Raw genomic sequence first — 144,179 nt, 5'->3', positions numbered from 1 at the left:
TTTTGTGATTTGTGGGCATTTCAAATAACAAAACGTATCTAAGTGCATTTTACGTGAACTGTTCGAATTTGTACCATATTACGTTTGTCTAATGGTTCTTATGAGGCCGATAAATTCTACAAACGTTATTTTAAGTTCTACGCCGACTTTTTGCTAGCTTCAGCATGCCGATTCCAACACCAGCTCTTCACCGCAAGAAACAGGCGTATTTCTATACCAATCTAGCACACTAACAATGTGTGCTTCTAGACGCTTCAATTTCGGATCGGAGAGTTCTGCAAATTCAACTCGATTTTACGCAGGTTGCAGCAAAAGCAAACATCCAGAGGCGATGTCAGGTTTTGGAGTTCAGCACCCCTGCACTGTCAAGATTGAAACAGCTCGCCTGTGGTCAGGCAATGTTTGACAGCGAACACTTGATTGTGCCATTGTACGAGGATATTTTCTTTCTTTCTTTCATAAAGTACACGCGCTTTATAAAGCGGGCCACAATATATGTGCTCTACGCCCTGATTCCGCGGGCTCAATCAGTGTTTTTTTTCTCTTGACACAGGAGGTAATTGGCCATGTTTTCATGGCAAAATAAATAAATTAGCAGCATGACAAGTATAATAGACATAACTACGTGCATTGATGTAGAAATGTCTTTCTACTTTTATTCGCTAGAAGGCAATTGAATTGGAGCGGTCAAATTTTCTGTGGCACACAATTTTTTATTGCATAGACAGCCTTCTGTTCGTGACGCTACAAAAGGCAGTAGTGAGCGTTGGCGATTGCCTCCTTTACCGTGAGCTCGCTGCCAGCCTGCGAACAATGGCGACGCGAGTTTTCCGCATTGTTTGTCTGTATTTTGCAGTTTCTGTCCCCCTAGCTGGTGCTGCAGCAGGTCTTGATGCCTTTTGGGTAAGTCGATAAACGCTTTGTAAATTATTACAGGTTTACTCATTTTATTCAGCCTGAAGCAAGCAATTTAGGCTAAACAATACATCATGCCCCAATGTTTATAACCCGGTGTGGAAAACGACAGGAGCCAATAAAAATGCTGATACAAAGAAGCAATCTGAAAAAAAATCAGACCTCTTTGTAAGAAATAACTAAAGAAGTTTCCACAAAGGCCACTCAAAATTGCCACTGGCGTAATTGGAGCGAACATAAATAATTTTTTCGGGAAACCTCTTGAAAAGTAATTGCTCGGAGCCCTGGAAACTAGCAGGAAATATGGACTCTATTCATTGCTCTTGTTTGTTTGAGGGCGCAGAATGATGCAAGCTTGTTATCATATTATATGAAAGAAAAGCTGCCTCTGAGGAATTTTATTAGAAAAGGCGTATTACGCCTTATGGCATAGGAAGTCCGGCATCTGCGTTTTAGCTTATGACAGCCTCCTAAATGTTTTGCTCTGTTCTCTTTCTCTTCTGCTCTCCGGCATGATCCCGAAAAACGCGCCGTCTCTGTAGGAGTCCAAGGGTGTGGGTCGACGGGGCACGATATCCGCAGCCAGCATTCGAATGTTTCCAGTCGGATTAGTAGACGATCGTAACGCCGAATTCTCGCAGGCGCCAGCTCCACCGCCAGAGACGACTACGCGGTCCTTCAAATTAGCAATCCAACCCAGTGCATGGTGGTCTGCCACAACCTTGAACGGTGGGCCATACACGTATTGACGAAATTTTGTAATTGCCCATATAATAGCTAGGCACTCTTTCTGAGAGGCAGAGTAGTTTTTCCTTCTTATACAGACCACAGCTGCTACTTATGTGATTACATTCCCACAGCCACTTTGCTTTTGAACGAGGACGGACCGGACCACCAAACCTACATCACTGCCGTCTGTGCATTTCTGTTTCGCCGTTTTCGTGGAAATGAATGGGCATATGCAGGCAGGCCAACCGTTCGGTACAATATCTCGCCTCGTGTCTTCCACACCACCGTATTGACAGTCTCCAGAAACTCATGTTTGAACAGAGTCGAGGTCGTCAGGGAGCTCATGTTACTGTCGAACCAAATTCGAGCTACATCATATAAATAAAAAATATATATTTCGGTGCTATCTTCCTCATCCCACCTGGTGGAAATCCGGACGAGCTCCACTTTTTCCAACCCGTCTTCAGGGTCTTCACCGGGGCTGTCCGTGGAACTAAGGCCGCTGCCGGGGCTCTTTCGGGACAACGGCAGGAATGGCTTCTTGCCCCATGTTGTTGGTTGCGGCAGTGCTTCTCGGAGTTCTTTCTGACCGAAGACCAAACTCGGCCGGCAGACGTCGCAGTCTGCGGCTCGCACGAATTGGATTGGCTTGTCAGCTTCCAAAGGGCGTGGGGAGCATAAAGGGCGCTGCCCATGAGCTCCACCAGATGTCACGTAGCAAAGGAAGAGAAGAAGTTTCTTGCAGGGAACTTGTGCTCTGCTAAAAACTCAAAGATTACACAAGTGGCGAAGTCATCATCATCCTCATCACCAGCCTATCTACGCCCACTGCAGATCAAAGGCCTCTCCCATTATTCTCCAATTACCTCGGTCCTCTGCCAACTGTGACCAATTTATCCCCGCTAACTTCTTGATCTCATCTGCCCATCTAACTTTCTGCCGCCCCCTGCAGCGCTTGCCTTCTCTAGGGATCCACTCTGTTATCCTTAATGACCAGCGGTTATCTTGCCTTCGCATTACATGCCCTGCCCACGTCCATTTCTTCTTCTTAATTTCTACTAATATGTCTTTAACACCAGTTTGCTCCCTGACCCACTCCGCTCTCTTCTTGTCGCTTAATGTTACGCCTATCATTTTCCGCTCCATTGCCCGCTGAGTCGTTCTCAATTTAAGTTGAAGACTCTTAGTTACCCTCCAAGTTTCTGCCCCGTAGGTGAGTACCGGTAAGATGCAGCTGTCATACACTTTCTTCTTCAGCGACAATGGTAGGCTGCTATTCATTATCTGAGAATGCCTGCCATATGCACCCCACCCCATTCTGATCCTTCTAATTATCTCTGCCTCATGGTTGGGATCTGGGGTCACAGCTTGGCCTAAGTAGATATATTCGCTTACCACTTCCACTGCCTCGCCACCTATGTCATACCGCTGTGCTGTCCCGAGATTATTGATCATTACTTTAGTTCTCTGCATATTATTTTCAGGCCCACGGTCCTACTCTGTTCGCCCAGTGCGGAAAGCATGCTTTGCAATTTTGCAATTCGTCCCCCAAGTTGCTTAGCAAGGCGACGTCATCAGCAAATCTGAGGTTACTGAGGTATTCTCCATTAACCCTTACTCCCACCTGTTCCCAATCCAACGTTCTGAATACTTCTTGTAAGCATGCTGTGAATAACATTGGAGAGATTGTGTCTCCCTGTCTGACACCCTTCCTTATAGGTATTTTACTGCTCTCCCTATGGAGGGCGATGGTAGCTGTAGACCCATTGTAGATATCCTCTAGTATTCTTACATAATGCTCATCTACCTCCTGATTCCGTAATGCCTGAATGACTGCTAGGGTTTCGACCGAGTCAAATGCTTTCTCATAATCTATGAAGGCTATATATAGGGGTTCAGTATACTCAGCGCACTTCCCTATCACCTGATTCATCGTGTGAATAGGGTCCATTGTTGAATAACCTTTACGGAACCCTGCTTGTTCTTTAGGTTCACTGAAATATAAGGTTGCAGAGATTCGGTTAGCGATTACCTTGGTAAATACCTTGTAGACGACTGACAGTAAGCTGATCGGCCTGTAATTTTTCAAGTCCTTCATGTCGCCTTTCTTATTAATTAGGATGATGTTCGCGTTCTTCCAAGATTCCGGTACCATTGCATTGCGGTCATTAGGCATTGCGTATACAGGTTTGCCAGTTTTTCAAGTACAATTTCTCCGCCATCCTTCAAGAAGTCTGCTGTTATGCGATCCTCACCAGGTGCTTTGCCCCCTTTCATTTCTTTCAAAGCCTTCCTTACTTCTTCGGTCGTTACTGGTGGGATGTCTATCTCGTCTGAGCTACTGCCTCGTTCGGCATTATCCTGTATGTCCCGGCTGCTGTACAGATCCCTATAGAACTCCTCGGCCACTGTGACTATTTTATCCCTATTTGTAATGACATTGCCTTGCTTATCCTTAAGTGCATATATTTGTTTTTTCCCCACGCCAAGACGTCTCTTCACTGCTTTCAGGCTACCTCCGTTCTTTACAGCGTATTCAATCCTCTCCATATTATACTTCCGTATGTCAGCTGTCTTACGCGTATTGATTAACTTCGAGAGCTCGGCTAGTTTTATTCTGTCAGCTGCGGTGGACATTCTCATGGTTTGTCGTTTCCTGATTAGATCTTTCGTCTCCTGTGAAAGTTTACCAGTATCCTGTCTAGCTATAGTGCCCCCGACTTCTATTGCACACTTCGTCATAATGCGTGTAAGGTTGTCGCTGGCTTCCTGTGTCGTAGGCTGGGCTTCTTCGTTAAGGGCGGAATATCTGTTCTGCAGTGCTATCCTGAATTTTTCTACTTTACGTCTTACTGTTAGCTCATTTATCGGCTTCTTTCGTACTAGCTTGTTGCGGTCCCTCCTCAAATCTAGCCTAATTCGAGATCTTACCATACGGTGGTCACTACACCTTACCCTTCCGAGCACTTCCACATCCTGCACGACGCCAGGGTTATCATATAATATGAAGTCTATTTCATTTTTGTGCTCCCCATTCGGGCTCCTCCAGGTCCACTTCCGACTCTCCCGTTTACAGAAGAAGGTATTCATGATGCGTAGATTATTCCGTTCTGCAAACTCAACTAGTAGGTCCCCCCTGCTGTTTCTACAGCCCAGACCATAGTTCCCAACTGCCTTGTCTCCAGCCTGATGCTTGCCTACTTTAGCATTGAAGTCCCCCATAACTACGGTATACTGTGTTTTAACTTTAGCCATTGCCGATTCCACATCTTCATAGAAGCGTTCTACTACTTGGTCGTCGTCGCTGGATGTGGGCGCGTAGCCCTGCACCACCTTGAGCTTGTACCTCTTATTGAGCCTAATTACAACACCTGCTGCCCTTTCGTTAATGCTATAGTATTCATCTATGTTGCCAGATATGCTTTTATTGACTTGAAATCCCACTCCCAGTTCTCTTCTGTCCTCTAGACCACGGTAACATAGGACGTGTCGATTTTTCAGCACCGTAAGGGCTTCGCCTGCCCTCGTAATTTCGCTAAGCCCTATTACATCCCATTTAATGCCCTCTAATTCCTCGACCAACACCTCGAGACTTGCTTCGCTAGATAAGGTTCGCGCGTTAAACGTTGCCAAGTTCAGATTCCATTGGCGGCCTGTCCGGATCCAGGGATTCTTAGCACCCTCTGCTGTGTCACAGGTCTGACCGCCGCCGTGGTCAGTTGCTTCACAGCCGCTGGGGACTAAGGGCCGAGGGTTAATTGGCGTATTCATGGGAGGTTGTGGCCGTTACTACACCAGGGTGGCCAATCCTGCTCTGGTGAGGGAGCGCATTACCGGCAATGGTCGCAGGGGTCAGGCCGCACCCCCAGCCCCTTTGTGCAATTCCATCAATACGCGGATTTTTTTTTAATCCAGTGGGAATTGCCCGGCACCGGGATTCGAACCACGGTCCTTCAGCACGCGAGGCGGGTGTTCTACCTCTACGCAATCGCTGCATCTAAGTGGCGAAGTAGCAGTCACTAAAACGACGTGCACAGGAGAGTGTCGGCGAATCGAATGCCGCAGCTTCCACCGTGCGAGCATTTATTTATTTATTTATTTATTTATTTATTTATTTATTTATTTATTTATTTATTTATTTATTTTAAAATACTGCTAATTAGGCTAATCGGGAGCGGGTACAAAAGTTTCTAGAATACACAATACAATTAAAAAAAGAACAAGGTCACACAGTGATAAGAATTATTGAATGTATCTCTCCGAAATTTAGTGAGAGAAATGTTTATCTAATTCGGTAACAAAATCGGAGCAGAGAGAGATAATTGTCCACGAAGCTAATTCTAATCTAGAATTGTCGGAGGGAAGAAACTGTACTTATATCTATTCGTTTTTGTCAAGATTGAAGTTAATGAATATTGGCAGTTGTGACGAGTCCTCCTCGTCGCGAGGGGTTTTACATATTCGAGTAGCTTAAGTTTAATTTTTTCAGCCAGGCAGTTATGTAAGAATGCAATGGCACTAATTTTTCTACTAGTTCCTAAGCTCTGAATACTATTGCCATGCATTAACTGAGTGTTTCCTTTTGAATTTCCTAAAATATAAATCTCCCGGCTTTGCAGTTGACGCGATCTGGTTGCCTGCAATTGTTTTTCGTATATGGGTGCTATATTACTGCTGCATACTCTAATTTACTTTTAACAAATGTGTTCTAAGCTAAAATCTGAGTAATGGCTGGAGCGCTCCTGAGTTTTATTTTGAGGAAATGTAGCTTACGCATTGCACACGCACAGATTTTGGAGATATGTGGTGACCATTATAATCGTTTGTAAATGTGACTCCAAGGTATTTGTAACGTCTGACCTCAGAAAAAATACAATCCTGAATTTTATAAAATTGTGTGCTCGGTACCAAATTTTATTGCTATGCGCCAAAGTACTCTTTTTTTTCCTTGTTCAATTCCATACCCATCGGTCACACCACCCGTAAATGGCAGCAACAACACCTTGTGGTAAACAATTTTCATCTGGGATTAAAACCTGTTTTCTGGAGCAGTCGAAGTACACCGGGACCAAAGAAGAGCATTCTTGTCAAATTATGATGGGGCGTGACACACTCTCCCTGTGAAGTAATATATATATTGTACTGAATAAGAAAGAAAGGGAGGGAATTACGCGCTTCACGTGGAAAAGACAATCAGATGCCGTCAGGGGCAGTGTTCTGAAGGTTTTTTATTTTCGAGTCCGTTTCAAAAGTGTCGTTTTCAGCTAGCCCTGCTTGGCTAAAAGCGAACGCCCGGATGTGACGCAACGCATGCACGGCGGCGCTACTGCGTTGAGGCGCGGTTTTCGTTATATTAGTATGAAACTTATGGTTCTCGCAGCAGACTATCTGAAGCACACGATTTTTCATCGCCTTGTGGTTGGTTTGCAGGCGGAACAGGAGATCAATAAGTAATTATGATTCGTTCAAAATGCTTGAAAAAGCATCCCGCCTCTCAAAGAGGACTGTTCGGCGGCTGTGCGATGAGCTGCGGGACAAAATTGCTCGGGGCAACGTGGGTTAGGGACGAGGACGAAGTGATATGCGCCCTTCGTTTCTTCGCTACCGGTGGCTTTCAGTCAGCGCTCGGTAACGAAGAAACGATATCGCTGTCGCAGTCCTCTGTGGGCCGGTGCATCTACGCCATCGCCATCGCACACTGAAATAAACGATCGTCTGCGAGCTTGATAGCTGGCGAGCAGACGACCAAATTTCCCAAGCACTGGGCATGAAATTTATAAACTTTCACTGTTACTTTACGAATGCAAATACCAGCTTAACGTTCGTGGACATGCCGCGAAGCAGATACATTTAGTTAAGAAGCGAAAATCCCGATCACTCACACAATTGTTTGACTCAGAGAGTACCAAAGAAATGCCAACGCCGTAACGAACCATCCGAGGCTCTTGGAAAAGCTCGTGGTGTAAGCATACCGCAAGTGCGCCTATGCCGACATACGTGTTCGATAGACAGACATTGTCACCGACATTAAATTGATGGTCCAAGCACCCAAAATCTCAGCAGTCGTAGCGTTGTTTACGCTCTGCCGCCACAGAAAACAGCCGTCTGCAGCTACCATCTTTCCACATTCGTCGCATTGTGGTGAAAATTTGCAACTGCGTCATATAACAAATCTTATCATGTCTAGGTTATCAAAATACGTTCAAATAAACACATAATTTTTTTAAATAGGTTAGCTGTTTAAAATGTGTTTACAAAAACAGCCACACAAACGTCAACCCAACGGCCTCGTACAACCGGAAGTACGTCACGATGAAACGGACGCTTTTAAAATGAATGAATTCTAGAATACCGCCCCAGATGGTGGCAACCAGACACATCATTAAACAAAACACAATGCATGGTTTCCGGTAATATTGGATGTAGTGATAGAGAAGTACTGTTGGTCGCTGAGCGTTCCGTGGTTGACTGAGTGGCTCATACATATTCAACCAGTGGAACTATTGCTCCGTACTTCATACAACACCCCGCGTAATGTCCCACGTACAAGTACATAAATTCGAAGTGATTGCTGTGCTTACAAACCTGACTGTACGCAGAAAAGAAAAACACAAATATATTATGAGACCATGAAACCCAGACCTTACGGTGGATGGAAAACGAACTGCAGTAAATCTAACTTCCTCAGGGGATGGGTGTTTTTCCAACATACTTGAATGTAAATCAGAAGCCAGCAATATTTATTCCCAAATATTGTGTCCATTTAAAAAGCGGAAGATAGATGAAGGCTAATGGCGAGAAGGGAAAGAATTATGATAAAGTGGTTATCCTTCGCTGTAAAAAGGAATTATTTGAGAACCTAGGCTACTAGGTTACTATATAGACTTTCCTGCTCAGCATACTTGCAGTAGGAATTTTGAACTAATAATGCTGGTATACGCACGCGTCTTGTTCTTTGTAACACTATTTTGTGAAAATGTCTCGCATTCACGCGCTGCATCAAACTCTGTGATAGTAGTTTAGTGGTCGGCAACGAAGTTTTTTTAGATGCGACGCTGAGAGGAGCATCTCTTGCCGGCGGCCCTGTCCTGCGTCCGTCGTCGTCGGCGTCCGCACAGCTGCCATAGAGAAAGAAATACTGGTAAGAGTGGAAACTCCCATAGAGCCCGGCGGCCGAATGACTGCAGTGTAGGGTAGCGCGCCGAGCGGGTAGCCAAAATACTAACCATGCTTTCGTTCACTTTCGTACGTTCACTTTCGGTTTCGGTTTCGCGGACACCGATTTTGGCGGTGTCCGCGACTGGAAAGCGCTGATCACGGTGACGGGCATCAGTACGCTATTCGGACGCTTTCATGCATTAGTTAGTGTTTATTTGAATACATCATTCTCAGGCTTATTGCCCGCATGCTTTTACAAAAAAAAAACGTTTTTTTGCAAATGTGAAATTGCACTTTACAGCATCATTCACAGCTGGTTAACAATTATGCCGTGTGTTCACATCTTGCCAAGCCACATAAAAGAGACACATCATGAATGAAGAAATATTTATTGCACGGCACTAAACGTAACAAGAAGTTAAAATTGTCCTCATTCTTTGCAACACATATATAATAATAAACAGTGGGTAATACACAACCGAGACAATACACAGTAGTGAGGAAAATACGCGTCCAGGAATGAAAAAAACTTCACAAGTAAAGGTATAACAACCACACGAAGGATTTTTTCTCCACGGTAATTGAAAATGCAGAAAACCCAGAAGACTCCGCCATCCACAGGTTTACTTGCATCTACGACACCCTCAGACTCTGCGCGCTGTTGCAGTCATACAAAAACATCAACCATAACATAATCTAGACACTGGAATAATTGCAGCTGTTTACAACCACTATCTCCGCAGATAATTTTTTAGTCTGGCAATTTCTCCAGTTAGGATGTGAAAAAAAGGAAAAACTTGGGCTTTGATGGCCTCGATTATTTGATGAACTCTAATGAGGTGTATTGCCTCGGGGCAACTTCAAATAAGTAGCAGTAATTGAACAAAAATCACATTTGTGTGGATATGCACCCGCAAAAGGTTAAGAGGAAAAAATCAACTTCCTATTGGTTCCTTGGCAGGGTGCATTTTCCTAAGAAGCCGGGTTACCTTCCGGAAGCGTCGCCTTCCCAGTTAAGGCAAACGGCCAGGCGGGGATATTTTAGGTACGTGCACGTAGTCAACCGACAGGCTCTAGGATCGATTAAGGCACACAAATTTATGCCTTACGGTGTCAATAGTAATAGTCTAATATAAGAAACAGGGAAGCAGTATATGCTTCTCGTGTATGAGACAATGGTGGAACATTACAGAGTCCCATAAGCATTTGACAACGTAGGTCCCAACATGGTTCTCTTTATCTAGGCCATTCCGACAACACGCAGCACGTACGGTGACAAACGATATTTAGCAGGACCTCTTAGCCTGGCAGTCTTCATAATGTAAAAGGGTTTTTGTGGATGTACTGTTTTCGCAATATTACAACTACCAGCAACCATAACTTGCGAGTGGAGATTGGAGACTGTATACGCTTTTGTGAGTGGTTTTAATGAGATGAGGCATGTCAGGCATAAAAAACAGTTTGTTCCTTGAGTCAACGATAGGCTTTTCAGTTGTCACGCCTTATTGAGTGCCGAGACTTGCGTTAGATTTTCGGTGCTAATGACAAGGTTCAATGCATGGAATACAGTTGCAGTACCCAACAGAAGCGTCAATAAAGCAGCAAGAAGCATTGCAGGCGGTCAATAATACAACTGAATAACTCTGGGATAACAGTTGGCATGGCCACTTTTGTGAGTTGTGTGAGGGCAGGATCCATGAAGTGCTTACACAATGTTTGGTATGACGAATACAGCTGGCTGGTTGGCTCTGTCTTGAGAGCACCTGTAGACCTGCACATGTAGACCTGCAGAGAGCACCTGTATACCTGATATAGTACACAAACTTCTTGCAATGACAGATGACCTGCGAACAGTCTGTAATTTTCACTGCAACTACTACTCAAGTATTGCCTCCAGTGCATGCCACCTATTTAAAACACAAGTTCTCTTATTCTATTCAGCAATCATGCGGTGAAGCTATTAGCAACACTAAAAATATGGGTCTTTGTAATTGCGCAACACTGGTTACCCACATTCTTAATGCAATTCAGCTATTGTTTGGGTTAACAAAAATGATAACGCTGCTCACATAGCCTGAATGCCTTTGTCTTTTTCTTTTCTCAGGACGAAGAGCGAGAGCGAACTGAGCGTAATACAACGCTTAAACAAACCTGTTCCCCCACGGGCTAGCGAAATAAACGCATCGAGAACAGGCACCTGGCGAAAGCATATTTGGGCGCTGAGTGGGCACCATGGCAAGCAGCAGTGAGCGTCGTACTGACCGCCAGAGGCCATGCCCTGAAAAATATGACAAGAACACACACAGCTCCGACTGAATAGGTGCAATCTGCGCAATACGTGTTTTATGAAACTAGCCAAAATATGACTACAGAAAAACAGCAAACGCTTGAAAAAACGGCAAGTGGGGAACAGTTATACGATGTAGAACGAAGACTATACGATGTAGAACGAAGACTATGCAATGTAGAACGAAGACCAAATTTGAAGGTTTTAAGGCACTGCGCACTCACCCCGCCTCGAGCAAAGCTGTTATCTGCCGACGAAACACGCGTTTTAAATGCAGAGCATTTCTTAGCCTCGCCTCTTCCTGCGTCGGACGGCGTCAACAGCTCCGCGTCCGCAGCAGGTGCGCCTCTCCTTCCCTCCTCTCTCTCAACAGCAGCTGGCGCGTCGTAGTCAGCCCGTTCGCTCCGTCGCGGTCTCGGCGTAACAGGTGCGTGATAGCAGCGCGGTGGGTCGTGGAAGGGCGCGCGCTGCTTGCGCATGCGCGCTCTCTCCCCCCTCCCCCCCCCCCCCCGTACTGCTCTCCCTCTACTGCGCGCTGCAAATATAGCGGCTAGCGGTCGCTCGTGCTTCAGTCACTGCGTTGCTCCTTCCTTCCTTGGTTGACGCTCGTGCCCACGTTTACTCGTGTCTGCTACTCCAGCATCACGGAAGAAGCGATGGAAGCAACACTGCCTTCAATCAGTACTGAGGCCCCAATGCTCTGCATTTACTCGTGTTGCCCTCGCGGGAAGGCGCGGGAATTTTTTTACTGTACCTGACGCGGCAAAGCGAAGCGACGCGCGTACGTTATCGGCGTCGGCGAGTGGGCTCGCTTTGTACGCAGGCAGCTTGGTATGCACCCATGTGTAAAACTTACGATGAGTGTACGGCTGCTGGTTTAGCCCAGATAAGCCACATTAATGCAGCTACGGCTACTTCGTCGTGTACGTTAGCCCGGACGGCTTTGCAGTGCATAACGGCCATAATAAATAATAGCAGTAACAGTTGGCCAAGCTAGCAATGGCTAGCTAGTATAATACAACGTAGCCTGCGGCTCACGTAATTCAGTGCAGCGACAGCGCACAACGCCTGCTTCGCCTACGGACCGCCAGCCGGCCGGCCACTTCCGCATCTCACCGCCGTCGTTTGCGGCACGTAAACGCTACGTGCGGCGACGGGCGCATACCGCTGGCATCCCTCAGCGCTAGATAAAACGGCGCAACCAGCCTAAAATATTACGTACGGCTAAAAAAATGGTGTCTTACGCCTTTCCGGGGCGTTTCCAAAGCGCTTATCCTAAAGACGCAGCACTAGCTATGCCTGATTCCCTGAGGCTACGCAGTGCTCGCAGGGTTTGCAGTACAAGGAAACGTAAATACGATATGCCACACCACAACTTTAAAAATGAGTCTCACCTTTCGTTCAGTATGAAAAAGCGATGTCGCAAAGAGAGCACTAGGCGTTTCCTGCTCCACCACAGAGGATAGCTCGAGGCTGCAGAAACGCATGTGCAAACGCTGCCCAAACAGCCAAATAACGGCTTGAGCTTGCGGCTTGGCCAGGCTTGGCACAAAGAAGCCACAAAAATTTACATTCAGAGCCATTCAACCTATTGCACAAATAAAAGTGTGTAGTCTAATGTGTAAAAAAATTTAAAAGTATAATATTGTATGTTAAAAAACACGGTTAAAAACGGTGGAGTTTTTTACCACTTGCGCCCACTGCCGGATGGTGCAGGAGTCAGGCCACTCGGCCGCGGTAAGCCCATGTGTCCAGTCTTATCGTTTTTTATTTCGCTATGCAGCTGCGTCTCTCCTCCGCTCACCCCCTCTCCTCTCTCCGATAGCGAACACTCTCGCCCAACATCTGCGGGCGCGTGGCGCAGCGCACTCTCACTCCGCCGGTGGGCGGCGCTGCGCGCGGCGCAAGCGCGCTGTGCGCATGTGCAGCGCCCTATCTCTCCGGGGTCTCCTCTCCTTTAGGCGCGTGCCTCGCGCTCCGGCCGGTCTCTCAGTCGATGGTCGTCCGCGCTACCCTTGATCTCTCTCTCTCTCTCTCGCATTACCCGATGATTGCTCATGCAATTCGAGTAATCGACCCAACGGAAACGCACAATGGAACCCCCTTCAGCGTCGCATCACACCAGGGTTCCCGCGAGGGGAGGTGGGCGAAATTTGTGCAGCCTACTTGATACAAACGGGAATTGATTGCTAATGCGAAAAAAAAGGCAGAGGAGTTTTGACAAGTTGAAAATGTCTTTATGACAAAATACATAAAAATGCCTCCCCCGCTCCTTTCGTTCACTTTTCTTGTGAGAATTTTCCAAGTAAAAGTATGTTGTGTGTAACGGTAAACAGAAAAAAATGTATTGTATTCTTAATCTCCTTTATGGGTACCAAAGCGTTTTTCTTCCTGGAAAAGTTTAGCTTAGGATCACTCGACTCACTGCAAAAAACGATCCTAAAATTTGTAGAGTCGTTTATGTATGTGTGTACTATATCAGTATCGGTTATCGTCCAGAACTTATTGCTAATTTAAGAAAAACGTATATTTTATTCCTGTGCCTGATGCATCGCGAACAATTTTCTTTGCCCCGCAGCTCATTGCCATGTTCCCGGATTTGACAGTCATTTCGGATTCAAACAACGACGGCATCTTCGAATGTGCTAGGGCTATCCGCACGGATGTTAATTTTGGTGCTCGGACGGCAACATTCATACTCGATTTGAAGGATCAAGATGGACCAGAAAAGTAAGTACTGCTGTCAGCCGCTCAAGGCTAAATACTGTTGTGAAATTACAAAGCATTCATAAAAAATGCGATCTTTTAAAGCGAAGCTTCAGCCTCTCACTTATGTCGTCTGTAGTCCACCCAAATGCACTGCAGGAAACACAACATTCTCTGAGGATGATGATCATCGCGGGTGAAGAAGAGAACGCTTAACGGGCTTCCCCATGGTCGGCATCGCATCTGGGTGCCTCGCGTGAATAAGCCGACGTCTATCCGACTGCGCCACTGGTTTTCATAGGTGCGAAACCCCTTAGGGGATCGGGTTGTTGGCATCTGCCGTCATCGTCACCATCTCATGTACTCACGGTGCTAATAAAACGCCGGCACACTCGTTTCCCAACGCCCCGCATTACAACGTAACGCCTACTAAAAGAAAATTGTTTAATGGCTAAAACCCGTTCAAAATGAACATGATTGAAACATTTGTGAAACGCTCCCTGTTTGCTTCAGCAATCGCCAAGCACAAGCAGAAGCTATTTGTACACGGGCTATAATTTGTATACCCTCAAATACGCAGCGGCTCTTGATGCTAGGCCTGATCGGGTAGGGTGGTTGGTATAAGCAAGAAAAGGCATATTTGCTGGTTCCAGGGCCTCGTTGATGACCGAGGACGAGCCCCAGGGCGAGGCGCGGGCATTTCACTTTACTCGCGTTGACCTTTTCCACTACCCTAAACTGGGACGAATGGGGCATGCAAATTGCTTAAATCCGGATCAACGGATTGTTCAACGAATCCACCGCCTTAGCAAGCACGCGATTGCTCCTCTCACCTGCGCTTCTTCGGCGCCCAATCAGCGCGCGCCATGTGGCAAGAGAGATACTTACAATCTTCGAATACACTGGTACACTGCATGGTTAGCCCCTCTCCAGGTTTCACGTTAGTAAAGACCACCCGGGAAATTTAATGCATAATACGTTTAGCCAAATTCAGATATGACAAGTAACACAGTATAAAAACTTCCACACGGCAACGAAGGAGGACATCATTGTAACAAGAAAATGGCCGCGTATCTGTTCCTTTTGTTGCAAACGTCGACGAAAGACGACAGTCGACCGGCGCCACTGCCATGTAAACGCATCCCTTCTCTTTCCCGCTGACCTCTAATGCTGTTCCTTTCCAGTCTCGTTCGTACCGAGATAGCGCCTTGGAGGTTTGCTCAAGTCAATTTAAATTTACCGCGTTCCACTTCTCCAGGCCGGGTGCCTCGATGCTAGCGCTGCCGTACGGCAGAGACGCGCGTGATTCGAGGCACCCTATTACAGTGTTTATTGAACCAAGTTGTCCTGCTCCCGGTGCATTCCAAGCGGAAAGTTGAACCTATGTAGGGGAACCTGTCGTTACTGTTGCCGTTTGATTTCTTAAAATTCCTCCAGGTGCTATAGTGGCACGGGCAAGAGCAGGCGACGAGTTTCTGCAATTGAAGTAGTATTTCATTTGATATCGCAAAAACCAAGCATCCTCGAATTTATTATTTTTTTTAATGAGAAACTTTATTCATAAAAACACGAAGTATGTACAGACACTGTTTGTACCGATAGCTGCATAGGCTAGTGGCCGGTCCAATATAAAATTACAAGCAATTCACAAGCAATTCACAAGCACTTAAACGTCAGAGCATAGAGGGCTCAAGAAAAATTGAGATGTACACACGGCAACATGTCATACAACTGGAAAAGTACATATTCACAGACAGACACAACAAATACAACAGAAATATATTGTCACTAAAAAGATGATTCACCTAGCAAGAGTTTCAGATAAAATTTCACAAGACTTGTAATGCTGTTTAGCGGCCATCTTCAAATTTCTCGCTGTTTTCACCTCTATCGGAAGGTCGTTCCATATTTTGACTCCACTGAACTCGATCAGGCGTTCACCATATACATTGTTACATTTGGGAAGGTTGAAATTGAAATTCGAGGCTTGCCTTGTACTACGAGAGGGTAAGGTGAAAAGGCTTAATGGAAAGGGAGAATTGATGTTTATTATATTGTTGATCACGAGCGAAATTTTGTAGTTACGCAAGGACTAAAACGACAGTACGTGATTATCATGAAAAACGTTGTTTCTGAAAAGACCTGAATCAGTTATCAACGCAGTCAATGCTCGTTTTTGCATACGAAGTAAAGGCGACAGGTAGGTTTTATACGTTTGCCCCCAAGATTCACAACAATAACTGATATGTGAATGACAGAATGCATAGTAGAGGGAGCGTCGTACATCGTACGGAACGTAAAGAAACACTGCAAACATCGCTTATTTATTGATGTCCTGCCTCACAATTGCGCAATGTTTTGTTCTTGTTAAACAATGTTGACAAGTACCAAGATTACCACTGTACTTAGACGGTTAGATTTGTCTATGGGTACATAAAACTATTGCTCAGATTGAGTTTCACTTTGGGCGGGGGGCTGAATCGAGTCACTGCAAACAGCTGTAACTAGTTTTAGTATATTCTCTTTTCGACAGACAGACCAACAGACATACAGACAGACAAAACTTTCTGCGTTGAAGTAGCCCAAGAAACACTATCGTCTTTAAAATCGGCCCCGTTTCAAAACCCAGGCAAGCGAACGCACCCATCCAAAAGATGCAGCCACTTCGGTGGGTCACTCCGCGCCGCGTAAACCCCTCGCTCCAACGATGCCTATTCCCGAAAATGCCCTTAGTTGGACTAGGGTATTCCGCATTCCGATCACCTTCTACAGGCTAAACGATTCTAGCACAGCAAAAACGTCATAAGGCACCCGAGTAACATCGAAAAAGAATGGATGCCCTTTCACTCTGTGAAGAAGGATGATCTGCGAAGCTTGAAGCGTCCATAGAGTGCTCGAAGCGAAACACGTTTGTTTGTGATTTGCTATTGAGCATTCTAGCTCAATGTATCTTGGAAGGACTCGAACTTTATTCTAGCGGACACACATGGGGATGTGTGATTCCCTCCTGCGTCGTAGGAATCTTACTGTCTATGTAATACTCGAAACCGGTTCCCTTACTCCACCGGCACTGAGGACACCGGACAGGTTAACGTATCAGCGATACAGGGAGGTGGCGGACGAATATGCGATGGCCCGACGCGAGCAGGCCTGACGTTGTGCTTTGAAGTCAAACTTCGTTACAGTTACCGCCAGGTCAACGTACTATGGGCATTACGGTGCTTGGCACATCGCAAGGTTCAACTTAAAGTTTACGTAACCACAGGCGCCAAAATTGTGCATTCGGCCTACGTCACCTTTTCGGTGGCGAAGCACCTTATGGTCTCGGGCTGTCGGCTTCTGCTGTGGTCTCGTGTAGTCACACTACTAAAGCACCGGGACACTCGTTTTCCAACGCCTCGCGCTACTTCTTAGCGCACGTCTTAGCATGCTGCAGCGTGTGATACGAATACAACTTATGGCGCCACGCCTCAGCAAGCACGCGAATGCTCCTCCCACCGGCGCTTCTCCGGCGCCCAATCACCGCGCGCCATGTGGCAAGAGAGTCTTGCAATCTTTGAATACACTTTTACACTGCATGCATCACCCCTACCCAGGTTTCACGTTGGTAGAGACGGCCCGGGATTTTTTTTATGTTGAAGCACTTCCGCTTTGCTGCTACAGGCAGGAAGCGTAACAGTGGTTCAATAACACAGCGGTTCGTTCCCTGTTCACAACAATTGAGGCCTCAAAGTTCAGGACAATGCCACTGACGATCTTTGTAGATCTATTTGTCCTTCCGGGTACTAGAGGTGGTGCTGGCTGCCGTCAACTGCGATCGCCGATGCTATTGTCAGGAAGCATGCCTGAAGGCGGGTTCCGTTCCCAAAGTCTACCTGGCGCAGGCCATACGTGGCTGCAGGCCGGTGCCGCGGGCGACCTTCTAGAGCCGGGTCCCTTGCAGAAGGTCTAAGTGTGGCAGAGCCCTGTAGAAGCCGGTGCTCCGCTGAATTGGTGTCCAACGCAGACATCGGCGGCTTTCTCTGGGAAAAAGATCTTCCTGTGCGGCATATCTCGCATCATTGACGCCGTATAACGGTAGAGCAGTGCAGCAGACGATCTTCAAAGACGCTGAGGCCTTTGCAGAAAGGCTGTGTGTGGCTGAGCACGCCAGTGGGTCTTGCGCTGAAGCAAGCCGTGTTCGTCCGGCTCCCCAGCAGGTGGTGCCCCAAAAGCACAGCGAGAGCTGGCACCCAAGTCCCTTAATTCATTGGCGGGGACCAGTGCGCACCGCTCTAAGCAGTGCGAGATGATCGGCATCGCAGTAGCGGGTGAGATTAGCAGCTATACGCGGCGCGGTTGAGTTTGCAGAACTAGTTGAGTTTGCAGAACGGGATAACCTACGCATAATGAATACTTTCTTCTGTAAACGTGAGAGTCGAAAGTAGACCTGGAGGAGCCCAAATGGGAAGCATAAAAATGAAATAGACTTCATATTATGCGACAACCCTAGCGTCGTGCAGATGTGGAAGTGCTCGGAAGGGTAAGGTGTAGTGACCACCGTATGGTAAGATCTCGAATTAGGCTAGATTTGAGGAGGGACCGCAACAAGCTAGTACGAAAGAAGACGATAAATGTGCTAACAGTAAGACGTAAAGCAGAAGAACTCAGGATCGCGCTGCAGAACTGATATTGAGCTCTTAACGATGAAGCCGAGCTTACGACACAGGAATCCAGCGACAACTTCACACGCATTATCACGGAGTGTGCAGTACAAGTCGGGGGCACTATGGCTAGACAGGATACTGGTAAATTTTTACAGGAGACGAAATATGTAATTAGGAAACGTCAAACCATGACCATCTCTACGGCAGCTGACAGAATAGAACTAGCGGAGCTTTCGAAGTTAATCAATAAGCGTAAGACAGCTGACATACGGAAGTATAATATGGAGAGGATCGAATACGCTGTAAAGAATGGAGGCAGCCTGAAAGCAGTGAAGAGGCGTCTTGGCGCAGGGAAATATCAGATGTATGCACTTAAAGATAAGCAAGGCAATGTCATCACAAATAGGGATAAAATAGTCACAGTGGCCGAGGAGTTCTATAGGGACTTGTGCAGTAAGAGGGACATCCAGGATAATGCTGAACGAAACAATAGTTCAGAGGAGATAGAGATCCCACCAGTAACGACCGAAGAAGTAAGGAAGGCTTTGAAAGAAATGAAAGGGGGCAAAGCACCTGGTGAGGATCACATAACAGCAGACCTCTTGAAGGATGGCGGAGAAATTGTACTTGAAAAACTGGCAAACCTGTATATGTAATTCCTAATGACCGCAAGTGTACCGGAATCTTGGAAGAACGCGAACATCGTCCTAATCCATAAGAAAGGCGACATGAAGCACTTGAAAAATCACAGCCCAATCAGCTTACTGTCAGTCGTCTACAAGCTACTTACCAAGGTAATCACTAACAGAATTTCTGCAACCTTAGATTTCAGTCAATCTAAAGGACAAGCAGGGTTCCGTAAAGGTTATTCAACAATGGACCATATTCACACGATCCATTAGGTGATAGAAAAGTGCGCTGGGTATACTGAACCCCTATATATAGCCTTTATAGATTATCAGAAACCATTTGACTCGGTCGAAACCCTAGCAGTCATTCAGGCATTACAGAACCAGGGGTAGATGAGCATTGTGTAACAATACTAGAGTATATCTACAATGGGTCGACTGCTACCATCATCCTTCATAAGGAGAGCAGTAAAATACCTATATGGAAGGGTGTCAGACAAGGAGACACAATCTCTCCAATGTTATTCACAGCATGTTTACAAGGAGTATTCAGAACGTTGCATTGGAAACAGGTAGGAGTAAGGGTTAATGAAGAATACCTCAGTAATCTAAGATTTGCTGATGACGTCACCTTGCTAAGTAACTCGGGGGACGAATTTCAAAGCATGCTTTCCGCACGGACGAACAGATTACAACCGCGGGCCTGAAAATTAATATGCAGAAAACTAAAGTAATGATCAATAACCTCGGGACAGCAATGCAATTTCAGATAGGTGGCGAGGCAGTGGAAGCGGTAAGCGAATATATCTACTTAGGCCAAGTTGTGACCGCAGATCCCAACCATGAGGCAGAGATAATTAGAAGGATAAGAATGGGGTGGTGTGCATATGGCAGACATTCTCAGATAATGAATAGCAGCCTACCATTGTCCCTGAAGAAGAAAGTGTATGACAGCTGCAGCTTACCGGTACTCACCTACGGGGCAGAAACTTGGAGGCTCACTAAGAGCTTCAACTTAAATTGAGAACGACTCAGCGTGCAATGGAGCGGAAAATGATAGGTGTAACATTAAGGGACAAGAAGAGAGCGGAGTGGGTCAGGGAACAAACTCGTGTTAAAGACATATTAGTGGAGATTAAGAAAAAGAAATGGACGTGGGCAGGGCATGTAATGCGAAGGCAAGATAACCGCTGGTCATTAAGGGTAACAGAGTGGATCCCTAGAGAAGGCAAGAATTGCAGGGGGTGGCAGAAAGTGAGATGGGCAGATGAGGTCAAGAAGTTTGCGGGGATAAATTGGTCACAGTTGGCACAGGACCGAGGTAATTGGAGAATAAAGGAAGAGGCCTTTGCCCTGCAGTGGGCCTAGATAGGCTGATGATGATGATGATGATGATGATGATGATGCCACGGCGCGGAGAACGGGCGTTATGAGGACGACGGAAAGTTACACACGTTCCTACAATTGCGCCCCCCCGCTCATCTCCCCCTTAAAACGCGGCCGCAAACAAAAAAATCGCGATCTTCCACTAGTGGTGCAACGCTCGAGAAACTTCAGATCTGGCACCCTTCGTCGGAAACCCTGCTGTTGCGCCTCACATGAATTTACAACCTCCCCGCTGAAAATTCGCCATTACAGGCAGACCCGGGTCACGTCGTCCACTGGCTTTCACATCTCTCGCAAAGTGGACCACGTTAGAACGCGCTAGAACCCGCGGCAACTGCCTTCGCGAACTCGGCGTCTGTGCTCCCCATTTGAGGCGCAGATGCACGTGAACCGTTTTCTTTGTTTTTTGCGAACTCCTCACATCGGGAAAGCCCACAAATAAGAGTGGACGACGCCACGCCACTGGGCCAAGCTGAAGCTTAAACATGTCTGCTGTTAAGGGAGGCTCAGTGCGGCCAAGGTGCGGCAGTGGGTCCTATGCGACCGAGCGGGCGATCGAACGAGCGAATGAGCAAAGAAAGCTTACGTGAAGTCAAAAGCCAAAGCTACGAGTACTCAAAGGAAATAATGCTGTGCGCCCGGAATCTCGGCGGCGGCCGGAACTAAAGGTCTTGGCTGACGCTGATGATGCGTTTGTATACGCTCGTCGAAAGAGCAGGCGAGGGAGATCGTCGTGCTCGCGCTATCATTCTGCTGCTGTTCGCCTGCTCCGCTGAATTTTACCGAGTCAGAGGAAGCGTAGCAAGGCGAATGGCTCACCAAACCACAACAGCTCTACGGAGTTCGATGGAGGGAGGCCATCACCTGCTGCCTCGGAGTCAATCTAGACGGCTACACAGCCATTGCCCCCCTCTGCCCGCTGAAGCCGGCAGCCGCTGGTAGGAAGTCGGAGCCCTGGAGACTGCGACAGATCGACGTTTTCTTAAGAGTACATGTTTGCTATGCCGTGGTATACTCGGCCATCTCGTACACGGCCCGAGTATCAAGTCTCGACCATTACGACCATCAAGTCTCGACCATCCACTTACGAGCCTACGGCATACCCGAGGCGAGAGGACTACGAACCCTTCATGCGTGCGCTTAAGACTAGCAAAGTGTGACGCACGCGCAGATGAGCACATACTACCCATCAGTGAGTATTGAACCGCGCTTTATAAGCAGGAATGTACGCTGCCTTCCCCCGCTATGCCGTTTTTGTGCCGCGCAACCCTTTACTCAAAGCAGTCATAAAACATTTAAATCGCTAGCACGCGTGAAGCGCGTTTACAGCGGGAAACAGATGTACCATTTCGATTTTAAAAGCAGACGTGGGGATAGTGTGAAGTGTATTGGTTTATATCCTCGCGTCACTATTTTATGCATCATACTCCGTAAAAAAGATACTGTATTATCAATGGAAAGAAATATTTTCTTGTATGGACCAAACATTCCACCCATATAATGCTGTTTTACGATGCTCTGCGTTCACATAAAAAAAAGGCTGTACGGTCCGCTTACAATTCATATGGTCTCCCCCCAATATCAACTCTTCTTCAATAAGGTGGCTCGTTACCGGTCTTAGAAAGAACCCCGATTTGCCCCCTGAAGTTCTTCTTTCAATTTATTAGAGGACATTGCTTCATTGACATTCCCTGTATTTTAACAGATTCATCGGGTTATAACACAAGACGCCGTTACGCGTTTCTATAAACCCTATGAACCATCAAATGATTATTACAATTTTTTTCGTCGAAATATTGTTGAAGGAAACGATCTTACGAACGAAGCAGTTACGCAGCAGTCAGTACCTTTATTTGAAAAGCGATCGTAGTAAGATACGTTGTTTCATTTTTGCGGATTTTGTATGTTTTATTGTTTGTTTTTCTGGTTTTGTATGTGTGTGTATTTACTTACCTGTTCCCACCCCGCATTTTCAGGAAGAATACTACATTCTATTTGACAGGTGGCTCGACCCCAAATAGCTTTGTCTACACCACGGACGAAGGTTGGTATCCCATCTCCCGAATAGCAATTTAGCAATCTAGGAATTTAAAACAAACTATTAATCCCACCGCAGGAAAAGACATTTCGATCATTACCATATTAACCCTGTTGAAGCTTCTATTGTACACAAAATAAGCGTGACTGCGTATCTGTTTTTTTAATCGTTATTTTTCAACGCAGCACTAAATTAACTGTCTGCGCCTCAAACATGAACCCAGATACGTACACACAATGGTATCACTCCGGGTGAGCTTGAAGTACAATAATCTAAGAACGAATGTTCATAATTCCTGAGTAGAGAAAGAGTTGTAAGGTTTAAAGATCGAGCATAACAATTGTACCAGTACTGAAAACATGGACCACTCCTTTCTTCCGAAATGAATACTCAGAGAAAACTTACAGTATAAAAAGTATTGAAGACACATCGTTCGATCTTTCGGAATGCGTCAACACATCGTCGACCTGGTTCGCAAATTTAGCGCGCAAATCAGTAGGCACGCATTCCTCTGTTTTCAGGTGTCCACAACGCGGTGTTTTCCGCGCGTCCCGTTTGCACTGTGTCTTTCTTGCATTGTACAGTCGAACACGGATATATCGAACTCGAAGGGGATCGCGAATTAGTTCGATATATGAAAAATTCGATATAAAAAAATAAAGGCAACGAGACCTTACCTGTGGCGGACGATCACCTACAATCGGCGCATTCAACAATGACAACTAATTCCGCACAAACGATGCAACGGAATGTTTTATTTCCGTGAAAAAAAAATCGCTTATCTTGGTCTGCTTCTTCGTCTTCGAAATGAAGTTGAAGACGCTGGCCTCGATCTTATCGAGGCTTTCCAGGTGCGACAGCCCGGTTCCCTCTATGTCGCCACAACAACGGCGAATCAAGCCGCACGCTGCCGCTACTTCGGCGGCGGAGTACGCGCGTGTAGCCGCCCGTTCGGAGGATCTTCGTCGCCACTCGAGCTGTCCGCCTGGGCATCCTGGGTCCCTGCGACCGCAGCTACAATGTCCTCGTCAGCGAGGCTCGCAACAGCCTGAACATTGCAGTCCACTTCCACTAAATCGTCCGCAGACACTTCGGGTGGAACGGCAGCCGGGAAGAGTGTTGACAACTCGCGAAAGCGTCCTCTATGCGCTCTTCGTCGCCGTCTTCTCCGGTTTCCGCAAGTTCCGCCGTCGCGAAGCCTGCCTTCCGGAAGCAGTTGGCCACTGTGTCCGTCTTCATGTCTCGCCAGGCGCCCGTCAGCATTTGAATGGCATGAAGCAGGTCAACCTTCAGCTCGGTGCCCATGCGGACGTTGACCAGCAGCCTATCAAGGAGTCGCCTCCTGTAGCCCACCTTGAAAGACTTGATGATGTCCTGGTCGAGCGGTTGCAGCTTCCCTGTCGTGTTGGCCGGCAGAAACTTCAGTCCGATGTTTTTGAGCTCGCAAGTGGTGTGGTGGGCCGAGCAGTTGTCCACAAGAAGGCAAGCGCGACGCCCCGACTTGCCCAGCTCGACGTCCCACGCTGATCAAAACTCACAAAACATCAACAACAAAAAAGAAAGAAAAGGCGAAAGGAGGAGGCCGCCGGCGCCCAACAGCGCAGTCCGAGCCCCCGAGCCCTCACGTTTTTCAAGCGTTTCGGGTGTCGGCGGAGGCGCTGTGCCGCATAAGTGGCGAAGGTCGCGGGGCGCAGCGAGTGCCGAAGTGCACCTTCCAGCTCGCGCGGCGTTCGATATATCCGATGGCGGGTAAAAATACCGTTCGATATAAACGTGCGAATTTCTATACTTTTACAAAGGATTTTCAAGGGGATAATTTACGAGTTCGATATAGCCGAAAATTCGATATATCCGTGTTCGATATATCCGTGTTCGACTGTATACGCTTTCAGTGGTCATGTTCGCTAGCTTCAGTAGCGGCATCGGCTGCCCGTTTATTGCTGTTTCTCACACAAGTACGGGCGTTTTGTCTCAACCGCCCTTCGTATTTTTTTCTTCTTTGGAGACTGTACCGGCTGCAGACTCGATTGTGCAACGCGCACAAGCGGCAACGGGAGTCGCAAGACCAGTCGTGGGAGAGGCAGTCGGTGAGCCACAGCTCGGCTTATCGTACCGCTGGCAATAAGTCCGGCGTTGCGAAGGCATCCCTCTCCACTCTCGAAAGCTGCGTTCTGCACGCCCTGTTGCCACTATGTCGTTCTTTACTCCTCTATCGCTCACTATGTCGACGGAAGGGCACAAAAATGAACACACTTACACAAACTGTTTCCGACATATTCCACCGCAGATTCAATAGGTGCGCATGGCAATCGGCCCGTAAGCCTCCTACAAGGCACATCGGTGGCCCACACCTCTGAAAGTGCAGGCTTATAGAAATTTATCATTCTAAGGAATACCTATACCGATCCATCGATGTTTCACCCACAAAACGGTTTGCGTTGCCCTGGTAAAATGATTTCCAATCAACGTACTTGTGAAACCGACTTCTTAAACCCCCATTCTAAAGCAGATCGGCTGCAAAAATTCTCAACTGGCAGTACAAAGTTCTTAAATTTCTGCATTGTTTTTTTTTTAAATTGTCAGTGGTGCAAAGATGCAGGATGCATACCCCACTCCCGGGCGTGAAACGCAGCTCGACAATGAATACGGCAAGCTTTGTGGTCAGCCTTATTTATTAGGTGCGAAGCATCTCATGCTCGGGGCTATGTCCCTGCTTTCTCGTTGTCGTTGTTGTTGCGCCGTCCAAAACCCCACTGCGCATGCTCGGCTTGCTGAACGCCCGGTCCCTTCAATGGCTTCCGGAGCGACAGTGTTGCCGGTGTTTTCCTGGGCCGGCACGAGACGAGCACGCCACACGCGCCTTCGAGGTTTCATAGTCGTCGGCAGTGGCGTGCGTCGGCGAGTCTCGGCGGGCCGTAATTAGAAGCAGCCCACAACCATCCGGGGAACGTGCATCGACCTCATCTTCAGCAAATTTAGGGTTCATTCACTACAACAGCACTTGACTTTACATTTCACAGACCATAAGGCGGTCATAATCAAAGCGGAACGCCAACCACAGCTCGAAGTCACCTACGTTGAACATGATGATGATAATGCTTAAATAGAGACAAACTCATACCACGTACAACGTCTCTCTCTCTCTCCCTCTCTCTCTATCTTTCTTTAATGCCTCTCCCCTCTAACACCCCCCCCCTACAATAAAATTACACCATCTTCCCGTAGGGGAACACTGAGTAGTATGCGAAACAGCCATGGGGTCAAGGCAATTTCCCATTTCGTATTTCCGGTAAGTGAAAAGTGTGGTAGTTACCATGGAAACCAAACGGTAAATATAACGGTAGCTACGTACCTTACCCTCACGGGAACGACGAGCTGATAACTAATGGGCACTTGAATCGATCCCATGACAGCTTCGCATACTACTCAGGGTTCCCCTACGGGAAGTTGGTGTAATTTTTTTTATTTGCGTCACTTTACACACTCTGCTTGGAATGTCAAAGGAAACAGCTCCTACCATGTCAGCTGCGCCTGCAATTCCCCCTGAAAACGCATCAGGAAGGTTGAGTCACAAGCCACGGGTGCAGAATGAGACATTTATTTTTTTGTGTGAGATTTTCGCGTCGGTCTTTATCTAGATCGGAAACCAGCCCCGTGCGTTCAACAAAATTCCTGAGCAGCATCCTCCTGTAGCAACAGTTTCCAAAATTTTTCTAGCTCGGTCAATCAAAAGGTGGCTTTGTGCTCCGTGTAGTCAAAAAACAGTTGCAGATGGCAACGGTGGACGCCAAGGAAAGGCGCGCAATTGCAAAGAAATCCATTGCCATATTTGGGCGTTTTATTATAATGTCTTCTGAGCTCTAGACCACGATATATGCCCCCTTGTTTTTATTTCGATGCCAACACAGGCACATTTTCCGGTATAAGTGCCAAAATAGTTTTATCAATACATATCACAACATTTGTCTACTTCTCGCCGTTCTTATGGTTGTATAAGGTGCACGCAGCAAATCTGCGCACCTTTATTCAATCTTTTCGTCAGTTGTCTTGCTCGGTTCATGTTTTGTAAAGTTAACAGTCGGTCTGTAACTTTATTCTTCTCCACCTATTTTCCCCACCACTCTACTGTGGGCCGATAATTAACCGAGAACACACTTATTCTAAGTTTTTGCTCTAGAGATGAATCTCTGTTGCTCGCATGTGATTTTTTTTTTGCCTTATGAAAACTCGTGCTTGAGCCTGCATGTCCCAATATTGTAATCGTCGCCATTGATACTGCAAAGCATGTTCTATCTCGATTGTTTGCTACAAAATTGTGGTTTTCGTATGAGATTTCTTGCCAAGGGACGAACGTTTATTAGATCTGCTGTGATCATGCTCCGCCTCTGCATTTCTCAAGGCTAAATTTAGTGCGTTACCTTCAAGCTCTCAGTGATGCTCCTTTGTCGACTCCTTCATGTTTATGACCCAACGACAACTAAGCAAGCTAACCATTTATTGTACATTGAGTGTGTCGGTAAAAAAATATTTCGTTTTAATCTACCTTCACTTTGTCTCCATCTACCCAAACAACACGCAATGCTCATTTAAACCTCCAGAAATCGAGAATAGGGGGCTGGTTTGCAATGGGCTCTTTGCGGTGTGCTTTTTATCTTCAATAAAGAATAGAACAGGCCACACGCTCCGAGCGTTGACTTGCCCATGAGAATGGTATTGCCCTCCGCACCTGTACCATCTGTCACTACCCCGTATGCCACATGGCTAGCATCGGCGAACACGTGTATCACTGTTTTCTGCGAAGGTCCAGTTGTGGCAGCAAGGTACCCACGTTGCACACGCACTCTCTGCAGTTTGTTCAGTTCACAACACCACTGCCCACACTTAGTGTATAAGTACTGCGTTAGCATTTTGTCCCACTTCACGTTCCGTTGCTACAGTTTTTGAAATGGAGTTTCGGCTCTAAAGGTTTATGGTGCCGGTCATTCAAGGGGGTGACGCAGTCGAGCTGTAGTTTTCACCACTGCTCTTGTCGTGCTCGTTCCAAGATCGGGTGGTGCACTCGTCACTGGTGTGAATGTGAGCTCGTCGCTGGTAGGGTACCTTGATAGTCCGCGCACATTTGGAATACCCTACGGGTATCCTATATGCTTGGAATCGTCGCTGATCTGTTAACTCACTTTGCGGTTCGTTGCCAGTTTATGTTGTTTCAATGAGGCAGCAGTGAAGATGTAATCAGCTCCCGTGTAAATCTTGAAGGCTTCGTTCTCATTTTCTGCTCCAGTTAGGATGTCGTCCACGTGCAGGCAGTCCGCTAGAATTCCAGGAGTGACGAGATACTCGCAGGAAGTTACTCGCAGTCGTTAAGAACGGCCCCTTCATCATACGCGGCTTCAACCCAGTAGTTTCTGGCGCAGTCTCGCCCCGAAAGAATCTCAATTCGTCTCGGTCTTCTTCTCGTATTCCAATTTACGGAACTTCTTTTCAGATATCTGCAACAAACGCAATTTTGTGCGAACGAAAGTTAAAGGGGTCATTAATACAAGTTTGTTTTGTTAGAAAGATTTCGCGTTTTGTAGTGCCCCCAGCGCTTTTCCGGAAGCAAATGATGCCGCATTCACTCAGAAGTTAACCAATTTAGGTTAGAATTTTTATTCTCCCGCCAAATAGTGTGTTTTCGTAACCCCACGGATGAAGTCATCAGTCCGTGCATTCAAACGAACTTCCACTGCGTCATGCGGCTCTGCAGCCTTGCTTGCCGTCAGCCCTTCCAGATGGCGCTTGTCCACTGTTGCTTTGTTTTTAACGGCATTTGCACCAGGCTGGTTTTTTTACTGTAAAAGTAATCGTTTCATAAAACATGGGGTGTGCTCGACAAACAGGGTCATGTAGGACAACGTCGCTTGCGCCAATCGGCCAGTGTCGTGTAAGACAACTTCGAAGCGGGCGAGCTAAAACAAGCATAGTGCACCCAGAGCCAAAAGCAGTACGCATCGGTACCTGTATGCTTACGTGTATTTTCCTAACTTCCATTATTTACCGCACCTTTCTTACTGCTGTAAAATGAATAAGCATTACATTTGAAAGCTAATAGTTTGTTCAGAAAGATTATAGCCCGTGCCTCATTTGCCTTTGCTTTTACCGGCCTCAGCCAATCGCACAGCTAGGCTCATAGGTGACATCATAGGTTCTTTTCCGGGAAATGAGCTAGTGGGTAGCATAGCCATTTCCTTGTCTCCTAATTATGTAGCTTTTTGAGCGAAGTGTGGGTTAAAAGTGGTGTCAGTATGGTTTTAACCAGGCTTTCGAATGAACCAACTTGCGTTTTGTCCTCAAGGCCAGACCAACAAGGCCAGCTGTCAGGTTTGGTACACTTTCAATATTTTGGTTGAGCCACTTGGCGTTGTGTCCATGCGATGAAGCGTCGAATACCACTGCGATTAGCGTTGTGTCTCTTGCCTTCCATATCACCCCTTGGTGTGGCATGTAGTACAGTCGCCGACCGTTTTTCCCTACGCCGAAACTTCGAACACGCTTGTTTATTCAAACACCTTTTGCGGCACGGCAAGTTGTCCCATTCAAGTACATGTATATTCAAAACGGATAGTTCGGACACCGCACAGCCCACCGTTTGATTTTTCGGACTCCAGCTTCGGTGCTCTTTGAATTTTTGCCGCTGATTACCATCTGCGTGTTGCAGCCCATGGACCAAGTTGTCATCAAGAACTTTAAGCTGCACTACCGATCGAGCCTTCTGAATCGTGTGCTCTTGGGTGTAGACAGTGACAAAAGCTACGGTGGGGATATGTTGTCGGCTATCAGCAGCCTGTCTGATGCTTGGAGGGCAGTGACGCAGGACACGATACGCAACTGCTTTCGGAAGGCAGGATTTGTGGTTGACGGTGAGGACGAGGATAGCGACCTTGCCCAGAAACCAACTGCTGAAATCCCGTTTACCGCAGCATCTGAAATTTTCGATGACTGCCGTGTTAGCGGTGTCGTTGTTGGAGCGGCTACGTTTGAAGATTTCACCAACATCGATAGTGCCGTTCTGCCGTGTGCCGAGTTGGATGATGACGAAATCGTACGCCAGGCCCTCGAACTGGCGCAGGTGGACAGCGACTCGGATGATGTCGTCCCACAACGCCACAGGCACCGATTGTTAATCTAGCGCGGGTGCTTACAATACTGTCTGCCTACAGTGACTAAAAAACGTTGGCAGAAATACAGGCGCGATGGCCTGCCTGTGTAGAGAAGCGCATACGTATGTTATTCCAGCTATTGGGTCAATGGAGTTTTTTTTCAGTGAATCCTTTTTTTTCAAATTCCCGATTATTCGCAATTATCGGTAGTACCCGTTGACTCCGAAAAACGGTTGGCGACTGTACATCGGTCCGTTGGTCACATCCTCTGCAAACACAACCTCTGCAATGCCCTCTGTGCAGTAGTCTCAGATATGACAGCATCGCAGGTTTGCAGCAGGTGTGGGTCTTTCTTGAGACGGTTCGTTAGCTGCACCAAGCGTCCTGAACGACTTCCTTCTTGTCCTTGAGTTCGGTGTCTTCCTTCAAGGCATATCTGGAACGAACTCGTTTAATGTTAACGTCACACCAATCAAGTAGTTCTTGTTCTGGACAACCGGCCTCATCATCCGTTACTCCCACTCCAACGTCCACAAGCGTTCACAATAGTTCGCGGCATTGGAGTGGTCCAGCGATACCTTCAGTGCAATTGTTTGCATAAACTGTGCTTCGTTAACTCGCGTTCCAACTGGGCCTTGTATAGACCATCCGAAAGCTCTTTCAACCGCTCTGAGGTTTCCGCCCAAGGGTCACAACATCCCAGTAAAGGTCTTCTGGTCACAACATCCCAGTAATGTTCAGAGCCATAAGGAGGTCAATATCCCCTCGTTCTAGGTTATTTGTACGGTCATCGCCGGTAATCGAATCCATGAGATATCGCAGGTTCTGAACTTGGAACCTCCTGGTCAAAGATCCCTCGGTTTTCAAAACTTCAATGTGGTGAACTTTCTTGTTCTGTACCGTGACGGAAACCAAAACTATATTATAAAGTCTCTTTCAGACTAACTTACACCGAATACTCTGTCTTCTAGCGCTTCGTATTGGGACTTTGCACCAGAGATTTTTGGATGCCCCCTTTTTAATGAACGAGCGTTGGCTTCCACCATCGAAGAGAGCTTGAACTGAGGTGGCATTGGCCGCTCCTCCAACATATATGGTTAGAGTCTGTAAGAAGACGACGGGTCGGGAGGCTTCGTTAGCTGTGGACACCAAACTCACTGGAGCGGTAGACACGCACGCTGCTGATGCTTAATGGTGCCTTTGGTGCGGTGAATCCTGGATCCCGCATCGTTGTGGCACGTCATTTCGAGCACTTTACATATTTTATGATGCTGCTGCGCACATTTCAGTGGTGATTAGGTCTTGTGCAGCGGAAGCGTTGCCTTCCTGCCATTTGCCTTTTGTTTCCTTCCAACGTATTTTCAGCGCAACAAGCTCCAGTCTTGTGGCTATTTTCTGTGCAGAAAAAACACGCATCAGTCTACAGGTATGCCGCAGTGTCACTACCGATGACTTCGGATTGCCTCCTTTGTGTATTTTGTGACCACTCTAGGGGTCTTCTTTAGGACCGGGATGGTGAGGTGCTACATCCACGTTTGGCTGCACTTCTAAAACATCCACGGTTTTTCCTTGGACGTCCAGAGAGGCAATCAGTCATGTGAAAGGGTCGACGCCGTCGCTGTTCCCACTGGACTTTCCTGTGATGATTTTCATTGCTTTTCTTCTGTAACCAGAGTAGCTTTCTCCAGTACAGCCCGATGCACCGAACTTTCTGTTGCCTGCTCTTTTGCGGTTGTTCTGGTGAAGTCGAGCAGTATTTATTTCGGCAGTGAAGGCTGGACCATGGGGAAGAGCGACGCCTCGAATGTGTTTTACTTTCGGCCAAGCCCTTCAAAGCCTGGGATGTGAGACAGGAGGGTATCTTATAGACGACGGAGGCCCATAACGGTTGGATGTCTAAGGGCTTCCACATGTGCAGTTGCAGGTATATGCGCCCGCATGTGCACCTTTAAAGCTATTCAATGGTCATGAGGACGAGCTGTGCGGCTGCGTTGTTCAAGATAAAGTGGTTTTAATATTTTTTTTCTTATGTTTTCAGAACCGAACATTCATGAAAACGTCCTGGTCGAATACAGCAACCTGAAAGACTGCGCGATCCTGACTGGAGTCTATCACGAACCACGTAAGAGACCTACTTAGACATTAGGAGATTGCTTTATTCGAGACGCTTAAAACGAGGACCGCCTGATGAAACGCCCGTATCTGTTAGATCATCTGAGTCCAGCTGTTTTTTCAACAACGAAAGGGACAGTAAAAACCGGTATATATGTCGTACCGTGTTTGTCGTATGCTACAATTTTACGTAGGGCTTATTTTGATTGCATTTTTCAAACGTGTACGGGGTCACGGCGCTGAATTAGTAGATGAGGCATCAATTTAAGGGAGAATTTAGTTAAGACAGAAACAAAGTTCGCCCATGGTCGCCTTATGTAATATTAGTTTTGTTTAATTACTTCCAAAAACCCGCGGAAAGGGGCAATTACAGCGGTAGCAAAAACATGGGCACATGTACAACTATTATAATAATCTTAATTCGGCACCTCTACTTTTTAAGCAGAATTAAAAAAAAGATGAAATACGGAATTGTAGAATTGCTGCCTACAAATTTGATCACATTAGATATGGTGTTTTAAGATTTAATGATAAAAAAGGTGATGTTTTAAAGATAAAAAACATATTATGTAAAGTGCTAGAGGGCAAAAACGTGCAATAAATCAACGTGAATACTAGGAAAACGCTTGAAACTCTTAGCGTGCTGGTGGATTATTATAACTGGTAATCCAACTTACGTGATAGAGCATTTAACAAGCGCAATTTGCAACCTTGCCTCAACCAAAAATAATAATTCAGTGAAGCCATCGACGTCACAAATTTAACGAAGTTGGCGAGAGGAGTCGGGCCGTGAATCACAGCAGTGTTTTTCTTTCATGGTTCACAGTTTTATAAAGAGTGTTAGGTGCTGAAGTCTGCCCTGAAGACCACACAAAGCTACTGGCCAAACAAAGGAAAGAGCTCCGTTGCTGCCGCCCTGAGATCGTCGACGCTAAAGCGAAGTGAACTTCAATGTTTACACTGCGACTAAAGGCTTATTGAAACTTGTATTAGACTGATAACTTTGGAACAATTTCAGAGATAACATGTTTAAATAACTTGTAGTTATTACTGTTCACTCTTCCATGTGCAGCACTACAACCAATAGCTCAATACCACAGAGTATTTTAGAGAATTTAAAGCTGCAGCTGTGGATGATTCAATCATTCATATTACTTGAAACAGCGCGAAACGACGTTGTACAGCACCGTGGCCTGTGCCTCCTTTGTACTACGTCGTTTTCCACTGTTTCTAGTAGGATTAATCCTTGCCAAGCTGCCAATTTTTCTCTTCTTCTCAATCCATAAGGAAGAGTGAGATAGTTAAAAAAATATTTGAAAGTGTGATCTTGTGTGCAAAAACGTATAACTGAACAACGATTGTGGCCACTGGTGCACAAGCTCGAGGGTGTATTTACGTGGCTGTCGCGATTGCTTAGAGTTCAGAAATAGCATGCATTGGGGCATTTTGCCCAGAATAACATACCATTAGAGTATAATTGGTTTAACAGCTTTGTGTTAAGTTCAACTTCTACATTGCGATGGCTGCCTGACTCAAACCGAAAATTCCCATTAGGCGACTCAGAACACAAAGCAATTTACAAGTTTTGATAGGATCAAATGTATCGCAACTACAAACATTCAGTGTACATTCAATATTGCGAACATATCCGTAGTGGCGTATGTGCATCGACATGATGAGTTTGTTCATGTCGGTCTATCGATAGATAGGGACAAATCCTAAAATTACATGCAGATCTGCATGCACTTTTGGGATTTTAGAAGTTGGCTACCGCAGTATTTCATAAAGATATAGTAAAATGTCGGTCCCGATCATAAAATATCACATAGTTAATTCGATGCCGCGATCCCATGGCCTTGTTTTCGTTTTTTTGCAAGGGATTGGGGGTTGAGTATTTGCTTAATTTCCGCTGAACTACGCTGTGTTTATGGGATCCTCTTCGGTAGAATATATATATAAAAATACAAAAAAAATCCTGTTATTGCGAGAAGGTCAACTGAATACTGGCGCATAGCGCAATGCTCACCCACATCTTGCAACGATGAATTTGGGCGAGAATATGGAGGAGGGGGCGCAGCTCTTCTCGTGCTGTCCTTCCGAATCACCTGAAAAAATGGTGCCTCACCCTCCAGTGGTTGGGCGCGTATAGGCGTTTCCTAGTCAGTACAGCGAAGCGACGCATGGCGCCATCTAGGGGCATGTTTGAAGCTGTGTCTAGGTGCATGTGGCCCTCAGTTTAACCGCTCAGAACCACCTGGTCTCGTACTGGACTAGCACCACTCCTGCGACGCGCTCATAATAACCGGGGTCGAAATCCCGTTACCATTTTATTTCTTTTTCAAGGGTTTGTCATATTTGAGTATTCATATTTGTTATCAGGCATATAATCTAGTTATGACATCTTTGTGCAATTTAAATGGGATTTCCGGTATTTTCGGTGCATTTTGGTCAGTTTGACATACTTCTTGTACGTTTTTGAGGGTTTTCCTGGTATTTAAAATAGTCACGATTTTAGGTTACGACGAAAGACGAATGCCATGTGACCATTTTGAGACAGGTGGGAAGGAAACGAGGAAACATTCTACGCTATTTTTATTCGCCATTCGCAAAAGTAAAACAATCGTGCTTAAACTATTATTTCTTCAATGGGCACAGATACAAAGCCAGTGGTATTCCTGAGCACGAATTCTCATAAACAGTGCACTCCGTGGCGAGGCATTACCAGCTCAAAGCGCCTTTTTCAGTGCGGGCTTAGTGAATAATTGTTAACCTTCGTGACCGTATATTGGTATATTTCTTTTCAGGCTGTCTTCTGTTTGTTCCAACTGAAGCGGCGAACGAGCTGCCTTCGGAATGCTTCGAAAATTTTGAAGACCTATGCGGCCCCGCTGCTCCTTCGGACCGCAGCAAGGTGTGCTAAGATGAGTAATTTCTGGAAAACAGAAACTGTGGGCTTACCAAGTCTTTAAATCTATATTGAATAACACGCGCATGTTTATTCTTTTTTGAAAAAAATAAAAGAACACTGCTTTAATCTTCCTTTTACTGTAATCACATCACAGTAAATACCAAACTTCCGGCATCCAAAAGAAGTGCCCGCCCCACCCTCGGGCACTTTTATCCCCATGATTTGAAGTGCTCCCACAGCCCCCCTTGCCTTTCAACTTTCCGCCCATTAACAGTGGACGGCTTCGTTGCAATCGCGGACATTAACGACAAGCTCTATTTATTCACGGCTCCACCCGGCCGGAAAAGCACGATGACTTCTCGAATGAGGAGACCTCCCTCAGCTGTGTGGCATATTATCATCACTTTTGTTCCCAGTAAGCAGTTAGCATTCTCCATACTCTCTCCTTATATTTGGGGCAGTTTTGTAAAAAACATCTAGATTAATCAAAATTGCGCAGCAATGCTCTTAGTAGCTCGCTAGTCAGAAATATTGATGTCATTGTCTGTCAGCGACCAAGACATAAAAACTTATGGGCGCCGGGCTTCACCTTCTATTAAGATTGGAACACAGAGTGTCCTTTCTCAATGTTCACTTCTCTATCAAATGACATATCTCTCCTCAGATACAGTCTAAATGGAATCCTCAACGATGTGACGAGTGCGGTTGGTGTACGTGTTATGCAACGATGATGCGACGATTGAGCCCGCGTTTATGACAGTAAAACCTATGACCCACAGCACTCTATACAACTTACCCGGAAGCCAGTACGGTAGATAAGAGAGGACCAGTCTGTCAAATACCTTCATTGCTGTTTAAACGTGGATATGGCAGGCCACGGAAATTTCGTGCTTATTAGGATCACCAGGAATTTCCACAAGGGCGTTCGTTCCAAGCCACAGAGTGCAAGCGTGGGGCAAGGCAGGACAAATTATTTCCTGCACAAAAGAGGGCTGGATTAGATTGTGTGGGACTGGAAATTGTTTTACCAGCAGAAAGCATGATCATCAACTAATTTTAGACCACCACCAAACCTAAGAATAACCAGCTGAACCGTAGCTCACGCGACGTATATTCTGGCATAGGCGAGCTAAGCCACTGCTATTTTTTTCTCTTCTTTGGGCAATTGTAATGATTGTGCCTTTGTGATCACTCAGATGGACACTGAAATGATTTGTAAACATTAGGGGATTACTAGGGCAAATTGTAGTCAGGATTTCATAGGCCTTCTTTCGGCCACTCTGAGTGCGGTTACGCGAATATACTTAGTAGAAAAATCAACTCGAAAACGCTGTCGCCCTCTCCCCATCCTTGCCCATTTTCTGCCGCATTTTCTGGTGATGTTAGGCTTGACTGGGCTACTGCACGGCTCGGCGACTGTAGGGCAGAATCAGTCGGCCCAGCGTTTAGTCCGCCGGTCGCCGATGGGTCGTGGCAATTCGTTCGCTCAGTTGGAACTAAGCCACGACAGGTTTGTGAATGGAAGAATGTGTTTTTCTTTGCTTTGTTAGTTTGTACATTGTGTGAAGCTCCACGTCCAGGTCACTGTACACAAGCACTGCACAAGTGCACGTGCGACGCTTCTCTGACTGGTATGCTAGTAGTAAAATTTAGCTAAGGCCACTTGAAAGCCATAGAAGAGTTTGCGAAGTCCATATAGGTACTAAGGCAATAAAATCAACTGAAACTTTTACCGAACAGCGTGAACCTAGGAAGCAGGAAGCACTTTTGGCGCGGGGTGAACAAGCACAGCGGTCAGAAGCCCGACCACACATCTACGAACGCTTTTCCGTCGAAGAAATGCGCAATTTCTAGTCGTGAGATATTGTGGAAATTTGGGGAACGCTTACTGCACGAGCGCTACGCAACAAATAGTCACCTAAGCTGCCTTAAATGATAAAACTAAACAAAAGTGTGAATTATTTATACATTGTAAACCTTATATTTCCACCACCAGCAGCAGTGGCTTGTAGCCGCGCGATTTACTATTCATTTTCCAAAGACTCCAATTAAAGGTACTTACTCTGACTTGCGCCCACTAAGGGTACAAGAAACCCGGTAGTGTTTGCTAAACGACACGGGTGTCCCGCAAAAATTATTGCAGGCGGTATAATTTGCGACTGACATGAATGAAAAAATACGGCGTTTACAAGATAAAAAAAACTAGCTGGTTGTAAAGTTAAGAAATTTTCAGACAAGAAGTAAAGTTGAGTGCGATAGAAAAATCAAGCTCTCGGATGTATCGTGAGAGACAAAGAGAACAACTTCTACGTAAAACCCTCGCGTCGCTTATTAAAGAAGAATGCCACTGACCAGGGTCGAATAAGGAAGAGATTAAAGGGTTATGTCTTAGCTTGAAGTTATAGACCGGTATAAATACCATAGTGCCCTGGTGAGAGCAAGGCCGGCAAGGTTGCTATTGGGTGAAGCACCCACCAAGAGAACACCTGCATCAGAAAAGCGCTACGCTTGTAGAAATGGGATATTCAAAATCGAAAATCGCGGTGTGCTGACGAGTGACCAGGCGATGATTGAGGGTGCTTAAATGATTTCTATGAAGCCCTTTTCTCTGTTTATAACGTCGACGCCGATAAGTTCAGAGAGGAATTCTTGAACCTATTGCCTGGAATAGAACACGACATGAAAGCTGTCCTTGAGATGCCAATTACTGTTAATGAAATTTTGAGGTCCAATGATGATTTATCCCCCGGTAAAACGACAGGCCCTGATGACCCGGGCGCGTGTTTCGAGAATGCCTGCGCTTCGTTATGTGAAATTTATGCCGAAACCTGCGATATCAACCACTGCCACCATCTTTCACTCTATCTCACACAGTTCTCATCCCAATGACTGAATATGCCATTAAACTTCGGAATGTAAAAGAGTACCGTCCAATCAGTCTCTAAAATGTTGACTATAATGAATGTCTTAGCTGCTCGGTTGCAATTGGTAGTGAAAGAAATAGCCGAACCACACCAAACATGTGGCATTAAGAGTCGTTCCATTACGACCAATACCCACGTAGCACATAGCATCCTCGAATGCTCTGACAGCCTTGAACAAGCAGTAGCAATGCAGCAAATAGGCTGAGAAAAAGCGTTCAACAAGGTCGCCCACGAACTGCTATTGATGATTCTTGAGCACACAAATATAGGAAAATTGATTACGGATGGTGTACGCATGACGTACAGTGACTGTAGTACAAGTTTGGTGGTCAACAAGTCTGTAGGCGCTCCAGTTCAGGTCAGCCGTTTTTTACGCCAGGGGTGCCCACTGTCCTCGCTGCTGTTCTGTATGTTTATTGAGACGTTTTGTGTAAACATCCTCAAAAATAGGAAAATCAGTGGGTTTTCATTACAGTCCTGCGACGTTCGTGTGCTCGCTTATGCAGACCACATTGCTTTGTTTCTCAAGACACGAGTAGCATCCACGAAAGTATAAGTGTTCTCAAAAGTTCTGCCTCAACACTGGTAGTGCCGTAAATTTGGATACCTGAATTGATTTCTGGCACGGCAGCTGGTTGTGGAAGCCGCGACGATTCAGAAGTATCAGCTGGGTAGATACGCCAGCGAAGTACTTAGGCGTCCCCCTCAAAAACTATCGTGACAGTGACCCGTTCTGGCACAGGCAAGCCACCAAAATCCGTGATTAAGTAGATAAGTGGGGAGGTAAGCAGTCGTCCATGTTCGCGTGAGAGACTGTTTAATATATTCTTTGTGTCAAAACCTTGGTGCGCGATGCAGGCCCTGCATTGCTCTTGTGCAAACGTGCAAGGATTGCACAGAGTGTTTGCTGTTTTTATTTGGTGTTCCACTTGGGAGCGCACAAGTCGAACCAACTTGTTTAGACGAGTGTGTTTCGGGGGCCTTTCACTGGCGCACCTTCTTCCACGCCAATTAGTGAACCGCTTTGTTTTTCTGCGTGATGTGCAATACCCTTTTCCGCGCACCGTGTGTCAAGTGTGCCTAGGTAGAGTTTTGCCCGAATTTTTTGTTACATCTTGTGTTCGTGGCGGTGGAATTCTTAGGTTATGTATGTGAGGTGGTTCTTGCGTCAAGATTTTTATTCTCACGGTTTTTTTTCGCGTATTTGTCTGGCGTGCACAGAAAAAATCTCTGTATACACCTTCTTGGCAAGACTTTGCCGACTTCTTTGTACAGATCCCCATACAGTGCAGGGCCAACTGAAGATGTATTTTAGCGTGTGAAAAATATCACTGTTCCGCCTTACGCTAAGTCTTTCTTTGAATTACACGCGAGAGTATTACCCGTTAAATCTTGGATGATTCAAAAAGGTTTGTTTGTTCCCTGGGGCGCTGACTGCTTCTTTTGTAAAAAGCCAGAAACAGTACAGCACACCTTCACAGACTGTTGGAACGGGGTGTTCCTGTGGGACGTTCTTCAGAGAACACAAAAATGTATTTCCCGTTGGATAGCCATGGAATCAAGTTCTTGGCCGTTGAAGACTACGGCGGCGTCCCGTATGATCTTTTGATGTTGGTCACCCTGCATAGTATATAGAAATTTTGAATGGCAGTTCGACATAATGATGTTGATGTGAGTCCAGGCAGAGAGTTGTTCTGCCAGAGTGTACGGGACATGATAGAAATGTTTAAAGCCCAACCTTCTCCAGCTGACTGGTTAAATGTGTTGGAAAGTGTGGCATGGCTTCGGCCTTTTTAACAATCGCACACTAGCAAGTGACGTGCAGGTGTATTTTCACACTTTGTAATCCTTTTTTGTTCGTATTGTGTATACCCAAGAGAGGCTATAAAAAAAACGCTTGTAGCCGCGTGGCCTGGAGCACTAGGTATGGTGTTTTGAAAGTATAAAGTTCGAATCTATGAGGGTACATTTTTTTGTAAATTATTTTCTTCGTTTTCAGCCGATGTTTTCTATACTGAGTTCACCATTTTTTGGTAGGAACGTTCACTCCTTCAAGAGCCAGTTCACAGAACACGTGCAAACTAACACTCACGCGCTAGCAAGTTCTCGTTGGCGTGCTGTTCCCATAAGCACGGGCTTCATGTGGGCAGTGGGTACAGGCCCAAATCAGCCGACCCTTTGCCTGGTGCGAACAAACTTTTTACGATACAGGCATGAATGAAGCAAGCTCCAAATATGGGGGAATAGCGCATGAAATTTGAGCGTCTGCGGTGACGCGGAGGACGTTCATCCACTGCGTAAGCCTCGGCTAGCGATTTCTACGATTCCAAGCCGTCCTGAGAGGCTTATCTAAGGCATTTTACTATTTTCAAGATCGCAGCAGGGCGGTATGGCGATTATTAAGATATTGAGAATGCCCATCCAACGATAACGTCAGACGTCGAGTATGTCGTTTTACAGAACCGAAACCGAAACTTCCTTGAATGCTGATCTTGGACATCGTCCAATCACGGCGCACCTCCTACCGACGTCACAGCCTTTTGTTGGTGCGTCCGCCACAGACCGCGCATGGTAGTTTTTCTTCTCCCACGCTTTGTAAAAAAATTACCGACTTATCACCGGGATAAGCAATGAAAAGTGTGTTAATTTGAGCCAGTCTACGCAGTGCAAGCAAAAACGGGCGCTTGACAAATTCCCTACAGTGTCCCTTTCATTTCATCCGTACTTGTCGTCTGGGCGGGCAGTTGCACTGAGTTTCATCCTCACCCTCTCAGTAGTCATTCGGAGCGACAGGATCGGCGCTTCGGACCTGTTTTTTGGTACCCTTATCTGCCAGCGCAACATACACACCACAATGCACTCCTGCTTCTTGCCCCAGTTCATAAAGAATGGGTCTTACAAAGCGCCCGCTACACACGATTTAGGTTTGTTGGACCTGATTTTTCTTCTTCGTTTAACGAAGCTTCGTGTGCAAGCACAGAGAGAGTTTATTAAAACATTTGTCAGCTGCTAAGGTGCCAGCGTATTGGACCGCATATTGAATGAACCGTAGTGGAATCTACTCACGTTCTAATTAACGGGTTTGTCTATGCATCCATTTCTATATAGACTTTGCCGGAACAACTTTGGACGTCTAATTATCAATAAATGTGAATTTTTAATGTTTGAATTAAAGAACTTTCACGGAATCGGCCTATGTGATTATCTTGCTGGGCCAAGATGTCCTTCATATACGAGGAAAGCCCTTCTAGTTTATTCTCGATTTTGACAAATGCTTTCGTGTAGTCATGAATCCTCTGCCCGAATGTATTTAGAACTTAAGCGTGGTCCTGATATCCTTTGCATTTTTATTGCACATATAACTACGGTGGCTTAGTTGAACAAAGGGCGAGGCGGCCAGGCGTGTTAAATCGCCAGCAGCGTTACCGTTGACCGTGTAATAGGACCGTGGCGTTTGCGTTTACAGCTGAAAACGGGACGCGTTTTAGTACCCCGTTCAAGATTTGCCTATTCCGGCCGACGTTGTGCAGGTAGCGACATCTGATCAATTAGTCTGAAAGCAGACCCCGCATAATTTTGTTGCTAAAATCTATTTTTTTTTCTTTAAAATAGCTTGGTTATTGCACAAATGTATGGATGAAGCATTCACAATAACATTAGTTGTTTGGAGAATACTGTAGCCATCACCTGTGCAGCTTTAAAAAAGAAAATATGTTGGTGGATCCACCTACGGAGTAGAACTGAAAATAAGGTGACCTAGAATTTACTCCGGGGCTACATATTTTGGTATGATGTGCGAAAAATGTGTTGTTTTAATTACTCGGTAACTTAGCCAACCTTGCCCAGCGCAATACTGAAGACCTAAAAGCACTTTCCGAGCTCAGGAGCCTAATTGAACTACTTAATGTACGCGGGGCTTAGCCCACGTAGGAGCGGCTAATTTGCTCGCCCACCCGAGAAAATTGTCGTTTGTCGTGCTCGTGAGCAAAATTTAAAAAAAACTTAATAAACAACATCACCTAAGGAAACGTTTATCACCTGTACCCAGCACCCAGCGCCAAGCGCACTGCATTTGCTGTAATCAATACACGAAGAAACACTTCTCGGCTCTGGAAGCTCGCTGGCTATGGTAAAACCTGCGTCTTACTGTTCGTCGCAACTCTCGTGAATGCGCAGACTATTGCAGCAGACACGGTAGATCGTGACGCAAACACGGTATCGCTGTTCTAAAACTGCCTACTAACCTTTCAACAGAATAAGCAGCGTGTCATTGTAGACAGTTTCACCTCGCCTACAGCCAGTCTTGTGCGAAACATAACTGGGGTGATCCACATTATTTAATGGTGAACCAAGTGTTGAGCAAGGCCATGCCACAGCAAGAAAGGGCATGGTGCACTTAGTGCATATGCATCAAAACGAGCACAGGAAAAAATTGACACGATTTGTTTCATATTTTCGGGGATCTATATTATTTAACACCGTTTTAAACCGGCTGCTTTTTTCTCTTCTTCAGGCTTCCCGTCGTTGCATTCCCTCCCTTGTTATGTGGGTATACCACTTAAGTCTATCCTTCTTTCCACCACTGCCAGAAGGGGGACCTGTTGTCCTACCAGGCACGTATACAAATTCGTAGAAAAGCTGCAGCGAGGTTAAGGAGCTTAGCCTAAAACTTCTTAGCTTTCTGTCTTTAATATTAGTCTGAAGTAAAAGTGATTCAAACATCGCAGCGCTTTGCCCTCCCTATAGTCACCACGCGTTGCAACAGCACCTTTATACTTGCGTGGGATAATTTCTGCTGTTCTTTTTATTCACGCGACCGCAGTCTGGCCACTTGTTAAGCAAGGCACGTACCCATTTTCTCGAAAGAGGCGCAGCGGAAAAGAAGTTTACTTGAAAGAAATTTCGCTGCTGCCTCGATCGCCAGTCTGTGCTAGTATAGGATTCAACCATCGCTGGGCTTCCTTCTTCCTCCGACCGGCTCGACGTCGCGTTTACGCCGTTCTTCACAGGTAATATCATTTACTCTATTAAGTTATTATAAGAAACAGCGATCCGATGACCTATAGAGCTACCACATAATGAAACTACACCGTCTTTTGGCAGAGTTTCTCTCTAGGCTGATTCAATCTACCCTCATTGCGGATCGCGTCGGTTTGTTAGCAACAGAAACAATAATACCGATGGTTCACCAGAAGGGCGCCGAATAAAGAAGATATTTTAAGGCAGATCTTACGCCGTTTTTGTTCTTCCCTATTAAATACACCGCGGTTTTAAATGACACCTCGTCAGGTCGAAAATATCATTGGGGATACCTCAGCGGTCACAGAGATAGGGGCAACCATAGTAGGAAGAGACCCTGTGGGCCAAACCGAACTTAAGTTTTTCTTTTCTAATAACAACACCAGAGGAGATAATACTGCTACTACTTTGTGCTACTATTCCATCAGTTGCAATGACAGATAAACCTATCTTAACGCGCTTCCATCGAAGCCCATTGCTATTTCGTCGATCATGAACAACCTATCGGCCCGTATTGCCAGAGCCTAAAGAGCATCTGACCACGCCTTGATTCCGGCCAAGAATACAGCGGAAGGTAATAACAATTTTTGAAGTCAAAGGATACAACTTGAATTGGACCTACCAACTTTGGAACTATCAAGATTCACTTCGTTGGGCTAGTAGAGGAGCTCGCGGGCATTACCTAGGATGTCAAAGGAATAAGCGATGTCACAACTTGTCTTCACGGAGTCGGTAACGGGTACGTTCTGCACTACTGAGGACCTAAACAAGACAGAGAGCACAGCGCTGGGTTTATATTTCACTAAGTCATGTATACCTGCTTCCTTCAATGAAGATTGGTTTCCTTCTACCTTGCTACTTTTGGGAGGTATGGCTTAGTCAAGCTCCATGTGCGGGGAATTTTCCCCTTTTTCCACCCCACATTGCGTTGCTGGTGTTATGTTTCTAACTGCTTTGTTTGCGCGGGTTATCAGATTGTAAACGAATTATCAGATTGTAAAACTGTGCGTCATAAAAATTTGCGAACATAACAAGTGACACATAAATAGGCCGCCAAGTGCCATCTGTATACTCGCGGCATACATTCAGTAGGCAAAGCACACACATACTTTTACAAGCATTCGCATTCGTAGCTTGGAATGACTGCGTGCCGATAAAAAATAGGATAAACCGCAGGGAAATCGCAACCTTTAATTGGAACGACTTTGAACTTCCCCGTCTGGTAAAGAAGAAACCTTGCTCTCACCTGCACTCAAGGATTGAGAAAAGAAGACTGATTCGCATTCCTAGCAGAGTAGCCTTCGTAAATAGCCGAGGGTCATTGCACCCTGGTACGGCCGCTTCTACGAAACCCGCTCTGAAGGAAGGAATTTGTGCCTCTCTCAGTGCTCGTGTCATGATCTCTCGCCTGCTCTTCTCCTCACCCATTCACGTGCATTTGGTGCTCCAATGGGAAGCGCAGATGTAGAGAAAACATTATTCTAAAATGCAGTTGAGACGGCGGGGTGACCTCCGGCATAGGCCTTAAAGCTACAGCGGTAGTTCGCTGGATCAAGTAGATTTGCGTCCCTTAAACTGAGCTGCCCAGTGCCCCCTCGCCCAGCTATTCACACCCTATTGACGGAAAGGATCGTTTAGAGACCCCCACATGGAGTGCGAAACGGTGGCCAGAGCAACGCAAGAAGGGTAGCTGCTGGAGGGAAGCACCCGCCGCGGTGGCTCAGTGGCTAAGGCGTTGCGCTGCTGAGCACGAGGTCACAGGTTCGATTCCCGGCCGCGGCGGCCGCTTTTCTGATGGAGGCGAAAAGCAAAAACGCCCGTGTGTACGAGATTTCGGCGCACGATAAAGATCCCCAGGTGGTAAAAATTAATCCGGAGCCCTCCACTACGGCGCGCCTCATCGCCTGCGTTGCGTCGGCGCGTTAAACGCTACAATCAATCAATCAATCAATCAATCAATCCGGAGGGAAGCACTGTGAAATGGGTATGATGTAGTATTGCACGACACGAAAGGAAAGGGCGTCCAGCAGTGCCTTCACATTATTATAGACCCCACATACTTATTAGGCAGTGGATGAGTGAATGGGCACTTGTAGAGCAGCGTTTTAAATTTTAAAATTTAGAAATCAATTTTATTGAGCTCGGTTTCATAGCATGAAGGTAAGAGTGGAAGTAGCTGAAGGGGCTTATAACGAAAGTCTGTAGCAGCTGCAATCTCTCCTTCTCTTTGAGTCTGTTGTGCTGGGGAGGTTTTCGTCAGATTAGTCCAATAGTTTGCTTTTCATGCAAATTAATTTGCGACACAAACTGAGCGTTTGTTCTCTTGTGCTTTATTAGGACACCGATATATTTGATGCTTTCTACCGTTTGGATAGTGTTGGCCCGGATCTAAAGATATATGTCTCAAGGGCTTGATATACACCCTTAGCGTGTAGAAGAAGGCACTAAAACTTTTCAGGTGAATGGTTGAGGTCTGCCGCACGAACCTCTTCGAAAGCCACCTGTGCAATCCTTGTGGGGTTTCTTCTATACGGGCATCGCTACCCCTTGGTACCCAGAGTGAAATATCGGCCGCGTAAATGATATTGCGAAAGTGAAGAATCCTTTCCAGCCTCTTGGGAATGCTGAGAAGGCAAAAAAGAAGCTCGCGCTACAGAGTCGAGTTCGCGAAGCCGGCTTTCGCTGGTTGATGGTCGGGGTAAAGAGGTTCACTTTGGGAGAGCTTTGAAAGCCTGCCGACAAAATGATTTGGGCCTGCCATTCATGAAGATCTTTCATAGGCAGGTTGGTGAGTCCATGTGAAGTGCAACAGTCTGGCCTCCGACAAAGAAAGGGATGCGTTGATTGAAGCAGAGGGTCACTCCCGCAGAGGAGGAAGCAAGGCGCGAGAGCCGCCACGCCGCAATTCAAAAACAAATGCGAAGACCTCGGTCCAATCAAGAATATCGCGCCAAAAACCGTCAGCGAGCTCCAGAAGTTCCAGAGTTACGAGATCGGGTACAGTAGCGGTCACTGCTAGAGGGAACACAGAGCGCATGGCCGCGCTCCGACGAGCGGCACTTCGGGCTCATCGGTATTCTTGCGACAAATGCGCGAGCAGTTCCGGAGGCGAAGAAATCTGCGCTTCGTATGATATGGTTCCGCCCACCTTCAACAGAGCATCATGGCTGCACTGTTTTCATACAAGAGCACACACGGCGAAGTGGAGATAGCCGTAGCCGCCGATGCGCAGCTATCCTCGCCTCTGGCACGGATTGGGCATGTGCCGCAAGAATTTTACGGTGGCCAACGCAGCGCTCCGCGGTGCGCTGTACGCCCTCCGTGTTACATGTAACAGTGACTGCGTCTGTACATTGTACAGGCGGAGAACTAGTATACCGGAGAACCCGAGCGCATTGCAAAAGCCACCGATGCGCACTCTGGAGACCTGGCGCCTTTTATCGAGACGGGCACTGAGCGCGTGGGCGTCCTTTTTTACTCTCAGGGACACAGATTTGGTGGTTTCTGCAGCGGTGCTGCAATGGTCACTGAAGCACAGCAGAGCGACGCCTTTGTAGCTTTCCTTCGTCCAGAGAGCCCATCTTGAGCCTAATGTGACGACTGCGCCGGATTTGGCGCAAGTGATCCTCGTGTCCTGATAAATACTTGCGCGGAATGTTTTGTTTGGTATTTTGATGTGTCATGGTTTATCGTTTTAACACGATGAGACATAGCGGCTTGCGAACGGCATCGCCGTATGAAGCGTGTAGGAAGTACAACTATACAGCCCGGCGCTATCGACAAAAAAACTCCACCGAGATTAATTGCGAACCTTTATTGTTTATTTTTTATGCTACTTGACTACAGAACTGATCTGATCTGATCTGATTGTGGGGTTTAACGCACCGACGCAACGCAGGCGATGAGGCGCGCCGTAGTGGAGGGCTCCGGATTAATTTTGACCACCAGGGGATCTTTAACGTGCGCCGAAATCTCGTACACACGGGCGTTTTTGCTTTTCGCCTCCATCAGAAAAGCGGCTGCCGCGGCCGGGAATCGAACCCGCGACTTTTGACTACAGAACTTATACTTCACCTCGCTTTGTGCTAAAGACAAAGTAGGCGGATTTTACCGTTTTTTTTGTTGTCTACTTTTTTGTTGTTGTCTACAGTGTTTTTTTTTTGTTGTCTACTTGCTTACTTAAAAATGATCCAAAGACATTCTCATCAATTGCCTGTTCACTCGGTACGTCGCCATTCGTCGAAATGGCACCTCGGGTTTCATCGAACGCCGTATGATTATTCACTAGTTTTGAAGGCATTACTCAAAAAGAAATTTGCCGGCTTGCCAACAGGTCCAGGGACACTGTTAGCCGAGTAATTTATGCCTACAGGGACGAAGAAGGCTGGCGTATAGATGCTCAGTGCAGCGGAAGGCCAATGTCCACAAGAGAAGAGGAGAACAAGCTTGTTGTCGCTGCAGTGGTTGAAGACCTGTTCCTTAGAGCCAAAAAATTGGAGAGGCCGTAAATAGTGAATAATCTTACGGCGTTCTTTGATGGGAACCCGAGGTACCTTTTTTACGAATGCCGACGTTCAGAGTGAAGAAACAATTTATATGAGTATGTCATTCGATCATTTTTAATTATGAAAATAGACAAACATATCCGAGATAATTTCTTGTATAAAACTTGCAGTTCGTCTACTTTATTGGCCGCAGAAAGCAAGCTGAACAATAAGTTCAGTGCTCAAGAAATATACAAAATAAATAAGATGAATAAAGGTTCGCGATTCATCTCGGTGGCGCTTTGTTGTCTATAGTGCAGCACCCTGTGATTGTGCTTCATTTACGCTTCATTTAGCGATGCCGTTCACATGCCGCTATGTGTCATCGTATATAAACTATAAACGTGCACGAAACGAAAAAAAGACTACTAAATAGAATATTGCGTCAAAGTATTTGTCAGGGGCGCTTGGGGCGCGAGGAGCACTTGCTACACGAATACGCGAGGATTACTTGCACTGAAGCCGGTCAATCGTCACATTCGGCCGCCAAGGTACCATTGGGATGACGAAAACGCTACAAATACGTCGCTCTGTGGTGCTTCAGTGACCATCGCAGTACCACTGCAGAAGCGTGGAAATCTGGGTGCCTGCGAGTAAAAAACGACGCTCATATGCGCCACGCCGGACTCACGAACCGACGCCAGGCCTCCAGAGTGCGCATTCGGGCTTTTGTAGCGTAAACTACACTGGCCGAGTTTGACCAGGTTCGCGTTGTTCCCAAACCCGTGTTGCGCATGCGCGAAGAGCAGTGACGTCTCACGCCGCACAGCTGGCTGGGCAGAGCTGCTGCCGCCGTGACTGGATTGAACTGGATTGGACTGGACTGGATTGGATTCGATTTGATTGGATTACAAATGATTTCATCAGCAGTAATCGTGATAACCAGCTAATCCTAGACAACCAGGAAACCTAAGAATAATGAGCTGAACCTTAGCTCATGCTACGTATATCCTGGCATAGCCGAGCTAAGCCACTGCTAATTTTTCCTCCGCTCGCATAGTCCGGAATACTTATTCTCAACCTGTGCCTGCTTTATTTACTGAGTGTTCATTGTTCTTTGGCGAGCTAACGACGCTGCACTTAGCCCGCTGAACTTAGCTCATATAGAAAGGACTAGGCAATGGAAAAATTTTACACGATTAGTTTCAGATAGTTTCGGGTCAGGATGTTTTAAGACCGGTTTCAGACATCGCTGCACTTCCCTCTTCCTCCGGTCGCCGGAGGTTTCATTTACGCCCTTCTTGCGGGGTGGATTAGTTGAATCGATTTTTTCACGCGTTCCGAGAAGTGCGGCCCCTTGTCCTGCAAGGCACGTATTCGTATTCGCAGAATATCCGCTACCGAGATTAGGAATTCAGCTAAAAATTATTACTTCTCTGGTTCCACAGTTATTATGTAGTAAGATTGATTGAGACAACGCGGCGCTTTGCTCTCCGTGCAGGCGCCAGGCGTCGCAACCAAGCCATTTCCCTTAGGTATGGTAATATTGCGTATTCTTTGCTTCCACACAGCCGCAGTCTTGCCTCTTGTTACGCGAGGCACGTATCTATGTTCGGAGAAGTACAGCAGCACAGTAAAATGTAGTTGAAAACAATGTCGCCGCTGTCTCAATCGTCATTCTCTCAGAGTATTGTATTGGAATAGTGCTGCCCTTTATTTTCCTTCCTCATGGCTCAACGTTGCGTTTACACCATTCTTTGTAGGTTTACAAGAAACAGCAGCGAGTTGACTTAAAGACATATCACTTCAAAGAAGCATGGCCCTTGCAGGTAGTATTCCTCCAAAGACTGCCTCAATCTGTGCTCATCGCGGAACTCCCATTTTTTCGCAACAAAAAAACAGGTTTTTTTTAGAAGCGCGCCTATCAGGAAGGGCTTTGAAGACAGATGATGCACTTTCTTTGCTCGTCCCTTTTGAGTATGACCAGGTTTTGGACCCACCTGGTCAAGGAGGAGCTATCATTTCAGATACCTGAGCGGCCACATCGACAGGTGCGATCGTAGTAAGAAGGGTTGTTGACATACCAACTGGACTAATTCCAAAACATTATACATTTACTTCACCACTGAAGAGTACTGCTGCCATGATGTACTACAGGGACATACCCTCTTACGACAGAACAACTTCTCTTAATACCTATATGTCTAAGTATTCGGTTTTTGGCTGGCCGGGAACAACCTACCTACCGGTCCGCAGTCCCCAGCCGCTGAAGAGCACCTTGGGCAGGGTGCAGTTCAAGCCAGCAATAAAGCGGAGGGTGCTAAGAATTTCTGAATTGAAGGAGTACATCTGGTATTTTCACCTGTCCACATTGCAACTACCGCGATGCACTTAGCTGCGCTAATGGAGGAGCTCTCGGCCAATAACCATGATATGAGTGGATTAAGCGATGTCAGAAGTTGCCTCCAGGTAGTTCGTCCCAAACGGGTTATGTGCTATAATGAATGAGAACAAAACAAGGAAACGAAATGGGTCCTCGACTCACAAAGCCCCGTATTGTATTCTGCCGTAAATGTTTAATAAGACTATGTTCGGCCTCTCCTCCTCTCTGCCTACCTCACATATTCTTCCCTTCCTGTCTCTCTCATCATATGAAAAAGCAACAAAGTTTTCCTGAATTCAATTCGGATTTCCCGCGTTCGCACCGCTGGGGCGTCATCTGTTTTCACCGTTTGTCCGTCTTGTGCTTGGGCTGCCACCGCATCGAGCTCCAAGTTCATGTTCTATATCTTTTTGCACTTTTCGTTAATCTGATTTGAAGACTTGTTTCACGTGACCATCGCAAAAATTAGGCCCTCAATTATTTTGAATTTGAAAACACTGCTGACATCATTTGCGTATTCTTCCCTTTCCTGAAATACGCATAATAGTTTTTTGAGGCAGAATAATGTTGACAAGTGAAGTCTGGCTGCAAGATTTTGTAGTTTGGAAATAATTCGCCCATATGCCTTCATATTTTAGCTAGCTCGCCGAATCCAGCTCCTGACAGAAAGATGTACAAGACAGACGAGCTAGCGGGCTAATAGACGGAACGTCTTGATGGTAGCGCACTGCCACACTTTTCGTCTCTTTTCTTGGTGTCCGTGTGTAAGTGCGCTACCATCGAGATGTGCCAAAGGCAATACCAACTCACTCAGTGGTCACTTCTTCTTAACTATACGAAACAAATAATTTCTGTCTTTTCGTTTAGGCAGCATAAGAAAGACTATTGTCGTCACGTTATCTGCGTGTACCCATATCTTCATGGCCAATAGAAACAATCAAGTTAGAAATATTTTGAATATAGATGGAACATTGTAATAAAGTAACCTTACGCACTCCACATAAACAGTAATCATACAAAGCGAATCAATTCAGTTTATCCAATACGATTTGTCTTCATCGTAAAAAATCAAGCGCAACGTCTTTTAAAAGTTTTTATCACTTTTTAGGTCAAAGACTTATTGGTTGGAAGAGTCATGAATGAAAAGTCAGTACAGAGAAGAGCCCCAATGTAGCTCATTCGGTGTACTTTACTATCCTATCTTTCACGAGAGATAATCGAAGAAAGACTGGGTCACATTATGTCTAATCAAAGAGCCGAATATGCGCTCACAGAGGTGTTTGTTGTGGACTGGTAGTACCTACGAATAAAAGCAAAAGTCTTAGAGTAACATTATCAGAGTACGAAACTGTGCATCACTAAATTTTACTGATATAACAAAGCTTGCATGTATACGGCGCAAATTCTAATCGGTGAGCACGCGGTAAAATTGAAGAGGCAGATCAAAAACCGTTTTTAGGCATTGCTGTTGATTTTTCGTAATGACTTTCTTTTCATGATAAAGAGAATGAACCGGGGGAAATAGCAACCTTTTATTGGAACACCTGTGACCTTCACCGCCTCGTGAAGCATCAAACCTTGATTTCACTCGCACTCAAGGCTTGCGAAAAGAAGGCTAAGGACTCGTATTCCCAGCAGGGCAGCCTTCGTAAATAGCCGAGGGTCTCCGCTCTCCGCTTCGGCCGCTTATACTGAAACAGGTTTTGAATGAGGGTAAGTTGTGCCTGTTTGCATTGCCAGTGAAAGGGTTGTACGTTTCGCGGCATTGTTTATGTTTTGCGATGAGGTACTGGTGACCCTGAAGAGAGCCTTCTTTCTATATTATTCAGACACAAGTTTATCGCTCCTTGTTATTTGCGGCCTGTTTGGTAAAGCTGCCTTCTCTTCTGCAGGCTCCATTACGAGCAGGTGGTTTGTTTGAAGTAGGCTGGACTCCTTTCCCTTGCCGTCCGTGTCAGTGAGATTTTGTTGGGCATATTCCGGCTCATGAACTGACTTTACGCTCAAATTGACCTGTTTTAGATTTCGTGACTGCCGAGACCAAAAACGCGCGGCAGACAGTGCTTGTTTGCTTGAAGCAATGGCTTCGGCCGCCGGATTTGGGGATGCTGTTCATGTGGCCAGCGACGGCGTTGGTTGCTACTTCAACCCGGCGCCGCACCTACCAGAGCTTGAAAAAGACAATAAGTGTAAGTACTTAAAAATGTTTGAACTTTACTGTTTCTTACTAGTATACACATAGTTTTCTTAAATAGGCCTACTATTTTGGAGAGTATGGGGCAGCCAAATGAGCGGGACCAAGTGCAGACGAGGCGAACACAAGCGAAAACGAGACAAACACAAGTCCAGTATTAATTGTTTGCTTGCCAAGAACGAATGGTTTCGTGTTGGCAATTTTTCGATACGTAAATAATAAATCTCTACTGAAATTATGTTTGCTCACCTCTTTACCAATATTTTTTTTGTGATTCGTCGTTTTTTCCAAGAGGGAAGAGGCGCAGGGTTTCTTAGTCAAGGAGGTCACGATTCGGAGAATATTGTTCTGGTTAAGTGAAAAAAGCGTGGTTAGTATGGCGATTCTTTCTGCAGAGCAGAAACGCCAACACCTTTCCTTTTCAAATAAGTAAATCTGAAATGAAAACAAAACGCTAAATTTTCTAATCAACGTGGCATAAACTTAAGTTAAATGTCGGTAATGGAAGTCGTTAACGCAATAACGTTTCTCCTAGGGTACGGAAAGGAAGGTTCTGGCAGAAACATTTCTACAGAAATTCGCGAACAAAATAACACTGTCCGAAAGGTGCTTGTCGGCGGGACGGTGCCACGAAAAAGCGCAGGGAAGAGCTCCCATCCATGTTTCCCATTTACGCCACCTTTTTCTGGTCGAGGTGAAAAATGAATGTGTCAGAATATTGTTTCAGTGCAAAGGAAGGAGGACCAAAGAGGCACCGATTCTTGGTTTAAGAAGAAATATTTTACAGTTATGAATGACAGCTTCGAAGTGCTATTTTTTAATTTAAGAACCTAAAAATGCGCATTTAGTCACAAATGAAAGAAGAAAGCCTCACATTCAGGACACCCTGTTGTCTAGCTCTAAGGAAGGCGTCTTTGCCGGTGACTTGGCTCAATTACGGGCTCTAAGCGCGATTCCCAACACCGTTTCTATGGAAAGATTACCACTTGTCAAGACGTCGCTTCTGACATCTCGTGAAGGCAAATTACTTTGAGGTGTTTCAGCCTTTAAAGATGAACTACGGTTCATCTTACATAAGTCGGGAGGGCTATTTGAGATTGAACCGGACGGAATAGGTACAACCGGGGCTAGAGAAGTGTAAATTGTAGTATTTGCCTGCAATTGTAGGGTTTACGGGCAGTCCTATACGTGAGCGCTCGGAAGACGTCTACGTTTCCATTGCGAGTTTTACTTGTTTTACACAACGTATTCATCGACGTACGCAGCTTGAGCAATCCGCACATGATTGGCTGCGAAGAGTTTCTGTTTTCAAATTTCAGCCGATCAAGCTATGCGCTGGGGAAGTTTATGTATAGGTTCCACGAAGGCATTTGCTGCTTTACGCTGTCAACGGAGCCTCAAGGGTCTTCAGTTAGACACATTGGAACACACAACGTAACTGCGAAATATAGACCAATTGCTTATTCCGGGCGTACATGAATCATTGGGGCCATAGAGAGTAGGGCATAATTTAGACTACTTCACACACGCTGGTGCCTTCTGACAGCTGTCATGGTCTAAGTTTGGGCTTGATGGCAGTGCGTCAGCTATTTGGAACATTTTTTTCTCGCACGCCCGTAGTACATGTGCCCCTTTAGTGCAGTTAAAAGTAATGAATGCGATTTACTGCCTATTCTGGCCAATGGTTTTTTGCTGTTTTTGATACATAACGTACCTCGTCCACCAATTTGTTTTCGCTATCATTCTCTTTCTCATCTTCTAGCTAACAAAAATAGGCGATGGCCGAAATGGCCAACCGCAGATTATCGTGCGAAAGCGACATGTACACCTCCTTTTCAGCGCCATATTTTGGGTACGCACTGCGTTGTTTGTATCCCTCTCGCAGCGTGCAGAGTGCGCATACAGCACTAAGAGCGGTGAATAACATTTCTTGGGGTTGTCCCCCTAGTACGTGAGATGTAATTGATATATTGCTTTATTGATAGAGCGATTCACGTCTCAGCAGCGCTTATAGCAAAACGTGCTGGTGCAGGGTCCACTGGTGGTTACGCATCGTTTTCTGAAATTGTTCTTGAGATAGAATTCTACGACTTTACTATTACGCAGGACGGTCGGGTGGGTACGTGCCGGATAACAGGAAAGCCTGACCAAAGTTTTGCATTTTAAAACCACGTGGTCAATCTGTATTCGCTGCCTCAAAATAAATTGTGCAGTGAGCATTGTTGCAATAGGTACTGGTTTAGGACGCTAAACTTGTTTACGACGCTAAACCACGTAGTTTTGCACATATACTAGAAAGTAAACTAGTTCCAGTGTCAGTGAAAATCACCGGTGGCCGTCTGTGTCACCGTGGGAATTTAGGGCAGAATGTTGTTTTCTGCTTTGCTTTATAATTTCCTTGGCTTGTAGCGTTCCAGCCATTGAGAAAATGCTTGATGGCAGAAAAATTCAGTATAGAATGTTTATTTACATGTATAACAAAACTACGTGAAAAACGAGGGGCTGTTTCATCCGTTTTCTGTTTCTGTTATACCAGACCGTTTAGGGATCATTGTCTTCTGCAAGTCTGGCTGGCCAAGCCAGCTGCATAAAAATCCCTTGAAACTTCACGCCACGCTACGAAAGCACATTTTATTTGTCTAATTATTGTTTTATCGGAATTACCAAATAACACAAACAAAACGTTTGCTCGGTGGTGAACCACAACGAAGCAGTTCCCATGGGAGCGCGGCGCAAATTTTCTTCTTGTATGTAGGCAATGTTCACGAGCTATTATGAAATTTTATTTTAAAAACTAATGAAACAATAAGAATGCGCCTTCATAAGGTATGCAAAACGCTCCAGGTATTTCATAACGGCTCGCTTACTCGGTTCAAATCTCTACTGATAATGTTCGCTTAAACCTACTCTAAAAAACCCAGCAGAAAACGGATGACAATGCCAGTTGTTCTACTTTTATGTCGTACTTTGAGTAACAGCGAAGTTGTTATTACTGGCTGTAAGTTCGACGTTGCAGAACAAAATACCAAGAAAATGCCTAGCGCTCGTGAGCGCGTGCCTCGTGGCGACCGTCGACGATCCCTTCCGCTGCAAATGTCAAAAAAAGACGATAGTCTTTTGGCACACCTGCAAATTAGTTAACCTTCTTCTGTTCCCGCTCACCTCCCGTGCTGTTCTTTTCTCGTGTCGCTCCTCCCAAGATAAGCACGCTAGAGGTCTGCTCCAGTCAATTTGAATTTACAGCGTTCCACTGCTCTACGTTGGTTGCTTCGATGCCAGCGCTGCCGTACGGTGAAGAGGCGCGTGAATACAAACACCGTAATACAACGTTTAGACAACCACGTTTGAATACTCCACGTGCGTTCCAAGCGGAACATGGAACTTATCTAGCGGAACCTTTCGTTACTGTTGCCATTTGATTTCTCAAGATTCCGCCACAAGATATAGTGGTGCGGGCAACGTGAAGCGAAGGAGTAATTTTATGTGCAGATGACTTTATGGGATCACCTTGTCGGCTTAGCTCGCTAAATGTCGTTGCGCTGTCGGAATCAGGCGCCGCAGCGAGATGACGGATCCAAGTAGAGTTTTCTGTGCCGGCGTAATCGAGTCACGCGGAAGCTTGGAAAACCACGTGCTTTAAATAGTCATAGCCGTCCATAGGAGTAGAACCGTGGGCCTGAAAATTAATATGCAGAAAACTAAAGTAATGATCAATACCTTGGGACAGTAATGCGGTTTGAGATAGGTGGTGAAGCCGTGGAAGTAGTAAGCGAATATATCTGCTTAGGAAAAGTTTTAACCCCGGTTCCCAACCATGAGGCAGAGCTAATTCGAAAGATAAGAATGGGGTGGAGTGCATTCAGCAGGCATTCTCAGATATTGAATGTCTGCCTACCATTGTCCCTTAAGAAGAAAGTGTACGAAAGCTGCATCTTACCGGTACTCACCTACGAGGCATAAACTTGCAGGCTCACTAAAAGGGTTCAACTTAAATTGAGGACCACTGAGCGCGCAATGTAGCGGAAGATGATATGTGTAACATTAAGGGACAAGAAAAGAGGGGAGTGGGTCAGGGAACAAACGCGTGTTAAGGACATAGTAGAAATTAAGAAGAAGAAATGGACGTGGGCAGGGCATGTTGTGCAAAGGCAAGATAACCGTTGGTCATTGAGGCTAACAGAGTGGATCCCTAGAGAGAGAGAAAACTTTATTTTTGTCTATTATCGCAGTGGTTGGGGTGGCATCCGTCAGCCGCCTCCGTCCAGGCAGCTGGTGGTAGCACTTCCGATGAAGGCCACCAGGTCCCGTTGATCTTGGTGATTGCAGGCGGTAGCCAGCCACTCCTTAGTGTGATGTGTTCTGAGTGCTGAGGTGTTAGTGCATTACCACAATATATGTTCTTGGTTAAGTGTGGCGTAGAAGTGGCTGCACTGGGCGGGTGGACTGGTGGTGCCATGCCTTAGGCGGTGTAACCACGCCGGAGTTTGTAGTGTGTTTGTTTGTGCTTGTATGAGTAGTGTTTGTTCTCTGTCCAACAATGGATGGGGGGGGGATGGATACTGCATCCTCTCGTGGAGGTACTGTCTCATTTTGATACGATGTTGGGGGTGAGATTTCAGGGTACATACATGGTCAGCGGGAGCCTGGATGAGTGCTTTACGGGCGAGTTGATTGACTCGTTCGTTCCCAGCTAATCCCATGTGCCCAGGTACCCAGTGAATTATGGCCTGTCCTCTTCCTGTGGCTAAACGTTGCAGTGCAGATGGAAAGGTGATTCCGCTTGTAAGTAGGTGACATGCCATCTTGGAGTCCGTGTAAATATTTGTAAGTGTGGTGGGGGTCATCGTTTGGCCAATTGCGAGTGCTAAGGCTAGCATTTCAGCTTCTTCCGGAGTGGTACAGCTTGTGTATTGAGCATTCGTCTTTTGTGAGGTTCGTATAGGCTATTCCACACATAGGTCCTCTCTTGGCTGCATCCGTGAATATGTGTTTTTGGTGGGGATCTCTGACAACCTTCTTTGAACAAAATGCCGCTCTGATTTGTCGTCGAGATGGATTCCTTTCTTTGTCCATGTGCCGTGGGATGGGTGCCACCTGTATGTGCTTGAGGATGTCTTGCTCGATGGGGGTTGTAGCGACCTGGGTGGGGCTTGGTTGGTATCCGAGGTCTGTGAGCATAGCTCGTCCCGAGTGAGTGCTGTTTAGCCGTATTAGTTGGTTGTGACGCTATGTGGTTATAATTTCTTCGGTGGTATGGAGAGTCCCTGTGCTGAGAAGCTTCGTTGTGCTGACGCTGAAGGGAATTCGTAGGGAAAGTTTTGTTGCTTTCCTGATTAGTGTATCCAGCCGATTTTCTAATGTTTTGGTGAGGTTTATGTAAGGGGCTTGATATCTGATGCGGGTGGTAAAGAGGGCGTCCCTGAGGCGGATTAAGTCTGCTTCCTTGAGCCCTTTATTTCTGTTTGACACTCTTCTCATCATGTGTAAGGTCTGCTCACACTGCTGTATGATTTGGCTCACCGCTTTGTGTCCTACGCCGTCACTTTGTATGTGGAGGCCCAGAATTTTTATGGAGGGCTTGGGGTATATGTCGTGGTTTTCGTGGCTTAGGTGTATGGTGGGGGGCTTCCATCGAGGATTGTGCTCTAGTAAGAGTTCCGTTTTTTTTGCAGAGCATTCAAGTCCTATGATGTGGGCTGCTCTTCCTACTGCATTCAGGGCCAATTGCAGGGTGTCTTGGATGTGACCTGGACTTCCCTTATTGATCCAAAGTGTGATATCATCTGCGTAAAGGGAGAATTTTATGTCCGGAATCTTCCATAATTGTCTGTGGACCTTCAGCATGGCAAGATTAAATGGTGTTAGGGAAAGGGCAGACGCTTGGGGTATGCCTTTTTGTGGGTGAGAGGAGGGAGCAGTGAGATGGTCGCCAATGCCGATCAGTGTTGCGGAATGGGCGTTCGTCCCCATTCCATTCCAATTCCATTCCGGGGAATTACGAGTTGCCTAAATTCCATTCCTTTCAATTCCTCGGAATGCCGGAACATCGCCCATTCCCACTGCGGGAATTGCCGGGTAGTTCAATTCCATTCCTCTAATTCCTCAACGTTTTATCGGGTGATTATCAAGTTACCAACGAACCGACCATTAAGCTGATGTTATTACACGCATTAAGAACTGCTAAAATACGCAAAACACGTAACCAAGGTCGAGGGATAGTGGCTTTGTGGCATATCTCGTTCAGTGCAATCACCGTACTAATTCCCACAGGGGCAGTTTTCGAGGTAGTTATTATAGTATTTGCATGGTCAGCAGGTTTTTACGAGTTTTGATGCTTTATATTGTTTTAGTGTGAATTTGTTAATGCTAACGGGACAACATGTTCTATTTTTGTGCTGACAAAATTGAGGAATACATTATATTCTTTAAGCAGTTAACACGCGTATGGAGCGGTCATGAGCATGGTTATAACTATAATTTTGTTAACGAGGAACAGAACCTCCAGATCTGGAGGTATCAGTTGGAAGAACTATTGCTCGAGCACCTTGTCCTGCCTTTGCACCAAATACGGATCACGGGCCGCACAGGTCGTCAGCACTCACGCATGTCAAGCACGCCTTGAAAGCACGGATAGGTTCATAACTTCCTATGTTTTCGTGTGCGCAGGTATGCAATGTCGCCCTTGCCGAAAAGCTTAGTTACGTGCGTCAGGTATCATCCACTGCGCACGAGCGAAAGTTCAGGCTGTGCTTAGAGTATGCGCGACCTTTGTATGGGTGTCTCGATGAGAACCATTGCCCTGAGAGAATTCTTTTTTCTCCCGTTAGTGTATACTCTGATACTACATTGTTTCGTATACTAACTGCGTCTTGTTTTGTTTTTTTAGAAATTGTGAGATTGTTCACACTTTAGCACCACGCAACCTTTCGCTCTAGCTAACTGAAGAAGGACTTAGAGAATGCGTTGCGGCCTTGGACTCAGCAAAACTGTGTCCAAGGCCTGCGTAACTAATTGTATAACTGAGGCCTGTAAAACTTATTTGAGGAGTTGCATGCAGTGTAGTAGCAATGAAGGTTCCCCCAAGTGTCCTCTGGTCTGGGCGATCGACCGAAAGAAAATATTTAAAGAAAAATGACAACAATAATAATAGAAGGACACGTTTGGCAGCCGGTCCGTCTAGTGTTGTGGAAATCCCTACGTCAGAAAAAACTTCGTTGGTGTCCTCGTTGATATATTGTGGGGTTTAACACTCCGACGAAACGCAGGCAATGAGGCGCGCCGTAGTGGAGGGCTCCGGATTAGTTTTGACCACCTTAGGCCGAAACGTCGTACACACGGGTGTTTTTGCTTTTCGCCTCCACCAGGAAAGCGGCCGCCGCGGCCGGGAATCGAACCGCGACCTCGTGCTCAGCAGCGCAATTAGGTCTCCTCGTGAATTTTATATGCTGCAATAAAGGTCCCAAGCTGCCGTGAAAGGTCCAAAAAAGTTTATTTTGGTTTCATTCTTCAAAATTACGTAACAAAATGGTGTGAGCCAAATGGGCGCTTCGCCGTTCAGTTGTGAAAACACGAAGTGTAAATTTCGGCTGCTTCAACGACCAGTTATAAAAACCAAAAAAAGTAAACTAATACAGTTGCCTCCTGCCCGTGTGTTGCGCTTGACAAACTAGCTGCTTAAAAGAGGTGTTTAAGAGCTGGTTTCGCTTCATTGTCGGTCACTAAAAGACATGCCGTGGTCCCGCCGCGGTGCCTCAGTGGCTAAGGCGTGGCGCTGCTGGGCACTAGGCCGCGGGTTCGATTCCCGGCCGCGGCGGTCACTTTTCTGATGGAGGCGAAAAGCAAAAATGCCCGTGTGTAGGAGATTTCGGCGCACGTGCAAGATCCCCAGGTGGTCAAAATTAATCCCGAGACATCCACTACTGCGCGCCTCATCGCCTGCGTTGCGTCGGCGCGTTAAACCCTACAATCAATCAATTAAGAGATGCCGTTGAAAACACGCGTTCCACGTCAGCTGACGTCACATTTACAACGGAAACTGCCCTTGTGAGTCGGGAACGCAAGTGAAAATGGCTAGCGTTCGCTTTCTGTTAGGTCGGAACAGTTTAGGAACAAAGCTTGCAGCGTGCAGCTTGCAGGCGCAGGCATGACCGCAGTTCCTATCACATGGGCTCTCCTGTTTCGGGTGGATTCTCGAACCAATATTTTCGGCCTTCGTAGACGCTGCTTCGGGAAAAGGCGTCCGAGTGTCTAGACAGGAGGGCCAGTATTGCCAAACGTTGGGGGAGGAGGGGGGAGCGCGAACGGAGATGGGACGTAAGCTGATATGCGAAATTTCGCAGTGAACACAAGCACCGCGCCAGCGTCCCGATGACGGCGAGGTGGGATGCGATCACCGACGGTTCCGAACGCAGAAAACAAAGGTGAAGCGTGGGGAGACAACTAGCAGCCAGGGCGAAAGCGCCGCCAAGGTAAAAAATCACAAGGAGAAGTTGGTGGGAGAGATAGGGGGGGATGCCATTGTGGTAGTTCCCCACGACGGATACCAACGGCTTAGAGCCGCGTTTATTAGGCGGAGAATCGCGACGAACTTCGTAGCAGCGCTGTATTTAATTGTAGTAGAATCGCTACTTATCAGTATACCGTGCTTGTAATCAGCCAATCGATTTTAACAGTACTGAGTTATTGTTAAATTCAAGGCTCCGGCTTACTAATGTTTGAACTTGGCCTTGTAGGATTTTTTGCGAATTTTCGCATATTTTGACAAAAAACAGCGCGTAGAAGGAAAACGGCGCTTTATTTTGGGAAAATACATGTAATTCCATTCCCATTCCATTCCGGGAAAAAGGCGCTTAATTCCATTCTCATTCCATTCCTTCAAGTATTGTCGCCATTCCATTCTTATTCCATTCCGGAATCGCGAAAATGTGGAATGATTCCGGATTCATTCCGATTCCGGACTGGTAACTCCGCAACACTGATGGCGATGGTGAGTTGCCTGTCCTGTAGGAAGTTTCTTACATAGTTGTACATTCTGCTTCCACAATTAGTGTTTCCCAGTGCTTTGAGCATAGCGTCGTGGTCAATGTGGTGAAACGCCTTCTTCAGGTCAATGGCTAAGATTGCTTTTAGTTGTGCTAGACTCGGTTCTTTGTGTATATCTTCGTAGATGCGAAGTAAAGCATCTTGGGTGGAGAGGTTGCTCCTGAAGCCGAGCATGTTAGGAGGTAGCATCTCTTGATCTTCAAGATACTGTTGGAGTCTTTTTAATGCCATCCTTTCCATTACGTTCCCCACATTGGACGTCAGGGTAATTGGTCTTAGGTTGTTGAGTTTAAGGGGTTTGCCTGGTTTGGGGATGAATATCATGTGCCCCAACTTCCATTTTGTGTAAAGTGGGCTTCCACTCCATATGTAGTTGATTTCTGTGAGCAGGAATTCCATATCACTTTCCGCCAGGTTTCTTAGGTGGGCTGTAGCTATCTGGTCAGGGCCTGGCGCTTTGTGTCCTGTGCACTTCTTGATTGCTATTTTAAGTTCGTCCATGGTGAAGTCCTTGTCAAGATCTTCGTTGTTGGCTCCCGAGTAGTTCCGGTAGTCAGGTTGGGTCGCGGAGGGGATATACAGGTTTTGTAAGTCTTTCAGCATTTTTTGCAGATTTTCGTGCTCATCAATTAGCGTTTGCATTTCGTTCTTAGTCATGGTCTTGGTGGCTTCTGGATCGATGAGGGATTTCAAGATACGCCATGTCTTACTTGGGCTTAGGGTTCCCTGAAGTTGTTCGCACGCCATCTGCCATTGTTCTCTTCTGAGTTTATCTGAGTACGTCTGGATATGTTGGTTTAGCTTGGCTATCCTTTCTCTGAGCTTGCCATTTGTTTTGCATTTTTTCCAGCGCTTGATAAGCGCGTTTCTTGCCTCCCAGCAATGGGCTAGCTGCTTGTCCACGCAAGGTCCTCCTTCTTGGTTTGTGTAGGTCTTGGTATGCTTCATTTTTGTGTTGATAATAACATTTGTCCAAGCGTCAAGATCAGGAGGGCTTTGCACTTCTCTTTCTTTTCTATACATGTCCCATTCAGTTATTTGTTGTTTTTTCCATTTCAATTTTCTTGGTTTGGTGTGGATAGAAAGAGCGATAATTGCGTGATCGCTTCCCATGTATTCTTGGGTATGCGTCCAACTGATGTTTGTCCTTGATGTGGCCATAGTAAGGTCTGGGTTCGTGTGCCGTTCTACAGAGTTTCCCAATCTAGTAAATTCCAGTGTGTCATTGTGGATTGTGTATCCTGCCTCCTGTAGTGCATATAGCAGTTTGCGTCCCTTCTTGCTGTCTTTGCTGTACCCCCAGGCTCGGTGAGGGGCGTTGAAGTCCCCAGCTTAGAAGGTGTTCGTATGCACTTCGCGTGGTCTTGGGTCTTAATATTTCTTTAAGTTCCGGTAGGTTGTCTTTCTTCGGGCTGTACACATTTGTGATGTGCAGCGGTCCTTCGGTCGTTTGAATTGATATAGTGATGCTGTTATCTGTGTCATGTTCCAGGTTGGCGGGCAGTTCCTTGAGAATGAGGAGTGCAAATTGGTCTCTGGTTTGGAAAGTAGAGTAACCAGGTAGGGTTGGATGCTTTCCAGTTTCCTGTAGAAGAAGTATGTCTGGTTTCCTAGGTAAGTTTTGGATCCACTGATGCAGGGCGTTTCTTTTGTTTTTGCAACCCCTGCAGTTCCACTGGATGAGACTTAGCTTTCTAACCATGTTGTGGTTGATCTGCGAGGGTCGTTAGGTGGCCTGCTGTTTTGAGTAGGTGGTCGAAGCGCTGCTCGAAACGGTGGAGTAGTATGTCGGTGAGGTGTGCCAGCCTTCTCTCAAGGAGGGCATGGAACACTTTGTCCATCATAGCTGCTATTCCTTCTTTCAGTTTTGTGTGGAGGGTGTCCACCTTTGCCTCTACTTCTTGGAGCCTTTGAGAGTGTATCTGAAGGTCAAAGTCGCTGTGAGCCGACGGTGGCATTCCTCCACCATCAGGGGTTCCTTCATCATCTATTCTGCTGCGTTCCGGGCCCGGTGTAGAGCGATTTATTGCGACGTTAGATTCTGTGTCCATGTCGCTTTTGATGTCTGGTGTAGTGACCGTAACTGGTGGTGAGTGGTTTGGAGGAAGGCAGTTTTGTTGTGCGTGTGTTTGTGGCCGGGGTAGCATCTGTTCTCGTCGGGCATGTGTTTGTGTCCTAACTGCACCTCTGTAGGACTTATTAGCTTGTTTGGCTGTGCGTATGTGTGTTGATTAAAAGGGAAACTGAAGTGAATTTGTCAAGCTCCCGTTTTTGCTTGCACTGTGTAGACTGGCTCAAATTAACACACTATTCATCGTTTATCCGGTTGACAAATCGGTAATTATTTTACGAATTGCGAAAGAAGAAAAACTACTATGCGCGGTTTGCGGCGGCCGCACCAACTAAAGGCGCTGACGTCAGGAGGGGGGGGGGGCACAGTGATTGGACGATGTCCAAGGTTAGCAATCAAAAGTTTCGGTGTCGGTTTCGGTTCTGTAAAACATGCTTGACATCTGATGGCGTTGTTGGATGGGCATTCTCGATTTCTCAATTATCGCCGTACCGCGCTTCTGCCATGTTGTCGGCTGTCAAATGTCTAAGATAAACCTCCCAGGGCGGCTTGGAATCGTAGAAATCACTAGACGAGGCCTACGCAGTGGATGAACGCCCTCCGCGTCACCGCAGACTATCAAATGCCATGCGCTTTTCCCGCATATTCGGAGCTTGCCTCACTCATGTCTGTTCGTAAAAAGCTAGTTCGCACCAGGCCAAGGGTGTGCTGATTCAGGCCTGGGCCCACTGCCCGCAAGCAGTCGGTGCTTGTGGCAACAGCACGCCAACGAGAACTCGCTAGCGCGTCATTGTCAGTATGCGCGCGTTCTGTGATCTCGCTCGTGGAGCAGTGAACGTTACGGCCCAAAAATGGTGAACTCAGCTCAGAAAACATCGGCCGCATACGAAAAAATCAAATCACAAAAAAAATACATGTACCCTCTGGGATTCGAACTTGCGACTTTCAAAACAAATCCCAGCGCCTCAGACCGCTAGGCCACGAGCCGGCGCTGGCCGGTTTGGATATATAAGGTTTATAATGTATGACCAGTTTACACTTTTATTTATTTTAAGCATTTTAAGTATTTTATGTGACTATTTCTTGTATATCACTCCTGCAGTAAGTGTCCCCCATACTTCCACAATATCTCACGTCTAGCAATTGCATTTCTTTGACGGAAAAGCGTTCGCACATGTGCGGTCGTGCTGCTGACCGCTGTGCTTGTTTACCCAGCGCAAAAAGTGCTTCCTGCTCCCTAGTTTTGCGCTGTACGGTAAAAGTTTCAGGTGATTTTATTTTCTTAGTACCTATATTGACTTCGCTGACTCTTCTCCCGACTTCAATTGGCCTTAGATTTTCCTACTAGCGTAAAGTCAGCGAAGCGTCGCATGTGCACTTGTGCAGCGCTTGTGTGGAGCGACCCGGACTCTGATTTTGACACAGTGTACAAACTAACAAAGTAAGGAAAGGCACATTCTTTCATTCACAAAGGTGTTGTGGCTTAGTTTCAATTGAGCGAACGAATAGCGACGACCCGTCGGTGGCCGGCGGACGAAACGCTGGGCCAACTGACTCGATCGGTAGGTCGGCTGGTCGGCGAACCGTGCAGTAGCGCAGCCATTTTCCAGCTCATCTTCTGCTGACGTCACACAAAAACGCCACAGAAAATGGGCGAGCGTAAAGAGAGGAGGACAGCATTTTCGAATTGATTTTTCTACTAAATAAATTCGCGTAAACGGGGCCAGAGTGGTCGAAACAATGCCTACGGACTCCGAACTACAATTTGCGCTAGTAATCCCGCAATGTTTACATATCACTTCAGTGTCCCTTTAAGGAGTGGCTGGCTCACCTGTGGGTGACCGGCCTTTTCTGGCGATTGTTGCTTGATCCGGTCCTGGGATCGGGATGGTGCTCCAGGCCTCGATGAGCTTCGTTGCCGTGAGGAGCTCTTCTATCGCGATCGGATGCCGTTGTGGGTCTCGTGTTCGGCGAAGCGTGTGTGGCTTCTTCCACGTTGTTGGGCTTCTTCTTGCTTGGGTTGCTGTGAGTTTTGCTCGGTGTTGAGGTTCCTACGGCGGATTATTCGTTTGTGGTAGGCTTGGTACCGTACTGCGCTGTCCGCAGCTTTTCTCTTCTCGCAGGTTTTGGATCTCTAGAGAAAATAATCGTTGCAGGGGGTGGCAGAAAGTTAGATGGGCAGAGAAGATCAAGAAGTTTGCGGGGATAAATTGGTCTCAGCACAGAACCGGGGTAACTGGAGAATAATGGGAGAGGCCTTTTCCCTACAGTGGGCGCAGATAGGCTGGTGATGATGATGATGGTGATGAAACGGTCATACTTTGTGAACCACTGGCGCTTGTCATACATCTCCCCGTTATGTAGCGTAAACAAACCTGCAGGTACATTTCAGGTAAAATATGCGTATATAATAGGCAGCCCCCGCGTTCATTCAGTTAGGAACGGTCGTGGGGTTGGTTTTTACGATAGTAAGCGAAAAACGCGGTCCAGCAAGAAAGAAATGGCATGTTCTAAGTGTCGCAGAAATGCTCCAGCCGCGCAACAAAAAAATACACATACAAAATTAACGCAAGTGCAAAAAGAACAGAACTCCTGCTGGCGCAGTTTTATGCAGAGGACGTGCGATTACTGCGAAGGCGGGGAATTTGAAATGCATAGGGTGGCAGCGGTCAGCGGCTATCCGCTCTGCAGCCCTTACACCGAATCACTGCTCTACACTTCCGACAGCTTTCACATTGAGTGGAAAGGCTTTGATTGTTTTCTGCAGTCGATGTTGTATTGCATTTGCTATCAGAAAAATCAAGCATCGGGGATTTGTTTATAAAGGAACACTGCAATTATCACTTACTTTTTGATTTTGTGACATATTTGCGTTATGTTTTGTTCTCCTTCATCTATGCTAACAATTATGAACATTGGCACCGGGCATAGACGTTTAGATGTGGCGGTGGGTATGCAAACCTGTTGGGCAGATTCTTTTTCACTTTGGCTGGGTGGCTGAATAGTGTGACTGGAGCGGGGTCTAGCTGTAACATGGTTTAATAAATTATCTTTTCCATAGACGGACCGAGACACATACAGACAGACCAAAATTCTCACGTTCACTTAGCCAAAAAACGACTATCGTTTTAAAAAATTGCAAAAAAAAAACTCGACGAGTGAGCAAATGCCGAGCGCTTGTGAACACAGACCTCCGGCGACATCCGGGTCACAATCTCGCGAAGTGGCTGTAGCAAAAACAAAGAACTCCATCCACGCGGCCAGCGGCACCGCGCATGTAAAAACGAAACGTTCAGCGCTAATGCTAAAAATAAAGACACCCTCATTGAGAGGTGTCACAGCGGCCGCCGCATTCTCTAGTAGCCATTCTGTATAATAGGAGACATGGCTACGAGTGTGCCATTGTTTCCCGAGACGACTGGCATATCCCAGCACCGCTGCCTCTAGTCGATGGCATAGAGCTGCTGGACGTCTTCAATGGTGAGCATGAATTTGCTTCCAACACTCGCCGCGAAAAAGCGACGACCTTTTCGATGCATATTTTGACGATTACTAGTTCTGCCACTGTGTAAATATACAATGATACGGAAAGTGAACTATCTTTCCGGCAAGGCTTTCCTCCAACAGCTTCGCAATTCAAGTCTTGCCTGTGAGTGCAAGATTCCCTGACTTTTTGTCCTATGTTAATGAACTCTTTCACTTACATATTTTTTTATTTTCCGCACATTCACATTCGATAAGACACTACAACGGATGCCACAACGATGCAAACAATGAAATTAAACTCTGCCGAGCATTCTTATGGAGACGTGCAGAGTCTTTCAATATGAATTGTAATTCAGTATTTAGGGTATAAAACGTGATTGGTCCAACGTCTGATGTTTAGACTTAAAGCTAATGTGTAAGATGAGTTTGACAACAAATAAAGCAACGCCATGCTCATTGGGCTTTGCGGTGAAAGTAGCGTTTATGAGGGTGTACCTCAAAGCTCAGTCGTGTGTGTAGAGTCGTACCGTCACATGCCCATTCGCCCCGTCATACACGGCGGAACACACTTTGGTCAGCGAGTCATTAGCCCAGTATACGACTACTTATACAAGTGAACAGTTTTACACAGCCATAAACTTGGACAGAGTAGGCTAGCAGTGCTTGAGAAAAGCAAAAGCACGCCTGATCCTATCAATATTGCCCACATACGAGACTAGTCCGTGCAGACAATTTCCTTTGGAATCTTACTAAAGACGATGTTTCTTCAGCTGTTCAGTGGGACAAAAACTAACCTTGTCTGCGGAAGCTCTCAGTTCTGCAGGCGCGATGCTTATATTAGGTCTTGCTTCAGCCAGTTTATTTTTGTCACTTTGCTCCAGATTCTTTTGTACTTGTTTTGACAAGGTAAGAGGCTCAAAGGCGCGATATTGTGACCGCACACATTATTGTACGGGCTGCAATAACAAAGGCACCTCCCCGTTTCCTGCTAGTGCACTTTGCCTTCGCATTCTCCGCAGCCCCTTTGTTAACAGAAGAGCAGTTTAGGCCTACATAAATCCGTCCGGTGGAGACAGAAGTCCCCGAGCGCAAAGGATGGCGTGCCTCAGGCGTGGTCCAGGCTTGCGCATGGGTATACTCCACATGAGGAGCTCCCAGCTCCATCGTCCTTGTCGTCGTGTAGTGTTGGCGCGCAACTGCTTCGCCATGCCGAAGACGATGACGAAAAATCTCTCAAGCCATCATTTTACAATCCCCTGGAACCACCACCACCACCACATGGAGACGGCAACCTGGAAGTCTGATGAATACGTGGAGGTCTTCCGAGGAGAGCATGCGCTGCAAGAGGATTTTCACCACGCAGCTGGGACGTCGGGAGACGACATCTAAAGAGAGATGACGATTGCTATTGAATAAAACATTGTACACACTTTAATAGTCTTTGCTTTACCGTGCCTTCCAAACCGGGTTTCCACTGCTGGGGTCCGGTTGCTCCCTTTGTCATTATATCGGCTGTAAGAGTGGGATGAAGCTAGGTTAACTCCCCAGCTCTGCTGTTGCTCGAGCCTTGCACCACTACTGTAAGCCGCGCCAATTTTTTGTTGTTTCTTGTTGAAGATTTATAGAATTCCCTATTCTAAAAAGAGGACATCGCCTCGCCCATGGGCAAAGGTCACCGAATATTGAGCCATCTGCCGACGGGACATCCCATGCAACGTTTCGCAGGTAGAAAAAGATATAGAAGGTTGCGGTGCCTCAGTGCGTTATTGCCTTGGGGGCATAGGTAAAGCAATGAATATAGGTTTTACCTTCTATACTTGAGGAATCTGCATTCACGTGTGTTTAAAGTTTGTGTCGGTTTGATTCTAATCCACCTATTTTGAAACTAGTCTTCTAAAAAGCATTCGCAGCATACCAGAAAATTTCGACATCCGTTTCATAAACTTCATTTTGAATAAAGAAATCTGTGGTCTCTCTCTCTCTCTCTCTCTCTCTCTCTCTCTCTCTCTCTCTCTCTCTCTCTCTCTCTCTCTCTCTCTCGCACTATGCACAACCCTAGCATTGCACAAGGCATGCACTCATGCACTCTGCGAGGAACCACCGTGGGTTCGAGCTAACTGAGCAGGCTAACGATACTGAAACGCCGTCGCGCCATCTCAACACCGCCTCTTTTAGGCAGGAGGAGTACGGGCGACAAAGGAATATGCCCAGAGTACGGAGGGAAGACGTTTATTTTACACCAACGTCCCAGTTACATAATTTAAAGTACAGCCCTACTGAAACGTTCCGTATATACGCAAGTATGAGAATACGGCGTTCATACAGACTATGCCGCCCCCAAGCACACGAAAAGTAGATGTTAGTTTAAAACACAGGGAATCACATTTGTGTGCGCAAGGAAAACGTTTGGCGCAGGTTTAGTGTTTTTATATTCAATAATAAGCAAAATGACACTCCGTATGTTTTCCGTATAATCCGTATATACGGAATTCATACGGACGGTGATTTGGCGGTTCTGGTAAACTTACAGACATCAAATTGGGGCCAAATTCTTGGATAATATTGCACTATTTCCTTCACATGTGTTTCTCAAAAATATTCCTTGTTTTGTTGCGGCTTTGTGTCATTCTAGGAAAGTACTCCGTATTCCCATATTTCCGTATATACGCAACTTTTCAGGAGGGAAGTACGCACTTCCCTTTAGGTAAAAGGGGCGATGGGGCGCCATGTGCAAGTGTGCGCGTCGTCGTCGGAGAGCCAGTGGGCTCTTCGGTCAGGGAAAAATCCGGGGCCCAGCGCAACAGTTGTGCTTGCGCATTGCCGGGCTGGCCAGATCGGCTCGCAGCAGCGAGGGAAACGTGGCCCGTTCACTCACAGGCGCGTACCGCACGGCGTGATCGTCAAGTGTTAGGTACTGCCTTACTATATGTCAGCGTAGGGAAAACACACGGGCCGCAGTCGGAAGGGCTGGCAGGCTTTCGCCGGCGCAACAGAGTTGCAGCCGGATGGCAAAGACAGCGTCATATACCTTTGGCCAACGCCTTCGGCGTCATCGAAGCGTCTCCCCGAGCATACCCCCACGCAGGGCACACGTTCGCGTCCCAGCGATAAGGGGAGTTCCGGCATCGTTCAAGCAGGTCAATGAGGTGAGGTTAGCTCCACTACCAGGGCGGCGCACCTGCTGCGCGACAGTGTTCTATAGCTACCACCGGCGATGCAGCCTTCACCTCAGGCAGGAGTTAGAGAAGACGGCTCGGCTCTACACAGTGGCGCCGACACGAGCCGGCATTGCGGGAAAGAGGGGAAAAGCGCCGCGCAACGGCACAAACCTAGCGATGGCGCAATGCCTCGGGCGCCAGGATCCCCACAAGTTCCGCACGGCCACCTTGAGTAATTTTGGCGACGGTGTTGGTGACGCCGCGGGCACCGATCTCCCATACTTATGTTGTAACCTACCGCGGCGATGTGTTTAATGGTGGAGGGTTAGAAATCACAAACGGTGGCCATTGGATCCCAGGGCAAGCTGCGGCGGATGGAATCCGTCTCTGGTTACCAGGCAGAGAGCTCCGGTACCTCTCTCGGTATAAGGGGAACCCGAGCAAAAAATGTACCTCCGTTCCCTGCTTTTGCCTATGCCGTATAGATAAATCAAACCCCCCTCAAAACGTACTCGGTCCGTGAAAAGAGGCCGCACCGAAGTTTCCATCCCATCCCTTCCAACCATAAACATTCCAAAATCTGACAACTATCCCCGTTTTTTGGTCCTTCAATCAGCTGATAAATCGAAACCATTCTCCTCCCAGTCTGTATTCCTCGTCTCCAAGTTTCTTGAAGGAATCATTGGCAAATCTTTTGTAGCAAAAAACTACTAACAGGGGAAGCCTTGGTTAAAGTCGAGACGCAGCAGCAAGCCACAAATCTCATGACCGAAACCCGCATGGCAGATCTGGACATCAGTGTCAAACCCCACCGCATCCTCAACAGCTCGCAGGGTGTGATATCTGAGCCTGACCTGCTAAGTGAAACAGAGGCAGACCTTCTGGAAGGCGTGAAGGATAAGGTCGTTACAGCTGTCAGAAGAATCACCATCCGTCGTGACAATGTAGAAATGCCACCAAAACACATAATCTTGACATTCAACAGATCAAAACTTCCTAAGCACATCAATACTGCTTTCGTTAGGTGTAGTGCACATCCGTACATACCTAACCCGCGCCGCTGCTTCAAGTGCCAGCGGTTGGGGCACGGTACAACTTCTTGCCGTGGCAAAACGACCTGCGCGAAATGCGCCGCACATGACCACCCCACCGAAATTTGTGACTCCACCACCTTCACCTGTGCAAACTGTCAGGGGCCGACGCGGCATGGTCCCGCAGCTGTGAAACGTTCCAACTGGAAATGAGGATAGTGAATGTGAGTCACCAAGAACATCTTTCCAGAAGCGCGGAAAAGGTTCGCCTCTTTCCCTCTGGGGAGGTACACCGACGCAGCTCACCGGGGGGGGGGGGGGGGCGGAGCGGCATCTGGTTTCGGCGGGGATCCAGTACCGCGAGTCGCAATTGGTCCCTCCCCGCCCCCCATCAGTCCGCATCAGGCAGGCCAACCCGCCTCCACACCGCTCGCTGAGCCAGCAGCGGGTGAAGTGGCAACCACGTCAGTTGGGGTGCCACTGCATCGACGGTTTCCTCTCCATCGGCACAAAGCATACGTGAGGCTCGGGAGGAGGTGGAGATGGAGGAAGCCGCAGCAACCCTCTCTTCCACCTCGCTGGGTGCGCCATCTGTGGTGCCACCCCACACCCTCGGCACTGGCAGCGCAGGTAAAGAACATCCGAAAGGGTAGCAAGTCTAGGGGTCCCACTCCGCTGGGTACTCCCTTGCCTTTAGATGACGACATGGACGTCAAGCCGTTCCGGCGTGGACCACAGTGAAAGGAACGGGCTGCGGCATCCAGGTCAGTAGGGAAGGTGAAAAAAAAACCCTTCCAAGCGTGCAAACCCCCAAAAGTTGACATATAAACACGCACATATTCCAATCGCTCTAAACCTAAATAATGGGAAGACAAAATATTGTGTAATAGAACTGCGAAGGCCTTCTAAAAAATCTTGATGATGTCTATGAGTTATTGCATTTTAATCAGCCAAGTGTGATGATGTGCCTCCAAGAAAGAAATTTAAACTCCAGGCGCACAAATTTTTTGAATAGTTACAGGGTATTTAGGAAGGACAGAGATGTTGGTGGCACATCCTCAGGTGGTGTGGCCATTATTGCCCGAACATCCTTGGCGTGCCACATTGTCCAACTACAGACCACCCTAGAGGCTGTGGCTCTTCGAACCCTAATCTTTAATAGGCTTATGACGCCATGCTCTCGTTACATCCCTCCTGACTTCCGGCTCTTGAGCTCAGATGTCAAGGGTTTTGTACATCACTTACCGGAACCTTTCATTCCCATAGGCGACCTTAATGCGCCCAATTATCTTTGGGGCTCTTATCGCAAGGATGCCCAAAGTCGCCTGACAGAGAAATTGTTGAAATCTTTACGAGCATGCCTCTTAAACAAAAATAAGCCCACAAACGTTAATATAGGAAACAACTCACACTCATATTTTGACTTGGCTATTGGCTCCACAGTTCTCTTCCCTCTTCTCGAGTCGGGTGTGGGCACTGACTTATATGACAGTTACCACTTCCCCGCCTCGCTTACATATATAGGTAAAGGCCCTCGCACTCCATCTTCCCAGAACAGGTTCTATAAAGCAAAAGCTTACTGGAATACATTTACAGACACATCCAAACTACACAACACATCCATAGCACGCCTACACGTAGATGAAGCCGCTTAACTCCTCACGGTGCACATCCTCGACGCCACCAAAAAGACCATTTCCCACGCCCCTGGTTCCTTATGCAACCAGAGGAGGCCGTGATAGAATGAAGAGTGTAGGCGGGCGTGAGAGGCCCAGATCAAGGCGTGCGGTATCCTTCGACGGTACCGCACGTCAGATAATCTCCTGTTGTTCAAGCGGGCAACGGCGTTTGGAAAACATGTGCGACATGGGGCAAAAGGAGAGAGTTGGCGCACCTTCTTGACAACCTTTAACTCATACACGGACACACACACACGGTCTGGACACGTATACGGAAGTTCAAAGAACATCAGACATGCAGTCAGCCCCTGGTTACTACAACAGGGGACGCACTAGAAGATCAGGCTAACACACTCGCACAACACTTCTAACACGTGTCCAGTTCAGCATACTACACGAACCCTTTCCTGAAGTATAAAGACTCTAATGAAACGAAGTTCCTACACGACAACAACAAATCACAGACTTCTTAAAACTCCCTGTTTTCAATTCCTGAGCTGAGGGCTGATCTGAGAACGCGCAAACCCTCAGCTCCAGGCCTAGACAACATTACATACACAATGCTACAACACCGACATGCAGACACACTTAAAACACTTGTACACCTCTACAATAAAATATGGTTTCGGGGCACATTCCTAACTCTTGGAGGGAGGCCATAGTAGTGGCTTTCCTGAAGGAGGGCAGGGACCCAAGCTCTCCTGCCAGTTATGGGCCCATCGCCCTTACAAGCTACCTATGCAAGCTCGTCGAGAAGATGATAAACAGGAGACTTGTGTACTTTCTTGAGTACAACGTTCTTCTCGAGTGCTACCAGGCGAGCTTCATGGCGGGGCGATCTACAAATGACCCACTAGTAGCGCTAGAATCCTACATTAAAGATGCCTACCTACATAAGAAATGTTGCATGACGATGTTCTTTGATATAGAAAAGGCATATGATACTGCATGGTGCTATGGCACCCTTGGAGGCCTCAAATCCTTTGGTATGTCTTGTAACATGCTGAACACTCTGTCGAGTTACCTATCTTTGCGAACATTCCGTTTCAGAGTTGGTTCGGCACTTTCAATCGTTCACGTGCAGGAGAATGGCGTGCCTCAATGTGGCGTTTTCAGCTGCACCTTGTTTATATTCAAAACGAATTCGGTTCGGAAGACATTGCCGCCAACAATCTCTTGTTCGATGTATGTGGACGACGTACAAATATCATTTAAATTGTGTAATAAGTCCATATGTGAACGACAGGTCCCGCTTGGGGTACACTAGCATGCTCGCTGTGCAGATCAAAACTGTTTTAGGCTTAATCCTGAAAATAGTACATGCATCGTGTTCTCAAAGAGGCGCGGTATCCAGCCCCACCCAGAAATAAATTGATTGGTGGCTTGATTCCTGTAAGAAAGGAATAAAAATTTTTAGGCGTCGTATTAGACGAGAAACTCACATTCATCCCTCACATCAAACTAAAACATTAGCGCCTCAGAGCATTAAACATTGTTAAGGTCATTTCACACCACTCCTATGGTGCGGACAAGCAACTCGTCTTACGTGTCTTCACAAGCTTGGTTTGGTCCCTCTTGGACTATCGGAGCGTGGTTTATGGGTCGGCATAAAAAAAGCGCTCAAAATGGCAGACCCAGTGCTTCACTTGGGGCTTCGCCTCAGGTCGGGCGCTTTCCGTACTAGGCCCGCACGAAGCCTATAGGTCGAGTGCGATAAATGGTGCCTAGGTCACCAGCGAACATACATGGATCTTCTTTACGCTTTTAAACTTTCTTTAATGACCCATAATCTTTTCAAACCTTTTATTGGTGATACACCCATGTCCCAACTTCTTCTAAATCATCCATCTATCTCTGCTCCGTTCTCACATAGAGTGAGACAGGAAGCGTCCGAATTATCTGTCACCTTTTCAGACACCTACAAATCAACCCTTTCCGACTTTTTACCACCATGACAGCGTCTCCCCGCGTCGTACGACTTGTCTTTTGTAGCGGTTGATAAAAAACGAGTACCCACAACTGCAATTCTTCAGCACTTCTTGTTCCTTCAAGAGAAATACAAGTGTGCAGAATTTTTCAGCGACGCGTCAAAAACAGCCCTTCCCGTGTCATGTGCTGCGCACGTACCTGATTTTGGGGTATCACACACCCTAAACTCGAAAAGCAGCATTTTCACGACTGAAGCCTATGCAATTTTTGTGGCTTGAAAGCACATAGTTCGTCATAAAATTCCCAAGCCACTCATCTTCACAGATTCCTTGGGCGTAGTACGTGAATTGGTATCTAAGCAGTTTTTTAAAAATCATGTTATCTATTTAGTTCACAAAATCATTAGGTCAGCAGATGCATTAGGTCTTTGAGTGACCGTATGCTGGGTTTCAGGTCACTCGGGGATCGCCGGAAACGAGACGGCAGAATAAATAGCCGCTGCTGCTGCACTTACACTAGAGTTGACATAACAACAATACCATACACTGACATTAAGTCACACATCAGACAACACCTTCGCAATGCATGGCAAGCACACTGGAATGAACAGACAGACAACAAACCACAGTTTATAAAGCCACTTTTGGGAGAATACACCACGGACACACAACAGACACAATGAAGTTACCCTGGCGGGATTACGGATAGGCCACGCGCATGCAACACACTCCTACCTGCTCACGAGATCTCCAAGACCCCAGCGTAGCAGGTGCGGAGGCGGCCTATCCGTGATCCATGTGCTACTTCAATGCAAAGCACTCCAAACAACACGACACAAATACTTCGCTGAAAATTACAGAAAACGCATTCCACTTCACCCAGCATTGTTTCTAGCGGATGATCCTATGATTTCTCTACAACGCGCCTGTAAGTTTCTTAGTGATGTCAAGTTTTTACACCCCATTTCCTATCACACGTAGTTTTTTTAAACCCGATTTCTCGCTCCGCACCATCACAACCTGGCCTTTTGCACGAGCTATTCTCATTGCCTTTTCTGATTTTACTTTTGTTTTTGTTGAACGAGTTTAAAGTTTACATTCACATCCTTCATACCTAACCACTGTTTTGGCGCTCTTTGCCATCGTTGGCCTTGCGCCATTAAACACCAACCATCATCATCATCATCATTCATTGAAGAAGATGTTATACAATTCTTGTCTTTCCTGTGCTACCTATGATTTATCTTAAGCAGAAGCAAGAAATTTTCCTTCGAAAAACTCCCTGCTATCGCAGCGGTCGTATTGAATCGCAGGCAGAGCATTTCTGAAAACCCATGCGACTGAGAAGTCTGCCCCTTATCTAGTCATTTTCATAGAATGGGGGAAAACACGTCTAAGATAGTCGCTATAACTACATATACAACTGTTGAAAGAAAAATCAGGGAGTGGTGGTTGTGCTAAGTAATGTGAATGCTCGTTTTCGGGTATTCGCGGCCTGCATACAATAAATTTCCTTCCGAACGCAAGGCTCTATCCCCTCACCTAATGTATGTTTTAAAATGTAGTTGCCACAGCTTTGTGTATGCGAAGAATCGATTTCCAAAATCCGTACTCTTTAATGTTCATGTCCCACTTGTGACCGCATAATACTTGGACACAAAAGCGATAATAAACCTGTAACAGATGTGCACGCCATTGTTATTGTAATAAGCATATGAGGGTAGAACTACCTTTAGGCTTCACAGACTACTTTTGAACTGAGCGGTCACAAAACAGTTATTTCTAACCGTAGGCAATAATAGGGTAGTGATTATTGTGACGACGCAGTTGTCTTCAAAGAAAACGAGTTTATTGGAGCGAACTTGGGCTCCCCTAAAAGGGACGTGCGTTGGCGAGCGTCGGATAGTGGAATGGAATGCCGCGGCGTCTGCTCTGCAGTCTTTTTACGTTGAGGCGCGACTGTTTCTGGAACCGTCGATTTACATCCAGAACAAAGAAGATTATTCTAGGCTGTTCACGTTAGTTCAGAACGCTCTCCCTATCGGAAGAGATAACACCTGCAGCATAGAAATAAAGAATGAAACACGCGCTTCCCTTGGCACACAGATACCACATACCGGCGCAGCCGGGCGGTAAAAGCAAAACATAAATAAAGAAGCCCAAAACATGGTTCGCGGCAATATTATTGCAACACACTATGCAAACCGAAGGTAAAAACGAGCACGGGATCTAAACCAGCGCTACTAAGAACTTGATGGTACTGTATAAATGGACGCTGTAGATAACTGCAGCCAAAAATCTCGTGCCGTCTCCACTAATATGAATCCTTGTAAGGAAACTGTAACGTGAAACATCGGGAGGGGTGATGCATGCAGTGTGTTCGTGGCTCCTTGGCGTTTTCCTATGGAGATGATATCGTTGGTGGCAGACGTATGCAGCTTTGCTATACGTTTTGTGCCTGAAGCACGAGGAGTGTAAGCGCGAGGCGTTAGAAAACCAGTGTGCCCGCGTGTTCTCTTAGTACGCGTTACGTTCTAGAGCAAGGCGTTTAAAAACGAGCGCTCTGGTGGTTAAGTACCGTTACTACATGCAGTTGTGGAGAAATTCTAGAAAGTATACCTACAGTATCTCTCGGCGGTTATATTAATCCGTCACCCAGTCTAGCTTTACCACAATGCGGCCAATTTCGCCTTCGATTTGGCTATGCCTTGTTCTAGTTTCTATAAAGAGCTGTAAAGGTGGAACCAGAATTGATTGTTTATTCAGTAACCGGCTTCGCTTGCTTTATTCGCATCGGATGATTCAGACAGCCTGGTTCTTACAAGAGGTGTTTGAGATAACTAGCTCCCCTCGACGACGTGATCGCTGTAGCCCCATGCACCCCGCCAATGAGGATCCAGCGGAGTTGCTAACGAATAACACAAAGTCTCTGTGGACACAACTGGTCCTCCTCACACACTTCGCATCATTCCCTGCTTTGAGAGCTTCACGAAATCTTGAATAATGCGCAGGGGTCAGCGGTTATTTTTGGATGCGTATTCAGGTTAGATGTCTGCAGAAAATATACGGCGTGATGCACCTTACTGTCCCCAACGGCCTTGAAAACTGTAAATGGCAGCTTCTAACCTAGTAAGCTTACGCTGAGTTGGTAGCATCTGTCGCACGTCTTACGAGTCCTGTTATTGATCATGTACGCATGAAGGCCTGTAGTTACGTCAGAAAGTCTCGACTCTCAGCACCCATACCAGATATGAAACAATAATACTGATAGTTAATGGGCAAAGGCATTGGTAGATGTTACTTTATACTCGTATTTTTTTGTTCTAGCTGACATGAAAAACGGCCACTGTGAGATTGAAGATACCCAAAGCGACTACAGGACTGACATCGGTGTCCGCAATTTCGAGAGTGTGAACCTGAAATGGAAAAACCTCACCTACAGCGTCAAGGAAGGGAAGCGTAAGTTAACTAACCCTGATTATGTTTTTCGTGTATTATCATGATGCTGATACCTCTGTATTCACATTTTGAGCCGTGTGTATTTTAGAGCTTACTGATATTTTCACTATTCTCGAAAGACTACAGCGTATGACACTGGTGCCAGAAACAATTGCGAATCATCAACCCAAACTTTAGTACTTCAAATAGAGAATGTACATAAAGGGCCAGTTCACAAACTTTTGTGAGCAATATTTTTTTACAAAGACGGCGCACAGTTGAATATGAGTACAAGAAAATAATGATTAATAATAAGTGCTATATTACCCCAGTAATAACATTCAAGCACCTTTTCTTGCACTTGAAGTACTAGATTGGCGATACAATGTGGATATTTTGAATTTTTAGTCTCCACTTTTTCTTCTTGATAAGCTACGTATCAGTAATTTGCGAATTGTAGCACTAAAAACTTCATCGTGGTTATTTCCCTTGTGCATAGATTTTAATAAAAGTGTGTGCGTTAGTAAGGTGCGGCAGGGCGACGGCGTCGATATCGTACGTAAATAATACTACAGAGAAAAGTGAACCCGGCTCTTTTGTAAGTTCCGCAAGGAACTATGGGTTAAATTTATTTCAGCGCGTCATTGTGATGATTGACTACAATAAATTCACTAGTTTGCGCGTCTCGTTGCTTTTCTGTCTTGAGACAAACAATGAGAACAAAAGTTTACTAAACATTTTTTTGTCTTTTTGGCCGAGCAGATGTAGTATAAAACAGGGCCACAGCCGAGCGGGATCAATATACTGATAGGTAGAAGTCGATTCAAGCTCTACGTGTGTTCCTTGGTATGATAGCACGTGAGAAAAAAACACATCGTATTATTTTTTCTGCTTCAGTGAGCGCAACATCTGCTCTGCAAAGAGGAATATAGTACAAGTGAACAGTTGCCGCCGTGGCTCAGGGTCCCAGGGGTTTGTGCTGCTGAGTTCATGAATGCAGTTCAAATGTCAACAAAGCAGACCGAATGCGTGAGGCAGCGGGGCAAGCTCAATCGTGCTGACCTCGCCTGAAACACAATTCGTAAAGAGCAGTTCATAGGAGTAAGGCTTGATAAACAACAGCGCCAAGCGCAGATCACGCTGTCGATCAGTCATGTAAACAAAGATAAAGAGCCATTGAACAGATAATGATATTTAGCTTCCGTTTTTATATAAAAAAAAATCACGCTATCTCCACGCCGTGAGCGATGGCGGGTGCGCGAAGCATTGGGACGAAGTTGTGTGTTTTGTGTGGATAAGTGTTATTGTCCATGCACAATGATGCACTCAAAGTTTATTAAATGATTTGGGGCGCTGTAACGCACTGGAAATGACGACCACCACACGCAAAATTAGCGTTGAACTGCCTGAGCCAGTTGTTATCCAAGTCGATGTTCCGAATGTTAATGTTGAAGCATCCGACAAGTATAAACGGGCCGCTGGTCCACGCCCCATTCGAACAGCGCGCCAAAACTGCCCTTTGAACTCGTTTTTGCGCGTAGCTCCCTCTCACGTAGCTCACTGTAGTCACAGCGCACGGACCACGGGGAACTTGGGGAGACACATTCGGACGGTGGACGGACATTACGAGTGTGATGCAGGTTGTTTTTCTGGATGAGGAGGATAAAGTTTCACTGGCGAAGAAGCGAGGCCGTTGGCTGCGGACAAGGACAACGTGTATTTACGGGACAAATAACTGACAAAATAGATAAATCAACATTAACCTAATCAAGACAAGACAGTGAATGTCCTACGCAACAAAGTTCGCGCCCCAAAATAGTTCGCGCTCACGTGTTGGTCTCTGTCGGTGAGCTGTCCCGGTGCGCAGGGCTCGGTGCGCTGCTACGGTGTTCCTTTGAGGTCGGTGCTCCGGCCGATAGAAGACACGTCGGCTTCGGTTGAAAGTTTCTGGTAGTCAACGGGGAAGGTGCGGCTCGAAGCGGAGTTCCCCCGAACGTTAGCGCCCGGCAGGTCGCTCCCCGAACCTCGTTCTTCCTGCTCGTTCGTGCCACCACCGTCTTCTTCTTCACTCTCAAATGATGACACGGCGCTGTTGCCCGTGCGCTGCCAGACCACAAGGCCAGGAGGGAAATGTGGCTCGGCTCTGAGTCCCCTGGGCGTTCGCGTCCAGCAGAGAACTCGTCGAGAGCCGCGTTCCTCCTGCCTTCAACTTGCTACCTCCGTTCCACCTCCTGTTCCTCTTCTTTCTCCTCCTTTCCGGCGTGCTCTTTTTCCTTTCCGCCCCCAGCACGAGCGCTTCGGTGTCTTCACTTCTTACTCCGGCCCTTGGCTCTTAAACACGCCTCCTCACAACGAGGTATTAAGGTGCTTCGCACCTACAAATGTGCTTTGATTTCCTCCTCACCACCTTTTAAGTTGTACTTTGTAACTCTTTTTAAATGTTTCAATGTCAAAGCAAATTAAACATTCCCTTCTAATTAATCAGTTTTAGTTTGTGCTCGTTCCGTCCACGTAGTTCGTTTGTTTTCCTTGAAACCTTGTGTCCTTAGCAACCTCAAACGCAGTTTATGAACTTGAAAAAACAACTAGCCCAGTTCCTTACCTAACGGCCATGAATGCGTGCTCGGTCCCTGGGGTTTCTTTTCTGGTGGATGCAAAAAGCGGACACTTCAGTGTGTTGACATTTCGGTGCACGTAAAAAGCCCTGTGAGGCTGAAGTTATTCTGCAGCCCTCCACAACGGTGCGCGTCATAGATCAGGCGTAGGTTCGGTGGGTGGAACGCCCCAACCTATCAATCATCCATATGACGCAGTGAACCAACAAACCATGAGACGTTGCAGACTGGCCGTTTCTGGATTAAACCGCACCTGGCGTAGAAGCTGCTGCTGCGCATAACAAGCCCTGCAGACAGCGGAGGAAGCTCTTGCCCCAACCCCTCTTGCTCTCTCTGGAGCACAACATTGGAAGCGACAACTAGAAGGGCCTACATTTGAATCACAAATAGCAACTACGTAGCCGTGGTACCATGATTACACTCACACTCGGTGCCACAGTGACCTATTTACTGATCCACCACCAGGAGTCAAAGAAAATCTTTCCAATCCATTTCTAAAGAAAGTTGAGGAAAGCGCGAAACCTTTCTGAGACCAAACTCCGTCGAAAGTGTTCTCCAAACTTTCGCTAATGGTGCGTCCAGCCTTCGTAGAAAGTGCGTCCAAAAGTATCTAGGTCCTCTAAAATCCCAAATCGCAAACGAACCACCATCTCACGCGACGAATTTTCGCGCACTAAGTAAACGCATTTGCGAATGGTCTACATCAATACTGATACGTGGTTTATCAGATGAAGGAATAATGTTGTGCTCCTTCATGATTTATGCTTGCATCGTCCTGTCTAGAACCATTCCGGTGTCACGGAATTTTGTGTAATCGTTTTGACGCATTAGAAGCCCAGTTTCATGCACGTGTCGTGTGCCCAGAGATCTTAGCAGAGTTTTTTGGCCCACCAGCGTTGTATGGGAAAATGCATCCATTTTTTTTACAGAACGCAATCGCTACCCCTAGGAAAGCTTCATTGATTTGTTTGTTTATATTGTTTAACGCGCCAACACTGCAGAAGCGAGAGGCGCACCGTAGTCGAGGGATACTGATTAAGTTTGACAACATGGGAATATTTAACGTGCGCCGAATCTCGAACACACGGGCGTTTTCGCTTTTCGCCCCCATCGGAAAAGCGGCCGCCATGGCGGGGTATCGAACCCACGTTCCTGGACTCAGCAGCGCAACGCCTTAGCCACCGAACCACCGCGGCGAGTAATAATTGATTGATTGTGGGGTTTAACGCGCCGACGCAACGCAGGCGATGAGGCGCTCCGTAGTGGAGGGCTCCGGATTAATTTTGACCACCTGGGGACCTTTATCGTGCGCCTAAATCTCGTACACACGGGCGTTTTTGCTTTTCGCCTCCATCAGAAAAGCGGCCGCCGCGGCCGGGAATTGAACCCGCGACCTCGTGCTCAGCAGCGCAACGCCTTAGCCACTGAGCCACCGCGGCGGGTGCGGCGAGTAATAAGAAAGCTTTCGCTATAAATTGCAAGCGCTGGTGCCGGTACGACCACCGGCTAGCTATGTGGTCGAATGCACTCCGGTAGGACCGCAGGGTGTTCGAAGAAATCATTGTTAAGTAGTCCGGGGTACTTTGAGGGAAACCCCCGCCGCGGTGGCTCAGTGGCTAAGGCGTTGCGCTGCTGAGCACGAGGTAGCGGGTTCGATTCCCGGCCGCGGGGGCCGCTTTTTTGATGGAGGCGAAAAGCAAAAACGCCCGTGTGTACGAGATTTCGGCGCACGTTAAAGATCCCCAGGTGGTCAAAATTAATCCGGAGCCCTCCACTACGGCGCGCCTCATCGCCTGCGTTGCGTCAGCGCGTTAAACCCTACAACCAATCAATCAACTTTGACGAAAACGTCACTAGCGAAGCGTGCAAATTTACACTTACTTTTCAGACGCTTTTCACTTTACACTTACTTCTGACTTACTTTTGAGATACCTTTTGCTTACTTTAAATTTACGCTTACCTTTCCCGTCTTGTTTCCATTAGTGGTGTGAAACCTGCACTACGTGCCACGATAGACGTTGCAGATAGTGGCGCACCTTTACGTTTCGCAAACGCGGAAGCACGAGTGAGGCCGGGAGGCAGTGCAGACGCGACATGGGATCCGAACCGAATTTCTGTAGGCACATTCAGCATACGAAATAGGCACACAGAAATTTCATGACCAGTGGATTATAAGCAATCGCAGTGCCCTGTTCGTTTGATCCTTATTCAAAAACTACCGACCAGGCGTAACAGCCTAGCTAGTGAGTCACACTTTCAGCGTAATGGGTTAAATACATGCCGGGTAATTGCGTCGCGCAGTACTCGCAGCTAGTCATTAGCTAGTTTGGAACAGTTACACTGAAGAGATGTAGTGCATACTATAAACCTGCGTTTGCCGAAAGCGAGGAAAAGTAAAAATATTTCCTTCTGATGCGTTATGCTTGATTCAGTTTATGTGGTTCCAGGCCGTAAGATGCTTGTTGAAAACCTCAGCGGTGAAGCTCAGTCTGGAACCCTCACGGCAATCATGGGTCCATCAGGTGCTGGAAAAACGACTCTCCTTAACCTGTTAACGGGATTCTAGTAAGTATTCGATTGTCCGTAGGTATCGATTTCTCTTGCGCATTTTGTATTTTGATAGGTTCCGGCGGTTCTTGCCGTAGGAAACGCGAGGAAATTTTTTTTTTGTTGAGATATCACAATTTCTAAACACAATTGTGCTATGGTATTAAGGGTCGGCTACCTTCCTATTAAAACTGAGTATACGTCCTCACTATTAGCGGTGATATGTTTGAGTGCCGCCCCCTGGCTCTGATGTCAGCTTAGGGACTCGCGCTATTGTCATCTGCTACACTGCCGCCGCTGCCAAACTCGCGCCTGTGTCGTCCACTAGTGAAAAGCAGCAGTGCCGGTACTAGAAATCTCCCGCTTCGATACTTTGGTGCATTAAAAAGCGTATTTCAGGTAATTCAATTATTTTGCAAGCTTCTGAGACATCTCAATAATTACAGGCTCTGTCCTTCACAAGTTTGCAACACACAAGGAGAGAGAGAATTACTTTCTTACGAGCATCCCTCAGAAGATCGCATGTCACTCTTTCTTTCTTGCTTATTTGCGAGGTTCAATTCTCTTAGAGCTCCTCAAGAAGTATTCAAAATGCTTAATATATCGTTAAAGGTCGACTTCTTCCAAAACTTTCGTGTCACTTTAATGAAGGGATGACAAAGCCAAGAACGCATTTCTTCATTTTTTTACGTGCCATCTTTTGTATGCTGTGGAATCTTTTTTACATTTTTTTTTCGGCTACTCTTTTCCCCGAAACCTCCACCGCGGTGTGACAGGTCGGCCCCCAAAGACAAAATCCTTTGGACATCAATGCAGCAGCCCGTTTCATCTTGGGAAGACAACGTTATCTCGTTCCGTAAATCTGAATATTTTTACAAATACCGCCAATGCCTCATACATTTCAAACCAAGAAAGATAATTATCACCATCTTAATCATCACCACATTAAAAAAATCTCGTCATCAATATTCTTTTGGTGCTCACTACAAGCCCACGCGTTTCTCTCAAATATTTTCTGTTGGCAATATTGCGAGGTGGGGAGTTGGTTCTTCCCAACAATTTATTTTTTCTTTCAACTATCAATCGAAAGTTGCTTTTTATTCTTGTTTTTGCTACCATCCTTATGTAACCATTCGGTTAAAAAGATGGTCACCTCTAGTTTCTCATAGGAATTTTATGACGTTATAAGATTCGTTTTCTGCTTATTTACGCTCGAATATTTTTCACTGGACTATGTTCCCTAACTCAGGCTGGGGTCTTTTTCTCATGTCAGCATTGCATTTAGACGAAAAACGTCTTAGAGGGCTGGTTGAGGCGGTTTAGGTTTTACTTGAAGGCGCTTACTGAGATGGAATTCATCCGCCCATATATCATCATTGGAAGTTCGCAGGGGTGGCATATCAGTCGATTCAGTCAGAAAGGCCGATTTTTGCAGGTAATTTTGCAACACTTGCGGAATGCAGCGCTGCTAATATTGTTTCTGCGCTAATTTCATTAGCACCATTCGGATCACCACCCGCAATTTTCTTAAAAGATCATCAATTTTTTGTTCTAGAATTTACTTAAATGCCTAGAAAGGGAGCCCAGCTGCAAGTGTGTCGAACATTATCTTCGATCTTTGAGGTTTTTTTGGGCCTACTGCTAACCTCAAGGAACACCTTTCTCGAACCTAAAGACGCACATTCCTGTGGGACCAACAGCTTAGAAACAGCGTCAAGCTCACGTCTCAAACGACTTAGGTATTCCGCATCTATGTGGCAACCATTCATTCCAACTTTCTTTTTGCAAAAAGATGGCTTTCATAAAAATATCAAATTATTACTTGTTTCGTTGGTATCAACGTTAGTTTCATATTTTCCTTGTGATTTCAGCGACAAAGACTACGACGGCGAGGTTCAGATGAACGGCTTCGTTCGCGACCAGGCTCTGTTCAACAAGCAGAGCTGCTACGTCATGCAAGAGGACCGACTACTGCCAGCCCTGACAGTTCACGAGGCCATCGCTATGAGCGTAGAGCTGCGAATGCCTTACGTGAATGCAACGGAAAAGGCCCACAAGGTTAGAACAAACACTTGGCTGTGGTTTAACTCAGTTTTGCCTGGGTGTACGCAGCGAGAAGTATTGTTAATGGTAATGTTTAGCTTGGTTCTCGGTATGGTTACGACGCTTCTCGAGGCATGCGGCTCGTTCTTCCCCCGTCTCCTTGGCTCGCTGCCTCCTCTTCATTTCGCTCCGACGACGAAGCCTGGTTTCTTTCAATCTCTCCGACTCATTTTTCATATCTGAGGACGAATCCCATCGATCCACCCATTCTTTATTGGCGGTGAGCACGACCACGGGCGGCGCTGCGAAGCGCGCCTCAGTGACGTCAGACTAGAGATTCTCGCATTTGTCGTCTGCTTCACTCAGGCTCCCTCTCCCTGCTGTTTCTTTGCTCTCGGTTGACGTCTAATAATTTTCCGCACCAGATTTTGCGTGTTCGTAAGTTTTTATGAAAGTTTACAATTAAAACTGCATCCACTAGATCAAGACGTGAGTTAAAGTATAGTTTAGGATACCAGTACGAAAGACACATTGCCGGCGTTGTATTATTCCTTGAAAAACCGGTCCTCTGCGGAGCGTGAAGAGTCGGAGCTAGGCGTCAGCTTCTGTAGTGAGCAGTCTTTCGAACAAAGGGAACAGCCAGCTGCTAGTAACCGACACAGCGAAAATGCAAGATGAAAACATAATCCAGACCTTGAGGGTGGTCGGCTTTCGCAGAAGGCATTACGATTTCCGGTAATCATAGGTCAGCAGATGGTAAAACAGTTTTTGTAACCTTGCTGAACGCTCAAAAGTATTTATCAAATCACTTTACGTTGTCATTACATCATAGTATGCAGATATGCATTATGGGCTGCAGAAACAATAAGTTGAGTTCCATATAATCCACTGTGTGTATAAACGCGGGCTGGTTTGATATCAAGCTTCTAACCAGTGGGTAGGTTTGTTGAGCAAAACGAGTCACGTCTATATACGGTAACGCTAACGGCACGGCATCGTGGTCTGGGGCGTGATCGCGGTGGAGTAGCCCAAACCTTCTCATTGGATTTGCATGCGAATAAACAACGCACGCTGCGGATATGCACCTTCTTGCACGCAGCCATGACGAAAGCTGATTTTTTAAGCAGGGAATTTTTGCCACACAGCCTGAAGAAATTGTCCGCACAAAATTTGTGAGCCTCCCAAGCATTTTCAAGTCTCCTAATTACACGTTCGTGACGTTGAATAAAAATAAATCGTTGTGCACACAAAAAAAACATTCGTCTGATGCGAGTCAACTACAACGAAACAAATAGAGGACAGCCGCTTTATTTCCTCCTGTACGATGCGCGTGTAGGGGCCCGCTGCTTGGCACATAGCTTTAGACTGTTCGCTCTTCATAAGAGCATCTCTAAAATACTGTAGGGAAGCCTACGCATTTTGAATACTTATGGAGGAGCTCTGAGCGCTGAACCTCGTCGCTAATAATCTAGAAACGACGAGTTACACATGATCCTCTGACCGATGCTCCGAAGAATTTTGTTCTCTCTCTCCTCGTGGCAGCAAACTTGTAGGGAATACAACTTCATATATTGTTCATGTGTCATAAGCTGGAGAAAATAACTGAATTGCCAGAAATACGCTTTTTTGTGCACCAAAGCATCAAAGCGGCGATTTCTAGCGCACGCACTGCTGGCCCTCACAAGCGAAGTGTAGCAGACGACAGCGGCGCGAGTCCCCAAGCCGACGTCAGAGCCAGGGGGCGCCACTCAAACATCTCGCCGCCAATATACGATGCAACGCCGGCTCCTCCTCTACTTCGACGCGGTTTCACCGGCTCCTCCACAAACGTCATGCCAGATTGCGCGGCGAGTAGCGCTGCTAGCTGCGGTAGTTGCTAGGCAACCGTTTAGCTCGTGGTGCAGCCACCAGCCGCAGCAAAACGGCGCGATTACGGCCATTGTAGCTGTCGCTACAAGAACTTTTAAACTTTTGCCATCCCTACCTGCAGAAGAGCTGGAGCCTGAGTTTGTAGGGCGTCACTTAGCAAAGTAACTAAGATTTATACATACGGTCTTTGTTGTGGTCTTTAATAAAACCTTTATATTTTAAAATAACATAGATGCCTGACTTAAATAAGCCATTTCACACCGTGCTGATAAGCAGTATCTTTCCGGGCAATCCAGGCCACAGTTATGCAGCCCCTGGTGTTGCGGCAGTCGTACCTTGGCACATGTTGCCATGACATTTTATTTCAGGCGATTTCAAAACTGAATCCAGGTTGCAGCTAAAACAAACTGCGGTATGCTTCTGTGCAGAGCTGCGAGGGCCCGCAGAACGAAATTGAAATCAACATGACAAACTTCGCCGCCTTCGCCCATAAAGCCAAAGCCATGACACTAAGGTTTACCCGAGTTTTGCCCGCAGAGCTCTATGCGTTCTTTATGTCTTTCTGGGTGGAGGCGTACGCCGTTATGGTCTAATGGTCTGTTGGTCTCAAGTCGATACGAGTGGAGAGGGAAAAGGGGGACAGAGGAGTGGCGTGTGCCATTGGAGGAGGAGTAAAAATAACTTTATGTTATTAGTTGGGATTGCGGTCAAATGATGCAAAGGGGCGCTCGCTGCATCCAACTATATTTGCTCGTAAAGCACGACAGCATCTTCAGCGTGGGTGCTTTCTCGTGCAGAGCACAAGAATTCGCCTTTACTGCGTCCTCTCGTGGCGTAAACAGACTTATCCGTGAACACAGTGCTAAGGCAGTGGACCTGGAAAGACGGAGGAAGAGGACAAGGCGCGTGCTAACCGTGTTCAACCACGTACATTCATGCTTCACTCTTGCGAGCTGGAATAGTTGTGCTAGAATACTTGGCTGGTCGTCCACCTTCGCATAACAACACGTCTCTGTATGTTTTTATATCCTCTTTTGTTTCTTCAAGGTGGTGCAGTCTATCGAAGAATGGGGACTTCAAGGCTGTCGCAATACCCGAGCAGAGCGTCTGTCTGGAGGTGAACGCAAGCGGCTCGCTATTGCGCAAGAACTAGTTAACAACCCTCCAGTGGTTTTTCTCGATGAGCCAACAAGGTAAGAGGTGCTGCCTCTCCTTTTATCACTTGAATTGCCTGACAATGTCGCAGTTGACATAGAACAGAAACACCGTTGATATTTTGTTTTATAATGAAGTCATTGACGTTTCATATTCAAATGACAAAGTGAAAGGGGAAGCTAAATCAGAAAAGAAACTCCTTTGCGACCCGAGCTTTTCCATTCGAACGGTCATAAGAAAGTCGTCAAAACAATCGTCTACAACTATTATGGCAATTTGAACAACTTAGAGAATGCGTTATTACTTGGTTTGTATTGGTGCTGAGAGGGGCCAAACTGGCTAAAATAAATACTAATTTAACGGCAATATCTGCCGCCTTTTTGTGGGCACAAATCAGAAGTTTTAAAGATAAATCACACCTTTGTATAACTGGACAGAAAATGCGCCTTTTGTACCTCGTCGGGCTCCATTTGAGGCACTAAAGGGGTTTTAACAATAAAGAACGGTATATTGAAAAAAATTGAAATTTTGAGCTACAGTGACGTAATATAGGCAGCATTGAGGAAATATGAGCCAGGCGTACAACACAGTTAGGTGCGTATTCACTACACGTTAGCATTTTGGTTATACTATGAAACGTAACTAGAGGCCTGACTACCGCTGCCAGTCATTTGTCTTGGGGGTGACTTAAACCAGCGACAAGCAGTCGCAGAATAAAAATTCAGATATCTCACAGAGATATTGCGGAAACTTTGGTGGTTTATTAGCAATTCCTTCATTAGTTTTTATTACCTGTGCAATGTTTTAGTTTTTGCTGCGATTGGTGTCATTGTTATCAGTATATATCACCTTCTTAATATTTAATGTACCAATGTCACATTTTACCGTGGTACCCACCTTAAAGTAATAAAAGCTAGTTAGACAAATATTTTTTCCAGACTTCCTAAAAACGCGTTTTGTAAGTGCAACAGAACCCATATGTAACACACTGAGGCTAGCGGAAGTGAATACGCTACACCAATGTCAGTTACGAGTGCCTGCTTCATAGACTTGTAGACGCAGCGTCAAAGGTAGCATTGCGCAGTCACTAACGGATAGTGAAAAGAAAGGACAATAGTTGTCAAGTGAACGCTTTGTGACCTTTAGTGATCAAACTGCTAACAATATAGTTTCAAACATAAGAACATGTTCGCCTGAAGAAGACCCAATAGCACTCGTTTCATACTTAATTTTGGGACTCTACCTTTTCCATTTCAACGGTGGTGAAAAAGGCATGAAGCAATAGATTAGGACTATTGTTGGGAGCGAAACATCTGAGTGAATGTGTTGAAACTTGTGATTTGAATAGGTGCTAATAGCGCCCAAGCCGGCTACAAAAGCATTTAATGGCAATAACGGCTGTCTTTTTGTAGGCGCATATTTTACGCACAGAAGCGCAATTGATCTAAATATTGAACGTTACAGATTATTATCAATCATTTTTTAACACAGACATCAAAGTCACTTTTCCTTAAGTATGAGCATTTGCATCCGGCCAGTTGGGCCAAAGATGCTTGAAAAATTCGGAATGAATTATTGAAGCCTTTTTTATTAAACCGCACATTCCTTAACCAAATCAATGCAGGCAGTTTTCAATATCAACCTCGTTTCACAACCTGTACCATACTTCAACGCCATTCGCTCGCAAAAAAATCCTCCCGGCTCCCTATGTGTTCACATGCACGGGCCACGCTCACAATATTGTCCCAAATTTTGCCTGAACAAAGAATTACCAGAACTCACCACTTGTACTGGCATACAATTAATTGAATTCTTTACCTATTGGCCTAGTGGATCCAAGAGACGTGTCTTCTTCTCAAACCATGCTCGTCGCCATTTTAGTGATGCAAAATACTCTAACTTGTCCTTATCGTGGTTCTCTTTAGTATGCTTTAAATCTGTGTTCCTGCATTTCAAATACCACACTTTCTGTCGCTTTTACAAGTTTATATTTTGCATACAATGCTTACCACTGTATTTTGTAATGGTCTTGCACACTTCCCGTGCTTTTATTGTATTACAATGTCACTTTTGTTATGCTCATTCTTTTCTTTTTGCAGTATTGTATGTTTCGTCGGCATCCATGTCATGCTCCCCAATGTAATGCCTTCTTGGGTCCTTATGTTACCTAAATAAATCAATAAATAAAAATACATAAATTTAGCACCCGGAATAAAAAAACCAACCGTCTTAATGCGGATTTCTTACCGCGAGGTTCTTCATGGCCAGGATCAAGAAGATTGTCCCAGGCGACAGCCTAAGCAAGCACTTACCACTTTTAACCACGGAAAAACATTTCCTAAAAATAAAAAGGGTCTTTCCAGCAATGCATCTGTTTTAAAACCTGAAGCAGACTTCAGGGAATCGGTGTAGGTTTGACTTCGTAAATTCGTTTTTCAATGTACTATGTCTCAGAATGACGCCTGGCTTTCTACGAAACGACTATGGTTACAACCACAAATTAAACATCTCACTTCACCTAGGTCTCCTTCCCCAGTCGCGTATAGTTATCCGCAGGCTCAGCGACTCTCTCCACCCGTAACACCGTGGTATCCCGCGCTGTCTTCGGCAGCCCCTTGTGCGGCGCACTCCGATGTGCACTGTAACTTATGTAGCCTCGCTATCTTTGTCTACCTGCCAATTATGTGCGTCCATTGTCACTCAGGCAGAGATTGCTCCAATGTCCATTAAATTCAAGATTGCCTAACCCTACTATAGTTAAACACATAGGAAATCCCAACCCACCGCCTGCTTTTCTGTACGTCCCGCTTGATATCATATACGGGCTCCGATATTGAAATGCTGATTAAACCGACTTACGTGTTCCTAGGCTGGCTACATTCAATGGCGCATAGCGGAGAAAGATATCTTAATTATACTAAAGTGGAACTGTCCGAAAAATAACTTCACAATAATTCTGCATGTAAGACAACCATGTATCGCTATGGTCTACGCCGTGAGAAGAGGTTGACGTCCCAAGATTCAGAGCGAGAACTCCAGTGACGCCGCTCGATGTTGCTCTTTTACTGATACTACCATTACAGTGGCTTAGACACCTGCACCAGCCGAATGTGCGTGGACATCCTCAAGAAGCTTGCGTCCAGAGGACACACCGTCATATGCTCCGTTCATGTTCCTAGTGCCACGATTTTTTACTTCTTTGATGCGGTATGTATGAAAACGGATCTTTAAACTGCATTTTAGAAGGATCACAGTGCTCACTGGTAGTGTGCTTCAGTTAATGCACATGAATCAGTTAGTGATTATCGTCCATTCACCAAAGCAACAGTGCTATTTTAAAACAAATGAACGTAAAAAAGGCGCCAAATTGTTCAAAGAAAACATATTTACTTTACAAAAAGCAGCTAAACCGTTTTACAAGGGCCCTTTCAAAAAGTAGCTAAGTCTTCATAAATGAGCGTCTTTTCTTGATTGAATTATTAACAAAAATTTGTTTCGTTGCACAACGCGCGAGAAATAAATAAACGAGCACGCATTGTCGTTCTGCGTGATTCAAAGCTTTTACATTTCTCCAGATTGGTGTGACCTGGATGGTAAGACGAGCCAAGAATAATTTTTTGCTGTTGTGAATTTTGAGGGTTCATTTTGGCATACGCGTTTAAAAAGATTTTAAACGATGATATAAATATAAGTGCACGTTGCAGTTGTATTGCAGTTGCAGTTGATGATGATGGTTGGATGTTTATGGCGCAAGGCCAACTAGGGCAAAGAGCGCCAAAACAATAGTCATATGAGGGTGAGACCTTAACCACTATGTAAAGTCAGTAAAAACAAAAGTAAAATCCGATAACGGCAATGGGCATGGCTGGTGTATAGGGCCAGATTTCATTATGCATGATAGGAAATGAGGTTTAAAAACTTGACTTCTGACAAATACTCAAGCACACGTTTCACTGAAACAATGGCATCGTCACCTAGAAAAAACAATGGATGTAGGGGAATATGTTGTCTGTAGAGTTCTCTGAAGTGTTTGTGTCGTGTTGTGTGAAGTGCCTTGCATGTTATTAGTATGTGCACTACGGATAGGGCCTCTCCGCACCTGCTGCACTGGGGTCTAGGAGATCCCGTCAGCAGATACGAGTGAGTTGCATGCGTGTGCCCTATCCGTAGCCTACCCAAGGCGACTTCCGAGTGTCTGTTGTGTGAGTCAGATATGTACCGTCCCAAGTGTGGCTTTATTACATGTAGTTTGTTGTCTGTCTGTTCGTCCCAGTGTGTTTGCCATGTTCTTCGCAGGTGTTGTCTTATGTGTGGCTTGAGGTCTGTGTAGGGTACTGTTGCTATGTCCGGTGTATTTGTATGTGCAGCAGCAGCGGCCATCTGATCAGCGGTCTCATTTCCCGCAATCCCAGAGTGGCCTGGAACCCAACACATGATCACCTCGAGATTTAATGCATACGCGGACATAATGGTTTTATACACTACATTAAGAACATGGTTTTTAGAAGACTTGTTGGATGACAATGCATGTACAACACTCAGTGAATCTGTGAAAATGATAGACTTGGGTATTTCATGTTGCACTATGTGATTTAAAACAAGCAAAACGCCATGGGCTTCTGCCGTAAAAATGCTGGTCTTCGAGTTCAAGGTCTTAGAGACTCTAAAATCGGGTCCGTGCGCCGCACAGGACACAGTAAGGGCAGTTTTTGATGCGTCACTGTAAAACTCTGCACATTCATACTTGAACTGCAGGGACAAGAAGTGCTGCAAAATAGCAGTTTGTGGTACCCTGGTTTTATCAATTTTCACGAAGGACAAGTCACAACACACAGGTTGAAGCTCCCAGGGTGGTAAGACGTCAGTAAAAGAAGATGTGTGAATGTCTAAAAAGGAGATGTCGAAATTTGAAGCTTCCTGTCTCACTCTAAGTGAGAACGGCAAAGGAACAGACGGGCGATTTACAAACAGTGGCGATGTGGATGTATCATTAAAAACACGTTTAAAAGGATGGTCCTTCAAAGATGAAATTTTAAAAGCGTAGAGAAAGTCCACATACGTTCGTTGGTACTCAAGGCACCACTTATGACATTCAACATATAGACTCTGGGCCGGGCTAGTGCGGAACGCACCCGACGCAAGGCGCAGACCCAAGTGGAGTACTGGGTCAAGCATTTTTAGTGCGGTTTTTGATGCCGACCCATACACGACGCTGCCGTAGTCTAACCGGGACCCGACTAAGGCGGTAAAGACCCGGAGAAGTAGCTCCTTGTCTGCACCATAGGATTGGTGGGAGAGCACCTTGAGAATGTTTAGTGTTTTTAGGCATTTATGTTTAAGTGCTTTGACGTGAGGTATGAACGTGAGCTTGTTATCAAATATGACACCTAAAAACTTGTGCTCCCTTTTAACAGGAATAGACGCACGGCCAAGAGCAATCTCAGGGTCCGCACTAAGCCCGCGCTTGCGGGAGAACAGAACACAAGTACTTTTGCCCGGGTTCAGTTTAAAACCGTTAAGGTCCGCCCATCCAGCAAGCTTCTTAACACCGAGCTGTACTTGGCGTTCGCAAATGGACAGGTTACAGGATTTAAAAGATATTTGAACATCGTCTACATAAATGGAACAGGAAATGGTTGGTGGCAATGCCTTTCGGAGGGAGTTCATCTTAACGATAAACAATGTGCAGCTTAAAACTCCACCTTGCGGCACACCATTTTCCTGCACATGTATCCCGGACAGGGATGACCCAACCTTAACACGAAATGTCCTCGTGGACATGTAGCTAGAAATGGTATTTAACATGTTACCTGACACACCAAAGGACTTCAGGTCGCTAAGGATGCCGTATCGCCAGGCTGTGTCGTAAGCCTTTTCAAGATCAAAGAATACCGTAAGGCAGAACTGCTTATGAGCAAATGCATCTTTTATGAAGGATTCCAACGCAACAAGATGATCGTTGGTGGATCGCCCCACCCTAAAGCCTGCCTGGCAGCTCTCGAGAAGACCGTTGTACTCAAGGAAGTACACGAGCCTGCGATTTATCATCTTCTCGAGCAGCTTGCACAGGCAGCTTGTCAGGGCGATGGGACGATAACTGGCGGGAAAGGAAGGGTCCTTCCCTTCCTTCAGGAACGCCACTACTATGGCCTCCCTCCAAGAGTGTGGAATCTGCCCCGAAAGCCATATTTTATTGTATAGGTGTAGGAGTGTTTCAAGAGTGTCTGGGTGTAGGTGTTGTATCATGGTGTATGTAATCTTATCTGCCCCTGGAGCTGAAGGTTTACATGTGCTCAGGGCAACCCTCAACTCATAGAGTGTAAATTCAGAATTGTAACCAGATTTTGACCTGTTAGTGTCATGTAGGGACTTCTTTTCACAAGTATTTTTATGTTTTAGGAAAGTGTTTGTGTAGTGTGCAGAGCTGGAAACATGTTGGAAGTGTTGTGCAAGTGTGTTAGCCTGGTCTTCTAGTGTGTCCCCTGTTGTACTGACCAGGGGCAGGCTGTGTGTCTGTCCTCCTTTAAGGTTACGTATTCGTGTCCAGACTTTGTGAGTGTCGGTGTATGAGTTGATGGAAGTGAGGAAGGTGCGCCAACTCTCCCTTTTCGCCTCACGACGCACACGCTTCCCAAGAGCCTTTGCCCGTTTAAAGGAAATGAGATTATCTGGCGTGGGGTACCGGCGAAGGACACCCCACGCCTTGTTCTGGGCCTCTCGCGCCCGCCTGCAGTCCTCGTTCCACCAGGGCCTCCTTGGGTTGCGGGACGCACTGGAGGCCTGGGGCATGGACTTTTCGGCGGCGTCGACTATGTGCGCCGTGACGAGTTGGGCTGCTTCCTCAACGTGTAGGTGTTTTATGGTTGTGTGGTGTAGTTTAGATGTTTCTGTGAATGTACTCCAGTTTGCTTTTGATTCATTAAACCTGTTATGGGAAGATGGACTGCATGGGCCTTTACCTATGTATGTTAGGGATGTGGGGAAGTGGTCACTACCATATGGGTCCGTGCCCACGCCCCACTCAAGACATGGAAAGAGAATTGCAGAACCAATAGCCAAGTCAAGATGTGAGTATGTATTGTGTCCTAAGTTATGGTATGTAGGCTGTTTTTTGTTGAAAAGGCATGCTCCTGAAGATGTAAGGAATTTCTCTATCAGGCGACCTCGGGCATCCGTTCTAGAGGAGCCCCAAAGAGAGTTGTGCGCATTAAGGTCGCCTGTTAGGATGTATGGTTCGGGCAGCTGGTCGACCAGCGCCTCGAAATCAGAGCTCGAAAGTGCATGATCAGGAGGAATGTAAATGGAGCACACCGTTACCAACCTATTAAATATTATTGTTCGAATTGCTACAGCCTCGAGGACAGTGTTCAGAGTGACAGGGTGGCAGGCTAAGGATTTCCGGGCGACAATTGCCACCCCTCCTGAAGAGTGTGTGCAGCCAACCCTGTCCTTTCTGAATACCATGTACCTATTTAAGAAATTTGTCTGTTTGGAATTGAGGTGAGTCTCTTGGAGACACATGAGACTTGGCTGATTGGCATGCAGGATATCATACACATCATCAAGATTTTTAAGGAGGCCTCTGCAGTTCCATTGAATGATGTTTTCTGTTCCCATTATTTAGGTTTAAGAATGAATGGAGTGTGTGTACGTGTTCATGTGTCGTCTTTCGGGGCTGTTACTCTGGGGTTAGGCTTTTTAGGCCTGTCTGTAGGCTTGGAAGTCGGTGGCCGCTCCTTGCGCTGCGTTGCAGGCAGGAACGGCCCGACATCCATATCGTCGTCGGATGTCCGAGGGGTGCCCGACGGACCGGGCCCCCCGGACTTGGCCCCCCCTCGGGAGCCCTTCGTTTGAGCCGCCACCGCCGAGGGCGTCCGGGGCACCAGAGGTGGCACCGGCGGTGCGGTGGCGGTGGGAACCGGTGCGGGGCCCGTGGTGTCCATCACCTCTGTACCCTCCAACGCACTGGAGGGCGGGGAGGCAGAGGCGGGAGCGGCACCGGTCCCTACAGAAGAGGTTGTCACCACAACCGCTGCTGCCTCAGCAAGCGGCGTGGGAACGGATTGGGCTGCCAGAGGCAACCCAGGGGGGGGCGGAGGAGGGACCAGGTCAGACTCGCTGAACTGGGTCCCTGTGGACACCAGACGCCGCTCCGCCCCCCGGCGAGCCGCGTCGGCGTACCTCCCCAGGGGGAAAGAGGCGAACCTCTTTCGCGCCTCTGGGAAGGTGATGTTCTCAGTTACCTTCACATTAATAATCGCCTTCTCCTGCTTAAACTTCTCGCACGTTCGAGAGTAGGCGGCATGGGGTCCCTGGCAGTTGGCGCAGGTGAGGGTTGATGATGGACAATTATCAGATGGATGATCATGCTGAGCGCACTTTGCGCAGGTCAGACGACCACGGCAGGAGTTGGTTCCGTGCCCGAACCGCTGGCACTTAAAGCAGCGGCGCGGGTTTGGAATGTAAGGACGAATGGAGCATCGGATGAACCCTGCGTTGATATGGTCAGGAAGTGAGGAGCAGTTGAAGGTCAAGATGATATGTTTCGTGGGGATTACCTTATCATCTCTACGCATCGTGATGCGGCGCACGGCTGTGACACCCTGATCCTTTAGACCTTCAAGAATATCGGCATCTGTCTCGTTAAGAAGATCTGCCTCAGAGATCACACCCTGCGAGCTATTCAGGCTGCGGTGGGGTGTGACCCTGATGTCCAGATCGACCATTTTCGTCTGACCAAGAAGTGTGGTTGCCTGCTGTTGGTTTTTTACTTCAACAAGGACTTCACCTGTGCGTTGTTTTTTGGCGTTATAGGTTTTCCCAATGATTCCATCAAGGTATTTTGTAATAAAAAATACTGATTGTGAAGCAAGAGGGCGGGCTGTGTCAAGGGATTCGATAACAAGGAAACGAGAGTATTTGTCTGGCTTTGGGAAGCTCATGCTTGGAAGTTGAGGGAAAGATACTTCGGTGCGGCCCCTTTTCAGGGACCGATCACGTTTGGGGGGGGGGGGTTTGAATTTTCCATACAGCATAGAAAAAAGCAGGGGACGGGGGTACTTTCTTCTCAAACCTTACCCTGATAGCCTGAGAGGTCCCGGAGCTCCCTGCCTGGTAAACAGACAGGGAGCCCATCCGCCGGAGCTTGACCTGGGCTCCGACGGCCACCGTTTGAGGCTTCTACCCTTCACCTTTAAACACATCACCACGGTAGGTTACAGTTTATGTTGGGGGCTCGGGGTCCGCGGTATCGCCAGTACCGTCACCAAGATTACTCAAGGTGCCCCGTGCGGGGTATTCTGGGGTGTTGGCTGCTCAATTTCGATAATTAGGCAGATACGGTCAACGTCTTTTAGAACTATATGAAGAGGTTGAGGTTCCCTGGGGAACATATTAGGAAGCCATGTTTTCTTCAGAAGCGTGTTAAACTTCAAAACAGGTTGTTTTTAGGGAGGTATTCTGCTACGTTTTCGCATGCTCCGTTGAACCATTTCAACTTCTGCTGTCCTGCAATGCTTTCATACCGAAAAGAAAAGGCGCTGTGTTTTTGCATTTTTCCCGATTCTGTTTAGTATATTTAGAGGTTTGTCCAAGTGCGCTGACGGACTCTAAAAGGCTGTCATGTGCAATTTGTAAACACCGAATTCAAGTTCGCTACATGTTTATGTCAGTCATTTAGTTTGAATAGTCAAAAAATAGCTCGGCAAGGTCCCAAGTCTTGCACAACAACGGCAACACATTGTCGATTTTCTTTACTCTAACGTCAATAAAAAAGGGCTAGCTCTGCAGAAAATTTGCTTTTCTTCGCACATTATTTGGGGTATAAAGATGCACCTAGATGATGTACTTATAAATCTGCAAATGCACTGGGAGTTCTTCGTCGTGCCCCTTTTGTGTGCCCTTATTTTTTCTCACAGGAGTGATGCTGAAGCGTACGCGCAATACGCCTCCCACAAAAAATTGCAGTGCCATTTTTTTGCAGGCTAAATACTATCCGCTAAAAATATAACATTAGGATTTGTAAACAGGTGTTCTCAAATCTCCGATATTAAGGACCCTAAATAAACATTCCAGAGCTTCAGGAGCGCATATGGTGAACTATAAAATCCACTTTTACTTTCTACTCCCTAACGTTTCGTAGTGATGTGAATCTGTACAAAACCATTGCGCGCGATGATTGTCATGTGTTCAGCTATACGAATTACTGTTCAAGTCAATCTTGAATGCAGGAGTGTGATTGCAGTAGGGAAATTGCCCCATGCAGCCGTAAACACCCCGTCGCGCATTATGAGTGGCCTGTAGATGGTGTTCATTTGGGCTGCGAATGAAACCACGTGCTCTGGTGAAGCTTCAGGTACCTTATAGCAACGGCTTAAATAGCTGCAGCATACTTTGCCGAGTTTGCGCTTGGCCTTCATCTAGGACAATAGTCGGGGAGCAAATACACCTCCGTAGATGGCGCATTCATGTTATAAGCCGGGAAAATTGAATTTTTCTTTGTCACCACAGTGATGTTACATATTTTCGGAAATACATTACCTATGTTCTAACAACTGGCACTACTGATTAATTTTGCTAGGTATCATCAGATAACGTAGTATCTCACTAATTGAAAAAGGTAGACATATATACAAGTTTTTATTGGGAACGCGAGGAAGTATATATCTTCTGTGACACGCTGCAGAATAGTAGTCAGATGATTCACAAGAAAACGTTTGCCGCAGGTGCGACGAATCTATACAAGACATCGTTATAACGCATGCCCACTATCCACACTTTGGGATGTGGGATATTCTAACACGTGACTTGAACATTATTATTACAATATTCAACATCTTGCTGAAGAATGGCAGATGGCGGACTATGCTGCACACTGATGTGCTTCTTCGACCCAAATAGGAAGCAGAGGTCCCCCACTCAGTTGTGCGATTAAGTTAATGTTGCACGTTTCTTAACGATAACCATAGTGTTTTCGCCATCTTAAACAACATCTTTTCCTGTAACAGCTCATAGGTGAACCAAAAATTATGATCCAGCAATTAAAGGTGTAGCAACTGTCTGAGTTGCATTTTTAGGTAAAGTACCGCATTGAACAAACAGCGTATTAGCAAGTCATTCAGTGTTTTTAAGAGCACCGCCAATTGTATTTTGGGGTCTTATTCAACAGATACTGTGTTTTCAAACACATTTAGTCATGCTCCAGATAACATTATATGAAATCATCGGGACGCCGTGTCGATGTAAGTCGTCGTAAGCACCATATACTAGGGTTCAAGCATTCACAAATCCACAACAGAAAGGTAGAGGGAAGCTGTTACGCGGCCGTTTTCCGCGTGATTAGTAAACAGTCGGCCAATCACCTGTGTAGGAGTATTCTTCCTGTATATATTTTTTCTTCCGATAACACACAGATGACAGTGACATCACGACAGCAGAGACGCACAGTTTCGTTCCTTTGCTAACTCCTACCTGCGTAGTTCTGTGTTGGAGGCTGGATAGAGCCAAATGTACTAAAAATATTTTTTAAACAACCTTGATGGTATACTTTACATGAAAAGTTGCACCCTCACTGTGTAGTAAACATTTCAAACACTTCTGAGCGCACCTCCCGTAGAACCCTCCGGCTGACCACACCTTTTTTACTCTGTTCACTTTTTCCAAATATATCTAGAGAGCTTTCGTTACTCATAAAGGTAGACTAAGCAAATGCGCTCACCCAGCCAACCCCGCATTTTATTCACGAATTTACCATGATGTGCTTTATTCCCTTAATAACACCGAGGAAGGTGGAGAAATGCGATCATTTGTTTAGTAAATCATTGTACATATTTCTTTTAATAACATTATTTCACCAAGGCGTGACTTTTCCAACCACCACAAGGAATACAAAAGTTTTACAACCACTGACGTTTCTAGGCATTTCGGGAATAAAACAGCTTACATTTTTCTTTTTAGCAGTCGACACTAGCGCATCCGCAATCGTATAAAATGTGCATACTTTTTAACATTTCTTCCTATTGTTCCCCGGCTTTTTTTAGCTCTACATGATGTCCAACGGCCGCTGTATATACAACGGGCGAGTAGATGGACTCCTGGGATTTCTATCAAATCATGGGCTGCACTGTCCCAAGTTCCACAACCCTGCCGATTATAGTAAGTTGCACCTTTGTGTATAGCGACTACTACATTTTATAGAGAATTGTAAAAAAAGGTTTGTTGAAGTTCTCTTTGGCAGAGAGTGCGACAAACAATATATTGGGTGGTTGGCTACAGCGTGGCATGATTTCAAAGTGGAGAATTGCAGAATCTACCCACTTTATGTCGGAATGAATTTCAAAACAATAGGACAATAAAGTTTGTGCAACAACACCGTGTAACCTCGCGGATATCTCGCCACCGCCCATTCATTTTGCTTCGCCATTCTTTTTATGTGTATAAACACGCCCGGTGCGTGATTCGAAGTATTCAACACTAAATCAAGGTGGTGACGTACGTGTGCCGTAAAATGAAGTAACGGAACACAATCAATTCTGAACGAGGCAGTTTCCTCACTTTTCGTAGTCACCGGCTTAGACGGTGACTCAATCGAAAGAGCGGAAATTGAACAATGATTATACAGGCAATTTGGTTGTATGAAATTTAAAGTTTTTAAATGCAAATAACTGTTTGCTGATCAACCGTGGTATGTCATCGGGGGTGTTTTGCTACTCTGTTGTTATGTAACAATTGTTCGCGTTAGCATTCGCAAGCACGGGCTAGCAGTTTTGGTAACCCTTTATATTGCTTGCCCTCTGCACAAGTGCTCAATAATTTATTCATGGGTAGTTTAGTGCACAGGCGGACCTTAAAAGTGAGTGGAAGCGTCTCTAGCACGGTTTCCTGAAGTAGCGTATAATTTCCTAACCTGCCGAGGGCTGCTCCATACACCAGTAGGGGTATGTGCACGTATGCATTAGTGCCTGGATATCCAAAGTATCTAAGCATTATGCACTAGAGTTCAGTCATGAAGATCGATAATTCTTTTTGCTTTTATATCGATGTGTGCGACAAAAAGAACAAACATAAAACCAGGAAATTACATGAAAGAAAATGTTATAAATTGTAGAGCTGTGTTATCTCCCGCCGCCTGAGCCAGGCGTCAGACGTAGCAACTCAGCGTCATGTGTATTTCCCTGCCCTTTGCTTCTTCCAAACACGTTTCCCTTGACTATGTTTAAATACTCTGTTCTCAGACAAATAAACGCTTCAGTCCCCAGCGCCAGTCTCGTCTGTCATCCACCCACCGTGTGTGCTGCAACTGTGAACCACAAAACCGTTCCTTTAAGTTCTCCACCGGAACTCACAGGTTCTACTACAGAAGTACAATGACTCCTGTTTACCAATTGTGACCTGTTGTACATGTTGTACGTCAAAGCATAATACAGGCTGCTCTGTTTAGGGCTAACGTTAAGTAACCTGTGGGGTAGGACGTGCGCGTGGGTTGTGCATGTGTGCGCAATCTAACGACCGGAGCAGATATGCAAACTCAGTGTGTAGGGCATGTTTTACCCTACACTCTGAAACACCCGGAAAGTAGCAGCGGCTTTCCTATTCACAGTATCAGAAGTTGCGGCTGGTGACCATGGAAATCGCTGCAGTGAGTTGGCAGCAGAGTTTTCGACCCCGATTCCAGAGAAGGCTACACAACCAAAAGAATCAAAGACGACCATTTACGGGGGCAGAACTATGGCTAACCAGGTGAGCCATCTTCAGCAGTATTTTTGTCTCATTCCGGGAAATCTGCATTCCTACCGCAATCGTACCCAATCTCTTGAACAGCTGGTATGAACGTGAAGCGTTTGCAACTAATCTACTTGGGCGCAACCGAAGACTTTCTGGGATACCTTGATATTTTTAATGACACCGTAGAGATGCGATTATGAATCCTTTCACGATTTTGGCTGCAATTGAAACTTTTCTAAATGTATAGTTCAGACAGCAGTAGGCGCCCGTGGGTAAATAGCCGGTCAGTGGAGATAGCTGACATTATTTCCTTACTTGTTTGATAGTAAAAAAAACGCGAGTGTACACGTTTTAATCGCTTGTATCTCTTTTGTACCGATGGCTTCGCCAATTCATTCATTCAAGCCATGAACACCGCCATATACAGTAACATCCGATTATAACGAACCTGTATAGAGGGAATTAGGCTATATATGGAACACAGAAAGATCAGTTACGAAAATACACGTGAAACGTATTCTTTATAAAGAAGTTCACATCTGATGTATAGAATTCGGCGTGCCTAGAATTGCCGCCAAAATGCACGGTCTCTGAGCGGTTATCGAGATGTTGATTCGTTGCGATGGAGATGTTGAGCCTCCCATGGAGCGAAGTTACTCCCGGCACTTTCCATAACTGTTAACGACGCGACTGACTCACGATTAAACCCTCCCAGTCAGCGAGTCCGGACCAAGATAGAAGCATCGGCGAACTGTGGGAAGCACCCGCCAACGTTCCCGATGTTGTGCTGAAAGGAGTGCCCTTCGTGGAATGCCTGAGTGTCGATGATATGATGACGTTGCCCTCACTGTGAACCCCTCGGATGCCGACACCGACGCCGATGTCATGGCTGCTGGCGCTGCTGGAAGCACCGAAGAGGCGGAGAATGTCACCAGCGGAAGCCGTCCAATGCTTAATGAAGTTCTTTTGGCAGTTAATGTGCTCCACCAGTATTGCTTCGTAATTGAAGGACACGGAGTGCAACTCATGCAAATGATGTCGCATGTAGAGAATGTAGTTGACGCCGCCAAAACGAAAGTTAGAACAAAAATCACCCCTTCTTGGGAAAGTAGGTAGTTACAGAGGAAAGTAGCTTTATTGCTTGCAATAGATATACTTTTCTGTCTGGTAATGCCATAATTTTTATGTTCGTTTCAGCATGCGGGGATGGCAGGAGGAGGGGACGTGGTAGTAGGGGGGGCCCACGTACTGCGAACTCGTAAAATATCTTGTTATGGGCGTGTTTGGCTATTTCGAACTATTGGATACATCGAAGTAATTCTGGCGGATATTGCAGTTCGCTATAACCGGGTTTGACTATGTTCCGTGAAACGTCCCACTGTTTCTGTGAGTTTGCGCGCAGCGTCACCTTTACGTGTTTTAGATATGTTGTCAGGGATTGTGCTCGCTTAGTGTAATGTACTAAAGTAGATAAAAAAAATTCCCGCGCCTTCCCGCGAGGGGAACACGAGTAAATGCAGAGCATTGGGGCCTCAGTACTGATTGAAGGCAGTGTTGCTTCCATCGCTTCTTCCGTGATGCTGGAGTAGCAGACACGAGTAAACGTGGGCACGAGCGTCAACCAAGGAAGGAAGGAGCAACGCAGTGACTGAAACACGAGGACCGCTAGCCGCTATATTTGCAGCGCGCGCAGTAGAGGGAGAGCAGTACGGGGGGGAGAGCGCGCATGCGCAAGCAGCGCGCGCCCTTCTACGCCCCACCGCGCTGCTATCACGCACTTGTTACGCCGAGACCACGACGGAGCGAACGGGCTGACTACGACGCATGCGCGCGCCAGCTACTGGTTGAGAGAGAGGAGCGAAGGAGAGGCGCACCTGCTGCGGACGCGGAGCTGTTGACACCGTCCGACGCAGGAATAGGCAAGGCTAAGAAATGCTCTGCATTTAAAACGGCATTGTAGTTCTCACTAAAGAAAATGACAACGGACAAAAACGCTTCTGCCGCATTCCCAAAAAGAATGAATTGTGTACATCATTTCGGGACCCAGAACTACTAAAAACTGCAGGGGATGCTTAGAACATTCGAAAAACGCCAAGGCGGAAGCCTGTTTGCACCTTCTGTCTATATGCTGCTTAACTATTTGTTGATATTTTACGTTACGCTCGTCGGGTTTGTTCTGCGGATTCCTCAATTGCTGCTGTCTACCAATGGCGGTTGCGAAGAGTGGAATGTCGAGCTGGTAAATTTTCTTCCACCTGGTCGTAATTTCTGGTCTTGTTCTGCTAAAAAAATGATTATGTTCGTAATCGCCAACGCAGCTAAGGTTTATTGTTCCGCAGAGGAAAACATTCGGAACAACGCTGACAACAAACCAAACAAAAAAAGAAACACAGCCTTTTTTTCCTTGTCCAGAACTTTAGCAGTGAATTTGAACTCTGCTTTTCTGGTCTTGTTGCTAGAAATCGGGCACCATGCCGTTTTTTATTAATATAGCGTCAAAAAAGCCCCTACAGTAACAACTTTTCAGATGTTCACATCGTTAGCCTTGTTGGCGTCCTTTTCCTGTTTCGTCGTATGTGCTTTCCGTAAAGTGCTTTGAAAAGATGTTACTAGTTACTTTTGGTTCCAACGCGCGAGGTGACGTAGGGCATGTAGATTCAGAATGAACGGATAGCGTTAGTCTTTAATCAATTAAGGACGCCTATAAGATCTGTTGTAAACGTTGGGAAGCGCCTCACCAAGAAATACATATAAATGCAAGCGCCTATATCGGCCAAAGATCTGTTTTTTTTTCTAGAAGACCTCCCTTTCAAAATACTGCTTTCTTTACAATGCCTGTTTTGAATGCGCTCGAATTGCAGCTACGAGTGGAATCTGATCTCACGTAGAAAAAACTAGGCTTTACCTGGTTGCCTGAACTCTAAATAACCGCATAGCTTACATGAAAACTGAGCACAGTCGAATAGCGTGAGGCTGTCTGCAACCAATGGTTACGCCCTCAATTTTGTGTTATAACTGTATTAAGCATTTGATTTTTGTTGCTCGTTACGGCTTTTCTTAACATATTCGTAGCATTCCCACTTTGGAATTACCTGCCTGGTGATTATTCTTAAAGTGTAAAGTACTACCGAATCCTTCAAGGCTTTTACGAAAAGAATCCGCTGGCTTTGGAATTTTAATTTCCGAAATGGTAATGCGAATACCACCAAGTTTTTACTAAGAACTGCTCTGAATGCCTGCTTCTGGCAAACATGCGCCCTTGTATTCGTATGTACTTCTGTTCCAAAGTCTCTTCCTTACCATTTCGCGCTGCTCGGCAAACCTGCGGCTAACGCGCCTTGGAGGCCAATCGCGAACTGGTTTGAAGAGTATTGAAAAAGCTACATAGACATACATAGACCACTCCGTCCCGAAGTTCCCCAGCTCCTGTTAACCCCTGCCTGGATTGCGCTGCTAACACATCGCAGAGCCCCAAAAAGCATTTAAATATATTGAATGTCTCCGAAGGTTCACAAGCGTATCACCAGATTTACAAACGATGTATTACCTACATCGTTTCAAATGCTTTGCCTTGAATGAAATGAACTTTGTCCTTGTCCAACTGCTTGGTCTACGGACTGCAGTATCCAGTAAATAAAATAAATGCTGCTCACGTCAAAAACAGGTTTCAGTAATTACGTGTGCGTGTCTATAAAAAGTAGTTATCTGGGGCAGCCTTCGCTGTGCATCTTCTGATTTCTTGATTTCGTGATGTGAGTGTGGTTTAAATGAAATGTCTAAGCGCACAGCACACATGCAATAACTGTCGTAATCATGGACAGACACCTGTAAAACAATATTCATTGTGATTCTAGGGTCCTTCCTGTTTGTCACATAAAGAAGGTAATATATTTTGTAGAATATTCCATATTTATCGCTGACAGCTTAAAAAACAGGGGTACTTGCCAAAGGTAGTTTTCCTTCTGGTCAAAAGTCTGCCCCATGGTTTGTGTTGGGGAGGTCATCGACAGGACATCATATTTTCCTTTTTTTTGCCTTAACAAACAAAAACCACCACGAACTATCGATACGAACCCCTTGCAAAATGCGTTTCTCAGGCGCATGATATTTTGAGGTTGTTGCGTAAGATATAGGAGACTACTATATATATATTTATTCAATTGCGTATCACTTTTTTGAGGAGGAAATTTACAGCATCTGAGGGTTTCATAGAAATTCTGCACCGGCAAAATTGCCAAATTGTTGTACTTCCGACGTGATATTTTAAAATGTGGTTTGTGGCTCACATTGCAATCACCTGATTTTATTACAATTACGTATTTTTTTGTTTCTTGCCAGGAAAGAGAGAATGCGACAAAGAAGTATGAGTTCCACGTCAACCAGTGGCACCAATTTCGAGTTTTGTTGAAGAGGTGCTGGCTCTCTGCCATCCGAAACAAGGTAGAAAAACTCGGTGTGCATTTTTTATTTTGTTTTTTTATAATCGCCCTCTACAAGAAGCGCTTCAAATAACGCTTCAAATATGTTTCAATTTGGTGACTTCCCTTTCTGCTTTTGGACGTGCGCTCGGCCGAGGCTGCTCATGAGGGCAGCGAAAACTCCAACGATATGAAATACTTTTTTCGAAGTTGCTACAGTGGTCTTTAGAATATTAGTTACAAATAACCACAATTATTTCATGCGAAGCTGTGATTAGCTGCAAGTATGAAAAGCTGGCATTTTTTTCACAATTCAGCGCTGTTGTGTCATTACTTGCCTTTTTATTATGAATGTTGTATTTTTTCCAAAGGGTCTTCAAGCGCTCTTCTACGACAAAATTGTTGGCATAGTGTCTCACTCACCCCGGTTCAATTACATGGTTGGGCCGGATTTTTTTAATTGGTATGAGTATAAGCAAGGTTGGTCTATCAAAATGCAACGTATATGTTGCTCTTTTTTGTTATAACTCTCGAAGTTCTTTTTATTCTGATACGCAGCACCAAGCGGTCACGTCAGGGTGATACATATTGTGGTGCGCACACAACCGTACAACGTCGTGTTTCAAGACTTCACTACTAGTGCGACACATTCGCAACTATTATTTAACGCACTGGATACTTTGTTCAAGCTCAAGCAGTAGCAAATCAAGAGCAAACAGTTTTTGAACTACGTTGTTCTAGTGTGAGCTTAAAAAATTGCATGTGCACCCTTTAGGATGCGAATGCTAAAGCATTACTGCCGTATTGCGAAACCAGTCGAGTAACTCTCAATCATGGTATTTTTTTTTCTACATTCACACGTCAGGAATCTCCCATCCCCAATCTTTTTCAGATTTAAATCGTAGTCCATGTTTTTAACCAAGTTTAATAAATTGACACGATCAGTCCCTCGCTCGCACTGCTGCTACGGCATCTAATGGTGCAGGGCTTGTTATTTTTATATTTTCGTTTCGTTGGGCATCGAGAAGCCTTAAGCCCCAACCACATGGAGCGATTTTGCAAGCGACTTGGGGAGCGACGCGACTAGCGACGAACTACTTTTCGCCGCGGACCAAGTCGCTCATCGAATCGCTCGGTTCTGGGTCGCCAGAAGCAGTCGCTCGCCTCCCGGAAGTGGCCTCAGCGACTAGCCAATAGGAGAGTCCCTACGCAAGCACGCAACCTCCGGTTTTGGAAGAGAACGGGGGGAAGATTTTGCAAATCCACGCAGACGGCGTTTGCGGTGCAGCGGCAAAGAGAAGTTTGCGTGGCAAAGCTTGTGTACACGCTGAAGCAGAATCAAGAAGGCTCCCGCACACCCTGGGTGAGACGCGTGTGGGAAAAACGACGTCAAGAAAGCGAATTCTTCACGGCGTTCATGTTGGAGCCGAGAGACGAGGCACAGAAGGAAAAGCATGCGCTATCGCTAACCCAAACCAGTTTTAGAGATGCAATGAAGTGCAAAAAGCAAGGTATAAAGGCGTAATACTTTTTAGTCATGCTTTTTATGAAAAATGAACAAAAAAAGAGGGTTGCAAACAACCAGCGTACCAAGCGCGTTACTATGCGCAGTGCGGCAACATTGAAATCGCCATCATCAGTCGCTCGAGCCGTCGCTGCATGGAGGAGAGTGACTTCGGTTCGGCGACTGCGGATCCTAGTCGCGTCGCTGGAAAAATGGCTCCATGTGGTTAGTGCTTTAGGCGATATCTTTTGTTTTTGTGTTTGCTTTAAATTTGCCTCCATGGCTCCCATTTTTAGGCAATGTTTTTTTCTGTTGCTGTGAAAAGCCAGTTAGAAGTTTCATGAGCTTTTTCTGCGCTTCTTGACGTTGCGATAAATAAGCCGTGCCAAAAGTTCGAGCAGCTTGATAGGTCTTGGCTACATAAACTTCATGTTGATGCATTCGTGTTTTTTTTTGTCTTTGGTCTGCCGTCTAGTTTATGTACCGTGTGTGGTCGACAGCCACGAAATTTCTGACTTACCAAGCAACTACAGCTTTCGCGATAGAATATTCACTTATTGAGACAGTTTACTTCAAGCAAATTCCCTCACCACGTTAGAAAGGCTAGGATTTGCTAATGCAAAAACACCCGAGTCTTGCACTGAACCGTTTGCACGATTTTTTGAAGGACTTGTTTTTGAAATTGAGTATTTCAATTAAAAAATACATGTACCCGAAATGTACGCATTAGGAAGAAGCTTGCCAGGCATGTAACGCCTTCGGTATCAAAAAAACGACAAATCTGCGGCCCATCTAAGCGGAGCTCTACAGCTTCCGTGGATCCTCAACCTGGCAGACAGAATTACTCGCATAAGGCCCCTATGGCGATTTTCTTTTTCGGGGTGAGTCTGACCGACCAATCCGCAGAACACTCAACGTTTTTTGTCAAAAACTAGATGCGTAGCAAGCCATTGTCCTACAATTTTTTCATGTCTTCTACGTGTGTTGAGTGCAATAGGAAAAACTGTTTTAATTGTGAGTTTCTTTTCAATAAGTCAAACCGGAACCGTACTACGTGGTTCCAAAACAAAGTTAAATTTAAAAGCAGGAAGTGAGTTTTCACTGTTTATTGCTTTCTTCAGGTGGCCACTCCACTGCGGGTTATTGTGTACTTCGTATTGGGTCTGCTACTCGTGCTCGTCTTCTATGACATCGGTGGAAGTGCTACCACGGCCATAAACAACGGCACTTTGTGCTTTTGCATCTGCTGTGTCTGCGTCTTCCAGTCTCTTCTTCCTGCGGTCATCGTGTGTGAGTTGCGTTTGTGTGAAGGGTATTCTTCACAGTACCATCGCGTATTTCGGTAATTGAACATTTATTGTTGCCTTCTTCTGTTTTTCGTGGGCAAAAGCGTGGGCATAGTGTACCTTACTATATACACTACAGGTCAACCTGTCACTAACGTCTATGCGGCTCATATCAAGGCAGTCTGTGTCGTCATATAGCTCTAAATCAGGCTTTTCGATCGCCTTACTTTCGTCATTGGCATGAATTGAAACATTTATTGGCGGATATTCGAACACCGTACCACAAAAACGCAAATAATTGTGTAATTTTATAAGCTGAAAATGAAACAGGCCCTTTTAAATCCAACAAAAAAGGAAGTAAAGCGTATTTATATCGGAAGTGTTGTCCTTAGTGTACTGCAGGACAAGCTCGTAGTTAACAACAATGTAATAGGTTGAGGGAAACTCATTAGAGACTTATTTTATCACTTTTATAATTATTTAAAATAGCGAATTGCTTGGAGGGCTTGGAAATGCTTTTGAGCGTGGCGATGCAAACGTCGCCGTCGTGGTGAACCGGAGCACCGACCGCATGTGCAGTTTACAGGGACACTGCAAGAATTTCAATTTTTTTAAATTCTTAGGTGCTTGCAACATAGTCATCCAGCACACCCAGGGCTTAGATTAGGGGCTCGAAAAGTACCTCAGCAAAACATTACGGCTCTATGACCATTAGATAGCTCGTAAACTCGCTCAAAAGATTTTTCTTCCTTTCCCGGTCATGGCGTCCTTCGACGGCTCGAATTACGTCACTAGGGCCATATAGCGGCGGTTGGCCGGTTTTCCATCAGTTGCAAAAATGAACGCTTTTCGATAGCAACCTTTAAAAAATCCACAAAAACAAAGCAGAAATAGGAGGCGTATCTGGTGCGACGAGCAAATCACTCAGTACCGCTCCGTGCTAGCGATAACTATAGATTTCGCAGTGGTTCCAGACGCGAAGGATAGAGTGAAAGCGCTTATCAAAAGTTTTGCAGGATCTCTTTAACATAACTTCTTGCTGAGCAAAAAACGTGGCATTAAACAGCCGTGGATGAAGACAAGATAGGAAGGATAAAGGCGCCCGTATTTCTCGTATCTTGTCTTCGCCGAAGCATATTTGGTATCTTTATTTTCGTCAGCCCCAACTTTTGCGGCGGCTCATTACCCACTCTGTCATACCTTCCATCTACTCCGGCATTGACTGATGGACTGATTTCAGGGCTTAACGCGCGGAGGCTACACAGGCGATGAGGCGCGGCGTAGGTGAGGGCTCCGGATTAATTAGGCCACCTGGAGAATTTTAACGTGCGCTGAAACCTTGAAAAAAGGGGTGATTTTTGCTTTTCGCCTACATCAGAAAAGCGGCTGCCGCGGTCAGGAATCCAATCAGCGGTTTAGCGCTCAGCACCAAACCGCCATAGCCACTTAGCCAAAGCGGCGGGTTCTACTCCGGCATGTTAAACATTAGATACGATCACACAGTGCCTGCTCTTCCACCGAATACGCAGTTTCTACGGTGAATTGGAACGGGGAGAATTACAGAATAGGGAGTATTTCGGCTACCTCATTGCTTGTAGACGTGTTAATGCATAGTGAATAAAGCAAATCCCAATAACCGGTTTAAGAATCCAATTGTCATGCCAAGCCAAAGCCAGAAGCTGGGGTCTTCCCATAACCGCCCACGACGACACGGATTTCCAGGTGCAGTATAGTATACTTACTAAGAAGCTATGGTTTCAGCTATCCTCTGCATTACGAGGAGATTGACTGTATCGCGGGGTTTTCGAGAGTCACCTTAAGCCAGTAGCCACAGTGCCCTAGGAACGGAGGCGAAGGGTGAGCCATTTATGGGGCCCTATGTCACGGCGAGGCCTTGTCTTTATTATATAGGGATACACAAACAAACGATAGGAGAAGAAACTATTGACGAAAGTCGTGAAGGGTGTGCGGTATATCACAACAAAATTTCGGGCTTTAACACAGCATTTACGCTTTCGGGAAGCCGCTGCCCCGCTTCCCCGCGGTATTTCTGTCTTTCATGATTGCTTGGGTGCATTAGCCGGAAGCTTTAAAACTTGTAGGTGTGCAAGTCCATGATTACGGCACTGCACACACTGGCATGCTCTGAATATGTTTTCTCAAAGTAAGATTTCTTGTACTTGAACCTGAAAGCACCGATAACCTTGTCGGGTACTCTCAAGAATAATTAACAGCAATAACGGCAACACATCTGACGGTGCTAGCATTGTTGAGCACACCCTTACAATTAGAATATTATATATGCCTTCTCATTGCGCCCAGTCCAATTTTATTACCTTGATTTCACCAGCCACGTTATGGCCACAATAACGTTTTCCGTTGCAGTACATCCTCTTAACAACCACTTCACGGTTTTGTTTATCAATGCTTGGAGATTTGTCGAAAATACTCAAGGTTATTTTTGCAAAAAAAGTTTTAGTTTTCCGGCACACGTGAATTTCTCTTTTTTTTGCAATTGGACTGCCCTGACTGAGCATAGCTCTCTTATTATGGAAGCTGTGAAGCACAACCTGAGAAGTGCTTCGCAACCCCAAAGCACATAAAGAGAAGTTGGGAAAAACATTTGAAAATGGTTTCCACATTTTCGAAAGCAAAATAGTCATTCTTCAATCCTAAGCCCTGCTGAAATTAACAACGGGTCTTCAAATTATTAATCAATACCCCTTATTGCATGCCGTTTGAATAACCAGGGCATTTCAGCGGACGTTTAAACCAATTTAGGCGAATTCAAATTGCCAGACGGGCAATGCTGGCTGGGCAGTTTATGTTTTAATAAATAATAGATAATAAAACAGACGGTATTTACGCATATGTGCCACCTTCGCATTTCGAATAATACAGCTGGATGCTGATTGCTGACCATGTAAACACGCTGGGCAATGGTGATAAATGAAACTACTATTTTTTCACCAAAATCCTTCTGTATGAAACGGTTCGCAAAAACTGGTATAAAAAGTGAATAAGTAATAAATAAAATAAGTCTGTTGCAACTTTCTTTGGCCCAATCTTTCACAAATGAATACTCACAGACGTATTTTGATTTGATAACAGCGCTAGGACAGGACACAGCGAAGGCAACACGAGACTGGGCGCTCGGCGCTGTGGGCGCTGCAGCGCCCAGTCTCATGTCGCCTTCTCTTTATTTTGTCCTAGCGCTGTTATCAAACCAAGTATGTAGCAACAAGACCGTATTAACACAGTTGTTCAGTTCACGTATTTCGACTTCATCTGTGGGTTAACAAGGCATTTCCAGGAACCAAATTAGAGAGCTTGTGTTTTTCGTACAGAAAAAAATCGGAAGTTACTTTCTGTGAGTGGTGATAATGCTTCGCGTCTACCCCACAGAAAATCAGAAAGGGTGATTTGATTGATTGTAGCGTTTACCCGCCGACGCAACGCAGGCGATCAGGCGCGCTGAAGTGGAGGGCTGCGGATTAAGTTTGGCCACCTGGGGTCTTTCACGGGCGCCGAAATCTCGTACACACTGGCGTTCTTGCTTTTTGCCTCCATCATAATATCGGCCGCCGCGGCCGGGAATTGAACCCGTGTCCTCGGGCTCAGCAGCACAACACCTTAGAATATTTAAAAGATTTAGGTTAGCACTGCCTACATGGAAATGTTCTGTATCCTCCGTCATACTTTCTTTGTTTCCAGACCCTATTGAGATAGGAGTCCTGATGCGAGAGCAAAGAAACTGCTGGTACAGCCTGAAGGTTCACTACCTAGCAAACTACGTGGCTGAAATACCATTCCTGGTAAGTTCCCACTGAAATAAAGGTGGTTGGTATACCGTCGAGACAAGGTAATTTTGGGCCGTGAGTGGTTGAAATTTCAGACGCTGGTTTAACAAGCTCAGTTTCAACTTTTGTGAGCAATGTGCGGTTTCATTCAGTCTTGTACGTATGTACAATACAACCGCGTAGACAACCGTATAAAGATGTGGCGAGTTTACCCATAATTTGGAGGCATGAGTAATTTTATTATCAGCTTTTTTGAAAGCAATAGTACATATAAATCGTTAGGTGACTCTTTGTACTTTTTTTGTTATTAGCCGTACCTCCATTCATTTATTTAGTGCTTCACGTCCGCAATTTCAGGTGTGTTCTCTTTCTAAAAAATCTTGGCACACCAACAACATTTCTGCGAACCTCAACTACACCACACATCAAAGTCTCAGTGATGGTTTTGATATGTGAATCCCTACAGTGGAGGTAGTTTTGATTCGGGTTCTAAAACTTACAGTTCTGCCCGTTATACAGACCAGCGGAATACTCGGGACGCTGCATGACCTTACTTCTTTGAGAGAAGTGCGGCATTTTGGTTTCCAAATTGACGGTCTCGAAACATACAGAGTCAGCTGGCGCCAACCATGCAGCGCCATCGTCTCTTACAGTTTCCGTGATTAGTTAAGATGACAGGTGACAATATATGGCGGCGAGGCGCCGGAAGCGTGCTAATGCTTTAGAGTGGAACGGGTTCTAGCAAGCGGTGAGGCCGCGTGCCTGCTGGAGCTCCGACCAGCGGGTGCGGTAGTTTCAGAACAGCGAAGTTAGCGGCTGTTTCAGTGCGAAAGCGAATAATGACATGGCGAGAAAAACAGGCGCCATTCTGTGTCGTGGAATACCAGGAAACAGCTGTTGAGACGGCCTTTGACACTAGACAATCAACGAAATATCAATCAGTTGAAAATGCAATTCTTGGGCATCTAGAATGCACGTTGTGCACGCATCCCTGACCGACTAAGATACCGTGGGTTATGTTGACTTATGTTTGACCTGTTGAATGTGCTGTGGACTTTTCCATACAACACTTCAACAAGACGTACGCTGCTCTGCTTGCAGTGCGTTCCATTTCGCTTCGCCAGCCGTAAATTTTAACAGCAGGTGCGCAAAAGCTAAGGCTGAATCGAGGCATAACGACTTGCCCTGTCGGGTGCATATTCCAGTGACTATGAACGTAGTCGGGGGATCTCATAGCCGAATCATGTATTCCCATTTGGCTGCGTCATTTAAAATACCCACAAAGAAGTCTCTTTTATGATTTTTCTCGCATGACTCAGGGAACATGACAGCATCCTTCAGATGCAAATGACGATTTATTTCTAAAAGGGTACGACTTGAACAAGCCACTCTGACCAGCACTCATTCGCGTCCAACTGGGCACTACGCTTTCGTGTGCACAACTTACAAAAGGGGCTTGGACGCACTCGGCGCTATTTTCATCTTTCACTACAACGTGATCCTGAACAATGTTACCCACGACTTACAGTCATCGAGCGCTAAAAGTTTCCGTCCTATACCTGAACTGACCAATTGTTTGTGATGAAACATAGGCGTAATAATCGACCTGCCACTGTGTTTTAGTGGCTAAGGCGTTGTGCTATTGCGGCCAAGAGCGCGGGTTCGCTTCCGGGACGCGGCGGCCATTTTTCGGATGAAGGCAAAAAGGGAAACACCCGTGTATTCGATATTTCGCCAACGTTAAAGATCTACAGGTGGCCAAAATTAATTGATTGATTGATGATTGATTGTAGGGATTACTCGCCGACAAAGCGCAGGCCATGAGGCATGGCGTAGTGGAGGGCTCCGGGTTAATTTTCACCAACTGGCGGTTTTAAACGTACTCCAAAATCTCGTACAACCAGCCGTTTTTGCTTTTCGCTTCCATCAGAAAAGCGGGCGTAGCGGCCAGGAATCGAACCCAGCTCCTCGTACTCCGCAGCACAACGCCGTTGCCACTGAGCTACTGCGGCGGGTAGGTGGCCAAACTTAATTGGGAGCCTTCCAGTATGTCGCGCATGATCTCCCTTGTAGCGTCGGCGCGCAAAAAAATCAATATTGGTCAATAAAACGTACCATTCGCTTTAGTTCGCCACAACAAATATTTTTCTCAGTTGTAACAGTACTGTAGATGAATTTGTCAACTGTGTAATTATAATATAATTCGTCAAACATACACAGCATAAAAATAAGTGACTGACGGGTCAAAGAATTACAACAGTAAATATCCTAGGAATAACGCCACATATATTACACAAGGTTGTTTAACAGGAAAAGTAATTGTTCAAAAGGAAATTAGGTAGCTTTGGATCATGCTGAGGTTTCACGGGGGTACCCTAAAATTCGAGACGAGCACATACGCTATCACCACCACAGTTCGTTTTCTTTATTGATTGGAACTGGAAGATGCATGCCTGCCTAATTAGCATTCAATGGTTATAAATGTGTGTGTGGGTGCGTGCATTGGTGTGTATTTGTGTGTGTGCGTGTAGGTGTCTGTGTGGGCGTGTGCAGGTGCATGTGCACGTGCTGCTATCGACGCGTGTCTCCGCCTACATTTAGTAAGTTTTGCCTACCTATTCTTCCAGGTCGTGCCGATCCTTCTCTTCGTGGCCGTCGTGTATTACCCAACTGGCCAGCCGCTGCAAGTATGGCGCGCCGCCGCCATGGTGCTTTTCTCGGTGCAGCTCTGTTCCGTGACTCAGGCAATTGGCCTAGTCGTGTCAGCGGTCACAACAGTTCAGGCGAGTGGCATGGCATGCTTTTGCTTACGTTTGTGTACATTGATTTGCATTGAAGATGTCATAACGGCCACTGCTAACTTTGCAGAAAGTAATAAGGGAGCCATACACCAAGTAGTGTAGTGTATAAATTTATTGTAGCAGACAAAAAATTACCCTTTTTTCGGGGAACAGAGAGGGGCTAGCTCGTTATATGTAATGAAATGCCGATTTTAGTGTTAAAGGATTTTAGCCTTGGTTACTCCTCTCTGGTGGCTCGTCTTTTAGCGCTGGACACGGGCGTTATTGAATTAACAAATATTCCCTCACGGGAAAAGGCATTCCATTTCTTGGTATCTAGGCTTCGCCTAATAGCCTCTCTATGTCTTCCCTACCTCCGCTTTCTTCTTTTTAGTGCTAACGTGTTGGCTTGCTTCTTGGTTTATGCTCCCAGGAGTTAGTTATTATAAGAAGCGCTCTCTTCAAATGTGCCACAAGGTCAGAAACACTGTGCTTACTGAGAGTATAAATGAACCTCTACAGTGTTACATTTTTGTGTCAAAATATGTAACAAATCAGACACGTTGTGTGGATAAGTGGTTCTCCGTGAATGTGTACCTTCCTTTTTCAAAACTTAGAGCAATATATTCAAATATTTCGCAACTGCTTTCTTGAGGAATTTCTTCCCGGTCATCTCGAAATCACTGTTGAAGCTTCCTGTTGTAGCGAAGAGAAACAGCGTTTCTTTTTTTTTCGTAATTACAATTCTAGTCAAAATCACTTGGTCTTCCCGGTGTGTCTATTTTAGCTGCAGAACACCAGCAGTACAATAAAAGGAAGTATGAAATTGGCGACGCCAGAAATAGCTGCCATCTATCGACACGGAAGGGAAAAATTTCCCTGCGTAAAAATTGGTGCACGCCACCATGGCAGAAGCAAAACAACAGCGAGCTGCTGAGCAGCGTTGCAGCAGACCATAAACCGAATCAGAGGATGTTTAACCACTTTGGTAATGCTACATTGCGTCTTCTAATGCCAAATGTATTAGGGCGAAATACTTCAGTGATTTATTCTGCAAATAAATCTCCGCTGTTGATCTTCTCCAGCAGAAAAAATGGCCACAGCTGAAATGAGTACCTACAAAATGGCTGCGTATCTGCTCCTCTTGTTACAAATGTCGAGGAAAGACGGTGGTTGACTGGCGACCCTGCCAAGTAAATGTCTGCCTTCTCTTTCCCGCTCAGCTACCATGCTGTTCTTCTCCCGCCTCGTTACTCCCTAGACAACACGCTAGAGGTTTGCTCAAGTCAATTTAAATTTACCACGTTCCACTGCTCCAGGTCGGGTGCCTCGATGCCAGCGCTGCCATACGGCGGAAACGCCCGTGAATCCAGGCATCCTTCTGCATCCTTTAGAACTACGTTGTCCTTCCCTACTAGCGGGCTAAGCGGAACGTGGAACCTACTTAGTGAAACGTTTTGTTGCGTTTGCCGTTTGATTTCGGAAATACCGCCAGCAAGTACAGTACCGTTGGTAACAGCAGGCGATGCTTTTCTGCAGTTGTTGCAAAAACCAAGCAGCCATAATTTTTTTAATAAAAGAACGCTGCAAAAATCGCTTATGTGTATTGATTTTCTGCCTTAAATTTGCATGATGTCTGGTTCTTTTTCAGTTCAACAGTGTTGAGAAGTGTGAACATTTGCACCGGACATAGACGTTTAGATTTGTCTGTGGGTATCTTAGACTGTTGTTCAGATTCTGTTTCAATTTGGCCGCATGGGTGAATCGTGTCAAAGGCAGGCAGGCAGACCAAAATTTCTGCGTTTAAGCAGCCCAAGAAAGACTCGTCTTTAAAAGCGTACGCAATCCCATGCGATTTCATATTTCATCGATGGTCCGCACAGCAGCAGGAACTGCGAGATCCCCGCATAATTCCTGTGTAGAACAGTAGTTTGTATGTTTTTGTTCCGTTGTTTGCGGCACATACGCACCTTAAGTATTAGGCCGGAATACCAAGATATGCGGAGCAATGTGCCCGCTCCACAAGATTTACAAAATTTTAAATTGGATACCTATAAGTTGTCGAATACAGTAACATCAGGGTGACTCTAGCTTCGAGAGGACGCAACCGCCGTTCTAGTTATTGAAATTTCGAACTAAGAAAAGCGAAGAACAAAAGCCGTATAATGCGAATGGGGGCAGTAGAGGACGTCAGCAAATAATTGGTTTAGTATGTCGGCGACTGACGCCTACGTGTTATCCTTGAATGCGAACGCCAGCACCTTTCTTTCTCGAACTGGTGAATGTAGCGAAATGCCTCCTTTTCACGTATACTAAACAATTGCAATAGAGACGGGCGGTATTCTATCCGTTAATTACTTCCGAGCGATGGCTGCCCTGGGGTTCAGTCCGCATCCTTCTCCAGTGCTATGGTATCGACAGGTTCTAGGCTTCATACCTGGAAACAGATGCCAGCTCTCAGCATGCCGCACACCATAAAGTAGTGTAGTCCGAAAAGAGTCTCCTTCCAAAAATGAGGTCCTCCATGTTGCTTCTAGACCGCTTTTATACGCTTTAAAATGACACTAAAGTCAATTTGTTAACCTCCCGATTTTGCTCGCACTTCGTAGACTGCCTCAAATTAGCACACTTTTCATAGTTTATCCCGTGGATAAGTCGGTAATTATTTCATAAGGCGGGAAAGAACAAAATTTACCATGCGTGGTCTTTGGCGGCCGCACCAACTAAAGGCTGTGACGACAGGAGGAGATGCACCTTGATTGGACGATGTCCAAGGTTAGCATTCAAACAAGTTTCGGTTTCGGTTCTGTAAAACAACATGCTTGACATTCAACGGAATCGTTGGATTAGCATTCTCGATATCTGAGTAAACGTCGTACCGCGCTTCTGCCGTGTTGTCGGCTGTAAAATGCCTAAGATAAGCCTCCCAGGACGGCTTGGAATCGTAGCAATCACTAGCCGAGGCCTACGCAGTGGATGAACGCCCTCCGCGTCACCGCAGACGCTCAAATGCCATGGGCTTTTCCCGCATATTCGGAACTTGCCTCACTCATGCTTGTATCGTAAAAAGGGTGTTCGCACCAGGCCAAGGGTCTGCTGATTCTGGTCTGTGCCCACTGCCCGCAACTATATATAGTCGGTGCTTGTGGCAACAGCACGCCAACGACAACTCGCTAGCACGTCAGTGTCAGTCTGCGCGCGTTCAGCGAACTCGCTCGTTGAGCAGTGAACGTTAAGGCCCAAAAACGGTGAACTCAGTTTAGAAAACATCGGCCGCAAACGAAAAATAAACTTACAGAAAAGCATGTACCATCGGGGATTCGAACTTGCGACTTGCAAAACAGTAATCCTAGCGCTTAAGACCTCTCGGCCACGAGCCAGCGGTACTTAGGTGGGATATATAAGTTATATAATGTACAACCAGTTTACACTTTTATTTATTTTTACCATTTCAAGTACCTTAGATGACTATTTGTTGTATACCGCTTGTGCAGTAAGCGTCCCCAAAACGTCTACAATATCTCACGTCTAGCAATTGCATTTCTTAAACGAAAAAGCATTCGCAGATGTGTGGTCGTGCAGCTGACCGCTGTGCGTGTGCACCCAGCACAAAAAAGTGTTTGCTGCTCCCTATTTTTGCGGTGTACGGTAAACGTTTCAGTTGATTTTATTTCCCTACTACCCATATTGACTTCGCTTATTCTTCTCCCGCCTTCAAGTAGCCTTAGGGTTTTCTACTCGCTTACCAGTCAGCGAAGCGTCGCATGTGCACTTGTGCAGCGCTTGTGTGGAGCTACCCGGACTCGGAGTCTGATACAGTGTACAAACTAACAAAATAAACGAAGGCACAATCTTGCATTCACAAACGTATTGTGGCTTAGTTTCAAGTGAGCGAGCGAATTGCGACGACCCGTCTGCGGCTGGCCGACTAAACCCTGGGCCGACTCACTCTGTCGGAAGGTCGGCGAGCCGTGCAGTAGCGCAGCCAATCGCCAGCTGATGTCCTCCTGACGTCACACGAAAACCCCACAGAAAATAGGCGAGGGGCAAGAGAGGATGACATCATTTGCGAATCGATTTTTCTACAACATAAATTCGGTGCAAACGCGGTCAGAGTCGTAGAAACATGTCCTAGGGACTCCGGACTACAATTTGTGCTAGTAATCGCTCAATGCTTACAAATCACTTCAGTGTCCCTTTAACTTCTGTCTCCGTTTTTCACTTCTTTCACGAGGCTGCGAAGCCTCGCCCGTGTTTCTTTTGCCGAATTATCCATGACGGTACCCATCCGCATTCGAGTTATTGGGCTTTATTATTCACATACTTCTAGGGAAGTTGATTGGACTAAGTTCTACAGTTTAACCCTTTGTTCCTTATTGTTGCTCAAGAGCAATAAGCCAAATATTATTATTTTTCTGTCGCACTTTGTGGTATTTTCGACAATTAACACCATCTATCGACAGACAAAAGATCCCGTACCTGCAAATAATTAAAGAAGAGAGGGCAGCACGTACTTCAGTGTGCTAAAATGTATTCTTTATTCGTGTTAACTCGCATCGAGCACGCGTGGCTGAATGGGCTAGCGACAGGCAACAGAAATTGTACCATTTTGTTTCTACTAAAAATGATAGCAATACAAACTTTACGAACCATAAATCATGGTATCAAGGCGGCTTTTTTGTTCAAGTGATATATGGGCAGGCAGTGCCCAATGTTTTCCAGTGCCCAGTGTGTCCTAGTGTCCGCCCTCATGAGTCAAATTTTTTTCAGACCATTTTTGTGATCTCGGAAGTCGTTTCAGATCATCAAAGCGTACTTACAAGCTGAAGCAAAATATTAAAGTCTTGGGCATAAAAGGGTAAAATTATTCATAAATTCGAATTGTTTAAGTTATAATTGGCGAGATTTCGCCGTGGTGCTTTCTGTGTGACACCTGAACGCGGTGACACTCCGCAGAAAAGGTGCACACCGGACGCGCAGAACCATGATTCGAGGAACTCTGTGTCGTGTTTCAATCAGCTTGCTCAACTAGTGAGCGCCATAACACAGACAACGAAACTGAAGAAAAGTACGCATACATAGAGCAGCGGGAAAGAAGGCCGCCATAGTAATTTGCGCCGAAAGACGAAGAAAGGATAGCGGAGAAAGGGATGCAAACCCGATGAAGAAGTAAACATTTCGACCCACAGCCCAAGGGGAAAGATGAAAGGGCGAGAGTAAGCGGGCGCCCAAAGCGCTGTCTTACAACTGCACTTTAGTTTCTCCAGAATTTCCAAATATCAAGGAAACCGAAGAAAACAAGACATGCAAAAACAGACATGAAGAGCACAAAGCCAACTCCATCACTAACTATGATAGCTTTACACAACACATTAAAACAAAAATACACACAGCAATAAAGGCCACTTAAACCGCAATAACGTAAAAACAAAGGTAGTAGTCATCTCCCCACCCACACAGCACTTGCGGTTGCACGGAAAAAACAGGAAAATACTCGGGAAATTATCGAGGTCTTGGTTGAGCAAAGCTTGGCGGAGCATTGCATCAGTGTACCTTCCATGGCACTCAGGAGGCCTTGGGGGAGCATTGCTTGGGGGAGCATTCCTTGGGGGATCATTGCTTGGGGAAGAAACGCTTGGGGGAGCATTTCATCAGTGTACCTTCCATTGCACTCACGAAGAACGAGCTAGACTATCTCATTAGGGCACGTGCCTATAATTGTTAGTGGTGTTGTTGGCTTCCTGCTTTTCATGTCTGTGTTCGCATGTTTTCTTTTTTACAGTGTCGTTTATTTTTGGCGTTTCCGGAGGAAAAAAGTCAGCGTTTCTAGTGTACTCTTACTGTAATCCAGTAGCCTTTTCGCTTGCCCTGTGGGTAAACATGCACCCCTAACTCCCCCAAATTTTCACGTTGCTAAGGAGTAAACATGTTGGTAATAACTATCGCCAGATATTTGCTTCCAAAGCACGCTACCAAATTTAGGTTTCCCGACGTATGTTTCCCGACAGCACAACGTGGCGAAGCCGTAAATGGAGTTTACGCTGAAAAACTGGAACATTTTGTTTACCATGGTCACATTGAGACCCAAAGTTCTACTGGTTTGCCTGTCTCTCTGACTGCCTGTGAGTTTCTCTACGGAGCACTTTCAAACCAATTGCTGGAGCCATTCCCATTGGTAACCCATAATTGCTAGCGGGTCGCGTGCACCGGCTGGTGCTATAACTAGGGGGTGGGGTTAACAAAGGAAACAAGAAAAAAATGCAGAGAAAGGAGAAGACTAGGAAGGTGGCGTCAATTTGAATAAAAGCCGTTGAAGGAGAAAGAAGGGAGAAAAAATAAATCAAGGGAAGTACAGGAGGGAGACTGCTAAGGAATAACACGGGGCAGTGTAGTACAAGGGTCAAATTAGAATCGCGCCTTGAACAACTCGGCACGGCGCAGTAATTTCTTGCTGGCACCTTTCCCGCTGCGATTTTAGTAGTTAGTGGTATTGTTCGGCTGAAGGCCGTGCGCTTGCCAGGCAATAATTCAAAACCATTGGCTGCTATACGGACGAATTCAGGGGCTCACGTCTGGCAATTCGCATTCTCTTTGATCATTCGTACTGTTTCGTCACAGCAAGGATGGTTACTCAACACATCCGGTAGCAGGGCAGAAAACAAAGAAAGAGACTTTGTACAGATTGGATGCGTATTTATTATGAAATTATGAGAACTGATGTCACAGTTTGCCGTACCTTGAGAGCTAGGGAACGCGTAATAATAGCGAAATCTTCATGTTTTCGTCTGTCGGTTTTTTTCTGTTAAATGAGTTGAAAACGTAACCTGAAATAATCAAAGAAAAACAGCTGCATTTAGTATCTTGCAGTTGGCAGGCTCTTACGAGAAATGTTTCTTTCAGACGTTTTGGGCTAGAAAATAATGGACAAGCCGCAAACTGTTTCTTATAGGCGTGAAAGAAGTTTTCAGCTGAAGAAGGCCATACATTTCGAATATCTACTCTTCAAGAGACGTGCGTGATAGGGAGGGTATAAACTTTCTGCTTCATTCGGTTGATTTCCATCTTTTTGTTCCAGACCGCCGTCTTCACAGCGATACCGGCCGTGTCCCCATTTTTTCACTTCAGCGGCTTCTTCGCCCAGGCGCATCTCGTGAGCCCGTACTTCAGATGGATCACGCACGCCTCGTACATCTTCTACGGGTACAATGGCTTGCTCCTCACCGTGTACGGCTACGACCGCGCACCGTTAAAGTGCGACGAGCTCGTCTGCGTGTACGAGGATCCGGCCGACTTCCTCAAGTTCACAGGCACAGCGGGGATGAAGTTGCACGAGTTGGTGGTCGCCCTTTTCGGCTTCGAGCTGTTCTTCCGTCTGCTGGCTTTCGGCTTGCTGAAGTACAGATTGAATAAAAAAGAATAAAGAGAGACAAATCTGTTGAACTGTATATCTCTTTATTTCTGCAAGAGGGTATTTTGTTCGTGCTTTCGCTAAATATGTAAAAAATATAGTGTCTAGCTGAGCGTCTATAAATGTTCATACAATATCCGTAAAAAGCTTCAAATATGTTTGGGGTGTAAGATTATATCATGAAAACAAAAAAACCTTACACAATCCAGACAATCAGGACATATTTATTTATTTGGGTATTTATTTGCGAATATTTTGCGCCGATAATAATTACGCAAATTAGAGGGAGTAACGTTCCACGACAATAAACATTGGGAGTGCATAGTATTGTTATACGCATTAAAGGCCAAGTGAAAAGAAAATTTCTCTGCCAAAATTCGCTATCGACGTGTGGTATACACCACTAAAGTCTCTTGTAACCTAATTTTAGACTCCGCACGCACGCAGTACGTCTATTAGAACTGTTCGAAAACACGTCCCTTCACCCGACGTAGCCCCTAGCGGAGCGTCGCCACAACTGGTCGTTACGGCGGCGAACTTCCGTATGTGACGTTCCAGTCCGGACTCCCGTCCTGCCGTCATCTCTCCTCAGTGGCCATTTTACGTGCGGCCTCACGTGAGTGAGCCGTGTAATTTGTACATAATCCATTATTAATGGCTTTCAAGCGTTTTCGAAATACCAGAAGATGAAGGAGCTCTGGGTACCCGAGGCAAAAATAGCGAACTCGAAGAGTGCCGGGGCCGCCCTCCGGTTGACGCGAAGCGATACGCCGTCACTGAGTGACAACGGCACTTGCACAACGGCTGATTTCGAGGTTGCCACTGCAGCAGCAGGAGTTCGGTATACTCTACGAGCACGCGAGACGCGAGTACGCCTACTTGAGAAGATACGCTCTTGGCGCGGCTGTTCAGCGCCTCGGACAAGCGAATGAGTGCGGCAGCTTAGCGGCGCATTCAAAAAGCTCGTGACGGGTGTTTGGACGTTGTCATCCCACCGCTCAAACCCGTTACTGCATACGGGAAGGCGTACCCGAGCCGAGCTCCGTCACCTCCGACATGCGTGTGGTAGAATGGTGAAGAAAGCGGCCAGCCAATGTTGCAGCCTTGAAGAACCCCAGACGTCGAAGGCAAATTTAACTCGTTTACTGCATGGCGAGAGATGATCCGAGCCAAAGAACAATGTCCCGACCGGCGAGGTTACAGTACAGGACTCGAGCAGCGTGACAGCATTGATTTACTACTCAAACAGGAATGAACAACAGCGCTTGGGAGGCCTTATTTATACCAGTGTTGTACGGAACGGTGTTCCAAGGAACGTTCCTGGAACTAGTTTCTTTTTGGAGGAACGGAGGAACGCCACCATTCCATTATGGGGCGGTGCAACTGCAACGGTAACTAGTTAGGTTTTTGAAGGAACGGCAGGAACGGCGTTCCTTCTGCAAAAGTTACATCGCTAGGAATGGGATGTTTGTGATGCCAAGGCTCGAGTAGGAAAATCCACAACTCCATACTGTGTTTCTCTTTTTATAGGCTGGCCAATTTTCCCGCCATTCAGCGGAACGTGCTTCCTCGACTGTCAAGGACAGAAGAATAACCACGCAGCGGTTCACAGCTTGTGCTTGCTTTCAGGCCAGTAGAGCTTACGCGGCGTTCGACTGGTGAATAGCGCCGCCACGAGAATGCTTTTCACCTTTAATTGTTTCTGCGGGGAGGCCAAGATGCGCGTCTGGCCGATATAATTGTTCCCTACCGGGTAAAAGTTTCCAAGTGTGAGCGGCGCAGCAGGTACCTTGTGAAACCACCATATATTTTGAGCGGTTATTACCGCATTAGTGCGCGTGAGCCGCAGGTGCGTTGTTGTCAAGGGAGTTGCTCTCGCTGTGAGGTCATTCGAAGGGTCACCGGGTCACCGAAAATTGTTCGGTATTGTAGGTTTGGACCTCTCAAAGGAGAGCGTGAGCTCATTGTCGCCAGTTGCTTAATCCCAACCTTCAAGCCATTACGGATCCAAGACTGTGCTATGGGAGAAGAGGCAACCAACGACATTAAGACAGGGCTGGCTGTGGTGACGGAGCCATCCAGCGAAGATTTTGCCACCTCGTCCACGCCGGAGGCTTTCTTTTCCTTTGGGCATTAAGACGCTCCATCCGAGGCACAGGATGAGCTGTCGCGGTACCTGCTGGTACCAGTTGACTACTCGCTGACGCAGACGAAGAACTTTGAGGGAGTGAACCAACTTTTATTCAAGTACAACACGTCAATACCCTCAAGCGCTTCCGCTGAACGGCTCTTCAACATTGCCAACGAAGTGGCCACGACAAAAACGTGTTCATCTGTTTGACTCCAACATCGAGATTCAACTCTTGCAGAGTTCAAACAAGGGACTCTACTTAGTTGCGACTATGCATTCGGGCTTTTTTTTTCCACTCATTGGTTTCATATTATTTTCATTCATTCTACATTTTTTTATCTTCTGCCATATCTTGAAACTTTGATATGTACTTAACTTTATCTGCTTGAAGAATCAAAGAAATTGCCGTTTCGGTACCACGGCACGAGTTTTCTTGTTTTCTCATTACTGTTTATTTATTTTTGTTTGCTCTTTATTTATTGCGTCGCAAGTTGTGTCGAACTATATTTTTATAGTGTAAATCTTTTTAAGCACGTGATTAGGCTCCGTGTTCCTTATGCGTATTTTTAACTACCGCAATTGATTCGTTCGTCGAGTCGGCATACTTGGTTATCACTGATTGTGTTAGGCATGATTTGTAATTCTTGTGCAGAGATTTTGTGAGTAACTACAATGTCGGCTCTTATTTTTTTCCTTGTTATCGTCTTCCGTCCTAAACTTGGATTGCGAACCTTGTATTCATCACTTGTTCTTACGGTTGCCACCTGCCCGGTCTTGGACCGGACGGACCGGCTTTTTTAAACAGCGGGACGGTGTCCGGTCCATACTTAAAACCAGCCTTCATTGGCCGGTTTTGTGGCCCTCGTGACGTGATAATGCCCGTTCTGGCGTTTTATAAGCGTCAATTCAACAACTAAGGCGATAAATATGCGTCACAGGCTGCCCAAAGACACGCGAGCCTGGAAAATACGCGGGCCAGCGCGCTGCCTGAGATGGAGTGGGAGCTTAGTGAGGAACAAAACCGTGAAATTCTGCCACCGCGGTCAGCAATTGCGGTTACTTGTCGGTGAACAACATACAGAGCAATAACCAAGCTCTCAATCATTTCCAGAAAAAACGTTATGTTGATTTCTGTATAGGAAAACGCTACAATAAATGGCACTGTATGTCAAAAACATGGCGCCTTTTTTTCAAAACAAATTAAATATATACCGTGCCCCCCTCCCCCACCGTCCCGAAGGACAGGTTTTTTTTTAGGGGAAGGGTGGCAACCCTACGTGTTCTGCTGTGTTTTGTCACTCGCAAATTTGTGCTGTATGATCCGCAAAGATTCACTTTTGTAACCCCTTTACTGAATTTCCTGCAAAGGGGCTTGTAAGGTATTTTAAATAAACTATGAACTGCAATATTAATTCAGCATTCATTAAATGCTGTTTCTAATACAATTTCTAAAAGAAATTAAAAAAATTTAAATTAAAAAATTATTTTAAAAATTTTAAATTTTTTAATTAAAAAAATAAAAATATAAAAAAATTCTAAATAAAAATAGAAACAAGGTTTCTAATAAAATGAAGGCATTTAATTTTGTTCCTGCATGTAAGCAAGTTTCCATTTGCATATCTGAAGCGCAGTAACCCTATTCCGCATTCGTGAGACATGCCTCGAGTTTTTCTGGTGCTCACTCAAGAAAATATCGTCTAGGAGCGTTTCCTTGGATGATTTTTATCTCCAGATATACTACTAGCGGCGGTGTTCATGTTCCTATAAAACACGTATTTCGATGTGAGTTTTAAATTTCTCACATACTTTTGCCCGAGGAATCCGACATCTTATTTTAAATTAAAAATGAAATGTAACAATGTAACGACACGTTCCCATGGTCGATGTGGAACCGGAACGCGTTCCTTTCGCAATAAAAGAACTTTTAACGGGAACTCGTTTCAAAATTGGGATGAACGAGGAACGACATTTTGTTCCTGCTTTAGAGGATCGTGTACAACACTGGCTAGAAGGGCGTGTTTGCCTTACAGCAACACCTCAGGAATAGCACGCGCTCTTGTCGTCATCGTGCTCTTCAAGCTTTAAAAACACCGTTGAAGTTGCAACCGAGAACTTCTTCGTTCCTTGATGGCGTCGCCAAAACGCGAGGCGCTTTCCCTTTAGGAAAAGCTTGACGTACTAAGCGCAGTAGAAAAGCGGCCCGTGCCGAAGAGAGTCCACATCGCAATAGACCTTGCATTGCTACGCATTGGTGTTTCGCAGCGATCGCAAAAAGCGGCAATTCTCGAGTTTTTTACGGCTCAAAAGCAGAAGTAGCAGAAATACATGGCTCCACGTCAAAGCTACACTGCTTTCGCTCGTTTTGAAAGTTTCCACAGTTCGGCGTTTTCCTTGTTGTGTACGTTTGTTTTCCCGGTGCGGTGAAAAACGTACGAACGGGGTTCCACTGTGTTTTGTTGTGTATCGTGCAGCCATCTCCGAAAATTTAGTACTTGGTTAAGTTCAGCATTCAGGGAGGTATTTGTGATGAATGGCCACTCGAGTGATTGACCGCAAAATTGAGCCAGCGAGAACGACCGCGACGATGACAAGGAAAAGAGCCGCGCGTGAGTGATCGCAGAAGCTGGAACGGCGACGGACGAATCCGCTAGCATATAAGTCTTCCGGTAGCCGTGGTGAATTCGTGAAGAAGTACATTTCTTTTGCTTGCTTTGCCAAGGTAGCTAGCAGCGAATAAAAGAAGAATCGTTTATCTGGCCCCACCCCTAAAGAGTGTAGTTTTTTATCATTGTATTCCAATTCTAAAGAACACTTTTTAAATTAGGCCGTGTCTAGAGTGCCGTCCGACGGTATTATAAGCACGCCACTATATCGACGTCTACCGGCGTTCTATAACATAACTGCCGCGTCTGGCAGTACATCGCTCTAGATAACGTAAAGCTGGGCAACTTAACCTACACATAACCAAACCTAACGTACACAAAGAAATCATTGAAAAACCAAAACTAACCTAAGGCATAAAAGTTACCCTTCAAATAAATAATGAAAAACGAAACAAGGCAAAAGTCGGTCTCGAACCGCCAACTTTGAGGTCAAGAAGCTAAGATGGATCCTCTAACTTACAACGACTTTTTTTCTTTATTGCCGGTCATTTATAAATAAACACTCACGGTACAGACAAGAAAAGGTACCAACAACGAAACCTGGTACAAAACATAGAATGCGTAAGGCGGCCGACCGTAACTCCGGTTGGCCTTGTCCTTGTTTTCACAACTGCGTGTAGTAACAGTCGTACACAGCCCTTACTCTCACATTTTCATTCTGGGCCTGGTTTTGTCTCACACACCGCAAAAACTCGTTAAGTTGGCCCAACAACGCTGCCGAACGTTTAGTTGGTAGTTAATATTTGTGGGCTTTAATTACGCCTAATGCATTCATAAGCGACAAAACCTCATCATCGTATTTTTGTTTGGCGTACACTTCCTTCAGTTTGCTAGCATTTTCTGCAAAGTAAGAATCCACGGGCCTGGCATTCTCACCACTGTTCCTGACAGCCATTCTGCTACGCCATATACCATGTAGGCCGAGGAGGAAGAATACATCGTAATGAGCCTCATCACATTCAACTTTAAGAAAACGTATGATTTCGGTGTCGGCGGGAGGTCCTTTTTTAGAGTCCTCTGGAGGATGTCCCAGAAGAAGACGGCGTCCCAGAAATCGACAAAAACATGTTCCACGCTTTCTGGCTATTTACACACTCGACAATCTTTGCCCCAAGGCAAAAACAACCCCCTTTCGTCAAGCCACGTTAGGACTGGCAAGGTCTCAGTGTGCAATTTAAAAAAGAATGTGCAATTTAAAAAAGCACCAGTGTACAGAATGAAATACCTCGGAGGTCATAAGCATGACGTGATCAAACGCATCAAGAAGATGATCATACCCGCATGAGTAAAAACTACACTACAACGACCCACTGTTGGGCCGGTGCAAGCCTAGTGTTAAATATTCGAATGTCGTCGGACGGCACTCTAGCCATGCCTGCAACGATCAGCTGGAGTGCCGTAGGACGGCACTCTAGACACTGCGTTTAAATCATTAGTCAAACTTCAAACCTTGGCCAATCCCCCTCAGTGGTTACGGGCCATTACAAATGGAGAAGAAGAAGAAGAACGACAATGACGGCTTGAAGCCAAGCTGCGGAAGAGGGCGCTTACGTGGAAAAGCCCCCGTGGGACGCCTGGTCCACGGGTCACCTTGAACAAGACCATCGCTACCCTCAGCCAAGGCTCGAGAGCGCATCTGGCCACCATCATCCTGGTGCTGGTGCGCCATTTGCTGTAAGGGGCCGCTAGAAGACGTTGCAACGGAACATGAGCCCACTTGGTAATCGGGCATTGCCCTCAGACTATCCGAACTGCCAGACTGTATTGTTTACCTTCGACGTGTTGGCTGCTCTTCCGTGTGAACCAAAACCACCCTCTCTATTACGTCCCATCGTCTACTGTATTGTGCACGTCCTTCGTCCTGTGAATATAGTCGTCAGCGTGTTAACCAGCGTCCGCCTCCCTGCCTGCGTGGTCCTTGGCCCATTCATAAGTCAATAATATAAATGAGGAAAACCAAGGCAGACCCTTGTGGCAAACCCGAAGTTACAGAAGGTGACGGGGGATAAAAAAATTATAGTATCGGCGTGTTAAGTGCAGGTAAAAAAACTTGATCCAAAAGAAGTAGTGTCATCGTTTAAAACTTTTTCACTTTAAAGAATATTTAAATCGAGCGAAACAGAAGGGAATGTTTTGTGGAAGTCTTGAAAAACACAATTAGTATCACTACACCGGTCTGTTATAGCGGGTCATAGGCGTTAACAGATCATTGGTGTTGCCCTCGGATGCAGACAAGTGGAAGAAAATCCAATCAGTACATCCAATATCTACATTTCTTCGAATAACTATGTTACACTTGATAACAAGTATGAAGTTACTTCATGTGGCACTTCGAGCGTCGCGAGCGGCAGACACGTGTAAGTGGGGATGTTTTTTTTTTTTAGTTCAATAAAGCATCAAAAGCCGCGACATTCATTGTATTTGTTGCAGAAATATCAGTTAAGGAATTCTGTTCACGCCAGTTCTCAGCAATATTACGGCCTGTATTGCGAACGAACACCATAACTCAAGCCACGGTAAACGCACGGAAAATAGGTGCCGTTTCCGAGCGCCGCATGAGGCAGCGACCGGCGGCAGGCGCGAAAGTTGGTCGAGCGTTGGTTGCGGCGGCCTGCGCGCGGCCGCCCGGCCCGGATGCCGCCGAGACATACGTCAGCGGCACCCGCGACGTCACCAACCTCCCTTCTCCCCTCACCACTCGTTGCCACCCTCCTGAAGAGTTCCGTATATATAGAAATATGGGAATACGGAGTACTTTCCTAGAATGGCACAAAGCCGCAACAAAATACGAAATAGTTTTGAGAAACACACGTGAACGAAACAGTGCATACTTATCTAAAATATTTGACACAATTGTATGTCTCTACGTTTACTAGAATTGCCAAATCATTGTCCGTATGAATTCCGTATGTACTGAATATACGGAAAACATACGGAGCGTCATTTTGCTTATTATTGAAGATTAAAACCCGAAACCGCTGCCAAACGTTTTTATTGCGCACACTAATATGATTCCCTGTTTTTTATACTAACATCTACTTTCGGTGTGCTTGGGGGCGCCATAATTCGTATAAAGTCCGTATTCCCATACTTCCGTATATACGCAACGTTTCAGAAGGGCATGACGATTAGTGCAACATTTTTCAGACGCCACGTGTCACTAGGGGAGGATTTGGTGCTGTTGGCGCGAGTCACGCGGGACCACTGTGGATGCTACAGAGGCAGCCGCGTGGGTGAGCATTGCCGCACACGTAGTTGTTTCAATATAACTGTTTATTCGCATTGTTTCAGTGCTCGTATTTGTCCCCATATGCATAGAAGACATCATCTTCTTCTTCGCGGCGAGTGGTGGATGCAAATTCCGTCTCAGCAGTGTAGACTTCCACCAGCTCTTCGTCATCGACTCGATGCAAGGGTGGCAGCATCTGAAAGTTACCTTGGGAGGGATTGGCACACTCGTAGCCATGTCTCCAATTATCCGTATTGGCTTCTAGAGAATGCGGCGGCCGCGGTGACCTCTTGTAATTAGGTTGTCTGTTCAGCTTTAGCATTAGCGCTGGAGTTCCTTTAATGCGCGGTAGCGCTTGACGACAGCAATGGAGGTTACTTTTTTTTCTGAAGCAATTGCGCGAGCGGGGGACATTACGGTTACAGCGAGGCAGGCGTTCACGAGCGCTCGGCATTTTATTAGTAGTTTTTCCTGCAACGGTGAGCTTACAGCCAGTAAAAACACCTACGCTGTAAAACAATCAAGTTGCTTTTTTTTACAGTTGCCACACTCACGTTCTAACTCCATTACAATTCTACGAGCCACCACTAACACGAAAACGTACTGCATGCGTAAACAGCACAACAACGATGTAAGGGTAATGAAGTCTGGAATAAGGATAAATACCGTATACAAACACGCAGAAAAAAAATTTGCGCAGCTTGCACTACTGCTGCGAGGCTAGAGAAACAGTGGAGATAAATGTCGGCCTAGTTTCTTTACCCCTGCGATCCACCGTCACTGTTTGGGACCAACCGGGGACGGCCTTGTAAAATCCGTCTCAACTTGGGCTCCCCCCGCAACTTTTATCCATATCTAGCAAGAACATCCCCAAACCCAACGAAACTTAGGTAATCCTAGCAAGACCCAGCAAAACTGAGAAAAACCGGTAGAAGATAGGTAGACCCTCAGCTCCGCTTTTTATATAGCCGTGCTCCACAAGTGAAAGACGCGCCAATTTTTTTTTGTATTTTTTTTGTTGACGCCCCCGGCCAAGCTCAAGACTTGAAGAGCCAGAGAAGAGAATTTATTATAAAACCACACACTCTGCTGTTAAATGGAAGCAAAAGAATTGTCTCCAATCCACGCTGTGGAGGCGGTTGGACTGCGAAGCCGTAAACGACACCCACAACGCTTACGTATGTGGCGTCACTGTTATTTATTTATTTATTTATAATTTCTTTTTATTTATTTATTTATTTATTTATTTATTTATTTATTTATTTATTTATTTATTTATTTATTTATTTATTTGTTATGTAATTACTTATTTATTAATTAATTAATTAATTTATTTAAAATACTTTAAAGGCCCCAGTTCAGGGCATGGAGTAAGAGGGGTATCAAAGTGAAGAGTTACAGATCATTGAGTACAAAAGCGCGAATTAAACACAGCAGAAGAACCAATGATGCCAAGTTTCGCAATTGACGAGTAAGTTGTAAAACGATAAAAAAAAGGATGAATAATCCACACACACGTAATCTACGCACAATCATTGGAGATTATACTGAACGTAAACAAAGCAGTAGATAAAGTAGACAAGAACCAAAGATACCCGAATGTGCGGGCAAGAAGCGCACGAACCAATTTCTTATGGTGGCAACGTGGTGAGACCAGGAGAGATTGGCTGTGAAATAGCTAGTAAGGTACATTAGGAAGGTTCCTGCGACAGTGGGTTGTTATTGATAGTGTAGCAATAGTTATAAACGTTTTGTTTGGGCGTAAAGGAAAATATTTTGCGTTTTTTTTCCTGTTCAGTGGCATTACTGATTGGCACCCCAGTCATTAATTTGACGAAAGTCGTTTTTCAGTGTTAAGTGGTCATCAGGGGAGTATATAGGATGAATTATTATGCAATCGTCTGTGAAAATTAGCCTGCGGGATGGAGTGTTATTTGGCAGATCAATTATATAGGTTAAGAAAAGTAGGGTATGCACCATTGTGGTACGCCAGAAGTTACGTGGAAAAGTGTGGATTGGGAATTGGTAATTACAGTAAACTGCTGACGAAGCGAAAGAAAGTTACGAAAACAAGATAGGGTTAGAGAGTCTGTTCGGAGGGCAGATAATTTAGAAATTAGACTGCAATGAACTACACGATCGAAAACTTTGGGAAAATCAAATAAAACACAGTTCGCGTGAAGTTTATTTGTCATGTTGGAATGTAGTTTTGTTGTTGGTTCTAGCAGCTTCGTTTCGCAAGTGAAACATTTCCTGATCCATGTTGGTTGTGAAAGAACTTCTTTCACTCTGAGTGTCGAAAAACATGCGAAGAGATTATGTGTTTAAGAAGTTTGCAGCAGATACAAGTTAGAGAAATCGGTACGGTAACTTTCGGGTGAATGATTTTCACAGGATTTAAACACAGACACTATTTTGCCAATTTTGTAGTCGGAGGGGAGTTGACCTGTCGCCAAATATTGCTTGAAAAGGTGACACAAAATGTTAAAACACAAACAATTGCGGTTTTTTAAATTTTAGAATTCATGTGTCAATACCTGCTGAAGCGGATAGCTTGAGGTTATTAAGTAGAAGTGCAATACCTTCGCCAATTATTTCAATCGGCTTCATGTATGTGATGTCAAGTTGGGGAACGTATGGTACGTCCAAATGAACTTCAAAGGTAAAACATTCCCCCGCATTTCCCCGAAGGGGAGTATGAGGAAGTGCGAAGCACGGGGTGATGCTATGAGGGGGAGTTTGTTGAAGTTTGGTGGCATTTTCCCCGTTAGTTACATTAACACCCCCTCGTGATCACGTTCGGCTTAACACGCCTCGTTTGTCCCTCTGCGGAAATCTTGGTGAATTAACGTGTATGTTCGAGAGGAGGAGCGCACCGCACCGCAGCGCACCGCAGCTGCGAAGCGCCGACCGGAGTGAAGAAGGGAGAGGAGGCGCAGTCACGTGAGAGAATGCAGAACTTGCGGGTTTGTAGTATCACGTGTACACCACGCAGTTATCAAGCCGCTATAACGCCGCTGAGTCGCCAACGCACGCCGCTGACGACGTAGTTTGAATGCGTTAAAGATATAAGGCGCGTTACTAACACTGATATCAACGTCTTCACTGGGACATCCTCCAACGAACCCTGAAAAAAGACTTACCATTAACGCCTTATGGCATTCGCTTTTTGCCCGTAAACAATGATGGAGGCGTGCCCTATGATATGTTCATGGCACTTAGTCTGCATTCTATGTGGAAAACTCGCATGGCGGTTCAAAATGCCGAAAAGAGGACGCTCGCACAGTGCGAGAGTACTTCATTGAAAGCGTTTCTTATATAAGAGAAGTTTATCGAGTGATGCCGGAAGAGCCTGAGTGGTTACCCATTCTGAATGTTCTAGCGCAATTTAAGATGTTTTAAGCCACTCCCTTCAGCCGATTGGTGGCTGGAGCTAGTAATTTGTGTACTGAACAGTGCGTGTTGTGTTGTCGCCAAGCAGGCAATAAAGAAAAAAAAAGAAAGCGTCCGTGGCTTAGTCGGTAGAGCGTCGCGCTGCGGCCGCAAGGTCCGCAGATCGAAACCTGGCGCCGGATGCTGTTTTTTTTTTTTATATAGTGTAGTGGCCTGGCTGGCGCGCCGAGAGAGGGTGTTGCGAGCTGGAGAGTAGTAAAGGGGCTTTAGGAGAGTAGGCGAGGGGGGAGAGGAGGCGCTATGCGAGCGCGACTATTCAGGCTCGCTTAAGAAGTGCATTCGCACTTATTCCTGGCCAATCTCCCACGTGGGTATGTGCCATGTCAGCGGCCAGGCAGAGCGCGCCCATCTCCCCCCGTTGCTAAGGAAGACGAAAAGCGCGCGCACCCGCAGCTGTTGCTATGCGGACGGCGGAAGGTTCGGGGTCGCTTATAAAGTGCATTCGCACTTAAAACGGATGAGAAAATTGCGTTAAATGCGTGCACTGACTATCTCAGAGGGGAACATAGTCATTATCAAGCAGGGATACTTGTTGGTCATCATGTTCAGAAGAAACATGTCACCAGAACTTTTTAGAATTTGATTTCAAAAGGGAGGGTAAATCCACAGAGTAATATTTATGTTTATCAGACTGTACGCACGAACAGTAGTTTTTCATGAAGTTTTTGTATGCTTGCAACGCAGAAGGCGTGTCTTGGCGTTTAGCTGTGCGATATAAACGTTTCTTTTTATTTCTAAGCTGCCGGAGAGATTTCGTGAAGGGTTCGATTTCTTATTTTGTACTTTATTAAGCGGCACGTACTGTTTACCTAAAGCACAAAATTTATCCCTGTACAGCACCCAGCTATCATTTACTGAACGATGGTCGAAGAATGGTTATAAAGTGTCAGTGGAAAAGGTTTCGAGTTCGGCAATAATTTGCTGTAGTTTTCCTTACTATAATCGCGAATGCTTTTGTTATCATTGGCGGAGAAGGGTAGCGGAATGTTAAGTATTACTTGAAGGAAGCTGTGATCGCTAAAACCATCCATGTGGAGTACAGGATCTAAAGCTTCCGAAGCCGTCATAAAAATTAGGTCGAGGATTTTAGAACCGCGCGTGGGTTGATTTAATATTTGAAATAAATTAAAATCTAAAGCAAGATTGATGAATTCCGTGGCAAGAGGAAGACTACAGATTCAAATGTATTGCGGGTAAATTAGTCACATTAAATGTAAATGGCTTCGGCTATATGCTTCTGCGCAAGTCGTCTATAAATGCATGGCTACAATCAGGTGGCCGGTAGCAATTGCCGATAAGTAAGGTTGCGAACTTGATAACATAGGCTACCCAGATAATTTCTATGTACATTGCAAGAAGTACACCTCTGCCACTCCGATTTTTACGGTTATTGGAAAAAAATAGAGAAGTTATTACGACCAGAAAACGTTTTTCTCACTGACATCAGGAAAAAGCCACGTTTTGGTAAGGGCAAGACTGTCCCATTCACTGTCATTTAGGGACTAACAGACTATAAATGCCGTTTCGGCATTAGGCTAGGGATATTAGTAGACGATAGCAATACCTTTGGACTGGTCTGAAGTGAGATTTCATTCGGAACTTGAATGCACTTATTCGGCTTCAGAAATCTGCTTGGTATTACAAGTGCGTCAGTGGTGACGTGATAGACGTAGGTTTTTTATCAATGAGCAGGCGGTCCACTGTTACTTTGAAGGGCTTGTTTTGGGTTTTGGCAAAGCCCACCAATTCACCGCATAGCCCGTCGCTTCGCCAGCGAAAAATCTTCTTCGATGGAAAACGTCTTTCCTGTTAGTTTTTGTGCAGAGGACAATATCTGGTGTTGGTCTTTGAAGAAAGGCACTTTTGCAATAACCGGTCTAGTTTATCCCTCGGAAAACTTGCCAAGCCCATGGACTCGCTCAAACTGCGAACAACTTGTCATTACTTCTATCTGTTTAGAGCCAAGGTTAGTTATCTTCTCCTCCGCCTCGACCCATTCCTCTGTTTCGCTATCTTCAATCCCAAAGAAAAGATCTGAACCCCGCTCCCTTTTGAGCATCGTGATATATAGACGTGATTTCAGTCAACCGATCGGACATTTTGAGCACAGCATTTTCACTGGGTCCTTCGGCATTATTTCGCTATGCAAGCGTTGCCTCGGCACACATGTGGCTATACAAAGAGTGAAACCAGAGACGACCGGACACATCAGCGACGGCGGAAAGAAAACGAAAAGGAGCGTCTGACGAACGGTTAGTAGGAGGGCGGCACGCGCCGCTATGGCGTCATCTCTCTAACTGCCTCACCCTCTCTCTTGTTTCATGCGTCGCCGCCGAAGAGCGCAGGTCCCGCCCTCCCTCTTCCTAGACGCTGTTCCGTTCGCTGCTAATCCAAACCAAGTGAACGCCATCATCATGCATCATGCCGTTTGCACTTCACACGAGGGCTTTGAATGAGCGCAGGTGTTTGACCCGCCGCTGCTCGCATTCAGTGCACCGTCTCCCCGTCTCATCATGTGGGCGTAGTTTACTCGGTAAGACCAAGGGCTGCCGCTCCGTTACTCTATTCAGGTTGAGGTTTGATTCCTCGCTGTGCAATTTATTTATTTTATTTGTTCGCGGGAGTTTTCTGTTGACTCCGATGGTCGCGACAGAACACTTGGCAGGTAGACGTATACCAGTTCGCTGTTCAACTTATGTCTGAAGGAAAACGCCGTCGGCGTGGCGTTTGTCTTTAGTTTTTTCACCCATTCGTCCTTCCTTGCTCCAAGCTGTTCTCTTTGGAATGAGCCTGATGTTCAGGGAAAGCCATAAAATTTATTACATTCGCAAGATATCGCCAGTTTTCGCATGCCGAGTTTTCGCATGCTGTGCTTCATGCGTTCCTAAACCGCTTCTGAACTTTACGGCAACGGCCGCGTTTAAAACCGCACTTTTATGTTAGCAGTGTATTCCGCACACGCGAGCGACGTCCAGGTAAAGTGGATTAGTAATGGGTACTCCACAGGGTATCAGAAGAATATCTGACAAACTTTGGGCACATTCTTTATCACAGCTTTTTGCTAGTTGTCGCCAGGGGCCCAGAAAGGCAAAAAAAGGACTAGAATTGATTCACTTGCAGCCCCGAAAAACTGAACGCCCTAAACGTGCGAAATCCTGCATAATTTTGTTTTGTTTACACAGACGCGTACATAGATTTTCAGAACACGTCGCGGGCAGTAGCAATTATTTTTTTGAACAATTTAAGGAACAACGACTAGTTTGATTAAACTAAACTTGAGTAGTATGCCTTATGTTAACTATCTGAAAACACTGTCCGTTAAAATGTTTGCTGACGGGCCAGTTGGTACATTGTAACACTAATAAAAACAGCGCAAACGACAGGACGAAGTGTAATTCCTCAACATGGCGTTATCAAGACATTTCGCGTTGTTGACGATTTCCTGACGGTGTTTGATGTCGACAAAAAGACGATCAACGAAGGGGCTCAAGAAATTTTCGCAACGTTTGAATCCCACCTGGAGGCTTTTGCACTGACAATGGAACTGCCTTCTGACGGCCAGCGTTGGTTCCTGGACCTTATGTTGACATTCAGTAATGATCACACGTGCTGGGAATATGCGCCTAGGTCCCAAAAGGGCTTTTTACCGTTCGGTTCGGCGCACAGCAAGCTCGTTAAGAGGGAAGTTGCCATGGCGGTTCTCACCAATGCTTTCAACAGGTACTGTCCCAATCAGGTACAACGTAATTTGAACGCCCAGGTCCGCCGCCTGAAGTCTGCCGGCTACCCGAGTGACCTCGTGTGCGCTTTAGCGTCGAGGTTGTTGCGCTCTCTTTCCACAAAATGTCCAGAAAGGAGGCCTCCGAAGGAGCGACAAAAAACAACGGGGATTCCGTATGTCCACGGCGTTAGCCATGCCCTCAAGAAGATTGTGATTAAGGCAGATGTTCGGCTCGTATTCTCTGCACCTAAACATCTGGGCCGATTGTGTAAGCGTGTCAAACCTAAAACTCCTAAGGCAAGCGCATACGTAAAAATGCATATGAGACGCTATGTTGAATGTGTCGATAAAGTTGTTTACGAAAACCCCTTGTCGCCGTATGGCCGCACTTACATCGGGCAGACAGGCCGCTGCCTCAATGATCGCCTGAGGGAGCATGCCAACAATGTAAGGTCGTCATCAAGTACCACCTTGGTAATGCATTGCGCTTCTTGCGGCTGTGATCCACTCTTCCATGAGTGCGCGATTCTCGCGCGGTATCCTGGATAAAGAGAGCGGGAAATCTTTGAGGATTACAAAATCAAGAATAAAGGAGGCACTTGTGTCAGTGAGCCGTCAGTTTCACTTCTAGAAAATGAAATGCCGAACTTATCATGAACATTCGACTGTGTATCGGCGCGAGGTGGATTATGCTTTTTTACGAGTCATCAGTTTTTTCCCATATGATCTCTCTCTTAGGCCTTTATTGGTCTTCTTGATGTTTTCCTTTTTCTATATATGTTTTCTGCTAAAATTAAGCACTCAGTTATACGTCAGCGCCTTCGGTTTTGTCATCCCTTTCTTTCGCCTGTCGTTTGCGCTGTTTTTCTTAGTGTTACTGTCCGTAACTACACCGACCACAAATCCCGCGTAAAAAATTCTCAAGGAACGAACAACTCGCAGGAAGCCTCTAGTGCTCAAACTGCATAAGCACGAAGTATTCTTCTGCTGCCATTTTCCCCGCTTGATCCCTGCAGTCCATTCACTTTGTTTTTTTATTACGTGGAAACTTAAAAATTCGCCAACCGTTCCTTGAACTCTTAGTGCACAACGCATGAAGCAGCCGGGCATTTTGCGCCGACAAATCCCGGCGAACTGGTCGCAGCAACCGGGCATTCTGCTATTATGCGCAGGCCAGTGAGCGTGGTGGGAAGGCACCATGGCCGTTCGACGAAAGAACATAGCGGCGGAGGCGATTCAAAATCGGTTCCGGGGACACCGGCCATGCCACAAACGCACCCACCCACAACGGGGCGACTAAGAGAGCATGTATAGTGCCTATTCTGCCTAGTGTCCCGAGCGGAGTGCTTTCTGAATGGGTCGAGGCAGCAGTGCCGCGATCGGCCTCCGCGATCGGCTGCCGGCGGCGCAAACGGCCTGTCATAAACGTGCTATCAACAGAATTCGCTGCTGGCGTGGTGCCTGTGTTGGTCCCTTCAGAGTTGCGTTGATCGTATTTCGGTTTGCGGGGAACGTTTTTCTCAAAAATGAGCTGTGACTTGGTTTTGTTTGCGAGATTCTTTTAACGTGGACGTGAAAGTTGCGTGAACTGATAACACTTAAGGAGAAGCATCAGGGCAGAGATGCTTGGCTCATCTTTATGGGGCCGGACACGGGTGAAAGCATGGGTGGTTAATTTAACCTTGACAATGATCGTTCTATTTTTGAAAGGTGCCTTTTTAACAATTTTTGTGTGCCAGCAAAATTGCCGTGTGGCAAACTCAAGTAAATCGCGAATTCTCTGCTTCAAACGACAGTAACACGTAAGTATTTCCGTAAAAACTATTGGGCGCCAAGACCGTTTTATTATTACTCCAACTTTTATTTTCTTGATTTACTCGTCACAGCAATTTCATGGTGAAGGCGTAAAGGTTACAGATGGTATTCGCATAAACGTTTAGCGGGTGATTTCTTCTCTTGGCAACGCTGAAAAGCGCCTTGTCTGCGCATGCATCCGGATTTCGCAGAAAAATAAATATGGGCCCGCGTCCGTCGCCAGAGCAGTTATTACTCTATTCTCGGCGGTGGTGTCAAGAGATATGAATAATTGCAGTAACGTTTGTGGTGATGCTGCATTTGACCTCGAGGACTCTGCAGCAGACCGTAGAACGGAAACGCGCTTCCGAAAGAAAGCGCCACGACGCACGAAAAGCCTTCGCCGCTGCAGCGCAGTTCCCGGCGAACACGGATATCGACACAGGTGCGCCTTTAATTTGACTACGACCGATCTGTTCAGTGCATAAGCCATATAATACTTCCGAAGAAATTGTGACCATTCAATCAAACGCCACTTGAGACACAATAGTTGCCTCGAGGTGAGCGTGAAATATTTCGATGGGTATGAGCCAGTCATTACTAATCACCCCTGCCATTAAATCTATCGTCCCCGCTAAAGGCAGCCATAACCACGGTCTCGCTTGTATCGTTCTTCCGCTGCATTTTCGAAGCGTAAGCTACACTGGCCGAGGTTGAGCGGTTTCGCGTTGACCCTAAAGGGTCGTGCTGCGCAAGCGCGAGGAGCACTGATAGGATTGGTTTGGAATAAATAAGATTGTGTTGCATTAGAAATCCAATCCAATTGGAGTACGGGTGTGTAGAAAATTGGGTCTGCACATTCGCCGTTCTGCGCATTCCACAGGAGTGACGTCATAGCCGCGGCAGACGCACTGGCGCCGGCACGTGGCCAAACATGCGCCTCCGTTGCGCAGTAGCCAAGTCTGACGCTGCGCCAGAGCCGCTTGATAGCCGTTTCGCGTGACTCCTGGAGAGCCGTGCTGCGCATGCGCAAGAAGCGACTGGACTGGACTAGACTGGACTGGACTCGACTGGATTGGATTAGATTAGATTGGATTGGATTGCTGAAACTTAGCTCACGTTAAGTATGTCCTGGCATAGCCAAGCTAAGCCACTGCTAATTTTTTTGATGCCGTTAAACCCGGAATGATGACCGCACGCGACGAAGGATACAAACGACGTCCGCTCCGGCTGGAGTTTCCTAGAACCCCCCAATTTTGACTTGTTTCCGCAGATCAGCCCCGCCCTCAGCCGGGGTTCGGCGTGGCTGGCCTGAACGTCCAGTGACGACCGACAGTAAGTGTGGAATGGATAAGCTGCGCCGGCAACATCGCATCCTTCGCGGCGCTACCAAGGTAAATGCAACTGGTAGCGAAGCTTCCATAGAAGCCCATACGTTTATAAAATGGCGGCTCTAAAGCTGCTCGTGGGGCTTAGGGCCATCTGTGTGAGGAGAGAGCACTTCCAGCGGAACAAAAAATAAACCGGACATGACGCAAGATCCGGTAAAGAAGTGACGTCATTTTGGTGGCATAAGCGCGAACATTTTACTTCAAAATAGCTTTAGAAGGCCTGTGATCGCTGAGGCCTCATGTCATTGCCATCTGACGCAAGTTGGTGAGCCCTTGGCAGGGTTTGTAGTTGGGCAAGTTGGTACATAACTTTAACAAAACAGGGCGAAGCACGGGACAAAGGGAAGATGAAGACAACACAAGCGCTGACTATCAACTGTTTATTTGAAAGCGAAGAACGAAATATATAGGCGATATGTTATCAAAGAGTAGCCGCGCGCATGACCAATGAATGAATTAGGCTATTTGCTAACAGAGGGAAAGTCACAATCAATGGAAGACGCTATCTTGACCAGTATGATTTTTCTTTTTCCAGGAGAGCTACTGAAGGGGTGCTTACACACGAGGTTCCTCTTTTGTGTATCGCAAACGCTTCACAAATTTCGCGCGTGCGCTGACCCTTGTATCTTCGTAAGATTTGTCGAACTGTGGTGTACATCGGCAGGCCTTGACGTGTTGGGCAAGCATGCTGCCCGTGCCGGTCTTCAGTGTGTTGTCATGCTCCCTTAACCTGTCGTTGATGCACCGCCCGGTTTGTCCCACGTACGACTTGCCACAAGGCACCAAGGGGATCTCGTAGACCACCGCTTCCTGGCATTCGACAAAGGGCTTGGTGCGATTTACCTGGCATCCTTTCTCCGCTGCTTGATCTAACTGGGCGGGCTCTGCAGGAGAGTGAATGTAGATCAAGCAGCGGAGAAAGGATGCCAGGTAAATCAAACCAAGCCCTTTGTCGAATGCCAGGAAGCGGTGGTCTACGAGATCCCCTTGGTGCCTTGTGGCAAGTCGTACGTGGGACAAACTGGGCGGTGCATCAACGGCAGGTTAAGGGAGCATGCCAACACACTGAAGACCGGCACGGGCAGCATGCTTGCCCAACACGTCAAGGCGTGCCGATGTACACCACAGTTCGACAAATCTTACGAAGATACAAGGGTCAGCGCACGCGCGAAATTTGTGAAGCGTTTGCGATCCACAAAAGAGGAACCTCGTGTGTAAGCACCCCTACAGTAGCTCTCCTGGAAAAAGAAAAATCACACTTGTCAAGATAGCGTCTTCCATTGATTGTGACTTCCCCTCTGTTAGCAAATAGCCTAATTCATTCACTGATCATGCGCGCGGCAACGCTTTGATAACATTTCGCCTATATATTTCGTTCTTTGCTTTCAAATAAACAGTTGATAGTCAGCGCTTGTGTTGTCTTCATCTTCCCTTTGTCCCGTGCTTCGCGCTGTTTTGTTAAAGAGCCCTTGGCGTGTGTGCATCAAGTCAACACTAGCTTAACTAGAACAGACTCGTGACTAGAGAAACGTACTTAAGCATACTGTCATATGATTCGCCTCGGTTTTCATAAGAACGGCTAGCGTTTTCTCTGAAACTTTATTCTGGATTGATTACTTCCACTGCTGTATAAAAGCAATCAGTTGTTTACCTTGATTGCAGCGGGTGGCAAACCGGAAACCAGGCACGTTACCCCCCCCCCCCCCTTCCCAGAATGTTTTGCTGCCTTGGGATGCAGAGCGAAAAATGGCACTGCACCACTCTGCACGCCTGCCCCCCCCCCCCCCTTCAAATAAAAAATATGCCCCCTCTTCCACGCGATATAAATTACTACCAACGCCACTGCTGGGTTGTTTAACTGCGTCACACATACGCAGGTTGCATGCGCGCCTTAAGAATAGATCAAGGTTATATAATGCTTGCTCGGTTTGTGTGCTTCAGTTCTAAGAGAATAAATAACGCATAGTCATGATATAATCAAGGCATTCGAATTTAATTCCACGATAAACATAAAACGACTTTCCCACTCTGTACAAAGTCAGCACGTATACAAATAAGTACAAAATGTTCGTGGGCACTACATATATTATTTTCTTTACGCGCCGAAAAATTCACTTTACCCGTAACACATAGCATCATGAGCAACGAAAGTCTCAACAGCAGAACTACTTCCAAACAAGAGAAAAGAACTAGGCACTGCATCTTGACGCAGAAAACCGGAGCTGCAGGAATGCCGAATCACGAAAGTGCAGCGAGCACACCGCAGCTGTCCCAGCGTCTTATCAATTAGACATGGGTTTCTCCAGAACTTCACAAAAGTTCCGTGTTGCATTGCTTAGGCAAGTGTCGCAACAGATAAGTAAAAAGAAAAAAAATGGATCAATGCAAAGGAAAGCGACGGCACAAACTAAAAACACATAGCAGGAAAGATCTCAGCACGGAGCAGCACAACACAGTACTGCGATGGAAATATTGCTTGCACATACAAGCGCGGGCAGCAGCGATCACTACAAGCGTTGTATTGCAATAGAGAAGGCACTGAGCTTGAAAATTAAAGCGAATCGTTTGAATTCGAGTGGCGCTCAATATTTGCGCTATTTGATTAGGCTGAGAAGTCCTAGAGTAATTGACACCACTTGCTCCGAGCCAACCTGAGGTAAAATCAAGAGATAACTGTGATATAACAAAGCTTTAGACCCATTTTTTTTTTTGGAAGCACCGCCGCGTCCCCTTACACAACCCCCCGTGCACGTATGAACAGTGCTATAGTTTTGCGTTACCTATGAAAATGAGAGGAAAATGGTGCAGTGAAACGCCAGGCGTACGGGAGTTGCTGTTGCAACTTTGTACAGCACATCGTTTCCGTAGGTACCGAGGAAAGCGCTCTGCTCCAAGCGTTGGCAGCATCGTCCCGTAAGACACCGTTCCCGCTGGGCACGGTATTAAACCTGTCCACCCACGATACAACTCCACGCACAGCAAGAATTAATTGCGCACCAAATTAACAAGACAAAACGAATGCGAATTGCTGAGCACAAGGTCGCGGGTTCGATTCCCGGCCGCGGCGGCCGCTTTTCTGATGGAGGCGAAAAGCAAAAACGCCCGTGTGTACGAGATTTCGGCGCACGTGTAAGATCCCCAGGTGGTCAAAACTAATCCG

General features: G+C 46.1%; 2 protein-coding genes across 2 annotated transcripts; both read left to right on the top strand.

The window, feature by feature from the left end:
• The first annotated feature begins 731 nt into the window (after positions 1–731).
• On the top strand, positions 732–34,773 carry LOC144142050 (uncharacterized). Its single transcript, XM_077673478.1, has 5 exons — positions 732–903; positions 13,668–13,819; positions 22,433–22,500; positions 31,672–31,755; positions 34,550–34,773. Exons 1-5 carry the CDS (start codon positions 814–816, stop codon positions 34,663–34,665), a joined length of 510 nt encoding a protein of 169 aa, XP_077529604.1. The 5' UTR covers positions 732–813; the 3' UTR covers positions 34,666–34,773.
• A 16,770-nt stretch (positions 34,774–51,543) lies between these two features.
• On the top strand, positions 51,544–122,669 carry LOC144143353 (ATP-binding cassette sub-family G member 4-like). Its single transcript, XM_077675121.1, has 14 exons — positions 51,544–51,652; positions 77,380–77,511; positions 82,553–82,670; positions 84,524–84,710; positions 86,993–87,138; positions 87,566–87,757; positions 90,803–90,926; positions 99,758–99,872; positions 101,317–101,456; positions 105,780–105,881; positions 108,485–108,653; positions 112,364–112,464; positions 115,077–115,232; positions 122,275–122,669. Exons 1-14 carry the CDS (start codon positions 51,544–51,546, stop codon positions 122,647–122,649), a joined length of 2,166 nt encoding a protein of 721 aa, XP_077531247.1. The 3' UTR covers positions 122,650–122,669.
• Positions 122,670–144,179: the final 21,510 nt, after the last annotated feature.

Source organism: Haemaphysalis longicornis, unplaced genomic scaffold (assembly GCF_048455015.1).
Source record: "Haemaphysalis longicornis isolate Haplotype H1 unplaced genomic scaffold, Haemaphysalis longicornis Haplotype H1 scaffold_6, whole genome shotgun sequence".
NCBI classification, from domain to species: Eukaryota; Metazoa; Arthropoda; class Arachnida; order Ixodida; family Ixodidae; genus Haemaphysalis; species Haemaphysalis longicornis.
Note: the sequence above shows the minus strand (reverse complement) of the source record. Positions and strands in the feature narration are given on the sequence as shown.

What these genes read in the sequence shown, in the direction of transcription:
- LOC144142050 (XM_077673478.1), top strand. Translation starts at nt 814, where the DNA reads ATGGCGACGCGAGTTTTCCGCATTGTTTGTCTGTATTTTGCAGTTTCT. An exon ending in CAGGTCTTGATGCCTTTTGG is followed by an intron (nt 904 to 13,667) that starts GTAAGTCGATAA and finishes TTTGCCCCGCAG; the next exon opens with CTCATTGCCATGTTCCCGGA. An exon ending in GATCAAGATGGACCAGAAAA is followed by an intron (nt 13,820 to 22,432) that starts GTAAGTACTGCT and finishes CCGCATTTTCAG; the next exon opens with GAAGAATACTACATTCTATT.
- LOC144143353 (XM_077675121.1), top strand. Translation starts at nt 51,544, where the DNA reads ATGGCTTCGGCCGCCGGATTTGGGGATGCTGTTCATGTGGCCAGCGAC. An exon ending in AACCTGTTAACGGGATTCTA is followed by an intron (nt 82,671 to 84,523) that starts GTAAGTATTCGA and finishes TTGTGATTTCAG; the next exon opens with CGACAAAGACTACGACGGCG. An exon ending in ATGTCTTTCTGGGTGGAGGC is followed by an intron (nt 87,139 to 87,565) that starts GTACGCCGTTAT and finishes CACCTTCGCATA; the next exon opens with ACAACACGTCTCTGTATGTT.